Source organism: Panicum virgatum, chromosome 9N (assembly GCF_016808335.1).
Source record: "Panicum virgatum strain AP13 chromosome 9N, P.virgatum_v5, whole genome shotgun sequence".
Classification (NCBI taxonomy): Eukaryota; Viridiplantae; Streptophyta; class Magnoliopsida; order Poales; family Poaceae; genus Panicum; species Panicum virgatum.
In genome coordinates, this window is record NC_053153.1 from 80498407 (window position 1) to 80630376 (window position 131970).

General features: G+C 48.6%; 13 protein-coding genes and 1 pseudogene across 19 annotated transcripts; 9 read left to right on the plus strand and 5 right to left on the minus strand.

Moving 5' to 3' along the window:
• Positions 1-13623: 13623 nt before the first annotated feature.
• LOC120693243 (protein MLO-like) lies at positions 13624-17528 on the plus strand. Its single transcript, XM_039976653.1, has 13 exons — positions 13624-13947; positions 14055-14112; positions 14341-14570; positions 14679-14795; positions 14964-15024; positions 15126-15211; positions 15322-15396; positions 15481-15569; positions 15670-15719; positions 15836-15876; positions 16016-16225; positions 16659-16787; positions 16893-17528. The coding sequence occupies exons 1-13, from the start codon at positions 13825-13827 to the stop codon at positions 17283-17285; spliced, it is 1662 nt and encodes a 553-aa protein (XP_039832587.1). The 5' UTR covers positions 13624-13824; the 3' UTR covers positions 17286-17528.
• Positions 17494-20027, minus strand: LOC120693244 (phosphatidylinositol-glycan biosynthesis class F protein-like). Its single transcript, XM_039976654.1, has 8 exons — positions 19715-20027; positions 19529-19594; positions 19399-19441; positions 19061-19115; positions 18778-18826; positions 18533-18600; positions 18303-18420; positions 17494-17873 (listed from the first exon to the last, which is right to left on the minus strand). Exons 1-8 carry the CDS (start codon positions 19856-19858, stop codon positions 17760-17762), a joined length of 657 nt encoding a protein of 218 aa, XP_039832588.1. The 5' UTR covers positions 19859-20027; the 3' UTR covers positions 17494-17759.
• A 1159-nt stretch (positions 20028-21186) lies between these two features.
• Positions 21187-25898, plus strand: LOC120693246 (dolichyl-diphosphooligosaccharide--protein glycosyltransferase subunit 1A-like). The gene is made up of 10 exons (XM_039976655.1): positions 21187-21457; positions 21567-21611; positions 22384-23012; positions 23118-23265; positions 23348-23524; positions 23715-23783; positions 23864-23953; positions 24190-24348; positions 24977-25201; positions 25418-25898. Exons 1-10 carry the CDS (start codon positions 21341-21343, stop codon positions 25607-25609), a joined length of 1851 nt encoding a protein of 616 aa, XP_039832589.1. The 5' UTR covers positions 21187-21340; the 3' UTR covers positions 25610-25898.
• Positions 25899-27048: 1150 nt separating this feature from the next.
• On the plus strand, positions 27049-27947 carry LOC120693067 (annotated as a pseudogene).
• A 25-nt stretch (positions 27948-27972) lies between these two features.
• Positions 27973-35584, plus strand: LOC120693066. 5 transcript variants are annotated; one of them, XR_005682846.1, is made up of 6 exons: positions 27973-28369; positions 28519-29171; positions 29261-29461; positions 29565-29632; positions 29772-29874; positions 29947-35584. XR_005682846.1 is itself a non-coding variant. In XM_039976469.1 (5 exons), the coding sequence occupies exons 1-4, from the start codon at positions 28138-28140 to the stop codon at positions 29607-29609; spliced, it is 1131 nt and encodes a 376-aa protein (XP_039832403.1). In that variant the 5' UTR covers positions 27973-28137; the 3' UTR covers positions 29610-29632; positions 30772-33459. The 5 variants fall into 5 exon arrangements, 3 of the variants coding, with proteins under 3 accessions (XP_039832403.1, XP_039832402.1, XP_039832401.1); XR_005682845.1 differs by having other exon boundaries at positions 29565-29874; positions 29947-35539; XM_039976469.1 differs by lacking the exon at positions 29772-29874 and having other exon boundaries at positions 30772-33459.
• On the minus strand, positions 30156-35112 carry LOC120693065 (calcium-dependent protein kinase 7). Its single transcript, XM_039976466.1, has 9 exons — positions 34936-35112; positions 34446-34791; positions 33473-34342; positions 32884-33027; positions 32642-32794; positions 32353-32468; positions 31669-31836; positions 31197-31421; positions 30156-30586 (listed from the first exon to the last, which is right to left on the minus strand). The coding sequence occupies exons 3-9, from the start codon at positions 34170-34172 to the stop codon at positions 30464-30466; spliced, it is 1629 nt and encodes a 542-aa protein (XP_039832400.1). The 5' UTR covers positions 34173-34342; positions 34446-34791; positions 34936-35112; the 3' UTR covers positions 30156-30463.
• Positions 35585-43993: 8409 nt separating the features above from the next.
• LOC120692199 (spliceosome-associated protein 130 A-like) lies at positions 43994-50432 on the plus strand. Of its 2 annotated transcripts, XM_039975442.1 has the most exons (4): positions 44026-47248; positions 47378-47446; positions 47635-48126; positions 49841-50432. In XM_039975442.1, the coding sequence occupies exons 1-4, from the start codon at positions 44186-44188 to the stop codon at positions 49976-49978; spliced, it is 3762 nt and encodes a 1253-aa protein (XP_039831376.1). In that variant the 5' UTR covers positions 44026-44185; the 3' UTR covers positions 49979-50432. The 2 variants fall into 2 exon arrangements, with proteins under 2 accessions (XP_039831378.1, XP_039831376.1); XM_039975444.1 differs by lacking the exon at positions 47378-47446 and having other exon boundaries at positions 43994-47248.
• Positions 50433-50954: 522 nt separating this feature from the next.
• Positions 50955-54914, plus strand: LOC120692269 (DNA polymerase delta small subunit). Its single transcript, XM_039975533.1, has 14 exons — positions 50955-51202; positions 51304-51433; positions 52000-52106; positions 52205-52328; positions 52487-52591; positions 52692-52807; positions 52891-52974; positions 53060-53128; positions 53226-53297; positions 53397-53488; positions 53570-53697; positions 53878-53979; positions 54044-54111; positions 54299-54914. The coding sequence occupies exons 1-14, from the start codon at positions 51152-51154 to the stop codon at positions 54356-54358; spliced, it is 1308 nt and encodes a 435-aa protein (XP_039831467.1). The 5' UTR covers positions 50955-51151; the 3' UTR covers positions 54359-54914.
• Positions 54915-55863: 949 nt separating this feature from the next.
• Positions 55864-57237, plus strand: LOC120691955. Its single transcript, XM_039975160.1, has 2 exons — positions 55864-56113; positions 56818-57237. Exons 1-2 carry the CDS (start codon positions 55971-55973, stop codon positions 57086-57088), a joined length of 414 nt encoding a protein of 137 aa, XP_039831094.1. The 5' UTR covers positions 55864-55970; the 3' UTR covers positions 57089-57237.
• An 852-nt stretch (positions 57238-58089) lies between these two features.
• On the plus strand, positions 58090-59187 carry LOC120691954. Its single transcript, XM_039975159.1, has 2 exons — positions 58090-58683; positions 58760-59187. Exons 1-2 carry the CDS (start codon positions 58279-58281, stop codon positions 58847-58849), a joined length of 495 nt encoding a protein of 164 aa, XP_039831093.1. The 5' UTR covers positions 58090-58278; the 3' UTR covers positions 58850-59187.
• A 10691-nt stretch (positions 59188-69878) lies between these two features.
• LOC120693040 (callose synthase 3-like) lies at positions 69879-105463 on the plus strand. Of its 2 annotated transcripts, XM_039976442.1 has the most exons (43): positions 69879-70082; positions 70157-70397; positions 70555-70655; positions 71073-71197; positions 71269-71362; positions 71472-71582; positions 71676-71792; positions 71911-72003; positions 72167-72258; positions 81219-81345; positions 81497-81634; positions 81724-81800; positions 81864-81954; positions 82065-82178; positions 82352-82466; positions 83018-83352; positions 83717-83769; positions 83906-83966; positions 84720-84801; positions 84868-84917; positions 85099-85185; positions 86677-86814; positions 86908-87005; positions 87092-87176; positions 87305-87465; positions 87556-87679; positions 94337-94431; positions 95050-95191; positions 95318-95469; positions 95832-95941; positions 96051-96170; positions 96346-96414; positions 96612-96804; positions 96921-97065; positions 97238-97357; positions 97444-97559; positions 97635-97718; positions 97855-97967; positions 98170-98399; positions 98486-99280; positions 99379-99429; positions 104723-104908; positions 105001-105463. In XM_039976442.1, exons 2-43 carry the CDS (start codon positions 70193-70195, stop codon positions 105247-105249), a joined length of 5844 nt encoding a protein of 1947 aa, XP_039832376.1. In that variant the 5' UTR covers positions 69879-70082; positions 70157-70192; the 3' UTR covers positions 105250-105463. The 2 variants fall into 2 exon arrangements, with proteins under 2 accessions (XP_039832376.1, XP_039832377.1); XM_039976443.1 differs by lacking the exons at positions 69879-70082; positions 70157-70397; positions 70555-70655; ... (4 more) ...; positions 71911-72003; positions 72167-72258 and having other exon boundaries at positions 81435-81634; positions 105001-105249.
• An 8589-nt stretch (positions 105464-114052) lies between these two features.
• Positions 114053-116110, minus strand: LOC120691344 (fasciclin-like arabinogalactan protein 8). Its single transcript, XM_039974385.1, has one exon. It carries the CDS (start codon positions 115729-115731, stop codon positions 114355-114357), a length of 1377 nt encoding a protein of 458 aa, XP_039830319.1. The 5' UTR covers positions 115732-116110; the 3' UTR covers positions 114053-114354.
• Positions 116111-123019: 6909 nt separating this feature from the next.
• On the minus strand, positions 123020-124682 carry LOC120691540 (ADP,ATP carrier protein 1, mitochondrial-like). The gene is made up of 3 exons (XM_039974626.1): positions 124206-124682; positions 123740-124111; positions 123020-123527 (listed from the first exon to the last, which is right to left on the minus strand). Exons 1-3 carry the CDS (start codon positions 124659-124661, stop codon positions 123222-123224), a joined length of 1134 nt encoding a protein of 377 aa, XP_039830560.1. The 5' UTR covers positions 124662-124682; the 3' UTR covers positions 123020-123221.
• Positions 124683-126969: 2287 nt separating this feature from the next.
• Positions 126970-130061, minus strand: LOC120691888 (ADP,ATP carrier protein 1, mitochondrial-like). Its single transcript, XM_039975088.1, has 4 exons — positions 129826-130061; positions 128250-128743; positions 127779-128150; positions 126970-127615 (listed from the first exon to the last, which is right to left on the minus strand). Exons 2-4 carry the CDS (start codon positions 128721-128723, stop codon positions 127319-127321), a joined length of 1143 nt encoding a protein of 380 aa, XP_039831022.1. The 5' UTR covers positions 128724-128743; positions 129826-130061; the 3' UTR covers positions 126970-127318.
• Positions 130062-131970: the final 1909 nt, after the last annotated feature.

Consider the following 131970-nt stretch of genomic DNA (forward strand, 5'->3'; position numbering starts at 1 on the left):
GGGTCGTCGCCTCTGGTGGCCGGTGAGAAGACGCCTGCGCCCCAGGTGCTGGTCCATGGCGACGAGGCTGCGGCGGGCGAGGAGTCGTCCGTGCTGGCAGCCTCGAGTCACCAGGCCAACACGAGGGGGCGCCCTCAGGGCAGTCTTCAAGGGGCGGCACGGCGACTCGGGCCCGAAGAAGCGCCACGAGGAAGCGGAGCATGAGTGCTCGATCTGGGTAAGCAGACCTCGCTTTCATTTTTGTTGCGTGTTTGGCGGATCTTCTCGATCTGTTGTCCTCAACTCGTGTTCTTTGATTTCCAGCCCCGGGGCTGTCCCCAAAGATGCGGTGCAGCTTGCCCCGGCCAAGGCTCTCAAGACCGGGGCACGAAGCACACCGCACACGGCGCCGCAGCCCCCGCCTGCTGTGGACCTTGAGGCGGCGGCCGTGAGGCTACGGGAGGCCATGGCTCGGGGTGCCCAGGCGGCGCAGCAAGCTCGGGCACAGGAGGAGGAGGGTGACGCCGGCCAGAGCGGTGCCGAAGTAGCCGCTCCGGCTGCCGACGCCGGGGAGACCGGCCAGGGTGGTGTGGACGGCGCCACCCTGGCCGTTACTGAAGTTGAGGCCGGTCAGGGTAATGCGGCCAGCGCCGCCCGACCGGACACAGGAGGAGAGACCGGCGGGGGCGTGCAGGAGCGCCCTGCCGACCGTGTGGAGGAGACCCTCATCTTCGAGCCCCCGAGGGCCGAGGGCGAGGGCGTCGCAGAGGAGGAGACGGCGCAAGAGGCACCGATGGTGGAAGGAGCTCCCGTCCCGGGGCCCGCGGAGGCCCGGGACGAGGGTACTGTCGCGGTAGTGCCCGTGCCAACGGCGCAAGGGGGTGTGACGGCGGTGGTGGAGCTGCCGGACAGCAGCGAGGAGTACGGGGACTCGATGGACATCGACCCCGCTGCTGCGGCAAGCGCCGCCGTGCACATCGCCGAGTTCGCGTCAGCCAGCGCGGGCATGCTCGAGGCGGGGACGTCTGAGGGGGGCCATCTCGGGGCGATCGTTCCGTCCGGGGTCCCCTCGGAGTTCCTTCGCAAGGAGCAAGAGGAGGAGGAGGCCTGGAACAAGCTAGATGGGCGTGGGTCGCGAGATCTTGCAAGCCCTCAACCGCGCCTTCACGCTCCACCAGAATGCGGATTACCAGGTCAGCCAGGTAAATGCTTCCCCCCCCCCAAAAGTTGCTTGGATTTGGTTTAACTTTTACGCGTGTTCACCCACGTCCTCCCCTTTGCAGCAGCTGAGGGAAATCTCGCGCGAAAATAGCTCCGAGATGAACCGGCTGTACTCCCAGCTGAGCCAGCTCGGGCAGCATAACGCCGAGCTGGTACTCAAGAACATTGACGCCAACGCGAAGATGGCGGATCTGGGAGCGCGTCAGCAGGCGCTGGAGGAGGAGCTGGTGCGGGTTGCTGGTGAGCGGGACGTCTAGAGGGCGGCAGCGGAGGAGAAGGCCCGGGAGGCCGAGCCACAAGCTGCCGAGCTGCAGCGTCTTCGGACGGCGCTCGAGGATCGAGCTCGGGAGGCTGAGGCGCAAAGCGCCGAGCTGCAGCGTCTCAGCACCACGCTCGAGCAGCAGAAGGCCGAGCTCCTCCACAGGGAAGGTAGCCGTGGTTGCGCTCACCGGGACCCTCCGGGAACAGGGCGAGGCCCTCGAGGAGAAGGAGGTGGCTCTCCAGAACATGGGGGCTACCCTTAAGGAGAAGGAAGCCTCCTTGTCCTTGCTCGAATAGGCCGCTCAAGCCTAGAGGGAGGAGGCGCAGAGGAACATCACGGGTGAGTACCTTCGATTTTTCGTTGATTTGTTACTTTTCGTAACTGACGTTGGTTTCCTTTGCTCAGAGCTGAGGCAGAAGGTGGTGGACGAGACCGCGGCGAAGGAAGCGGTCCACACCGCGCTCACGGCGGCGCAGATGGAGTTTGCTGAGTTGGAGCAGACCGCCGTGAGCGTGTGTCAAGAGCTCGAGGGGGAGGGTGCCGTCTCGGGCAGTTCGGTGATCAGCCGCCTGCGCGCGCTAGGCGGCCGGATTGCCGAACACGCCAAGAGCACCTTCCGTCTCGGTGTCCTGCGGGCTCTCGCCGTGGCCTCAACACACTACCTCATGGATCTCCAGAGGGTGTCGTCGGGGTACGTCGTTCCCGATGATGCGGATGCGGACGCCGCATCGGTCATCATGGATGAAGCTGACGCAGCCGCGGAGGAGTTTGCCACCGTCCTCGCCGAGAAGCTCGAAGCAGACATCCCTCCTATCGCTGAATTCGATGCCCCTGAGGGCCCGCAAGGGGGGATGGTAGCCTGTAGGAAAACTGGGCCTCGAAGCCCATGTAAATAGATTAGTGTTTATCATAGTCGCGCTTTGTAATCGCATCCTATGAATATAAGAGATTTTATTTTCGTAATTTGAATGTGTGGCCCGTCGAGGCCTTGTGAGTTCGAGCCTATATTTCTTTACTTTATTTCTGTGTTCTTCGTATGCGACTTAGATAAACATATGCGAGGAAGTTCGCGTTCATAAGCAACGTAGGCGTAGGGTGGTGAGGGGGGTGCCGTATCCCGGAGGCGTAGGCGGCCCCACGACTCGGCCAGCCCCGTACCGTAGTTGCTTACACCTCGCGTCCGTTTTTTCCAAGGATACGAGAAGCTTAGGGTCGAGACGGAAATATTTCGAAAAAACATTGGCGACTTTTTGGGGACGTTCGGGGGTTCCCCCCGTAGTAGCCCCCGAGGGAGGCTCGGCTTTGCCGAGGGTAAAGCCGAGCGTACCTCAATGTTCGTGTGCACCCGAGCCCTCGAGGGTCCGGAAGGTTCCCAAAAAGCAATAAGTAAAGCGTACTTCCTTATTATTTCGGGAAATTGAAAATGCGAGTACGAACAATATACAAATAGCTTGAAATGCTAAGGATAGAAGCAATGTAGCTGTTGTATGTTCCAAGCGTTGGTGAGGACTTCGCTGCTTTCATTCGCCAGCTTGTACGTGCCGGGTTTGAGCACCTCGGCGATTATGTACGGCCCTTCCCATGGAGGTGAGAGCTTGTGGCGGCCCCTGTTGTCCTGTCGGAGCCTCAGCACCAAGTCCCCTTTGTTGAGGTCTCGGCGCCGGACCCTCTGTGCTTGATACCTTCGTAAGGACTGCTGGTAGCGCGCAGAGTGGAGAAGTGCCACGTCTCGAGCCTCGTCCACTTGGTCCAGCGAGTCTTCGCGAGCTCGCTGGTTTTGTTGCTCTTGGTATGCCTTGAGCCTTGGCGATCCGTATTCCAAGTTAGTGGGGAGAACGGCCTCGGCGCCGTGGATGAGGAAGAACGGGGAAAAACCCGTGGCTCTGCTTGGGGTCGTCCTCAGGCTCCAAATGACCGAGGGTAGCTCCGTGAGCCACCTCCGGCCGAACTTGTTCAGCTTGTTGAAGATTCTCGGCTTCAGTCCCTGGAGGATCATGTCGTTGGCACGCTCCACTTGCCCGTTCGTCTGTGGGTGTGCCACAGCCGACCAGTCCACACGTATGTGGAGACTGTCGCAGAACGCCAAGAACTTCTTGCCTGTGAACTGGGTGCCGTTGTCGGTGATAATCGAGTTCGGGACCCCGAACCTGAAGACGATGTCGGTGAAGAACAGAACTGCTTGCTCGGATTTGATCTTGCCGATGGATCGAGCCTCGATCCACTTGGAAAACTTGTCGACCGCCACCAGCAAGTGGGTGAAGCCCCCGGGCGCCTTCTTCAGCGGACCGACGAGGTCTAGTCCCCACACGGCGAACGGCCACGTGATGGGGATGGTCTGCAGATCATGGGCCGGGAGGTGTGTCTTTCGAGCATAGAACTGGCAACCCTCGTAGGTTCGCACAACGTCGGTGGCGTCAGCGACCGCGGTGGGCCAGTAGAAACCTTGCCGGAACGCGTTACCCACGAGGGTGCGCGGCGCAGCGTGATGGCCGCATATGCCGGCGTGGATGTCGCGGATCAGCTCCTTGCACTCGGGGACGGGGATGCATCGCTGCATGACGCCCGAGGGACTGCGCTTGTATAGCACGTCGTCGATTAGAACGAAGGACTTGGCCCGCCTAGCGAGGCGCCGCACATGAGCGTGGTTCGAGGGTAGGACCCCTCGAGTCATCCAGTCTATGTACTGGACGCGCCAGTCTCGTGAAGTGGGGGCCTCGTCGACTTCCATTGCTATGGCCTCGTCAGCGAAGGTGGTCACGAAGTCAATGTCCATGGGCTCGACCCCGTCCGCCGGGGGTTCCCTCCGGGGGACCCGGTGGACGAGGGGCCCGGCTCCGCCGAATCTTTGAATTCGGCGGAGGGCTCGGTGATGTCGCGAGCGAAGATGTTCGGGGGGACAGTGGTCCGCCCCGACGCGATCTTGGCTAATTCGTCGGCGTCCTCGTTGTACTTGCGCGGGACGTGATTGAGCTCAAGGCCGTCGAATTTGTCTTCGAGGCGGCGCACTGCGCTGCAGTACGCCTCCATCTTCGGGTCATGACAGCTAGACTCCTTCATGACTTGATTGACGACGAGTTGAGAGTCGCCGCGTGCGTCGAGGCATTTGACGCCGAGCTCGATGGCGATGCGGAGGCTACTGAGAAGGGCCTCGTACTCCGCCATGTTGTTGGAAGCGGGGAAATGCAAGCATATCACGTACCGCATGTGTTCTCCGAGGGGTGAGATGAAGAGGAGGCCAGCACCGGCGCCGGTTTTCATCACCGATCCGTCGAAGTACATAGTCCAGCATTCGCCCTGGATTTGTGGTGGGGGTAGCTGAGTGTCCGTCCACTCAGCCACGAAGTCAGCCAAGATTTGGGACTTGATCGTCTTGCGGTTGGCGTAGGTGAGTGTTTCTCCCATCAGCTCCACAGACCATTTGGCAATTCTACCCTCGGCTTCCCGGTTGCGGGCTATCTCTCCCAAGGGCAAAGATGAGACCACGGTGACGGGGTGAGCCTCGAAGTAGTGGCGCAGCTTGCGCCGAGCCAAAACCACTGCGTAGAGTAGCTTTTGAATCTGCGGATAGCGTGTCTTAGTTTCAGACAATACCTCGCTGATGTAGTACACCGGTCGTTGGACGGGCAGAGCATGACCCTCCTCTTGTCTTTCGACCACGATCACCGCGCTGACCACTTGGGTCGTCGCAGCTACGTACAGATAGAGGGGCTCGCCGTCCGTAGGTGGTGTGAGAATGGGGGCGCGAGTGAGCGACGTCTTCAGCCTTTCGAGGGCTTCTTGGGCTTCGGGGGTCCACGTGAAGCGCTCGGTTTTCCTCAAGAGTCGATACAGGGGCAAGCCTTTCTCACCGAGACGCGAGATGAAACGGCTAAGGGATGCTAGGCATCCCATGACCCTCTGTACCCCCTTTAGGTCTCGGATCGGTCCCATCCGAGTGATGGCCGAGATTTTGTCAGGATTGGGTTCGATGCCCCGCTGGGAGACAATGAAGCCCAAGAGCATGCCTCGAGGCACCCCGAACACGCACTTTTCGGGGTTGAGTTTCACCCCTTTGGCCCGTAGGCAATCGAACGCAATTTTGAGATCGGCAACCAGGTCATCCGCCTTCCTGGATTTTACAACGATATCATCGACATATGCCTCTACGCTCCGCCCGAGATGGTCTCCGAAAACGTGGAGCATACACCGCTGGTATGTGGCTCCGACGTTTCTGAGGCCAAAGGGCATCGTAATGTAGCAGTACATGCCGAAGGGTGTGATAAAAGAAGTCGTGAGCTGGTCGGACTCTTTCATCTTGATTTGGTGGTAACCGGAATAGGCATCAAGAAAGGATGGAAGTTCACATCCTGCAGTAGTATCTACAATCTGATCAATGCGTGGCAAAGGAAAGGGAACCTTTGGACATGTCTTATTTAAACTGGTGTAATCTACACACATCCTCCAGTTTCCACTCTTTTTCTTCACTAATACTGGATTAGCTAGCCACTCGGGGTGGAATACCTCTTTGATGAATCCGGCCACCAGAAGTTTCTGCAACTCCTCGCCGATCGCCTGGCGCTTGAGCTCGTCGAAGCGTCGCAGGCGCTGCTTAACCGGCTTGGAGTTGGGTCGGACATCAAGGGAGTGCTCGGCGACCTCCCTCGGTATGCCAGGCATGTCCGAGGGGCTCCACGCAAAGATGTCTGCGTTGGCACGGAGGAAATCGACGAGCACCACTTCCTATTTGCGTCGAGGTTGGCGCTGATCTGCAACGCCTTGTCGTCGGAGTGGTTCGGATCGAGGGGCACCTTCTTGATACCCTCGGCGGGTTCGAAGCTCCCGGCGTGTCGGTGCGTGGAGTCCAAGGCCTCGCTTGCCATTTTGTCGAGGGTGGCTGCGAGGGCCTCGTCCTCCGCTTGAGCCTCCGCGCGCTCAACGCACTCAACGTCGCACTCGTAGGCGTGCTCGAACGAAGAGCCGATGGTGATCACGCCCTTTGGACCCGGCATCTTGAGCTTAAGATAGGTGTAGTTGGGGACGGCTATGAACTTGGCGTAACAAGGACGACCCAGGATGGCATGGTAGGATCCTCGAAACCCCACCACCTCGAAAGTGAGTACCTCCTTGCGGAAGTTGGCTGCTGTGCCGAAGCACACAGGCAGATCGATCTGGCCGAGGGGTTGGACTCGCTTCCCCGGCGCGACGCCGTGGAATGGCGACTTACTGGGGCGAAGCTTGTCCAGTCCGATCCCCATGAGCTCCAAGGTAGGGGCGTACATGATGTTGAGGCTGCTGCCTCCGTCCATGAGCACCTTGGAGAAGCGAGTGTTGCCGATGATGGGGTCGACAATGAGCGGATACCGTCCCGGATGCGGGACGTAGTCGGGGTGGTCCTCGTGGCCGAAGGTAATGGTATCCTTCGACCAGTCGAGGTAGGATGGCGTGGCTTTGGTGACGGAAAAGACTTCGCGGTGCTCACGCTTGCGCTGCCGAGAAGTCATATTCGTCGTTGCTCCTCCAAAGATGAAGAAGGCGTTCTCCACTGGGGGGGAACTCGTCATCTCCACCTTTGTCGCCAGCATCCTTCTTCTTATCCTCGTCGCAATGCGTGACGCGGTTGTAGTATTTCTTGAGCATTTCGCACTGCTCGAGGGTATGATTGACCGGGCCCTTGTGGTAAGGGCACGGCTTCTTGAGCATGTCGTCGAATTGGCCACCACCGCCTCGACGGCGGCCTCGAGGTCCTTTGCAGTCTGGGGCGGCAGCGAAGGCCTCCTCGGAGTCCTCTGCCTGCCCCGACCCACGCTGGTTCGGTGGGACCGGCTTATTTCCCTTCCTCCCCCGCTTCTGTTTCTTGGCGGGGGCGTTGGGCTTGGCGTTGCTGCCCTCCGCGGGCGCATCGTCCTTGCGCTTGCTCGATTTGTCGTCGAAGATGGCACCAACGGCCTCCTTGCCGGCGGCGTAGTTGGTGGCAGCGTCGAACAGCTCATTGGTGTTGACGGGTCGGCTTCTCGCGAGCTCATGCACCAGGTTCCTGCAGGTCGTACCCTCGAGGAAAGCGTTGATGACCTCGACGTGGGTGACGCTAGGGGGCTCGGTGCACTGCTTGGAGAAGCGTCGCACGTAGTCACGCAGGGACTCGCGGGGCTTCTGGCGACACCCTTTGAGATCCCAGGAGTTCCCAGGGCGCACGTACGTGCCCTGGAAATTGCCCACGAAGATGTGGACCAAGTCGGCCCAGTTGTGGATCTGATCCGCAGGCAGGTGCTCGAGCCACGTTCGTGTGGCGTCAGCAAGATGAAGAGGGAGGTTGCGGATGATGACCGCGTCCTCCGTCGCGCCGCCTAGCGTGTAGTCATTGTGCCAGACTCGCCTGAGTATTTGACGAGGGTGTTGGGTTGTCGAAAGCGCGGGGGAAAAAGTGCAGTTCGAATCTCCCGGCTGAATACCCGGGTGCCCGGAGGCTCCGGGGACTCACCCCTGTCGTGCTCAGGGTCGAAGCGTCCACCCCGTCGAAGGGTGTACCTCCTGCCGTCGATGACGTTGCGGGCGTCGCCGTCGCCAGCGTGCCCGCGAGTGTCACGGATTCGCTCCCTTACGGGAACTCTCCCGATGCGCTCGTGCACCGAGGGCGCCTTCGCACCGGGCGCTACGGCCGCCTTGCCCTTCCCCACTGGGGGTGTGTGCACAGAAACCTCGCGGTCCTGGTACGCGGTCCCATCACGCTGCTCCGGGGCTTTCGAGCGCATACGAGACGCAGAACTCTCGAGCTGCTGCACGGCAGCTTGCTCGATGAGCTCCTGTGCCTCGTGGCGCAGGTTGCGGCTCGAAGGTGTCGATGGCTCAGGCATAGCTTGGAGTAGGTAAGCCGCAGCGACGAGCTTCTCACCCGCCGTCTTCAGCTCTGGAGATTTGTCGACGTTGTGGTCGGCCAGGATGCGATCCCGTGAAACACGTCCCGCCGCCTGGGCGTGTGCACCACGCGCGGTACGCTGCTGCTCGAGTGCGGCGCGCAGCTCCTGGGTTTGTTGGCGCTACTTGTCGAGCTTGGCTTGGAGCTCATTGAGCTGTGCCAGCTGAGCTTGTCGCGCCGCCGAGCTTGACGAAGAAGGGGCTGCAAGCAGCACCACCGGTGGGTTTGCTTGCGCGTCCACCCCGCCGTCCTCGTGGTTGCTCGAGGCGTTGTCGTTTTGCTCGTCCGCGAGGTCCGCCATGAAGCACTCTCGGGAAGAATCAAAATCCCCCTCGCTGGAGTCTTCGGAGCAGGTGAGGCAGTAAGCCGTCGCCAGCTGGAACGTGTGGAGAGCGTCGGGGTCGCGGACCCCGGAGTGGTCCTCGGCCTTCTCGGCCGTAAAGTTGTTCATGAAGAAGTTGATGTCGTCGGAGATCGAGCTCGCCGTCTCGGGGTAGGATTCGTCAGAAGACGACGTGATGAGGCTGTGGATCGACAGAAGATGATGACCCGGCATGTCCTCATGCTCGATGAAGTTAGCGCTGGTTGATGAGGAGTGGGCGGCAGCGTTGCGCATCCCAAAGGGGAAGGGCGACGCTGAAGTCGAGCCCCCCTGGGAGGCACTAGTGCCGCAGCAGGTGACAATGTCGGCGCAGATGACGCCGAGGCACGTGATGACGAGGCGGTGGCCCCGCTAGTCGTGATGCTGAGCAGCGACATGCCAGCCTCGACCCACATGGGGGAGTTGTGGCATGCCGCGCGACGCCGCCCCGCCCGTGCCTGTCGCGAACGTTGGCCCGAGCGCCTGCTGCGCCGGGCTGGTGGAGTCGGGGTGACGGGGTTGCGTCCGGGCGAGAGGAGCTGTATGAGGTAACCGTTGCCGGTCGCTCTGAACTCGAGACTCCCGAACGAAATCACGCGTCCCGCTGGAAACGGATCCGAAACGCCCATGGGTATGGGTTGGATCTGCCCGCCATCCCTGGAGATCAAATGGGAAAAAGAGAGAAAAATGTCACGCCGCTCCCCTACCTGGCGCGCCAACTGTCAGTGTCCCGACCCAGGGGGCCCGGATCCCAACTAGTAAATGCGGCGTGCTTCCTCGTCCCAGATGATGATACAAGAGGCAACACAGTAACGCACGGTTTATCCTGGTTCCGGCCTCGAGACCGTACGTCCAGCAAAGGGGGTGTGCGAGGGCACTGTATTATCTTGCACCCGGAGTGCTTGTAGCAGGGGATACAAGCGAGGCAAGAGAGGGAGGGAAGCTCCCAAGTCTCTGCTAGAAGTGGAGTCGGTTGAGATGAATGCTCAGTAGTGCTGAGAGTTCTCTTGGAAAAGAGAAAACTAGAGAGAGAGAAGGTCCCGCCCCGCTAAAGGAAGCCCGCCCCCTTCTTTTATAGTCACAAGGAGGGGAGGGGTACATGAGTGGGGGTATAGAAGTCGTCGTTTTCCCCTGAATCGTGGGGTACAGTGGTTGGATACTGTAGAAAAAGTACACTGTGGGAAGGCGGCGCGCGGCACTGTCGTCCTAGATTTCGTTCTTGGTTCTGCGAGTGTCCCTGTAGGCGGCGTGGTCGTCGCCGATGTATGGTCTCCTATATACGGCGCGGTGGCATTCGGTGGGCCCTACGGATTAGGGTCCTGCATGCACAGCGGCAGTGGCAGCGGGGCCCGCGGCGGCCCTGGACCCCCTGGTCGGAGTGCGGGCGTGCACATTAGGAGGTCCGGGGGACGCGCGGAGGTCCCGGACTCCACAAGGGGGGAGGTCCGGGGCCCCGCCCGTGCGTGCTGAGTGCCCTTCTCGGAAGGACACGTGACATCGCCGGACCCCTTCCCCAGCGGGGAGGTGAGTCCGGATGGTCGGTGTCGGCAGAATGGTACGAGAGCAGTGCCGGGCCTGTCTTGTCCCGTATCACTGGTCCCACAGTGTTGCTATAGCAACTGGGGCGGCAGAGCGGTGACCGAAGTCAGCGGATGGGACCCCGGTCACATCCACTGTGAGTGGCAGTCTGACGCCGTCCGTCCTTTGAGCCGTGGTGGAGTGGCTGGCCTTTAATGCCTTCGTACGGCGGTCGGTTGGGTGGCGGAGCCGTTTGTCCCTTGTGCCGGAGATGGCCTCGAGCGAGGCGGAGATGAGTCACCCGCTCGAGGGTAGATCCGCTACCCTCGAGCGAGGCGGAGGTGTGTTGCGCGGCCGAGGGTCTCGAGGGGAGCCCTCGAGCGAGGCGGAGATCGTTTTCGCGGGTTCGAGGGGGATGCGAATGGGCCGCATGCTGGGCTTCTTTGAGTCCTTTCCTTTCTTCCGGACGGGAAGCAGGCCGTGGTCCTTCGTGGGCCCAGTTGCCTTAACAGGTGTTTGTGTTTTTAAAGCGATCTTAGTATCCCGATTAGGGTGCCCCTAATCGTGGTACCCGACAAGATGGACGACCTGGGCGCGGTCGCGTACCTGGTGAGCTCCGACGCGGAGGCCATGGCGGTGGCCGCCGACTCGCTAGACTACATTAGGATGCAGTGGAGCCAGATCAGGAGGCGGAGCCCTCCACGGTGGGGAAGATTGAAATCGAGGTAGAGGCTGACGAAGGAGAGAAAGGTAGATGCGGGTTGGCGGCGTCGCCGCCGGTGGCTGTTTCGTTAGGGTTGGGGACGGGATTGCCATGCGGTTGGAGGAGGACGCCGGTGGCCATGGGAGTGTCTTCAGGGCACAGGGCGGAGCAGGAGGCTAGCGTCGGCAGGTTGGATGAAGCTACCGGTGGCGCGAAAGGCGGACGGGAGGAGGACGGGAGGAGGCAAAGCTTGTTTAGCGCTGGATTTGATCGTGTCTCTAGGATGGTTGTGACTTGTGAAGGGAGGCATGGAGAATGCGAGGGGTCGGAGGATGGCACGAGCCACAGCGTGTCGATTTGTTCGCGAGGCAAGGACGACGCACCTGTACACGCGTCGATGCAGCTCAAGCGAGCGATCGCAGCCCTGCCAGCGCGATTTGATGACTGAGCTAAAGCGTAGTCTACACGCGACCCAGCACAGGTGAACAGGACGGTGAGGCCTCCGGAGGCCTCCAAATCTTCGAGCGATATAGGTAGACATTGGTAATTTTGCTGTTGGACATCCTTCAATGTTGATTTTAACTAGGAGACACTATTCAAATGCATATTGGCTGATGAACACTTTTCAATTGTGGCTATTTGCTAATAGACACCGGAGCCAATAAAATATCAATTTTTATAAATGGATGTAGTAACTGGACTAAAATGCCCATCAGTTTAGATTGGAGAGTGAGATTTGCTCACTCGGGCGTCAACGGCCACGCAGCGCGGCCAGCCTCCGCCCGCCGTCGAGCCTACTCGCGTGTCGCCACTCGCCGGCCACGAGCCGGTCACTCGCCGTTGCCTCCGCTCCAACCAGCCGGCCTGGCCACGCACCGTGTTCACCCACACGGCGCAGCCTGGAGACGACCAAAAAGTGGAGATGCGCCGCCCCCACCGGGCGGCTGCGCTGCCTGCTGTCTCCGCCTCGCCAGTCGCCACCTCCGCCGCCGCACTAACCGGTCTGGCCACCGCTCTGCCCTTCCTGTCTACGCTGGCGCCAGGCACTGATTCCTGGCTGGCGACGACCGACGAGTGAGCAGGCGCCGCCGGTCGCCCGGCCTCCGCACGTGGCTCGCCGGCCCGCGCCGCCTCCGCCCGGCCAGCCGCCACTCACCCGCCCTCCAAATGCGGCTCGTTAGGTCGTGCCGTCTCCACTCCGGCCGGCTGGCGGTCCCCTGCCTCCGCCCGTGGCTTGCTGAATCTAATCCCGGCACCGCTGCTCGGCTGCTCCCGACCTCTCCTCCTTCTGGATGCTACCGGCGAGAAGGAGCACACAGCTCCGGCGCTTCCCTGCAGCAGCAGGTCTCGTGACGAGGATTTAACTTTTGTAAAGCATTCATAGGAATGAGATTTTGTATCTCTCGAACGGCTAATATTTGCTCGCGCCGCTACTTTCGCTGCCATCATCCCCGTCATGTCCAGCGCTAGATGCAAGAGGTGAAAGAGCTGGCTGTTTTGTTCAAAAAAAAAAAGAGCAGGCTGCAGAGTAAAAAAGCTTTACCCTATGATAAGGGTAAAATTGACTTTTCATCCTCTTTATCTCTCCTCCCAACTAATAAATAAATATTTTATTTCTTTTGGTGTTCAATGACAAATAGACACAAAACAGCAGTGTCCATTAGCAAATTCAACATTAAACGATGTCCACTAGCAAACATTGCGTTTCTATGATGTACAGGAGCAAATTTGCCCGGTAGACATATACTACGAGCGCCGTGGATTTTTCCGTCTTTCCTGTGAACATTTATACTAGTATAATACAAGGGAACATATCTGGTGGAAACCACAATTTCATGAAAACCCGTACAAATCACGGCAAAAAATGTCATCTAAATTCACCAAAAAAAATTACACATATAGATGATATGATGATACACAATCTTGTAAAATATTTTGTCCAAACTCAACTTCGTTTGTGGGATAAAAATAACAAATTTCAAGCCAGAAAGCCATCCAAATGATTTGTTAGAAATTTGTTATTTTTATATCTCACAGATGAAGTCGAGTTTGGATAAGATATTTTACAAGGTTATGTATCATCATATCATTTACATGTGTGATTTTTTGGGTGAATTTAGAAGACTTTTTTGTCGTGGTTTGCACGGATTTTCATGAAAGTTGTGGTTTGCACTAGACACGTTCCGATAATACAATGCTTTATCTATTAAAAAAATACAAGGCCTCAGCATCTTTCGGCTGTCGCCGTCGCCACACACGCCCCCACATGCCACATCCCCTACACAAGCCAAGTTGGCCTTTTTACCCCGTCTACGTTGGCGTCCTGGACCTTGCTATTCTCACGCTAGTTTTTTTTGTTGGTCTCGCTAGCTGGTACGTAGCTGCGACAAGAAATTAAGCGGCACGGGGGCCCTGTGTACCGGCCGGCCGGCCGAGCACTCGCTAAAAAAGCTAGCGCGCTCGGCCAGGCTAGGCAGCCAAACCAACCACCCCGGCACCCCGCTTCGCGCGCGCCGCTAGAAAACATCGTATCCTCCGGTGCCCCCGAGCAAAGATCACGTGGCCGAGACCAATCACTCCCATCACCGGGATGGGCTCCCTGGCCGGCCGGCCGGCCCCGCGCTTTGACGCGGCCGCCAGGTAGCCGCGCAGGCGAGGCGCTGATAAAAACGCCGCGCGCCCCCCGTGCCTGCAGCGCACACCACCACTCGGTTGCTCTGCTTGAGTCAGTGCCTGCAGCCAGATCAGCGCCCACCACCGGGACGAGGCGTGCGTGCGTGAGGCTTGCGCGCGCGTGCCCCAGGCCACAGCTCGATCGTCTCGACCTGCTCGAGCCCCCGGCCGCTGCTTGGTGGTTTGCTCAGGAACAGGAAGGTAGCCGGGAGAAGATGGCGGGGGGCGAGGGCGGGAGGGACCTGCCGTCGACGCCGACGTGGGCGGTGGCGCTGGTGTGCGCCGTCATCGTGCTCGTCTCCGTCGCCATGGAGCACGGCCTCCACAAGCTCGGACACGTACGCCCCCTGCCCTGCCTGCTCATCCATCGTTCGATGAGCTTGATTTTGAGTGCCTGACTGTTCGGTGCCCCCCCCCCCCCCCCCCCCCCCGCCGGTTCATGCAGTGGTTCCAAACGAGGCAGAAGAAGGCCATGCGGGAGGCGCTCGAGAAGATCAAAGCAGGTGGGGGCTCGCTGCTCCATCAACACCTTTATTTATTGCCCTGTTGCGCCTGATTTTCAGCTCTAATAACCCTTACCAAAATTCCTTAGTAGCTGTGCATAAACAAAGACCTTACAGTTCACACTAAAATTTAGTTAGTCAAAGCACATGAACTCGATTTAGTTCTCGTCCGAAATCTTTGATGAGCTCTTGCTGATTCTTTTTCTTTCTTTCTTTGATCGCCGGCAGAGCTGATGCTGATGGGCTTCATCTCCCTGCTGCTCGCCGTGGGTCAAACGCCCATCTCCAAGATATGCATCCCTGCCAAGGCTGGCAGCGTCATGCTGCCGTGCAAACCCAAGGGCGGCGACAAAAGCGGCGGCGGCGATGGCCACCGGAGGCTCCTCTGGTACCCTGGAGAAGACCATCGCCGGTTCTTGGCCGGCGCGGGGGCTGGGGACGACTATTGCGTCAAAAAAGTGAGGCCAGCGTTGCAAAGCAACATACTGCCCAGTGCCATGATGACGATGATGATGGAAGTCATGAAATCAATGACCTTTCTTCTATCTTCTGCTTGTTATCCGCAGGGCAAGGTGTCACTCATCTCCACGAACGGCGTCCACCAGCTGCATATATTCATCTTTGTGCTCGCGGTGTTCCATGTCGTTTACAGTGTCGCCACGATGGCTTTAGCACGTCTGAAAGTAAGCACAAGCCTATAGTCGATATGATGTTAACTGCTACTAATTCAGTTTGCCCAATTCTTTCATCAGGGGGGAAAAAAGAAGATTTTTGATTAACCATTCGATTACTCCGTTACAATCATCAGAATAGGGCACTCACATCACATCTTGTCATGTTCTTGCGTGTAGATGAGGAGATGGAAGAAATGGGAACAAGAGACCAACTCACTGGAGTATCAGTTCGCAACAGGTAAGAACCAGCTCCGTTTTGTCAACAGTTGCATGTTCCTCTCGAGGCATGCATGCATGATCAGAGTGAAGCTTAGCTTACACGTGATGAGGTTCTTGCAGATCCTTCACGATTCCGATTCACAAACCAAACGTCGTTCGTGAAGCGGCACCTGGGCCTCCCGAGCACACCTGGAGTCAGATGGATAGTGAGTTCGACCACCAGGCCCCTGAGCTCAGATCTTTACTGGTACTTGCAGCCTGTTTTTTCTGCGTTTCTCGATCGCTAACCTACGCTCTCTGAATATTCTTATCCCAGGTGGCATTCTTCAGGCAGTTCTTTGCTTCGGTGACCAAGGTGGATTACCTGACCATGCGCCAAGGCTTCATCAACGTACTGAACATCTCCCAGTTGCAATTGCTTTTGACGCTGGAGTTAGCTGTACGCGTTCCATGACGATGCTTTTCTTGTATGCAGGCTCATCTGTCGCCCAATGCTAAGTTCGATTTCCAAAAGTACATCAAGCGATCGTTGGAGGACGATTTCAAAGTCGTTGTTGGCATCAGGTTCGTCGTCCGTCTCTTTCAGCAGCTAATAACCATGCCTAGTTTTTCCCGCTAACGGTTTGCACGTCATGAACTTGACACATTTGGCTGGTTCTTGCAGCCTCCCGCTGTGGTTTGTCGCCATCTTCATTCTCTTCATCGATATCCGAGGTACAGCCTTGTCCCTTGTCACTCGTTCGTGCCTGCTGCTCGACCACAGGCTCTGGGCTTGTCTTGTAACCACCATCCTTTTTTTCTAAAAAAAAATGCTCTGCTCCTATGCGCAGGACTCGGCACGCTTATTTGGATCTCTTTCATCCCACTCGTTGTAAGTGTTCCTTCCTCTCTGTTTTTCATTTTATAGGAAGATGCCTATGGCTTCCTCTCTCTCTTGACAGCAACAATTTTTTAATTGAAGAGACGATTGAAATTGTCCTGAAATACAAACAAACATGTCGCTGCCTCAGATCCTCTTGTTAGTTGGCACCAAGCTAGAGATTGTCATCATGGAGATGGCCAAGGAGATACAGGACAAGGCGACTGTGATCAAGGGGGCACCTATGGTGGAGCCAAGCAACAGGTTCTTCTGGTTCAACCGGCCTGAGTGGGTCCTGTTTCTCATACACCTGACGCTCTTCCAGAATGCATTCCAGATGGCGCATTTCGTTTGGACACTGGTAGGTTCTCAAGGTGCTTCTTCATTCAGGCCTTGTTTGGTTTTGCAACAAAACTAGCGCGCACGTTTTCTGAGAAGAGAATCTCGCATGCATGAAGTACTAAATGAAGTCTATTTGCAAAACCTTTTTAGAGATGGGTGTAACTTTTCGCGACGAATCTAATGACGGTAATTAATCGAGGATTAGCTACAATGATGCTACAGTAGCATCATCTAATCGCGCGGTCAGAGGCCTCATTAGATTCTTCAGGGCCACTAGCGCGGGGGGTTCTGAAGTTGGTTTTGTAAACTAACTTTGTTTGATACCGTAATTAGTGATCAAAGTTGTTACTATTCCTAGCGCGCTACAATTTTAGCGCGAACCAAACAAGGCCTCACTCACTGCAGCATGGGGCCTTGCGAAGGCTAACTTCTTTTGGCTGTTGCCTGCGCAGCTCACCCCAGGCTTGAAAGATTGCTACCACGAAAATTTGGGACTGAGCATCATGAAAGTTGCAGTGGGGTTGGCTCTTCAGGTCCTCTGCAGCTACATCACCTTCCCATTATATGCACTCGTCATACAGGTAATTTTTTTTTAAAAAAAGCCATCTGTATAATCTGCATGAACTCTTTTGAAAGAAACACATGAGTATAGGATCACATCCAACTCCAACGGTTCGTACGTGCAGATGGGCTCGCACATGAAGAAGACCATCTTCGAGGAGCAGACGGCCAAGGCGGTGATGAAATGGCGCAAGACGGCCAAGGACAAGGTGAAGCAGCGGGAGGCAGGCTTCGACGGGTTGGTGAGCGTGGACACGACGCCGAGCCAGAGCCGGGCGACGTCGCCGAGCCGCGCCAACTCGCCGGTGCAGCTGCTGCACAAGTACAGGGGGAGGTCGGATGATCCCCACAGCGCCCCGACCTCGCCGGGGCGAGGACAGGAGCTCGGGGACATGTACCCGGTGGCCGACCAGTACCGGCTGCACAGGCTAGACCCTGAGAGAAGGCGGACGACCTCGTCCTCCGCCGTGGACATTGATATCGCCGATGCTGATTTTTCCTTCAGCGTTCAGCGGTGACGCAACGTACAGATTTGTGTAGCATGTTTTGCCTTTTTTTTTTCTTTTGTATAGCAAAGCATAGGAGGGAATACTACTGACACGTTAGGGAAGTTTCGTTTATTCAAAAATAATTGTATCTAATAATGTGGGTAACGTTGTGCAACAGGAAAAAAAACATGGATGCAAAGGTGCACCACAACAACATCTAAGCACATGAGCTTTGGACTTCTCTATAGAAAAAGCTAACATCAATTGTTACAATCATGAAAATAATGTACAGCAGCAATAAGGGCTCGCTGAAGGAGCTAACAATGAGAATCTCGATAAAGCTATTGAAAGCCATCGGTACTCCCACTATAACAAGAACGCTAATAAAAAAATGCATTGCTTTGTGGGAAGAACAGTTGTACACTACAAGATTCTGGATTAGTCGTATCTAACCAGGAAATAAGAGAGATAAAAAAAAGTATGGCAGCACTCATCATCCACAGGCTAGTCAGCTTTTGCACGGACCCTTCTCTTGTGAACAGCTATTAGGACAGGTGACACTGCCATTCCAACCAAATGCCCAGCAACTGCCCCATAAGTGACACAGATTGGCCATTCCTGAGAAAGATCAAAGAAACAGAATAGTGGCACTAAACCTTAAGGGCCAGCAAAGGAATTGCCATCAACATGACGATAAATACTTTACTGTAAATTAAGATCAATGATCAAGTGTAGGAGATATAAAAGGCATCAAGATACTGAATAACTCAAAAGCAGAACGCAACAGCATGTCAACGAGCCAATAAAATTCAGGCTGCAGAGCTCTAAAAAATTCAGGAATTATCATGGCAATATACGAATTGGATAAGGTACTGCTTCTATTTTAATGTCTGGCCATGCTCGTGAGCACAGTTGTTTATTCCAGGTAATAGGCATGAGTACGTCATGCTAACAACTGAATGTGTGCGAACATATCTATATGATCCAGCACCCCCATGTCTAGGAATCGGCAACACACCGTTAGAGATTCAAAGATGGTATCTTTACCTGCCAAGGTCTCTCCCAGTCAAGGGGCAAAGGCCAAGCACCCAGCCATGCTCCTAGCACAGCTCCATGACAAGGTGCAGAGATCATGTAGTTCTCAACTTCAGTTGGCGTGAAATAACTGACATGTAAAAAGACACAATGAACTACCATGCCACAGTTGCTGGACAATACAAAAGGAAAGAAATATCTCCACTGGATGAACCTCTGCAGTTTACAAGTCAAGAACATACATGGAGTGAGAAAGCACATTCTGCCAATCAATCTTGGATGCTCCAAAGACACATGCTGCAGGAACAAACTGAAAGGTAACAAGATTAGTTTCCCTGCCTCGATTGCTGCAATTATTTAGTAAATACGAAGTGGTAAACAATTGGTAAACTTATGAGTAAAGGAGTATCAAAACAAGACATTACTGATTCTCGTTGTAGTCAACTGCTCAGTTTAGTATAAAAAAGCAAGCGAAAATGGCACTTACGGTGAACAGGGACACGAGAAGTGACCAATAAATAGTAACCATCAAGTACCTGAAATGCACAATTTAGTCAAATGAGGAACTTTTAGTACCTGTAAATTGAAATACCATGGTGTATTTTGCTAAAACTCAGATAGAAGATACAATCATAGAGCAAAGCACTACAGACACCAACCTAGTCACGATTCCTACTCAAGTAAAAGATAGGCTAGCTCCGCCAATCCTAGTCATGATTCCTACTCATTAATTAAAAGATAAGCTAACTCCTTTCTGAATCTACACTTACTTGATTCCAACAGGTGCACCAAGAACAATTGCTCCAAACGCATTAAGGAATGCTCCTGGCATAGAAAAAGAAAGAGAGTGTGCAGTAAGATCAAAGAAATGAAAAGAAGACAATAAACAGATACTAGATAATATAACTAACAGTATGACAGTTATTCCATGAGAGAGAATGGCATTTTGACCGATAGTCCAACCATGTTGTAGTACTAACAACTGGTTCAGATCTACAGCATGGAGCTGTTCATTTTGGGCTTCATATTGATACAGCAACGTGCTATCGCAAGAGTTCTGCCATTCCCAAAGTAAAAAACGCAATCAAAGTCTAGTTATAGAGCTAACCCACGGGCAAGCCGATCAATCCTCTTGCAGCAGCCTTGGAAAACTGAAAGTAAAGGGAACCCGATCACCACACCGCTGAACCAAAAATTTTAAGAGGCAATTGATCGAACAGGTTGCACGCGCGCCATACCGAGCAGCTTTTGGGGTCACGCCGGAGGTAGCTGAACACTGCGATGACTACGGGCGCTTCACAGACCTAAGTGAAGGGGGGGGGGGGGGGGATGGTCAGTTCGGATCAGAAGTGGGGCGCTGAAGATAAAGTTTACGCCGCCGGCGGCGAGGTGAGGCGAGGGGGCGGGAAGGGGATCGGAAATACCACGAGGAGACGGAGGGCGCGCGCAGGGTCGGAGACGAGAGCTCCGCGGCCAGCGATTGAGTGGGCGACAGCGAAGCCGGCGAAGCAGAGCACATGCGCGGCCGCGGCCGTGAAGACGCTGATTTCGGTGACGGAGGCGCGCATGGCGCGGCTGCGCTTGGGAAGGTTAAGGCACGCGCGCTGAGGTTGAAGCTGCGCCGGCGTCTCCTGACTACGGCCGCCGGCCGGCCGGTCTTCGCTGGCGGAGGTTGATGCGGCCTTGATCAGTGATGCGGCCTCCCGACTTCTAGTTCTACTCCTGCCGTGCGTAGGATCCAACGGTTCTCTTTTTCTATGCCAGGTTCTTCCTGGAGCGGCAAAGCCAGCAACGAGTTGCACGTTGCACGAAACTACTAAAATCATCATCAAACCGCAAACAAATTTGGCAAAGAAACAAAGAGTTCCAAAAGAATAGGAAAAAATAATCGAATCTAGATCTATTTGGTTGTTTATTGAGCAAAATGTAAGATTATTTGCATATTACAACTTTAAACCACGTAATAGAATCAATCTCAAATGACAATATATCTCAAATGACAATACTTGACTATTAACATAGATCCATTTGAACCGTGGCATTTGGATGGATTTCTAACCGTGTGTGTGCTTTACTTTTGGATAGGGTTTGCACAACCAAATGCTACATTCCGTACCCCCAATTAGCCTGGAGTAGGAGTACGTGCCAGAGCCACCGCGCCGGTTAGAGAAACAAAGGGGCGTTTAGTTCCCAAAATTTTTTGGTCAAAATTTTTTTCCCCTTCAAACACATATATGAAATATTAAATATAGTTAAACAACAAAACTAATTGCACAATTTGAATGTACACGATGAGACGAATCTTTTGAGTCTAATTAGTGCGTGATTAGCCATAAGTGTTATAGTAACTCATATGTGCTAATGATGCGGTCAAAGGCCTCAAAAGATTCGTCTCGTGGTTTCCAATGGAGTTCTGAAATTAGTTTTTTAATTAGTATCCGAAAAACCCTCCTGATATCTGGTTAAACAATCGATGTAACTTTTAAACTAAAATTTTCACTAGGGCCCCGTTTAGTTCCCAAAAATTTTCACCCAAAAATTTTCACCTCCCCTTTAAAACACATGTATGAAGCACTAAATGTAATTAAATAATAAAACTAATTACACAGTTTGGATGTACACGACGAGACGAATCTTTTGAGCCTAATTAGGGCATGATTAGCCATAAGTGCTACAGTAACCCACATGTGCTAATGATGCGGTCAAAGGCCTCAAAATATTCGTCTCGCGGTTTCCAAGTGAGTTCTGAAATTAGTTTTTTAATTAGTGTTCGAAAAGCCCTCCCGACATCTGGTCAAACAACGACGAGACACCCAAAATTTTTTGATTTTGGGAACTAAACGCTCCCTAACTAAACGATCGGGATCGCACCAAAAAAAAAAAACGGAGCAAAACCCCCCCGAGACGAGTGACTTGGCCCGGCCGCTGCGCAGCGTCAAGCGTCTCCTCTTGGCAGGCAGGCAGGCAGGCAGGCGCACACACGCCCGAGGGTTTTAAGCACCTCGTCCTCGATCTAGCCAAACTCCCCGACGCGATCTGGCCGCGGGAAGATGGCGACTCCGCCGCCGCCTCTCCGCCGCGCCACCCTCCTCCTCGCCGCCGTCCTCGTCGGCGCCCTCGCCTCCACCGCCCGCGCCGATCTCGTCATCTCCAGGGCAGATAGGAGGGTCCGTACAGTCTCCTCGCTCCCCAGATCTCGGGGCCCAGCTCCCATCTCTCTCCCACCTCAGCGCTCTCGGATCTAACGCCGCCCGGGTTTTGCTTCTCTCCTTGCAGGTTGATCTGACTTCGCATATCGTTCGCGTCCTCTCTTCCCTCAAGGTTTGCTGCTCGGCTTGGTTTGTCTCGTGTTTTTTTTTTACGAATTCTTCCAGCCTGTTGAACTCCCCCACCTCCTAGTAGTTTGCAATACGTTAATATTGCCTAATCAGCTTGATTAGAATGCTGCTATGGTCGATGAAGCTACCAGTTCACATAGTGAATCATGTACTAAGTCATGGCTACAGCTCTATTCACCTGTGTCCAAAATTGTTGCTGCTGTCGAAATTTATACATTCCCAATTATGTTCCACGAAATCTGGCCAGCTTGTTTTTCAACCAATTTCTATTGGATGATACCTGTTGAACAAAGGTCTATGTATAGACTTCAATCTTACATATGAAGCGGATTGACCTGTTTCACTGTATTGGCATTGCCTGCTATCAGTTGTAAAATCATGTCTCGTTTCCTGATTGCTTGTCTACTCACCACTGGCCAAATTACTTATGCCAAAATTTTGCTATGTGCAATACTCTGCCCCCACAAATCAGCCTCATGTTTTCTAAACCAAATTTTAGTGATGCTTGTTGAATTTTGTTTTATGTATCAGCATCCGTATTTGAAGCATGTTTATCTCTTTCACTATATGCATTCAGTCCTAAAAGCCATAATATTCTGTTGAACTTTTGTGTTTTCTGCTATTGTAATAATAATATCTCTCTTGCAAATTGCTCACATCTAGGTGGAATACAGCCTTTCTCATGCATGTGTAACATGTTGGATTCTTGCTGTTTCAACAAAACTTACCACTTACATAATTCCCATTTTCTTTAGGTTGAAAATGTTGGACCAGACCCTGACTCTCAAGTTTTACTATCTTCTCCCAACATCCAAGCAAAGAACTTAGCAGCTATAAGAGCATTTGCCACTGAAGGAAAAGTGAAGGGTCCAAGTACTGTTCTGTCAATTGAAGTTGTTCAGCCTTCTGGAGCTCCCCCAGAGCTAACTTTCTTTTCAGCATTGTTACCCAAACCTTTGGAAAAGGGAAAGATTCTACACTTGGATGTCCTGACTGTATTCACACACTCTCTTCAACCATTCCCAGAAGAAATCAATCAAGCTGAAGCACAACTTGTTGTCTATCAGGATAGTGCTCATTATTTGTCACCTTACCCTGTTAAGGTACAGACACTTGCTATCAGATTGCCCGGAGGAAGGGTTGAATCATACACAAGGCATCCAAGTGCAAAACTTGTGGATTCAGAACTGAAATATGGATCGTCTGAAGAACTTCCCCCGTTTTCCTACTTACCTGTGATCGTGCACTTTGAGAACAACAATCCTTTTGCAGTCGCAAAGGAAGTTATAAGGGAGATTGAGATATCTCACTGGGGAAATGTACAGATTACGGAACACTACAACATTGCCCATGGTGGTGCCAGACTCAAGGGTGAATTTTCCAGGTTGATCACCTTGCTGTGTTCTGAGTGCTGTTTTTTACTAGCTTAACTTGTAACTGGAGAAATATATTATGGTCAGAAGTAACTAATTATCTGCCCCCTTTGCAGGATTGATTATCAGTCCAGACCTTATGTAAGAGGTGTTTCATCTTTTAGGAATCTTATTGCAAGACTACCTCCAAGGGCCCACTCTATTTATTACAGAGATGAGATTGGTAATATTTCGACATCACATTTGTGGAGTGACTCTAAGAAGGTAGTTTTGTTAGCTATCTTAGTCTTCAATGTTTCAACACCACTTTCAGTATATTTTCACTGATAAAGCTTTCATATTTCAGACCCAACTGGAAATTGAACCAAGGTTCCCACTGTTTGGTGGGTGGCAAACAACCTTCACTGTTGGTTATGGTTTACCACTTCAAGACTTTGTTTTCTATTCTGATGGAAAGAGGTTTCTCAATATCACTTTTGGTTCTCCAATTGAGGAAATTCTCATTGAAAAGCTTATAGTAAAGGTATGGTGTGTTGGTATTCATTCTAGACAGTCCCTTTATTTTGTATTGTTTTCTGAGCCTTATAATAGGAATGCGAATAACAAGATAATTACTGAGTGTTATGATGCTATTTTTTTTTCATATTTCATGCTTCCTTGTAGTGTTGCATTGTCTGTATTTTCCGGTTGTAAGTATCTTTGTTGTTGGACAGGTTGTGCTACCCGAAGGGTCAAAGGATATCGAAGTTTCAGCTCCCTTTCCAACAAAGCAGTGGCAAGAGGTGATTTCTCATTGTATGATGTCGTGAGCTAAATAGCTGATCCAGTTCATTGTTTCTAACCGCAGTGATTTGTGCTTCAGGTGAAGTATTCACACCTTGACATTGTTGGAAGGCCAGTTGTTGTCTTGGAGAAGCCTGATGTTATTCCAGAGCATAATTTGTATTTCCAGGTTAGTTGTCAGGTTTATTATTGAGTAATTTGTTTGGAAAATGTTTTTTGAAAAGGATGATCTGGCCTAAACAGTTAATCCAAACAATCCAAAGATGAAGTATTGGTTCTCAACACATATAACAGCACTAAAGCTGTTGTATGAAAGTCTTGCATGCACTAATTTTAGTGAGGTAGATTGTTTGTTGATGGTGTGAACTGGGACAAATTATTTGATGAATGCTTTGTAATATGCAGGTTTACTACAAATTCAACAATATATCCTTGCTCCGAGAGCCGTTGATGCTTATTACTGGTTTCTTCCTTCTGTTTCTGGCCTGTATTGTTTACATGGGCACTGACATGTCAATTTCCAAGAGCTCTCCTTCATACTTGGCCAAGCTGCAATGGGATGAGGTACACAATTGTTTAGCATATTAAACATATACATTGAGAGTAAATGGGCTTGCTGAAAACAGTTTTATATCTGCCTGTAATTATTTCTTTTTTTTGTCATCTTTTAGACTTGTTATATGATGTGTCTGATTGACCATGGAGCACTGGGCGCATAATACTGGATTAATTTAGAAAATAAATTAAACAGAGTTTTGAATACATACTTTTTAGCTGGAGTATTTTCACGATCTGCCAAAAAAAAAACATGGTGTGGTGAATCATTTTTTCCACTGTTGTTGCTTTATTATATGTCAAGTGACTCTGAAATTACTTATGTGAAGATATAGTATGGAAGCATGACCTTGGATAGTTGGATGTCCAATAATAATAATAATAACCAGGATTAGGTTAAGAACTATTGATAGAATTGACAAGAGTGGGGGTTTTAGTTAACCATTGCAAGTTGCGACACTGTAAAGTATAAATAATGTGCATGTCTTGCTAGCAAGACCATGATTGGCTGGAGCTCTGAAAACGAAACCTTGAATTAGTGCAGTACAAGGTTTTGTTATTATTTTGATCCAGTGAAACTGCCTGTTATTTTCTGCGGTACTTATTTCTGCTGACTATTTCATGCTTTATGGTGCAGGTGCAAGCCACTGTTCAGAAAATCCAGGGTATCTTTGAGCAATGCTTAGCAGTTCATGATAAACTGGAGGCCTCATTGCGTGATTTATCTAGGACTGGGGACATTCAGTCTTGCAAGGCTGCTCGTAAAGCTGCTGATGCACAGTTTAAGGAGCTATCGAAAGAGCTGAAGCCATTGTTGACATCTCTACAGTCATCTCCCCAGTCTTATCAGATATGGCCAAAGGTTAGTTATTATTACTAACCAAACATTATCTCAAGCCAGGAATGCGAAGAAACGAAGTCAAGAAACTATTTCTCATATGTGTATCTTGCCATGTAACTATTTCTCATATGTGTATCTTGCCATGTTTCAAGCAACCTGAATCTGAACTTCCTTTATATATTTATATGTTAACTGGAAATCTTCCATTTTGTTACTGTTTGCTTTGGGGTGATGCAGGTAGAGGATTTGATCATAAAGGAGAGAGAGATGCAGGAGAAGCTTATGACAAGACATTCCACCGTTGTTGACAGCTTTGAGAAGAAGCTGCGCGGGCAACATTTAGAGAACAGGATTGCTTTGCAGCAGCAGAAAATTGCTGCCCTGAGGCAGGAGGTTGAATCTCTTTTAGAGTACATTAGTGAGATTTGAGCTAATCTGTGCGGTCATATATTTTAAAGCGATTAGGATGTCTTTGCTGGGTTTACCCAATGTTGAAATATAATACAGAGATTGTGTTAGTAACCGTCCAATTTCCCAGTTGAGGCCTGGAAATCGCAACGACCATGTAACATGATAATCACTGTAATCATTCTGGAGCTGGCTAAATTTTGCATTTGATGACACAATATCACAGGGAACCTTCAACTTTTGGACTGAACCCGCTGTTTTCCAAGTTTTAGTTGGGAAATTGTTCAAGGATACCCTATTTAATGGTGCATTTTCATCTGTAACTGAGTAATACTTGTCTGTGATTCGCATCGAGTCTTGATGCTAAAGAGGCGCTTCACATGTTTGAGACTGAACAGGTTTTGCCTTTTGGCGAGATCACAGTATCACGCTGCTTGCACTCACGATTTTTTGGGACCACACGCAAAGAGCAGCGATCGGTGGTTTGTTGGTTCTCTTTTCGTGATCTACAACGAAACCTTGTGCTGCGGGATCTCGATTTGATGATGTGAATAACCTTTGCTTTGCATTTTTTTTTTCCTTTTGACAACCGCCCGTTGCTTTTCCTTGTGCAAGGGATTTAGTTTGATTTTATTTATCTTCCGAATTTTCTACTGCATCAGAAAAGTTGTCAGTAAAGTTCACAAAGGATTAACGAAGTAGTGCCTGCCCATCAGACGCCCACACAGTGATTTCGACAAGGAAAAGCAGCGCGCGTCACTGGATGCTCTGAACTTGTTTATACATGACGGCCTAAATGATTGCTCGAGGGTGCTAGTTCTGATGAATAAAATTCATGGATAAAAAATCTACCTTGTAAAGACTTAATTTGCTTCCCATTGGATCTCTCACAATCAGCAAAACAAACTCCAGTTGGCAGAGAAGTGATGTGCAAGCGAACCAACGACCTCCTTTGCATCCCCTAGAACCTTTCTTTCTCACTCTGCCTCGGATCGGCAGTGTTTTCGAGGCCATTTCTCCCTCGCTTCCCGATGCACAAGCTACGATGGCAGAAGCTTCCAGCTTTCCTGCCACGCCTGTTCTGCCGTCAGCCGTCTGCAGATTCTACGATGATCCGATCAGTTTGATCGATCGATTGATAGAGACAACAGCTGCCAATGCCAGCGACAGCGACGGACAGACACGGGAGAGAGACGCCAAGTGCCGCGGCGAGCCGAGCGGACGCCGCACGCGAACGGGACGAACGCGGCATGATTGCAAACCATGCCGCCGCCCCACCGCGATCCCCAGCCGTCCGTGTACCCATCAGCAAGCATCAGGCCACCACCTCCCCACCCCGATCCCAGGTTGTGCTCGCCCCTGCACTGCACCCACCGGCACACGATCACGGCGGATTCCCCAATGCCGCGCGGCCGTCGCCCCCGTTTGCCGTGGCGGGGCAAAGGTCAAGCTGCTGCGCGGTGGGGCCCGTGACACGAACTTCGCTCTTACAACTTCCAACGGCGGCCCAACTCCCAGCTGAGAAGCCAGCCACTCAGATCACGAAGCATTAATCACCACTGCCACTGTGCGCGATAAAACTCCGGCCTTGCCCCTGCCGCGCCGCCTGGTCCGCGCTCGGCTGCCCAATGGCGTCGTCGGCGCGGCGCCTCCTGCAGACCAACTCCGGCCAGCTGCCCACCGCCGAGCCCCCGATCCCGCTCGCCGTCGACTCCGACGTCGTGGTCATCCTCGCCTCGCTGCTGTGCGCGCTCATCTGCGTCGTCGCCTCGTCGGCCTCGCCGCCGTCACGCGGTGCGCGCGCTCCCGCGCGCCCCCCGGCGCGCAGGCCGCGGCCAAGGGGCTCGGGAAGAAGGCGCTCAGGGCGCTGCCGAAGCTCGCCTACGAGGACGCCGTGGCGGCCGCGGCTGCGGCAGGGGAGGACAAGATCCTGGCGGAGTGCGCCATCTGCCTGTCGGAGTTCGCGCCCGAGGAGGAGATCCACGTGCTCCCGCAGTGCGGCCACGGCTTCCACGTCGCGTGCGTTGACACATGGCTCGGCGCGCACTCCTCCTGCCCCTCCTGCCGCCGCGTCCTCGTCGTCGACGAGACACCCAAGCGGCCACCCGAGCCCAAGCGCTGCCGCAAGTGCGAGGCGGCTATGGAGGAGGCAGCCTCATCGTCCAGTTCCGGCGGCGGTAGAGCTGCCGGTTTCCTAACCGGGTCGGCAATCTTAGCTGACAACTAATTATATTGAACTGTATGTTAGTATGCATGTGTGTAAATATTGAAGTTTTTTGAAAAAGTTTAAATATTGAAGTTATATATGTACTCTTCTAACAATTTGAAATGAATGGAAAGAGTCAATGTATAGCTGCCACGCCATCCTGTGACAACGTCGACGCCCAGTTCGCGGTGGCCACTAAACTCGCTCTCAACTACGCCCACACAAGTTTTATCTCTAGCCAGCTTCAGCGTTTCAAGATATAGACCAGATCAAGCTGAGAATCGTAGTTCGTATGTGCCAGCGCCACTAGGAAAAAGCAGAGTCCGTTGATCGACCGACAAGAATGCCGCTTCTCTCCGCGCAGCTCTTCCTGCCCCTCCCCGACGCCCACCACCACCACCGCGCTCTCCTCCTGCCGCCCGCGTGCGCAGCAGCGCCCTTGCCATCGCCGTCTTGCCCGCGGCCATTGTCGTCCCTGCTTCGGTCACGGCGGTCCTCCACCTCCTCCGCGAGAACGGGACTCCGAGTCGTCTCTCCTGACACCTCCAGCGCCGTTGCCACGGACGCACAGCCAGGTCAGACAGACATTCGACGATTTTTTATACGGCGGCACACGCTCCAATGGGAAGAGAGAGAGAGAGAGAGAGAGAGAGAGAGCGATTCTGCAGGATGGACAGAACTCGGAGCTTGGCTCATCAACCCAACCCATCCACCAATCATGCAGGTTCGGCAGATAACAACACCAGGTGGGCAGAGTTCGCGTCGCGGGTGTCTGGCGAGTGGGACGGCTTCGGCGCGGACTTCACGGCGGCCGGCGACCCCGTGGAGCTGCCGGACAACGTGGTCCCGGAGGCGTACCGCGAGTGGGGCGTGCAGGTGTTGGACTGGCAGACGCAGTGCCCCACGCTCGCCGACCCCGCCGCGCCGTGCGCGCTCCACTACCGCCTCGTCCGCCTGCTCCCCACCGTCGGCTGCGAGGCCGACGCCGCCACCGTGCACACCTCCCACCAGCGCCACGCCGCCTCCGCCGCCGCCTTCGCGTACGCCGCCGCCGGCTCCTACGTCGCCGCGTGGCCCAAGGGCCCCGCGCCCGTGCTCGAGGTGGAGCACTGCGTCGTGCGCCCCGGCAGCGCCGAGGTGCGGGTCCGGGTGGTGCAGACCGTGGCGCTGGGAAATGAGGCCCGGCTGCGCGGCATCAAGGTGTTCTCCGAGCAGTGGTACGGCCCGTTCCGCAACGGCGACCAGCTCGGCGGCTGCGCCGTCCGGGAGACCGCCTTCGCGGCCGGCGAGAAGCTCGACGTCGCCGAGGTGCTGGGCCAGTGGGAGACCACGGACGCCGCGGCCGCGAGGTTCTCCGACGAGCTGGACCCCGAGACCGTGAGTGTGATCGATCGAACGTCTGAATTCTACGGTTTCGATGCGTGGCTTGTACGGGATACAGAATTTGACGGGTGAGTGGCGAGCAGGGCAAGTTCGCGGAGCTGTCGCCCGACGAACCAAGCAGGCTGCGGAGAGACGCGGACGGCGTCGTGGCGCTGCCGAAGCAGCTGTGGAGCGCGTTCAGGGAGCACGGCGACGGCGAGTTCCTGTGCGAGGTCGGGTGGGCGCTGGGCGGCGGCACCGCGGTGACGTCGCGGTGCGTTCTGTCCAAGGACGGCGACGTCAAGGCAAGCGTTTCAGGCTTTCAGCAGACAAAGCAGGCGTGCAGCTCCAGCCTGATTTCTGCAGATATTCAGAGACTAATCTGCAGTGCTTGCTCTGTTCTCGCAGGAGATCGCCGCTGCCTACGAGTCCCGGCTGTCGGGGGGCACCTGATCTCAACCTTCAGCTTCACCCAGGTTCGATCAGATTCTAGATCAATAGAATGGCCAATTGGCCGTAGACCATCATACAGCAAACACGGTGCTCTACAGCCAAAGGCATGCATGCGGAGCACCTGCTCTGTCTGACTGCCGTTTCTGAATTCCCGGACGCCAGAATTGTTCAGGCTCCAGACCAAAACGTGTGCAGGCTACCGGCGGCGGCGCCTGCTCAGCAGCGCTCGTCGTTTAACACCTCACCCGCGGTTTCCGGGCTTCCGGTAGGTGAATCGTGCTTTGGTTCATCCGCTGGCAGGCGGAAGCGTCTCACGCGGCCGCTCTGCATTTTGCAGTTCTGGCTGCTTCGCACATGGTTCGGCTCATGGAGAATGGAGCCCAAACAGGGAGTCGCCGGCAGAACATGCGACTCCAGTCCTGGCGGCAGCAAAACTATCCCCTCTACTATATGACAAGAAGGCTGCTTGATTAGCTGGGAAAAACCAAGCAATAGATCTAGCATTTTATTAAAAAAAATTAAGCAAGTGCAAATTTGGAAGGAATATGATCTCAGAATACAGAAGCTCCTTCAAACAACCAGTAACAGAATGAACAAATAACAAACTGAATGCACCTCTTTTGGTACTTTGAATAGCTGGACAGGATTTCAACTATATGAACATATACCACTACTATATATATAACACATCTCTCATAACAAACTATACTACTTGCCAGCCCACACTTATTTGGGATCATAAATACTACTAAATGAATTGATTTGCTCTCTTCTCGTACATCCCAGACCCGAATTCAGGTCGTGGAGAAATGATCAATAAGAAAAGAGAACAAAATATGTACATCACGTGTGCATCAGTGTACTTGAGGTGCATCTCTCAAGGTTACATTCAAAGTGGTTTCCATTGGTTGCCACCCAAGTCCAACTTTGTTGCCTTGCATCATGGCTACGAATTCGGCGTAGTCAATTTGACCATCCTGAAAAGCAAATACAAGGAAAATCAGCACATGCATTAATTATTCAGTAAATAAGAACCCCTCAGAGGCACTGTTGGACTTGGTAGCCATGACATGGTTTTCTTCCTATATTAACAACCATGACATGGTTTTCTTCCTATATTATCAAGGTCATTTAGTTCAGTAATATACTGCCTATTTTTCAGGTCAAAGTTAAAAATAGCCAACCTTAGTAAACTTCTCAGGTACGAGAATTCTCGCAGCTATATTCAAAACCAATGGTGAATAGTCTCTCAGAATCAGGAGATTGACAATGCTTGTGCTGTCACCAAATCTATCTATTTATTTATTTATTTATTTTCCTAACCTTCAATGCTGCTGAAATGGACAGCTGTGTGTTAGGTGTGACTATGTTCATTGATGCCTAGCCACCAGTGTTTATTCTATTAAAAAAATGCCATTCAGGATAAGGAACCATTGCAATGTTTCCCTACGTTGCAACCCCACATAACTCGAAGGTCTAGAGCAAGGCTGACATATTTAGGTACCCAAAGTGTTCTGCTCTTTTCTGAAAATCTTTAAGCATTACTGCATTAGTATACAGTTCAAGGAAAAAAAAAGATCAACTTACATTGTTCTGGTCAACTTCTAAAATTATCTCTTCAAGGAAAGAGTCCTCCATGTTATGTTCTCCACAAGCTCGTTGAAGCTTGTCAACTGTGATATAACCACTTCCATCTTTGTCAAAGTAAGTAAAAGCCGCCATCAAGTGCTCTTCACGCTCTATTTTGTTAAGAGGCACAGTTGCAGCGATAAATTCTTCATAATTGATTGTCACATTATTGTCTTTATCAGCCTGCCATAAAACTTAGGAACTTTAGCTAAAGCACTTTCAGTGTATTATCTAAAACAGATGCATTCCATACAAGAAAAGGAGGTTTGCTACTATCCAATAAATGCATTGTTTAGGTATTTTCCATGAGTATTGAGAAATACATGCAGACAGGCTGACAGCAGATCACATGTTAAACAAGAAAATATATCCTGTCACACATGAAAAATGTAACACAAATGCATGTTTTAGCCACAAGACAGTTACTTACCGCTTCCACTATATCACTAATTACTCTATCCTCCAATTCAGTACCATATCTTCTTAAGCCTTCTTTAAGCTCACCAAGAGTAATCACACCTCGATTTTTAACATCCACTGCTTTGAACAATTGCCTTAACCCAGCAATCTCCTCCTCAGAAAGACGTTCAGCAATCACCTGGAGGCAAATAAAGTGTCAAAAAACCAGCAAAAAAACATAATGCCATAATGTTGAAATAACTGATAGATGCAGAACATATAATCAAAGGCAAAACAAAATTCAATTGAGCAAGTTAGTAAAGCATATCGTAATAATTGAACTGAATGCTAAATATTAATAGTTAGTGAATTATATCGCATGTTGAGTGAAGAAAATCAGGCTGGTCAGCCTGAAACAGCAGTAGCTCATACGGCAGCAACTAAGTGCATTTGTTACCAGCATTAAACATGCGTGATCTGTTGTACTATTTGAAATATGTATGTAACTCTTAACTGCAATATTTATAAGGTGAAGTCTAAATGAGGTTAAGGCACTTATCCACCAAAAGATGCCAAGTAGATACGCAGCCAAAGATCAAAACATTTTTGGATCCAAAAGGGACAAATGATATGGCACAACACAAGACTTGTATGAAGTTCAATAACATGCATGATATGATATATGAAAATAGTGAAGTAGATAAAAATTACTCACTCTCAGAGCCAATTTCTTTAACTTGTTCATTGCAGAGAATTGTTTGAGCCGAGAAAGAACGCTGGGATCAAGAGCTTGATCAGTGGCCACTCCATTTTCACAAATCCAAGGATGGCCTGGCATTCATATATAATAATCAGTTTTAAGAGTAAAGACATACAGATTATGCAATTCCTAAAACAATTAGGGGAACATAACCTACTGTGGAAGCAGAGCTAACAGCTAGACAACAAAATGGAAGAGCAACTGAATTGATCGAAGACATAGGTAAGACTTAAGATATACTTACGTAGTACTTCATGGGCTTTCAGACGGTCTGAAGGACAAGGGCAGAGCATCTTTCTTATAAGATTCTTTGCACTTTCAGATACCTTAGGCCATGGGTCCGAGTCAAAATCGATGTGCCCCTTAAGGACAGCGTCAAATATACCTTGCTGTGTCTCTGGTAGAACAAATCACCTTCATTAATTAGCAATTCCAGTTCAGAAATCCAGCCTACCTGAATATAACACCTGAGCATAGAGGTGTAACCTGCCCAAAAAGGTGGCACGCCACTAAGCAATACATAGAGTATCACTCCAGCTGACCACACATCAGCTTCTGGTCCATAACGTTTGTGAAGTACCTCAGGAGCAACATAATATGGACTTCCAACCAACTCAGTGAAAACCTGACCTGCAGTTTTGAATAGAGATAAGAATCCAGGTTTAATCCATAAAACATCAGAAGTCACACATAGCTTACACGTGAAACTGAAAACTGATAAAAATGAACTGAATCACATAAACAACAAGTGTTGATGAACAGCATCATAACACTGTAGTTTATTTACTCTAGCCCTACTCCTTTGAATATGTATAGAAATTATTGAAAAGTAATGAATTTTGTGTTAATGAGACATCCCAGGGCGCAGGTCATGCCTTACTGTTATATACTACTATGTTGCTCCTAGAGTCAGTCTTAAGGATGCTAGCAGATAGATAACTGGACAAGACTACAATCTAACTACAAGAATATATTGTACAGCAAAATAAACATGTACCATTATGACATTATTAATCTGATGCTTTAAAAGAGTCAATAAAGTATGCCTTACTATGGATCAAATTTGATATCATACCTGGTTTGAAGAACACAGATAGACCAAAATCAATTGCTTTTATTGATAGATCATCTTCTTTATCCAAAAGGAGAAAGTTTTCTGGCTTTAGATCACGGTGCATCACCCCAAGTGAATGGCACATAGCCACTATACTAACAATGATTCTTATAAGCTCTGCAGCCTTCTGCTCACTGTAATGCCCCTTCTCCTGAATTCGGTCAAAGAGCTCCCCACCAGCACATAGCTCCATCACAATGTGAACCGCCTGCCCGTCCTCATAAACATCCTTGATTGCAACAACATTCTTGTGGCCTGACAAATGGTGCATTATCTGGATCTCACGTCGCACATCCTCAATGTCCTCCTTGGTGATGAGCTTGCACTTTGGGATGGTCTTGCATGCATACTCACACCCAGTACTGATCTCCGTGCAAAGGTATGTTGTGCCAAACTGCCCTTGACCAAGCTTTCGACCAATGATATAATGTTCCCTTAGGTCCGATGTCTTCCTTTCAAGGACAGTGATAGATGTTGGATCCAATCCCCGCTTCAGAATACCAGCAGCAGTGGGCTTAAATGAGTTCACCTCAGGCCATGGCTTCTCAAACTTCTTCAAGTCAGAGTAGCGATCCTCCTCGAGGTATCCATCAGCGAACCTAGAAGCGGGACGATTGTAGTAATCACTCCCAAGAGTCCCGTTTGGGCATTGATTCCCCATTCCTAGAACACCTTATCCAAACAAATTCCGGAGTTCCCAGTCTCACACGATTGCGAATCTTGGATTGGAATGGAGATTAAATAGCCACGGCGCGCAAAGTTAAGGAACTGGAAGAGCTCCTCCGGAAGAAAGCCCTTACTTGACTTCCTGAGGAGGGGGAAATCAGCAGCCTGACATTTCACAGCAATGACTTGATCAGCAATCAATACTTGACAGTTCAAGACAAGACAATTAAAGAGGAAAATATAGCTTTGCCAAGGAGGAAATGGAAACCTCAAGGATGGCAGGAAATTCCTTCCAAAGCCGCCGGCTCCTTCGGCGTCTCGAGGGAGGAAATCTCCAGGCTGAGGGCTCCCACACCAGACTTGACAACCAAACTTTGGTAACCAATACACGAAATCTAACCAAAAACCCACGCAATAATTAAGATTGCCAGGCCTACTCCTCAAGCTATTAATCTTTCAACCGCTGAACCCCGTATAATACTGAAACCCCCAGAACTGGAAGAGCTCCTCCGGAAGGCAGCTGCCTGAGAAGCTTCCTCCGCCTCCAGCAGGAAACCCCCAATTTGAGAGTTTCTGATGCCGCAACTTGTGCACGAGATCCGAACTTCACAGGCCTAGAACACCAAATCCATCAGAAAATCGGCAAAAACAAAGCCGAAACCCACGAGAAACACCTAGACGGAGGCCCACAGGCCAAATCTTGACCAAAAAAGACGAGATTTGTGCGGGAAGAAACAGAATCGAACTGAGAATCGTACCCGCTAAACGAGGAGCCTCGCAGGGATCTTCCAACGGCCGGCGCGCCCGATCGAAGCAGAGCACACGCAGAATCGAGCCGACGGATCGGACACAAAATCGCAGCTTCTTGAGGGGCTAAAATGCAAAAACCATAGGAGGAAAAAAATGGAGATGGGGAGAAGAGAGGAGCGGAAGGGGGCGAGCCGGCTTTTATAGCCGGGCGGCGAGGGGTTAGGTGCGATGCAGCTGCGCGGGTACGCTTTTGCGGCGGGGACCCCGGACTCCGGGAGTATTGCACACCGACGGAAACCAGCAGCGGTTTTGCTAGCGGTTTGGGAACTCGGAGACGGCTTAACTGTAACCGGTACCGAGTCAGAAACGATTTGCTAGTAATTGGCTGTATTAGTGTTCAGCGACAGATACAGTTAGTGTTGTAAAAGGTTATGGTTTCTTTATCCTATGCAAATCGAAGTTAGAGTGTCTCACTTCCTCAATCCACTTTTTCTAGAAAGTCAAAATTGTGTTTTTTGAAACAATTTTCTTTGGGAAACAAGAAAGTCAATTTGAGTTGATGGTATACTTGTATTTGTGCACGCTTCAATACAGTATAGTTTCAATCTTTCATATAAGGTGTATATCAAATTGTCGAAGGACATTTGAGAAAGAAAATGGATCGGAATATTTCAATAGATAATTTATCATTTCGTTATCCACTCGCCCGCATAAAAAAACAGAGCACAAAAAATGCTTCCCCTTTTCTTAAGCGAGCTAGTGTGCTTTTCAGCCTGCTGTATTGGAATTACAGGTGTCGGCAGAGAACATCAACCAAAGTTTGCACAGCCTTGAGGACCAAGTTGTAGTTGCGGCGTTACCAAAGGGTGCAAAATGGAAGAGTGTCTCCCCCGCTGAGCTTTCTACGGCGAGGCTGTACACAGTAGCGTCACTAGCGTGACAGCGTCCGAGCCTCCCTTACCTAATGAGGAGTCCAAAATGAAAAGGAGAACGAGGCCAACCCGAAACCAACCCGATCGCAGACAGGGATGCCCCACCTGTTCTGGGGCCCCCTGTCAGCGGAATATCTGGTACGCGCTAGACGATCGGAGCTGCTGCGTCTCGCTGATTCAGGCCTCGTTTGGGATAGCTTCGTTGGAAACAGTTTCATCTACTGTATAACACTGTAGCTATACTGCAGGGTGACGTACAGTATAGTACACTGTAGCTGCCTCCGAAGCAGCGGTGCCAAAGGGCCCTCGATCCGCGCGGTCGGTCGGTGCGGGTTGCGCCTCCTCCGAAAACACGTCTGCCTCTGGCTCCGTTGGTGGAGCAGTTTTTATAGTGGAGCTAAATTTCTTTTAGAAAAATATTTAGAAAAACAGCTCCATCTATTTTTTAAAATATAAAAGAAATATGAAATGATCATAATACCCTCTTCTTCTTTTTTCCATTTTCTTCCTATTTTTCTCCTTCCTTTCTCTCTGCACCTTATGCTTCTTCACGGGCTCACAATCACCTCCTGATTCCGTGCACCCCTGCCTCCCGAACTCGCCGCACCAGCCTCCATGCTCGTCTTCGGCCTCCTCGGAGCCCGCAAGCCGCCTCCACGGCAGCTGCCCCGCGCGCCTCCCGTACAAGCCGCAGCTAGCCTTGCCATCCGCCGCGCAGCCTCGGCAGCTGGCCGCGCCATCCGCCGCCCGCAGCTGGCCTCGCCCGCCGCGCACACCTCCCGCAGCTCGCCCCGCCCGCCGCCACGTGGCCTCCGTCAGCCGGCCGCGCCATCCGCCACCCAGCTTGCCGCAGCCACAGCGCCTTGAGGAAGCGGATCGTGCGAAGTGACCGGGGTAACGCGGGAGGAGGCGAGCGCAGCGAAACCGGGGGCAAAGATGACAGTCGCGATGAAGCAGCCGGAGGAGCCGCGCGGAGCTACGTTTTGGGGCTCCTCCTCGCGTGTGGAAGCCACGAGGGGCTCCAGGGGCAGCTCCACGCTGGGAGCTGATGCAAAATACACCGTTTGGTAGAGTTCCGGCTGAAGCCCGTTTTGGAGCCGAAGCCGGAGCCGGAGCTCTGCCAAAGAGGGCCTGATTCGCGTGCGTGTTTTCGGATAAAACGCTTAGCAGAGAGAGGAAGGGGCAGCTTTGACCTGAAGCCTTCTCAGCCACACGATTGAAAAAACTTGGCCGCTTTATTTGCGATTTGGCTTGAAGCAGCGGACAAGTAGTGAGTCAGAGTCACATGGGTTTACGAGCAGCGCACCCCGGCCCGCGGGAAGTCGTGTGGGGCGGCCTTCGAGGCCCACATGGCAGAAGCGTAGTGTACTAGTGTGATGCAGCAGAAAATCGGCAGGCAAATGGCCTTAGACCTTATTCTTCACAAAAAAAAAAAACTGTACCTGGAGAAGTCAAAGTAGGATAATACGAGGTCAAACTAAGGTTCCAGTAATAATGCTACTGTATTATTTTAAAATATATAAGATCTCCACCTCTCTAACAGAGAAAAAAAAAAGCAAGATCTGTGCTTGCTGTCTCTGATTGAAGGCACGAGGATGTTCAGCTCTACGGCGGCGTGAACGTGCAGTTGGAAGAAGGTGCATGCTTGCATCATGCAACGTGGTGCTAAATTATTGGCGAAGCGACACGGAGAGTTTCAGGGGGTTCAGCTCAGCTTTGAGCGCTTTGCATCCGTCAACATACGGGCCGTATATGATACGCATACGGACGCAGCAAATGAGCAGATTGACATGAATGATGCAGGATTAGCGATAGTTTCAGCTCCAACTATTGTTTGGCCTGCTGCTGGCGACCCTTCTTTCTGCCCGCAAAGTTCCCAGCTCTGAAGTGGACGACGCAAAGTAAGTGAAAGCTCATCAGCACTGATAGGCCAACACATGTTGCAGGCAGGGCGAGAGACAAAAGCGATCAGTGACCAGGGTTAACTTTACCAGTGGGAACCGGTCCAGTTTGACTGGTCGGACCGGTTCCGGTTTCGGCCGGTACCCAACCGGCCAAAATTCAAAATTTAAATTTAAATTCAAAAAATGAAAAATTCCCAAAAAATTTCTAAAAATACTTCAAGTTGCGATGAATCTAATTGTATCAAATTTTCTCAAAAAATCGTTTATTTAGTATAGTTTGCGGGGATTTAAAGTTAAATCAAAAAAGAAAAAGAAAAAAATGGGCCGGCCCATTAAGGCCCACCAGTCAAACCGGCCGGTAAACTGGTTGCACGGGAGCTTTTGAATTTGGATTTGAATTCAAATCGGTCAAACCGACCGGTAAACCGGTAAAACCGGCCGGTAAACCAGTCAAACCGGCCGGTAAACTGGTCAGAACCAGTTGCACGGGAGCTTTTGAATTTATTTGAATTTGGATTTGAATTCAACCGGTTCCGACCGGTAACCGGTCAAACCGGTCCGGTAAACCGGAACCGGAGCCCGGCGGTTGCCGGTTGGGAAATAAAACCCTGTCAGTGACCGCTCTCCACTCTCCAGCTGATTGGAATGGTCTCGTGGCGGCGCTGTTACGCTTCAGCTTTGCTCTCAACTCTGAACTGCTATCCTGATCGCAGTGAACGTGGAGTACTATTTGTCAGGACTCATTACAGGTGATGACTAGAATAATGGCGCGTGAATTGCATTTTGATTTTTGAATTGTGATGAGTAGCCAGTAGGCCGTCGTCGCTTTCGCAGCGATCAGCTCAGCGGTTGCTGCGTTGCTTTGCGGGAGGAGCCATCCATCACCATCTCTTGAAAGAAAGACTGCAGTAATTATTATCCGATTATGAGTTAATTAGGCTCAAAAGATTTGTCTCGTAAATTACAGACAAATTATGTAATTAGTTATTTTATTTAGTTATATTTAATATTTTATGCATGCGTTCAAATATTCGATGTGATGGGAAATTTTGTAAAATTTTGGAATTTTGGATGCAAGCTCTATCCGCGACACGTCCCTGTGGGAGGAGAGCAATATTTTTGCCGGGTTTCCGCGACACGGTTGCACGGCGCGCGTGGTCTCTCGGGTGGCTTTCCGCGGGGCCTGTCGCCGACACGGTTGCACGGCGCGCGTGGTCTCACGGGTGGCTTTCCGCGGGGCCTGTCGCGGGGGGCGGCGGGTGCAGCCAGATCTGGACCCCCAAATCCCCTTCGGGCACGTACAGGTACAACAATCTTCTTCGGCCACTGTGCTGACGACCCGGTGCGGCTGGTACGGCACGTCTCTACCCTGGGTGGGTACGTACGTCCCCAGAGATGGACCATGTGGACGGGCCGGTGGTCCGTGTCCGTTGCCATTGCATCGTTGTCTGCGCGGACGGTCTGACGTCTGCGTGTGAGAGAGACCCGAGTAATCGATCGTAATTGAGAAGCTGCAGCAATTCCAGTTCCCTAATTTAATTGCTCTCAGATCGAACGAAGCAGGAACGAAAGCAATCCCTGTTTCTGTTTTGCAGCAGGAACAGAAAACCGCGGGTCAATAAGCCCCTGGTGCGGGTGCACTGTCGACGCCTGCTCCTTGCCATTGCTACCAGCAAGCACCGGTACACTACGACTACTGTGCTAGTAGTAGTAGGTGTGTTCTATCTCCCCGCCTCGTCTCCCTTATCCATCCACATAAGCACTAGCGTTGCGGCAGCGCAGGAGATTCGACTGGTCATCGGGAACCGCTAGTTTACGGTCAACCGTACGGAGGAGTTCCGTACAGTCGATTTTCCGACCGTTCGTTTTTTTCCTATTTTAATAAGTTTTTTGTCGTTTTCTGATTTCAAGAAAATTTTTCAAGAAAAAAAAATGAGAAAAAAAAGACAGAAAATTTTGACGAGAAAAATTTTAGAAGAAAAATTTGAGAAAAAAATTTAAGGTGGAAAATCAAAGAAAAAAATTGGAGAGCAGAAAATTTTTTGAAAAAAATTAAGAAACAGAGAACCTTCAAGAGAAAAAATCGAAAAAAATTGTACGAACAAATTAAAAAATTCAACAGAAAAAATTTTACATAAAAAAATGAAAAAAAGGAGACGCCGGTGACGGGGAGGCCGCGCTGCCCCGTCGTGCCTCCCTGTCGCCGGGGGAGCGCGGCGGCGGCCGCACCCAGGGGGGAGACGGATCCGCGCGGCGGCGGCGCCAAGGAGGCACCCGCCGACCATGGAAGCAGATCTGCGTGCCGGCGGAGCGCGGAGGAGCGCGCGGCGACCCAGGAGGTGGATCCGGCGGCGCGCGGCGGCCCAAGGAGCGCGGGATCCCGGCGGCGGCGGCGGTCATGGAGGCGACGGGGGGCGCTTCAAAGGGAGGCGGCCGGAGGGCCGGCGCGCCGATCGGATCCGCGATGGGGGAACCCGCCGCAGCGCCGTGCCTCACCCACGCCGCCCAGGGGAGGTCGCCGGAGCTCTGCCGCCCTCGCTCGCGCAGCTCCGCCGCGCCACCGCTGCCCGGGATCTCACGGAGAGAGAGGATGGGGGAAAAGGAGAAAGGGAAAAGGGAGCTGAGAGAGGGGAAGGAGAGAAGGGGAGAAGAGAGTGGAGAAAAAAAAGGAGCAATAAGTCTTAGAGGGGGTGGATGGACAGTGAGTTGTGAAACTCACGGTCAACCGCATATTCAGCATTGCGCTGGTCATCAGATGGCATCGCCTTTTGTTTTGTGTCTGATCCCTGATCAGCGGGCGCGACGCAACGGAGCGTGCGGCTTGACTGACAGCAACCGCGCGACCCGATTTGCGTTAACCTGTTGCGCTCATCCACCCAAGCCATTACCGTCCAGCAGCTCCTCCATCCGGCTCGCAATTAGCTAACCCTGTAACTGTAATACTGTATATACTATACACCCTAGAGACGGCAGCCTTGGAGCATCTGTGTTTCCCTGAGTCGACACGTGTCCCGCGATGCAAAAAAAACACGCGGAGAGAGGCGCACGTTGCCGCACGAGCTGGCCTCGCCGAAGGATGGAGTAGGGGAGGAGACGCATGGACGCCATCTCCGCCACGCACGAGCTCCGCTCTGGATGGACCTGTCGGTGATGGAGGGCACCGCACAAGGCGTGACGAGCAGGCGGCAGCAGCAGACCGATGAGCGCGGTGGAGGGGAGCTCGAAGAGGAGGAGGCTTCAAGGAGGCGGCGGTGGCCGGCGAGCTCAGAGCGCCACAATGGGCCGAATACGGCCGCCGCTGCCAGAGCTCGTGTGCGCCGCTCCGCCGCTAGATCCATGCCAGAGAGGGAAGGGGTGGGGCGCGAGTGCCGGCGTTCGCGCCAGATCCGCGCCGGGGAGGGCCGAGCTCGAGGCCGCCGGAGGGAGGAGAGGCGCACCGGGACGGAGTGAGGAGGCGAAAGGAGGATGGCCGCGCACACGCTGCCGGATCTGAGCCGTGCCGCCGGCGCTCCACCCAGCTGGGGCCGCGAGGAGAAGGCGCGGCCGCGCGGCGAGGTGGCGACGGTCGCGAGGAGTAGGCACGGCGAGCAAGCAGCGCCGGTGGCGGAGAGACGGGGGAGGGAGGGCGAGTGGCGGTGGAGGGCGAGGGACAGCGGAGGCGTAGCGCGCCGTCTCGCGGGCCCCGGGGCCGGCCGCCTCGCCTCGCCCCATCACACATACAGCGGTCCAGCCCAGAGATAATGACACAGCCCAAGACAATGCTGCAGCCCAGACAAACGAAGCCTGCGGCCCATGGATTCCGTCGAGCTGAGTGCGACGTAGCGCGCTGCTGTCCTAGTTGAATCAAATTGGGCAGCCCCTCCACGGAATCTCAGCGGACATAGTACATGCCAATGGGCCGTGCTGCAAAATCGATCGCGATTCCTTATGCGCTTTTTTTATTTTTATATTTAAAAAGAAACAAAATTTCAAAAATATATGCTAAATAGGGAAATTTTCAAAAATGGGTGCCTGTCGCCCCTCTAATGGGCGGCAGGGTGCCTGTCGCCCATCCAGTGGGCGACATGACCTAAATGTAAAAAAAAATTTACATTTACATTTAGGTCCTGGCGCCCAGGGCGCATTAAACAGTGAACTTATAATATTGATATAAAATCGTAGAAAAATAAAAAAAACACAAACTCAACTGTTCTGGATTCTACGAAACATTATCTACAACTTTTTTACATAAAGGTTTTCATTTGATCAATGTATCTTGCTCTATTTTAAATACCATTTTAATGCACTTTTATTTAAATCTCAAGATCCATCCTTTGGATGCATGTCATCTTTGGCCAGAGTGTTGCATATGGTGAGCATAGGCTTGTACAAAATTTGTAGGTCCATAAAAGATTTCTTGAATAAGTTTTTAAATTAGATCTTGCAATATGTCTAGTTTAAATGGGTTATTTATTCATGCTGCTATACTGAGTATTAGAAGCATTAACTTTTACAGTACCATTATTTTATTTCCTAAGAGCTATAAAAAAGTTTGGTAAATTTTAGATAAGCACAACTAGACCAAATGAATTATTTCAGATTTTTCTAGGTACAAGAACTATTTTTCTTGATTTAGATACATTGATCAAATGAAAAACTTTATGTAACAAAAGTTGTAGATATTATTTCATAGAATCCAGAACAGTTGAGTTTGTATTTTTCCGATTTTATATCGATTTTACAAGTTCACTATTTAATGCGTCCTGGGCGCCAGGACCTAAATGTAATTTTTTTACATTTAGGTCATGTCGCCCACTGGATGGACGGCAGGCACCCTGTCGCCCATTAGAGGGTGACAGTCACCAATTTTTGAAAATTTCCCTATTCGAAATATATTTTTAAAATTTTGTTTTTTTAAATATAAAAATGAAAAAAAAGACATTCCTTATGGCCCAAGTAGCCAGATTCGACCCATGTACTCGTTATTTAGCTCTGTTCTGCTTTGCCCTGCCACCCGCCTACCAGGCAGGAGCGTGCTCCTGCTGGCGCAGTTGCATGGCGCGGCCCAGCAAATGAGTTATTTTCGCCATAACCATTTTGCACATTCAGGGCCTCTTTGGCAGGGCTCCACGGCCGGCTCCAAACCCTGCTCCAGCCGGAGCCCTGCCAAAGGGTTGAAAATGCAGGTGCTCCAAGTATGGAGCTGCAGCTAGAGCTGCAAGCGGCTTCCATACGAGCGAGGGTGCCAGTGAAATGAGGCTTCTCGCGGCTCCATCCGAGGCCCACGTCCACACCCTCCATGTGCCCCTCAATTTCCAATTATTTACAGCGATTTTGCCACTCCCCCTTTACCCGTCTCAGGAGCCCGAGCGGATGGCCGGCGTGGGCCGTGGCAAGTGGCGGGGGTGGCCGACGGCGCAGGAGCTTGATCGGATGCGAGCGCGGCAGGTGCAGCGGCCGGCGGCGCCGGAGCTCGAGCAGCGGCGGGCGCGGTCGGTGGTGGTGGGTGGCGGCTGGCCCCGCGAGAGCCCGAGCGGATGCAGGTGTGGCAGGTGGCGGCGGCTAGCCGCGCGGGAGCCCAAGCAGCGGCAGGTGTGGGCGCGGTGGGAGCAGAGAGCAGCGGTGGTCGGAGCAAGGGAGCAAGGAGACGGCGGGCGGGTCCGGCTGCGAGCTGCGCAGGAGGGCGGGCGACAGCCGGTGGTAGAAGCTTCTCCGCGCGATGGGGATGGATGAGGCAGACGGTAGTGGATAAGGAGAGAGAGAATGGAAGGAAAAAGGAAAAAAGAAATAGAATGAAAAGAAATAAATAAGAAGAGTGTAAAATTAAAAAAGAAGGGTATTGTGGTCATTTTACACTTTCACTGTATTTTAACATCTACATAAAGCTGTTTTGCCAAACGTTTCTCCAAAACGGCTTCAGCTCCACGAGAGAAGCTGCTCCATCTAAGGAGGCGGAGCCGGAGCTGTTTTTGAAGGAACCGGAGCCCTGCTAAATAGACCATCAGTTCAGTCTCTGAACTCCATCATGCTACTTGTGCTGCGCTCTCGTTGAATTCGTTTGCAATTTCTTATTTCAAGTCGATTGAAATTTATGCGGCTGCGGGTGGCGGACTCTGGACTCATCCTATCCTTCCCTGGCCTCCCGCGTCCCGCCGGCTTGGAGGCGTCTTCTGAAAAGTACGCCTTCGTTATGAGAGAAGCAGAGAGGCGTAGCCACCAGAAGGCCGTGGGCCCGTGGCGAATCGCGACGCGGTGGCACACCAAGCCGCAACGGTTGGGTTTGGGTCGGAGACTAGGCTCCGATCTGAGGGAAGGGAAAGCCTCTCCGGGCCGCCAGCGCCGCCCTCCACGCTCTAAAACCCTAGATCCTCACCCCATCACTCCCCCACCGACCCGCCGCCGCCGCCTCCACCGGGAATAGGAGGAGGGGCCTTGGCGCCACCATGTACCTCTACAGCCTGACGCTGCAGCGCGCGACGGGCGCCGTGTGCGCCGTCATCGGCAGCTTCAGCGGCCGCGACACGAAGAAGTCGGCGGCCTCCGGGTCCGCCTCCACGCAGGAGATAGCCGTCGCCCGTGGCAGCACGCTCGACCTCCTCCGCCCGGACCCGGAGACGGGCCGCCTCCGCACGCTCCTCTCCGTCGACGTCTTCGGCGTCATCCGCTCGCTCGCGCAGTTCCGCCTCACCGGCGCCAACAAGGACTACCTCGTCGTCGGCTCCGACTCGGGCCGCCTCGTCATCCTCGAGTACTCCCCCGACCGCAACCGCTTCGACAAGGTCCATCAGGAGACTTTCGGCAAGTCCGGCTGCCGCCGCATCGTCCCCGGCCAGCTACTCGCGGTCGACCCTAAGGGCCGCGCGCTCTGCATCGCCGCGCTCGAGAAGCAGAAGCTCGTCTACGTCCTCAACCGCGACGCCGCCGCGCGCCTCACCATCTCGTCCCCGCTCGAGGCGCACAAGTCCAACACTATTACCTTTTCCCTCACCGCCCTCGACTGTGGATTCGACAACCCCATCTTCGCCGCCATCGAGCTCGAGTATGCTGAGTCTGACCGCGACCCCACGGGGCAGGCTGCTAACCAGGCGCAGAAGCTCCTCACCTTCTACGAGCTTGACTTGGGCCTCAACCATGTCTCCCGCAAGGCCTCTGAGCCCATTGATAATGGTGCCAATCTTCTTGTGACTGTCCCTGGTGGTGGCGATGGTCCGAGTGGGGTTCTTGTGTGCTGTGACAACTTCGTGCTGTACCGGAACCAGGGGCACCCAGAGGTTCGTGCTGTTATTCCACGCCGTGCTGACCTCCCTGCTGAGCGTGGTGTCCTCATTGTTGCTGCTGCTACACACAGACAAAAGAGTCTGTTCTTCTTCTTACTACAGACCGAGTATGGTGACATCTTCAAGGTCGACCTGGAACATAGTGGGGAAACTGTTACTGAGCTCAGGATCAAGTACTTCGACACCATACCTGTGGCATCAGCTACCTGTGTGCTGCGATCGGGTTTCCTCTTTGCTGCTTCCGAGTTTGGCAACCATGCACTTTACCAGTTCCGTGATATTGGCCGGGATGCGGATGTCGAGTCATCTTCAGCAACACTGATGGAGACAGAGGAGGGGTTCCAGCCGGTTTTCTTTCAGCCAAGGCCACTAAAGAACCTCATCCGCATAGATGAGATCGAGAGCCTCATGCCAGTCATGGATATGCGTATCACGAATTTATTTGACGAGGAAACACCCCAATTGTTCACAGCCTGTGGCCGAGGTCCACGCTCCACACTTCGCATCCTGAGGCCTGGCCTTGCCATTAGTGAGATGGCACGATCAATGCTGCCTGCTGAGCCTATTGCCGTGTGGACTGTCAAGAAGAATATCAATGACATGTTTGATGCCTACATTGTTGTGTCCTTTGCTAATGTCACGCTCGTGCTCTCTATTGGCGAGACCATTGAAGAAGTGAGTGACAGCCAGTTCCTGGACACCACTCACTCCCTTGCAGTCACGCTCCTTGGCGAGGACTCTCTCATGCAGGTCCATCCAAATGGTATCAGGCACATCAGGGAGGATGGCCGTGTCAATGAGTGGAGAACTCCTGGAAAGAAAACTATAACAAAGGTTGGATCAAACCGGCTCCAGGTGGTAATTGCCCTCAGTGGCGGAGAGCTCATCTATTTTGAGATGGACATGACTGGTCAGCTCATGGAGGTGGAGAAGCAGGACATGTCTGGTGATGTTGCATGCCTGGCCATTGCGCCGGTTCCTGAGGGTAGGCAAAGGTCCAGATTTCTCGCTGTAGGATCTTATGATAACACCATCCGTATCCTCTCGCTGGACCCTGATGACTGCCTGCAGCCTCTAAGTGTGCAGAGTGTATCATCCGCACCAGAGTCACTCCTATTCCTAGAGGTACAGGCATCAGTTGGTGGTGAGGATGGTGCAGAATATCCAGCCAACCTTTTCCTCAATGCTGGCTTACAGAACGGTGTTCTTTTCCGCACCAATGTTGACATGGTTACGGGCCAGCTATCGGACACACGGTCTCGATTCCTTGGCCTCAGACCTCCAAAGCTGTTTCCCTGTATAGTTAGCCACAGGCAAGCAATGCTTTGCCTGTCCAGCCGTCCCTGGCTGGGCTATATACATCAAGGTCACTTCCTCTTGACCCCTCTGTCTTGTGACACGCTTGAATCTGCTGCATCCTTCTCTTCTGATCAGTGCTCAGAAGGTGTTGTTGCTGTTGCCGGAGATGCCCTACGTATTTTCACCATTGAACGCCTGGGGGAGACTTTCAATGAGACAGCCATCCCTCTGCGCTACACCCCAAGGAAGTTTGTGATTCTACCAAAGAAAAAATATATTGCTGTCATTGAGAGTGATAAGGGTGCATTCAGTGCAGAAGAGCGAGAAGCCGCTAAGAAAGAGTGCCTTGAGGCTTCTGGTGCAACGGAGAATGGAAATGCGAACAATGGGGATCCAATGGAGAATGGTGATGGTCAAGAAGGTGGTGCTGAGGAGGGCAACACATTTCCTGATGAACAGTATGGTTATCCAAAGGCAGAATCAGAGCGGTGGGTTTCCTGCATTAGGATCCTTGATCCAAGAAGTAGGGACACAACCTGCCTGCTGGAATTGCAGGATAATGAGGCTGCTGTCAGTATTTGCACTGTGAATTTCCATGATAAGGAGCACGGCACTCTTCTGGTTGTTGGCACTGCCAAGGGTTTGCAGTTCTGGCCAAAGAGGACCCTTGCTGCTGGGTTCATCCACATATATAAGTTTGTCGATGAAGGGAAATCACTTGAACTTCTACACAAGACACAAGTGGAGGAAGTACCTCTTGCATTGTGCCAATACCAGGGACGGTTACTTGCAGGTGTTGGTTCAGTGCTCAGACTATACGATCTGGGGAAGAGAAAATTGCTCAGGAAATGTGAAAACAAACTTTTTCCGAGAACAATAGTGTCTATTCATACTTACCGTGATAGGATCTACGTTGGTGATATGCAAGAGGTATGCTCTCAATCTGTGTTCAATTCTGTTGCATTCCCCTGCTTATGAGCTTCGTGCCTTCGTCACATGGGTGCAGCCAAGAAGACAATTTTAATTAGTAAATTATGTATAACATGATATATATTTCAGCCTCTTGGCCTCGTTGTGATGTTCACAGTGACACACACGCCCACGCACGCACGCACACACACCTTCCAGGTTATTTTTCATGATACTTTCGCCCTTGAGTTTTCTAATATTCTGTTAAAGTGTTACTTCTATTGTCGTTCACACAGTTCCTTGTGGCCATTGTTATGTGTTAGCTTTGCATGTTTGTTCACCAGATTACCCCTGGCTTCCTTGCTTATAATTCTGATATATTTCTTTTATGTTGACATTCCTTGCAGTCATTTCACTACTGCAAGTACAGAAGGGATGAAAACCAGTTGTATATCTTTGCTGATGACAGTGTTCCAAGATGGCTTACAGCAGCTCAACACATAGACTTTGATACTATGGCTGGAGCTGACAAGTTTGGGAATATATATTTTGCTCGCCTTCCTCAGGATATCTCAGATGAGATTGAAGAAGACCCAACTGGAGGCAAGATTAAATGGGAGCAAGGGAAGTTAAATGGTGCCCCTAACAAAGTTGAGGAAATTGTGCAGTTTCATGTTGGTGATGTTGTCACAAGTTTGCAGAAGGCCTCTTTAATTCCTGGTGGAGGTGAATGTCTTATTTATGGAACTGTGATGGGCAGTGTAGGGGCACTGCTTGCATTCACCTCCAGGGAAGATGTTGACTTCTTCTCTCACTTGGAGATGCATCTCCGTCAGGAGCATCCACCATTATGCGGAAGAGATCACATGGCTTACAGATCTGCATATTTTCCAGTGAAGGTAAATTTTTCCGACCTGTCTTTATAGTTTATAGATGTCCCTATTCTATAATGTTATCAAGTCAATTGTTTAGCAATATTAGGGCATGTATAACAGTTTAGACTCTATCTGACCTTTTCAAATTGATTAATGCACGTATGAAGCATCGATCAAGCACAGATAAAATCTCCATGTGCCATTTTGTTGCTTCTTTGATATAAATGAGATCAAGCATAAATAAGATGAACACAAGTACAATATTTCTCTAGAACAATCAACATTACAGAACCAGATTGGCTACTAAAAAGAATAGAGTGATGAATTATCACGCATGGCAGGAAACAGCAAGCCCAATGAATATGGCCATAGTTCGGCTAGGCGCTCGCCTAGGCGCGATTACTAGGTAGTCGGAGGGTGTCCGCCTCGCCTATGGGGGCAGGCGGACCCCTAGGCAATGGCAGCTCGTTGGCAGCACCGGTGGGGGGTGGAGGAGCGCCTGGCAGAGGTCGCCGGGGGGGAGGAGGAGCTGCCGGCGGCGGCGGGCGCTCGCGCAGGCTTGTGCGAGCGGCTGTTGGCGCGGGCGCGGGCGTGGGCGGCGGCGAGCTTTGGCGCGTGCGCGAGTGTCGGCAAAGGGGTGGGAGGAGGGAAGGGATAAGGTGGATAAGATGGGCTGGGCCATTTTTATGGTGGTTAAGGTGGGCTGGGCTGTTTTTATGGGCCTTTCTTCTCTTTTCTCCCTATTCCTTAACCATTGATCCTCTATTTTTTTCTTTTCTTTCAAGTACTTAGTATGTATTAATAAATTAAAGCATGTATTGATCATCGCCTAGAAAACCACCTAGGAACGCCTAGATCCCGACTAGGCGCTAGGCTAAGGGTCACCGCCTAGAATCCGCCTAGCGCCTAGCTGAACTTGGAATATGGCCACTAGTGATGCTGCCCATATCAACTTCAGGACAGTGCAGCATTTTATGTCCTATATATTAAAAATGAAACATTAATCATTTTTTCAAAAATCATATTACATGTTTAGCTTAGTGTCACAAATGATATTATATGGTACATATGAAACAGAATCAGTATGCAGCAATCCTTTAAATGATTAGAAATTCACTATGCAGCCAGCTAGCTAAGTCAAACTTTATCTCTGAAGTCTGAGGTTACTGCATTCACTGGGACCATAGCATTACAAATCTGCATACATACCTCATTTTTGAACTGGAATGCATACTTACCTCATTCAGTTAGCAGCTTATGTTATAACTGCAATTCCATCATCTGCATGGACAGAAGCACAACCATAAAAAAAATGTCATGGAAAACGCACTAAGTGCACTAGCATCTTTATATATAAGCAGGCCATTCTCACAAAAATAACACCACAATTTCAGATCCAATTATGTACAATGCAGGGAGTTACATTGCTGATTAGTCAGTCTCAGGATTCAGGAAATAGCCGCGTCCTCAAACACTTGAGCGCAGCCACTAACTGAACAATTTCCAGCATCTAAACCAAGAGAAAACTAGCGTCTACAACATCTACACATCTAGAATAATGATGGGGTTATCTAATGGTTGTACATGCCCTTAAACATTACTCCCAAGATGGTTTCGTATCAGATAGGATATTTTCACATTAGCCCACGCCCCACGGAATTTATTTTGATGTTATTACAGCTGAACTGCAAAGGCAGTTTGAAACACGCTGTTACTGATGAATGCTTTTCTGTTACAGGATGTGATAGATGGGGATCTCTGTGAGCAGTATCCATCCCTACCAGCTGATATGCAGAGGAAGATAGCTGATGAGCTAGACAGAACTCCTGGTGAAATCCTTAAGAAGCTAGAAGACATTAGGAACAAGATCATATAAGCCACGGTGTAGTTTGAAAGAAATAGGGTAGTGGCAAATACAACTGCCTGGTCCTCGATGCTTCACAACTTGCATCCAGTTTGAGCTGTGGCAGCACTTCAAGATGTGATGCGGTATTCAACAAGTTCGGAGCAAGCTTGTGATGTGTGATTCCTTTTATGCTAGCCGGACCAGTCTACGTTTTAGAGCCAATCAAGCGTAGATTACATTACTGCACCGGAGTGGTCTTTTGTATCTCATAGAGCAGATTTCAGCTGATGTCTCGACTGTTTATTCCTTGGCTTGATGTAATTGAAATTATTCATGTTGGATGTTTTGTCGGTAGCTGCCTTGGTAATGTACCATAGAAGTTTCTCAAAGTGTTAGATGCCTCAGTGCCATCCATTTCATATTGTCCTGCCTATGGAATCCTTAACTGCTACACCTACTCCAATTTTTCATTCCATTCCATTAAGGGAGATTCCACTTTTTTTTTACTTTCTGTGTGTAGTTTGTAATTTCGAAGTACACTTCATTCGAAATTATTATCTTCATTCGACATTTCAGCCCATGTGGTTTCTGGGTGTGCTCACCTTGTACGCACAGATTTTTCATCGTTTCAATTGCGCGTAATGCTATACCGAATCAGTAGAAGACAGAAACAGCCCGATAGATCAATGTATTTGAAGGGAAACTTATGTTATGCAAACTACCTTCATATGCAAACTATGAAAATTTTAATTTAAGCCATCAGATCAACATCCAGTGGAGGGGCGTAGGGGGGTGGAATTATCCCATTTCCTATGCCTCTTGAATATTGATCCGATGATTTAAATTAAAATTTATATAGTTTGCATATGAAGTTGGTTTACATAACGCTTTCGAGAGAAACGGTCCGCAGTTCAAATCGCGACTCAGGCTGTCCGCCTGTCCCCACCTGCCCACGAAGCACAAGTTGCCGGCTGCAGCCCATGTACTCGACATTTCAGCCCAGTTCGGCTCCATCGCCGGAGTCCAGCCACCCGGAGCCGGAGTCCAGCAGGACTGGAGGGGAGGAGGGCGCGCGCGCTGCGCGGGCAATCGACGCTTCGGGCGGAAAAAATTGGTTTGGGCGCAGGAGGGAGGCGCGGAGAAATCCCGAAACCACTCCAAAGTCCAAATTCCCGAGCGCCACCCTCGCTGCCGCCGCCGCCGATGCCGGTGCCGATGCCGATGGAGAGGAAGCAAGCCGCCTACAGCAACCTCGTAAGCGCCTCGTGTCCCACCCTCGTCTTCTGCTCCATTTCCCTGTCAATCTACTTTGATTTGATTTCGGTCTCGGCTGAGCGTGGCCTTGGCGACTGCAGGATGAGAGGTACGCGATCCAGGGGGAGAAGTACCAGGGGCAGCAGTACAGCCATATCTACTTCACGCGCCTCCACCACATGCGCAACCTCCTCCACGCCCTCGTCCCCTCCTGGAAGCCACATCTCCCTGGTCCGCCCCCTTTCCCCTTCCCCTTTCGCTGTTCCTCATTTTGGTTGGTTGTGACTTGTGATAAAATTGCAATATTGTGGTGGCTAAACTAGGGTTTCCTGGAGGTTTTGGCTTGTGCAATTTGATCTGTAGCTGGAGCTCTAGATGCGAAATTCAAGTCACCCTGAGCCTGGTTAGGGTTTTAGAAGAAGCTGGGCTTGTTAAACAGGCTCCCTTGAGTGTGGATGGGTGTTGTGTCAGGGGTTTATGAGTTGCTCTTAAGGTGTTTTCATTATACTTGTTACATAGCTAATTTGTGGTATTGAAGTTGGTTGCTCGTGGAGTTTTTTTTTTTTGGAATCGCAGAGTTCTTTATTTATACACGGGTGTAGCTTCTGTAATAAAAAACCATTGGTGCTTATTACTTTGTCTGCTTTCTATTCTGCTTTCTCAGATAGGTTGTTTGCTTTTCAACTAGTAAATTAACAGATTTTCTAACATTAGTTGGTCTGTATGAACATGAACATGCAGTCTTACTGCCACCTTTGCTGGCGAGAAACTAAAAATTGGATTTTCCTACGTTACAGTCACTACGGTGCTAGGGCTCGAAGAAGGAAAGGACTGCATAATTGTTGGAACTTTATATAAGCACATGAAACTGAAGCCTTCCATTCTTGATGAATACTCAAAAGAGGTAGTATGACATTAAAGTTAGTTTTATGTGCCTTCAAGTATTGGTTGCTGTCTCTAATAGCCTGAGTCCCTGCGTTAACTCTATATATTTTGCCACAGAGGTCTGTAATTCCTCTTGTCAAACCACATAATTTCATGCATCCTGATGATCATCTCATTTTGGAAGATGAAAGTGGGAGAGTTACACTTGCAGGGGCGATACCTCCAGCAGCATTTGTGACTGGTAAGTCTGGTGCTTTCACTGAAAGCTGAAAATAATGCAATCACGACTTCTTTCATTGCTGTAGATTTTTTTTACCCAATATACAATCTTAATGGCTCTGCAGTCTACCCCCAAAACTTGTTCCTTGAAAATCATGTTCAATCGTCAATAATTGACAGGTGTTGTAGTAGCTCTCCATGGGAAGGAAACAAGTGCTGGCAACTTTCTTGTTGAAGATGTTCTTGAGGCTGGCCTTCCTCCGCAAACAGCATTGTCTAGCGCTGGTAATATTCTCCATATTGTCATGTGTTCAAATTTCAACACTTCACTCAAATTTTTAATCATGAGACGATTTCTCTGAAATTGCAACTACTTTGGTTACAGATGAAGACAAGTATGTGGTATTCGTGTCAGGATTAAGTGTAGGAAGTGGCACATTCAATCCTCTGCAATTTCAACTTCTTATTGACCATATCACAGGGCATCTGGGTGATGAGAATGTAAGCTATTTGTCTTTGTAAAGTAAATAAACTATAATATTCAAGCTACACTGATTTGGATTATTTTGTCGAAAATCACTCAGGAGCAAACCATAGCATCAAATATAGTTCGTGTTGTGGTTGCTGGGAATTCAGTGCATATATCACCAAGGTTTGTCAATGGTCAGGTAATATTTGCATTTCACATGTTTTCTGTGTCACTTATTCTGGTGCATTAGTATGTTGTACCAACATTTGGTTTCATTATGTCAGACGGTAGCATCAAAAGATCAATCCAGGATAGCAGAACCTATCAAGGAACTGGATATAATGCTTACACAGGTTAACAATATTACGTTTTCCTACATCAAATTTAGCACTGTAACTGTCCTGGTCCCTAAAATTGACCTTTATGTGATCCATGTCCTCTCCTCTGCAGCTTGTGGCATCACTGCCTGTAGATATAATGCCGGGGTGTCATGATCCGGCAAATTTTTCTTTGCCTCAGCAGGTGGGCCATAAATGTTGATAGATACTTATTGATTTGTACTAGTAGCACACATGTGTGTCTTGTGGATGTATTGCTAACTCGTCTCTTGCTTACCTGCAGCCTTTGCATAGATGCCTTTTCTCTGGGGCATCCACCTACAATACTTTCTCGTCGTGTTCGAATCCCCACCAATTCGAGCTTGACAGTGTCCAGTGAGTGTCATGTTTTGCCTTGACTTCTCTTGAGATTAGAGCACCTATGTAGGTTTTGATACAAGAAAGTTATATGTCTAGGTTTCTTGGAACATCTGGCCAGAATATAGATGACCTCTACAAGTACTCTGATGCCAAAGATAAGTTGGAATTCATGGAAAGAACACTAAGATGGTGCCATCTTGCTCCTACTGCTCCAAACAGCCTAGGTAACCCTTCCTCTCCCGCCCAATTTGGCATGTCAACTGTCAAGATTGTTGGGTTAAAAACTAGTATTATTGTCATCCATTTATTTGCATGTGGATCCATTATTGATTGATTGATCACTTATGGTAATTGTATACTCCAAAGCTAGAAGTCCTTCCTCACACATATATCTTTTTATTCAGGATGTTATCCATACACAGACAAGGATCCTTTCCTTGTTGAAAGTTGCCCACATGTCTGCTTTGTTGGGAATCAGGATAAATATGAAACTCGATTGTTGGAAGGTAGTACTTCATGTAAAACTTCGTATGTTGTTTGATCACCCAACTTACCCTCCTTACTATCCAGGTCCAGAAAAACAGAAGGTGAGGCTAATCTGCATCCCAAGGTTCTCTGAGTGTGGAGTTGCTGTGATGGTATGTTTAGTTATGCATGATGACTTTTTATTCAATGACTGAGATACAGTCATTTGTTACCTGGTTTCCTTTAATGGAAAAGAGGACTTTACCTTTTGCTTCATTCTTGATCTTTTCCTTGTTACAATTGATTCTTGTTTGATATAATGAGATTAGTTTGTAACAAAATATTTTTATGCTAATGCAGCTCAATTTGAGGAACCTAGAATGCAGCACATTGAGTTTCTCAACAAGTTTTGATGCCTGAATAAGCTCTGATTCTGGGAATTCCAGAACACTTCATTGTAGCACATGGAATCGTGCATTGGAACAGGAGTGGAAGCTTTCATGAGGGAATTCCTGGACTCAAAATGATGTGGTTGTTCCAGAATAGTTCTTTATTAGATGTATTGATGGCCTTAGGTTTTCCCTATTAGATCTGTTGATATAACTGATGAATGCAGTTGTTGCAGCCAAAGCTGAAACTGATTCTGGACAGTGTGTAGTTGTCCATTTCTAGTTTTCTACCAATCAAACAGGAGCTGATGCTTCGTTTCCCTGTCACAATCCGTCCGCTGATTAGTTTGTCAGATTTATTATCATCAGATGTGTTCCTATGCGACAAAATCAAATATTGGAGAAACAGACGAGGACATCAACATTTGGGGGATTGTGTGTGGGGATGATGATATCAACCAGCACCCAAGAATTCGATACACCGGCCTAGAAATTTGGATCTTTATTTTGTTGAATGCGTAACTTTAAAGCCGTGTTTGTACCATAGGAGTTTTGCTGTAATTCACAGAAAACATCGTAGTTCCTACCAAAAAAAAGTCATGATAACTCTGGTACCAAATGGGCATGACCCTAAAACGTAAAATTATCTGAAGCTTTTGGCTGATCAAAATTTGATTGCTTTATCTTGTTTGGGCAGTTTTTTTTCTCCTACTTTTATCAATACATCTTGGACAGTGCATGTTGCCGGCCACTTCAAAATAAATTTGGCTCGTGTTTAGTTTTTGCAAAAAAATTTGTCAAAAGAATCTTACCAATTTGAAGTACTAAATAAAATCTATTTACAAAACTTTTTGCACAGATGGGTTGTAAATCGCGAGACGAATCTAATAATGCTAATTAATCCATGATTAATTAATAATTAGCGGATGGATACTGTAGCATCACTGTTGTAAATCATGGATTAAGTAGGCTCATTAGATTCGTCTCGCGATTTACAGCCCACCCATTCAAAAAGTTTTGTAAATAGACTTCATTTGGTACTTCAAATTAGCAATATTCTTTTGCAAAATTTTGCGTTTACGGGGTGGGAACTAAACAGGGCCTTGGTATCGACATCTTGTTCTTCAAATTACCCTGTAGCCATCTCCTGAACTGAAACAAGTGGGGAGATCAGCGGGACAGTGGGTCACCCTATGTTTGGTTTGGGCTGAAAAAATTGCACTTTTGACTATTAATTTAGAGTATTAAAAAAAGTCTAATTACAAAACCAACTGTAGGACCCCTGATAAATTCGCGAGACCAATCTAATGAGGCATTTGACCGCACAATTAGAGGATTGTTACTATAGCATCACTGTAGTAAATTATAGATTAATTACCGTCATTAGATTCGTCTCGAAAAATTACACCCATCTGTAAAAAGATTTCGTAAACAAACTTCGTTTAGTACATCATGCATGCATTCGTCTTTTTGCGAAATTTTTTTTTATGGTCCCAACCAAACACGCTAGGATTGCAAATCTTTATGTGGCTACAGGTCACCGCAGCAAAATGACAAAAAAGCAGAGCAACAGATCCGTTTCCGCACATTCCTAGTGCTCGAGGTCGAGGCCACTGCTCCCCATTTCCATCAAGCTTGTCGCCATGGTCGCCATCTCCCCCCACCTCAACGCGGCCCTTCCGTTTCTGCCGACTCTGCGGCCACGCCCTCGCCGGCTTCCGCCGGACGCCTTCGCGGCCCACGTATCCCCTCAACGAACCGCTGTCGTCGCCCTCCATGGCTCCAGGTGCGTTACCCTACTTACCATTACCGCACGCCACGGTATCGTTGGGATTGGCTGGAAAAATTTCTCGCCTTCCTTTGTTTTAGCTGTTGTAGTCTGCCTCGTTAACCCAACTGCATGATTAGATCCAAGTACCCTTGGACACATTTTCACACGAAGGCACTGGAGAACAAAAGGGGACCAATCTATACGTGATGTTTTTCACCCCTTTCGCAAATTCACTGCTTATGTGGTTCATTTCTTCAGAAAACTAGTGCTAGAATGGTGTGTTCTCTGCCACTCAGTTTACAAGGTTTAGAATTTCGCCAGGATTTAGTTTAAATCTGAACTATATCCCATGCACCTTCCTCTCACTCAAACAAGTATGTGGATTTGGATCTCTGTAATCACGAATACATGATATCTAAAACATTGCAAGGGCATTCAAGTGAGAAAACGCCATCCTTGTTTCATTTGATGATTGGAGCTATGCTTATGCATGCAATTTTATTTACACACACTCAGTTTCTCACATTCCTGCTTGTACGTCTGTGGCAAAGTGAGTATAAAACTTACTTTAGCAAGAAAGTAAGTTGGCTTTCTTTGGACTATCATCTGAAAAGTATAAAACTTGTCCACTGCAACTTGCTCATTTATATTAAGTGACTTGGCAAGGAATACTTTTGCAGTCTTCTCAGAGGTATCACGCTTGATATTTTGCACTGCAGGCATTGCAATCCTTTAGCAAGAAGATTTCATGGGTTTGAGAATACAATAAGCTTCTGGACGGAGCACAACAAGCAAGCTCTATTTGCCTCAGGCAGGGATTCTCCAAGCACAAAACAGAGCAGCTCCCGTGGTGATAGCTCGAGTTCTCCAGATGGCCCACCTGTCCTTACTATCCTGGCAGGTGTCATTGTGTTCCTTCTTGTCCTTTGGGTGATTGGATCGATCCTTACCTGGATTGTGGGTTTGGTCTTTGGTGCTGCAAAATCTTAGAAGCTTGGTTTGAGGGTAGCGGAGAACCTTTTCTGTTGTATATACTTTGCTTGTGCTGTAGTTTGTTGCTGAAGCCTTGAATAAATTGCATTTGTCTCATTGTCTGGTATGTTTTGAAGAGGAAGTCACGGATGACTGCAATTGCATTTTGTGCTGTTGTCTAGCAGAGACAGTTCTTGAGTTCCATTTCTGCTTTTGCAAACCAGGTTTTACAATTGCAACTGCTTTGAAAAGTTCATAATACTTGCTGAATATTTGAGCCGCTAGAAATGCAAATTCATCCTGGCCAATTTCATTTCATTTTTTTTTGTTTTGAAATATTAATCCAGTCCTATTTTGCAGAACAAAAATCTGTTACTACACTTGTACAAGCACGCAATCTTTTTTCTCTTAAATTGAGACCCAAATCTGGTATGAACTCATCATCATGTTAGGGTATCCCTTTAATGTGGGCTTTTACAGCTATTAACTGCATTTCGTAGGTGTCAGGTCCGAGGTGCCTTCCTTTGCCATCTGTGGGAAAACATCATATACGTTGCCTGAGTGATTTATTCACGCTATAACAGCTAAATAATAAATATATACCTGCACGAATAGCTACAACGTCCACACTCCACTGCACAAAACAGATGCTCAGCAGGAGCTAATCAACCAAATGCTCTACTCCACTGTACCTGGGGTCCTGTATGTACAGTAACAGAAACCTTCCCATGAGCTCATCGCCTCAGCCTGGAACAAAAAGAGCAGGGAGAATCTGGTGCGCTGAAAACCCCACGATGACGGGGCCAACAGTTCCAGATCACTAACGGCCCGAATCCTGAGCTTGCTGACCGATGATTTCCGGCCGGTCACGGGAGAAAAAAATAACACTTAGTGCAGGGGCGGACGCGCTGCACTTTGTTTCTTTCATTCCAGGGGAGGGAGGGAGGGAGGGAGGCAGCGGCCCACAAGTGGACCAGCCCAGAAGCCGACCTCACCTCACCCCGCGCCCGCCGGCACGTGAGAAGTGAGATCCACCCCGCACCCGCGCTCCCCAACGGCTATATTCCACCCGTTCCCCACCCAAACCCCCCGCATTTAAATCCAGCACGGCCCCCGCGATCTCCCGCTCTCCCTCCTTCCTCCCCTGCACATCCCCACTCGACACAGTCCCCGCTCGCCGACGCCACCGGTTCGACCCCCTGCCATCGATGGCGACGCCGCAGAAGAAGCAGCCGCAGGGCGCGGTGTCGGTGCAGCACGTGGCGAAGGCGTCCTCGGACGAGCTCCTCCGCAAGTTCGCCGACCCGGACGCGCGCCACCTCGCCGCCGTCCCGCCCCGCCGCAGCCTCGCGCTCCGCCGCAAGCGCTCGTCCCGGCGCGTGGCCTCGGGGCTCTCCGCGCGGGACTCCGACGCCGCGGCGGCGGGGGCCACGGAGCTGGCCGCGCCCAAGAGGCGGCGGAGCATCGGCGGGTCGGCGGACTGGAGGGCGGAGCTGCTCCTGCCGACCACCACGGCCGCGGCCTCCGCGCGGAAGGCTCAGGCACGCCGGGGCGGGGCCTCGCGGCTCGACGACGCCGCGGGCATCGGCCTCATCCTCGCCGCGCTGGAGCGGGTGAGTGGAACTACTATATGCAGATTTTCTGACTGCATTGGCTGATTCTGGATTGGCTTTTGCCGTTCTTGTATAGACGTGGAGGAAGACGGTGGCGGGGGCGTCCAAGATGTTCGTGGAGAGGCACCGGACGAACCACGTCCTGCTCATCAGCGACATGGTCTGAGACTCTCAGCCAAACTCGGCCACGCCCACGCGATGATCGAGCCCTTTCGCTCGATTCGATTGGTTTGCTTTGAAAGTTAATTCGTTCGATTGAGCATTCATTTTAGCATCTACTAGTAGCAGAATAAAATGGTAGGGAAGAATGAGGGCGAATTGGTTACTGACCTCTGTGTAGTTCAGCTTCTTCACTGCCACTTGTCAGTGTGATTTCCCGTGAGTTCGTTTGTGTTCTTTTTCTATTTTTTTCTTTTTTCTCTGATGAACCATCGTCTCAGGGACCATGTTGTAAATTGAAGTTTGCAAAATACTTTATCAATTGGCTTTACATCATTCACTGCACATTTCTGTATTTACTTTTCTTAATGTCGTATTAACAGTGCACACTGTGGTGATTAGGACTTCTGGCCTATTATTGGGCTCGGATTTTAGAACCAATAAATGGGCCTTATGAGCGGGCTCAGTCCACATACTACTTTGTGTTGGTGTGAACACAGGTGACCACTAGTCTAAACTGGTGAGCCACCATTTTTGACCAACAATAAATGAAGGGCTTGATTGGAGCCCTAGAACTCACCAGGGGAGCCCCCCCAGTGTGTGGTGCTCAAGAATATAAGGGGTAGAGACCCCAGGGCAGAGGCACCTACGTGAAACTAACCTAAGCCTGCCTCTGCTCGCTTAAGAACCCAATCTACAAAGCACTACGAGCACTGGGAAGAGGCTTCTTAGACCCCTAACCGGCTAGAAGAAGAAGGAGAACAAGAACAGAGGAAGAACAAGAAGACGGGAGCTCAAGATCAAGGTATTAACCCTAAATCCGAGCCCTGTTTGTGGTTCTCTCTTAGGCTAGTGATCCTACAAACTAACACTTTGCTCCTTGCATTTTGGGCAATCTGGCCTTTGTTGACTTGTTGTTCTGAACCAGACTCTCTCTCTCTCTGGATTATCTGACATCTTAAGATGAACAGCAAAGCAAACCCACCGCCGACTAACTGCGAAACCCCCAAGCTCAGCTTCCACAAACCCATGCATGCATTGCATGGATGCAATCCCAGCTTCCACAGTCCAAAGGGAACCCACTAGAGATGCAGATAACGTGTTGTTTTTACTTGGCAGCTTCAGATTGTGCAAAAGAAAGGCGCTTTCAGTTCTTTTTTTTTAAATTCCTAACACCGGCAGCTTGTGCCTTCTCTTTTTCCAGAAGACGAAGGAGATCATCACCAGCCTTTAATCTGCCTTTGCGAGGGCTTACTTTTGTTTTTTTCTAGTATCTTCAGACGAGCTTTCACTAGCTGATTTAACATGACTAGTTCCGAAAGGCAAAAGTAAAGGCGAGGCAGATATGATGAATGATTGATCCAGTCCTCTCCTTTTCCGGGGTCTCTGCACCAGCAAATAAAGAGGTAGCAAACCCCCTTCAGGCCTTCACTAAGAAAACATGGCTCATCAGACTACCACCATTATTGTGAACCCAGGTCGTCTTTCTTTGGGTGTGGTGTGGGGTCTCTCTTTACATCAGTCGCATTGATCAATCGGGGAACCTGACTTCTGGATTGGCGACGACCGTGACACTTGGAATAAAAATCTGAATCACCTCCTGATGCAAGAAACCAAGTCGGACACGTTGATGGACACCATCCTTCTAGCCATACTAATCCAAACATAAAACAAAGTTACAATTGACGCACTCGCCTGAATCGGCTCTTGTTGTAAAGATCAGAGGCTAATCCGAGAGCTGTGTTGCTTCCTTTTTCCGGCAGGCCAATGGAGCAGGGACGCCTCTGCACGCGTGTAGCCGCCGGCACGGAAGTGTCTGTCTGACACCGAGTTCCTCAGCAAGAGCAGCTGGTTTGGCCGTTGCCGGGCGGCGCGCTGGCCGGCCGGAAGGCTGGCTGGTCACGCTCTCCACGAGCACGAGTCGTCACCGCGCGAGCGATCGATAGGTTCGCGCAGGGCGACAGACACCGCGCCGCTTTCTCGCAGCTTCCACGTCGCGTCGAGCGAAGCTGAGCTTTGCCTATTCTTTCCACCCGAAACGGCAGCGGTTAGGTATCCGGTTGGGGGTGGGAGCAGTGGGGCTGCCTTTCCGCGGCGCGTCCCAGTGCTGTGCTGATCCTTCTGGCTTTAGCAAAGCAGGCCCACCGCTTTAGGCCTCGTTCGGTTCCAACGGAACGACCAGAAATGAGGCCTATTCGTTATGGATTTGATTTTATAGGTTCAAAATCCGATTTATAACTTAAATTAGTCGTTCGGTTCACTCCGTAGCTGAATAGAGCCGGCCTTGTTTTTATTCCAATTTGCTTCTCTATTCTGGTCTCTTAGAGCAAGTATTATAAATGGTTGAGAGCTAGCTGAGATCCTATGTGGAAAAGAGTAAGCATGAGAGAGAAGAAAGCAGGCGACTAGTGAAATGCTCACTTGAGCAGGCGGAGAAGTTGTGCCGTGTATGCTAGTAGCCGATGGTCTCTGCTCTGCATTAAATGTGTGATCCACGTCCAGGACACTTCTTGCAGTTGCAGCCGGCTGTGGGCGTGTGCCATTAGCCTTGCTCTTAAGGACCCAGAATCAATCCCCATATCTTGACCTTGGGAACGAAACCCTCCGGATCGAGTGACACAACCAGATCCACTCATTCCCCTCCAAAAATGAATCCGTTCGACGATTCAACCCAGAATAACCGAACAAAGCCTTAGTTTAGTTTGCAGTGAAGAGATCTGGTGGATGTGGAGTTAACCGGAATAATTCTTGCTGCTTTCTCCTCCATGGTAGGGCTCATTAATACAGCATCATACGTTCTAGGCTCTTTTAAGATTTGATTATCTTAGGTGTTGTTGCTCGCAAGATGCATGTCCGACAGGGGGTGAAGCCAAACGAGAAAGCCGTCGAGATCGAATGCATTAAACGCTAAAACCGGTCATATGGACGAAGAGTGTTAAACAGTGATTTTCTTTTAATTTTGGTAAATTTTATCGGGGTCCGGCAACCCCGTGGCTGCATGCAGCTCCGCACCCAACGGACGACTATAGAATTTGTTAGTTTTTGTTTGGGGCGAAACCATGAGTGTGACATGTTCGTGCATGGACAACTCCTATTCTGTATTAGACCTGGGCATGGGCTGCCCGACCCGACGGATCCGACCCAACCCGTCCGAAAATAGCCCGACCCGACCCGAAGAGTTTGATGGGCGGGCTCGGGTCAAAATTTTTGACCCGGTATGACTGACGGGCCGGGCACGGGCTAAAAATTTTGACCCGAAACCCGAAAAAACCCGAAGGAACCCGACATTTTACATAGGCCCGGCCCGACCCGACCCGACCCGACTGGCTGTCGGGTCGGGTGCGGGCTCAATTTTACGGCCCGACCACCGGGTCGGGTTGGGCACGGGCCGCTAGAAAAAACACCGGGCTTTTTTTGGCCCGACCCGAACCCGACCCGGCCCGGAGGATGCCCAGGTCTATTCTGTATAGACGAAACAAGTGTCGCATTCACGATTGAATTTCGCAGCACGAAATGGATAGGTCGTACGAACCCTCGTACGAACCCGGCAGCAGTCTGGCTAAATACGATTGGCGAGATACGCTCTGTTGGATCTTTTTATATCTATTATATTATTAAAAAAATATTAAAAGAAGTCATCACGTTCTCCAAAAAAATCTAGAAATTTCCACATTAATCTAAAAAAGAGAAAAAATTTGCACCGTTGGATTTTATAAAGATCTAACGATTCAATATAACTCAAGAGTCTATATTAAATACGATTAATAAATAGCTAATTTCTGATTTAAAACATTAAGGAAAATTAGGACATGACAAAGAGTCCTTGCCGAATTTGATTAGTAAATAGCTTAATTCAGAATTTAAAAATAAAGAAATTAGGACTTAACCAAAAATACTAAATAGGCAAATTTGAAATTATAAAATTATAAAAATTTGCATTAGCACTCGATAAAAAATGACATTAGCCGAATAGCTAAATTAAATATTTAAAATATAAAAAATTGGCATCGAATATTACTAATAAATAGATAAATGCAAGAACTAGAATACAAAAAATTATTGTTGATGTGTATAGTTATTAAGAAGTATATTAAGAATGAAAATAGCTAAATAAATAGTATAGGTCAAATGCAATAATAAATACCCAAATTTGAGTTTCATGCCAAATAAAATTAATAAATACTCCAATTTAATGGAGATCTACATAGTATTTGTATATATAATTTAGGGTCAGTTGGATCTATGCCACTCCAACTTCTTGAAATTGGATTTCATGTTGAAATTCATGCCATTGAGTGGCATGATTTTGAACATGAAACCCAATTTCACGGAGTTGTGGTGGCATGAATCGAATTTTCTCTATAATTTACACCATTCGATTTAATGAAGATCTAGCCATCTAAATTGGCAGAGTCCATGTCTAATTTAGTGAAGATGCAATATTCTAAAATACCCAAAAGTGTTTGTATCGAACTAAATTTAAATATAGAGGTCGCATGACATGAAAACTCATGTTACCATCTATGTCTCGCATTAACCCTCTTTAAAGATGCAAAAAAAAATGACAGCAGCATAAGCGTGACAGCGCGACATAATTGTATTGTGTCTGTACTATAGAAAGAGATAATTGCTTTAAAAAATCTTCGGAACGCCCTGCACTACGGCGCCACCATATTCTTAGCCCTAGATTCCAAATCACAACTTTTCGAGTCTCAAGAACGTCCTGCAGTACATACAGATGCATGAACACTGGATTCTACTCAAAATCATTGCCGAACTCAATCAATCCATTTCTTCTAGAGCAACCAAACGTCAAGATAGGAACGAAAAAGATAATGACAATGCGCAGAGTTTCAGATATTGCAATCTATTGCAAGACCATCTACACCTTTATGATTGTCAGTGTGGGCCAATGAATACGCATGCCAATCAATGTGAGAGAAATATCCACCGAAGAATCAATGTTTTCTCCAAATAATGATTATCATCATAAATATTGCATATTCCTGAAGAACTTTAGTTATACAAACTAATTTGATGGTGGTCAACGAAGATTCATGATTCTGTGGGCATACAAATAGTTCCATACAAGTAATAATCGCTGGGATAAAGAGTAAAGCATTGGGAAAAATCAGGGACTTAGTCGTGTGAGGAATCAAATAGCATAAATAATTCTTAACTTTGTTATCCCCGTCTAATCTTCTATAAATACATGAAAAAACACTAGGCATGGAACACAAATGTGATTTATACCTCTAAAAAAGTATAGAGAAAGAGAATAGAAAATAATAAAGAAGCAACAAGGTTGAATGGGTAAGGAAACTAAAAAAGGAAAATAGAAAAGGCAGGCATGCATAAATGTTGCATATTGCTGAACACCTTCAGTTATACAAACTAATCTGATGGTGGTCAACAAAGATTCACGATTCTGTGGGCATATAAATACAGATATGTACAGTATGCATCCGTATTCAAGGTGATCTTAAATTAAATTCAATCCTCAAATTAAGATTTTGCAGGTTAAAGTACTAAAATATGCAACTATAATATATAACAAAGCAACATAAAAATAGAATTTGTTCCACTAAAAGATTCCAAAGTTAGATATATTCCATCGTGACCCATATGTCATTGACTCATGTGAGCCCCACATGTCAGTGAGCTAAAATTTAATGATTGATATGAATTCCTATGCATAGAAAGTTGCAGGTAGTATTCAACAAGACCAAACGAAAGGTAAATAAATTACCAAATACATCTCTTTTGTCAATGTAATTTTTTTAAAAAGAATTAAATAAAAAAAACTAGCTACCCGCGCTATTAGCACGGGCCACCATATTCGTCGAGAGGATCTAGAAATTCCCACGTTAATCTAAAAAGAGAAGGATTTGCACCGTTGGATTTTATGAAGATCTAACGGTTCAATATAACTCAAGAGTCCATATTAAATATGATTAAACATAGGTAATTTCGGATTTAAAATATTAAGAAAAATTAGGACATGACAAAGAGTTCTTGCCGAATTTGATTAGTAAATAGCTTAATTTGAAATTTAAAAATAAGGAAATTAGGACTTAACCAAAGATACTAAATATGCAAATTTGAAATTATAAAATTATAAAAATTAGCATTAGCACTCGATAAAAAATGATATTAGCTGAATAGCTAAATTAAATATTTAAAATATAAAAAATTGGCATCGAATATGACTAATAAATAGATAAATGCAAGAACTAGAATACAAAAAATTATTGTTAATGTGTATAGTTATTAAGAAACATATTAAGAAGGAAAATAGCTAAATAAATAGTATAGGTCAAATGCAATAATAAATACTCAAATTTGAGTTTCATGCCAAATAAAGTTAATAAATACTCCAATTTAATGGAGATCTACATAGTATTTGTATATAGGATTTACACCATTCGATTTAATGAAGATCTAGCCATCTAAATTGGCAGAGTCCATGTCTAATTTAGTGAAGATGAAATATTCTAAACTACCCAAAAGTGTTTGTATCCAACTAAAGTTAAATATAGAGGTCGCATGACATAAAAACTCATGTTACCATCTATGTCTCGCATTAACCCTCTTTAAAGATGCAAAAAAATGACAGCAGCATAAGCGTGACAGCGCGACCATAGTTGTATTGTGTCTGTACTATAGAAAGAGATAATTGCTTTAAAAAATCTTCGGAATGCCCTGCACTACGGCGCCACCATAGTCTTAGCCTTAGATTCCAAATCACAACTTTTCGAGTCTCAAGAACATCCTGCAGTACATACAGATGCATGAAGCACACTGGATTCTACTCAAAATCATTGCCGAAATCAATCAATCCATTTCTTATAGAGCAACCAAACATCAAGATAGGGATGAAAAAAATAATGACAATGCGCAGAGTTTCAGATATTGCAATCTATTGCAAGACCATCGGCACCTTTATGATTGTCAGTGTGGGTCAATGAATACGCATGCCAATCAATGTGAGAGAAATATCCACCGAAGAATCAATGCTTTCTCCAAACAAGGATTATCATCATAAATGTTGCATATTTCTGAAGAACTTTAGTTATATAAACTAATTTGATGGTGGTCAACGAAGATTCATGATTCTGTGGGCATACAAATAGTTCAATACAAGTAATAATCGCTGGGATAAAGAGTAAAGCATTGGGAAAATCAGGGACTTAGTCGTGTGAGGAATCAAATAGCATAAATAATTCTTAACTTTGTTATCCCCGTCTAATCTTCTATAAATATATGAAAAAACACTAGGCACGGAACACAAATGTGATTTATACCTCTAAAAAAGTATAGAGAAAGAGAAGATAAAAGGATAAAGAAGCAACAACGTTGAATGGGTAAGGAAACTAGAAAAAGGAGAACAGAGAAGGCAGGCAAGCATAAATATTGTATATTGCTGAATACCTTCAGTTATACAAACTAATCTGATGGTGGTCAACAAAGATTCACGATTCTGTGGCATATAAATACAGATATGTACAGTATGCATCCGTTTTCAAGGTGACCCAAAATTAAATTCAGTCCTCAAATCAAGATTTTGCAGGTTAAAGTACTAAAATATGCAACTATAATATATAACAAAGCAACATAAAAATAGAATCTGTTCCACTAAAAGATTCCAAAGTTAGATATATACCATCGTGATCCACATGTCATTGACTCATGTGAGCCCCACATGTCAGTGAGCTAAAATTTGATGATTGATATGAATTCCTATGCATAGAAAGTTGCAGGTAGTATTCAACAAGACCAAACGAGAGAGAAATAAATTACCAAATACATCTCTTCTGTCAATATAATTTTTTTAAAAAGAATTAAATAAAAAACTAGCTACCCGCGCTATTAGCGCGGGCCACCTTCTAGTTTAAGATAAGAGAAGGAAGGAAAATTTGCCGAAACAATTTCTCTCATCCAAACGAAAATGATTAGGATATGTTGGATTAGCGCTGTCTTCCTGAATAAATTGTGGTGTGATGTGGGAACGAGGAGCCTGCTGTCCATTCATGTCGAATCTTTTTCCTTTCTGGAGCTGCTGCGCATATAGTGCTACAGTAAGCTATCGCTTCGATTAGCGACTGATACTGACCCTAACATGATAAATTGATAATGGTAGTGATGCTTAAAAAGTTATAAACCTGTATCTCGAGATGCGTTTTTCTGTACGCTGAAGAACGTGAACGATGCTCCCCTCCGGAAACATATTCCTTTCCTCAACCAGAGATAGATAGGGAGCAGGAGTGGACTCGAGATGCGTACTAGTTTTATCGATCCGAGCAGGATGGATTAGCGTGCAGTGGAACATGATGCACATTCTTCGGCCAACCGAAGGGACCTGATTAGGCCTGCTCCCATTCCCCGCCCCTACCCGCAGCAGTACCATTAATTTTTGCCAACCCGCCCCAACCCAAATATTTAACTAATCAACACGCTCCAATCCGCCCCACCAATGGTGGGTTATGCAATTTCCTCACCAAACTGATCGATGTAACCACATATGCTGCTGTCCTCTCTGATCCCCAAGCGAAACCGCACCACGGCGATGGAATCCGACTTCAGCATGGCCATGTGACGGTGCCGTTCCCGGCGCAGGGCCACCTGAACCAGCTCCTGCACCTCTCCCTGCTGCTCGCGTCTTGGGGGCTCCCCGTCCACTTCGCCGCGCTGGAGCCGCACCTCCGGGAGGCCCGCGCGCGCCTCCACGGCTGGGGCGGCGGCGCCGCCAACTCCCTTCTCCTCTCCATGGTCCGCTTCCGCGCGCTCGAGGTCCCCACGCACGAGTCCCCTGCCCCCGATCCCGCGTCCCCGTTCCCGGCGCACATGCTGCCCCTCTTCGAGGCCTTCTGCGTCGCCGTGCGGGGGGAGGCCGCGCGGTTGCCCAACGGCGAGGCGCTCGGGGAGGCGCTCGGGGTGCACTGCCTCGCCGCCTCGTACAACGTCGGGTGGGCGGACCCCGGGCACGCCCTTCTGCGGGACCACAGCCTCGTCTTCCACCCGCCCGACGCCTGCGCGACCAAGGAGTTCGTGGCTCTCGCCAAACAGATGGGGCAGGAGCGCAGGCGCGCTCCCCGGCGCCGGTATGGTCGTCAACACCTGCCGCGCGCTCGAGGGCGACGGCGGCGGGCTGAAGTAGGCGGCGACCGAGACCTTGGGCATGATGATGGGGATGTGGGTGGTGTAGATGGCGCCGACGATGCCGGGGATCCCCGAGTCGGCCTGGAAGCGGGCCTTGAAGCCGGCGGCGGCAGCAGCATCGGGCCAACGGAGGAAGCGGCGGTGTCGCCTTCTTGGCTTCTTGCGGAGCAGGCGATTTGTTTCTACCCCCACCCCGCTCCAACCCGTGAATGCAGCCCACCCTGCCCCAACCCGTTGGTCTCTAAACCCGTTACTACCTACACAAACGGATCCCCATTCGAAAACCCGCCCCAAAATCTCCATCTGACGCCACCCCACTAGCAGGCCTAGACCTGATCGCGACCCTACCGGTGCGGTGCTTGATTGATTTCAGTGCTTCAATGCCCGGTGCCCCCCAAAAGAAAAAGGTCCCGATGATAGCACGCAAGTACTCAGCAAAGATGCAACAGAGAAAGACCCCCAGGGGTGTCCATTTCCATCTTGTGATAAGGTTGGCCAATTTACTTCAAAAAGATAAGGTTGGCCAGGAGAAGCAACGGGCTGCCTCCAAATGAAGATCAATCCCATGATCTGAATTCTGAAGCGAGCAATTCCAGCAGGGCTGAGGAGACTTCTGTTTGGGTCTTCCTGGGCGCACTGCCACATGCAGGGAGTACCACTATGGACTGGGGTGTCTTCTTTACTTGATGTGCTTGACTGACTTGCATAGCTTGACTTGTATATCGCTAGCTTTCTGGCGCTCATTCATCACGACACTTGTCTCCTTGATGGCGCAGTTACGCAGTGTGCAGAGAGATCTGTCGTCTGTTTCCTTGGACACCATACATCAAAATCGTTGTTTCCTCTGGGAAAGACGGTTATGGCAGTCGCGGTGTCGCACACGGCACCTTACAACGCCAATAATCTGTCATCCATTCGCGATACCATCACAAAAGCCTCCCCAACTTTGGAATGGTTTCTATCCGTCGGTGAAGAGGTTGCAGGTAGTTTTCAAAAAAAAAGAAAAACAAGAGTTACAGGCGTCTCTGCGGCGCAACGTGGCTTGGCAGATCGCCGAGGACGGACGCTGATGCTTGGCGACGACGCCAAGAAATCCGCCTTTTGATGAGCCGAAACCGCCGCCCGCACGCACCCACCGGTCCACGGCCTCTCGACTCTCCTCCGCTTCCAGTGGCAGGGTGCGGTAAATAGAGTCCAACTTCCAGCCCGGGGTCACCGGCCCCTTGCGCTTCCGGTGTCGTCTTCCCACTTCCCTCCCACCGCAAAGCTCTCCCCCCTCCCCCCCCCGTCTCCTCCCTCCCAACTCAAAAACCTCCCGTCCGACGTCCCCAGCAGGCCAGCACCACCGCTCGCGTCGCGCCGATCACCAAAATCATCACGCCCACCAAGCGGGAAGCCAGCCGCAGCCGGCCCGCCGCCTCTCCTTCCGCGGCTCCGCTCTCGCCGTCGAGCCAGGGAAGACCATCGCTCCGCGCGCCGGCGAGGTTTTCCGTTTCCCCGCGTGCGAGGTGCGTAACCGCTCGCCTTGTCTCTTATTTCTACCGTGGAAGGTTCCAGAAGGTTCTGGACTTCTCTATTTGGTTCGATTCCGATTTCCGATCACGTGCTGCGTTGTGTGGAGCTGCCGAAATCCTCCTCCTAGTCATCGCCAGTCTTACACAAGGCTCCCGTGTGCTCAGCGGAAAGCGGAGCTGCTTCGAATAGGCGCGGCGCTGCATAGCGGGCTCCATGCTGCATACCATTTTAGTTGGGCGCGTGCGATTCTGCTAGTAGGTTGGGTTCTGCATTTTTTGGTGCGGGGCGCAGTGCTCTGCCAAGAGATTTACCACCTATGTTTTCTGCTTGCAGTTGCAGTTCAGAAGCTCAAGTGCACAATCTGGAGTGGGCCATTTTTTTAATTTCTTTTTGGTAGCTTCTGAGAACAATTGGTTTATCGGTCGCTCATGCTGCCAGGTTTTCAAACGCTGAATTCGGGGAATTCCAGGCATGGGCTAGCTTCAAAGCACGGTTTCCGGGTGGTTGGTTGAGCTGCCGGGATTCATTCCCCGTATGTGCTGAATCGTTGAGACGGGTGCAGCAAGGTACTGCGCACAACTGTTCCATGTGCGTTATGGAACCATCATGGTGCTAAGCTCCCCTCGGTTTGTGTATCCAGCTCTCGGGTGGTGAGTGGTGACCAGAAGTGATCGCGATGACGTCCTTGTCACGAACGCTGTCCCGGGCGGGGCTGATGCAGCAGCCAGGGCCTCGACGCATCATGAGGACACAGACCGCTGTGAACCTTGGTGAGCCCATGTTTGACAGTGAGGTGGTGCCATCATCGCTTGTTGAGATTGCGCCCATTCTCCGTGTTGCCAATGAGGTTGAGGGGGCCAACCCCCGCGTCGCCTATCTCTGTAAGATACCCCGCTCCGTTCCTCTCATGTTCTGAAGAAAAAAGGAGTCTGTACAATTTTCAGAAAGAAAAATCCATGAATGAATATGGTTAAATATACTATCCTACTCCATACCAGTTCCAGTCATATTAATCAGCATATCTGCAATAATTGATAGGTCGTTTCTATGCATTCGAAAAGGCTCACAGGTTAGATCCGACTTCAAGTGGTCGTGGTGTCCGACAATTCAAGACAGCTCTCTTACAACGGCTTGAAAGGGTATGAGTTTGAAATAATACTTCTAGTTGGTCATTGTTTGCATCTATGCATATTCTGCAATTGTCTAACATATGCACGACCAAGAATCCAAGATGCCTCTGTGTATTTCTATCCTTTATTTAGTTTGCCTCCCAGTTGCGCATCAGCTTATACACTTCACTGCCCTCTAACACTGTTATGTTTCAACACTGACATATCTCTAGTGTACAATTCTATCACATGCTAGTAATGGAACCACTTCCATGATCTGACAAATGGTTAATTGAAATCCCTTCTCATCAGAAAAATTGGAAAGCTTTTGATTGACAACAATGCCTTGTTTCATTTTTTTTAAAAGAACAAATTCATGTGATGTTGAGCCAACTGTACAGTTATGTAATATAAATTTTATTACTTGCTAATCATTTGCTTTGTTAGGAGAATGAGCCCACCTTGATGGGAAGGGGACAGAAAAGTGACGCACGGGAAATACAGACATTCTATCAACAGTACTACAAGAAATATATTCAAGCACTTCAGAATGCTTCTGACCAAGTAGATCGGTATGTATGCTACATTTCCTTTTGATTCCATATTCTCCTTGGTCATCAATGTTGACACTTCATTCACGCAGTGCCCAACTAACCAAAGCCTACCAGACTGCTGCTGTTCTATTTGAAGTTTTAAAAGCAGTTACCCAACAACATGCTGTTGAAGTTGACCATGAGGTGTAACCAACTTATTTACTTCCCTTTGCTGTTTCTGCAGTTCAATAATGATAATATGGTTATTGCACCTATGCAAGTGATAGTCGTTACAGATTTTGTATGTCTTTAGATCTTGGAAGCTGCTGATAAGGTTAAAGAGAAGACGAAGATTTATCTCCCTTTTAATATTCTCCCTCTTGATCCGGATAGCGGCAATCAGGCCATCATGAAATTTCCAGAGGTTTTTTTTTCAACACTCTTTCTCTTTAATGAAGTTATCCTGTCAATTTAAGGATGTCCAAATGAAGTAACTTTTATTTTTTCAACCTCTAAGATCCAAGCTGCTGCCTCTGCTCTTCGTAATACCAGGGGTCTTCCATGGCCCAAAAATTATGAGCATAAAGTGAACGAGGACCTTTTGGACTGGCTGCAAGCTATGTTTGGCTTTCAGGAAAGGCGATCTACACTTTTTTAGTTATTGTATATATTTTTATTATTGTATATTTTTATGTTGGCTTTAAACTGATTCAATTATTTATTTATTATTTTGTCAATATCTTGACATGCAGACAGATAGTGTTTCGAATCAAAGGGAACATTTGATTTTACTTCTTGCTAACATACATATACGAAGAAATCCGAAGACTGATCAACAATCCAAGGTTTTCTTTCTTTTGTAAATATTCAACCACTTGGTTGATCTAATTTAAAATTTCTTACTTCTTTGTTATGTTCCATGACAATTAGCTTATTTCTATTCCTGTTGACATTCCTTTTAATTGTTTTTGAAGTCTACCATTTCACTTTTCATGATTCTTGTTGCAGTTGGATGACAACGCACTAAATGATGTGATGAAAAGATTATTTAAGAATTACAAGAAGTGGTGCACATATCTTGGTCGCAAGAGCAGCCTTTGGTGACTATCTTAAGAACCGAACTTTTTTCCATATAACTATCCATTTGTACAAGCAGTGCTTTGCCATTTTAATAATACAACAACAACAACTACTACTATTGGTGTATATTGAGCCCATGTGTATAGATGCCCATTTAGAAGCCCATGTATAGGGATTATATATATCCACCCTTCTAGGGTTGGAGGAATCCATTAATTATTCCTTCCTACATGGTATCAATAGCCTAGGGTTTCCTCCTCTCTCTCTCCCTCCCATCCAGCCCGCAGCTGCCGCCGCCGCCGGCCCCCTCCCTTCCCCTCTCCTCCTTCCCTCCCCTCCCTTCCTCCTCCTCTGCTCCAAGCGCCCCTTCCTCTGCTTTGGGCTCCACCGCAGCCTGGGCCGCCGCCCCCTCCTCTGCTTCGGGGGCCGGTGCCGCCTGGGGCCGCCGAGGGCCTAAAAGGATCGGGTGCTCTAGCCTAAGAGGGGGAGGGGGTGAATTAGGCACTCTAAAAAACTTAGACCTATCGCTCCAACTAGTTTGCACAATTTTAAACTGAAACAAGCTATCTAGATGTGCAACTATGGTTGTTCTAGTGTAAAACCCCTATCCCAAAAGAGTTTAGCAACCTATAGCCTTTTCTATCAAGAAATTACTCTATGAAAGTAAAGGCATACAAATTGCTAGTATGAAATGCGGAAACTTAAAGAGCGGGATAGGAGATAGCAAACTCTTGACGCGGATGTTTATCCCGTGGTTCGGTTAGCCACAAAGGCACACCTACATCCACGTTGTTGTAGCACTCACTAAAAGTATGCTACTCGGCCACCAAGTCTCTTCCGTGAACACAATCACGGTCACCTTGGCCCCGGGTTCCACTAAGGAGCTTCTCCACAAATGATGGGGGTCTCCACGTCCCCCGCACAAAGTGTCGTCGCCGCTCCACACCAAGTCGGAGGGTCGATGACGTTGCCGGCGAGCCTTCAAAGCTCCAAGGTGCCGGCGCACCAAAATCTTCTTTTGGTTCAGTTAAGAACCACAGCACAAAGGCTCTAGGCCTTGCAAACTCACTCACTAAGAGTTATCCTTTACACAACACTCTCAAAGTGTGCTAAGAGCTAAGGATATGATCACTATGCTCTTGTATGGCTTGAAGATGTTCTTGAGTATGTGTGGGAAGTCCAGCAAACTTCAAATGGCCGGGGTGATGCGTATATATAGGCCACCAAGTCTGGTAGCCGTTGCTCCAACGGTCAGCAGAAAATCTGCGTATCATCGGATGAACCGATGCCTCTGGCTGGGGTAGCGTCGGTTCATCCGGTCACTCATAACCCGAAGTAACCGTTGAACTCCTGACAGCTGACGGCATTACACCGATGGTATGCACCGATGCTTCACCGGTTCAACCGGTGCTGAAGACTTGGCTCTTGCGCGACTTGCATCGTCTATGGAACACAGTACATCCAATGCACCGATGCCCCCTTTTGAACCATCGGTTCATCCGGTGCCTATAAACTGACTTGGCTTTGATTCCCTTCTGCACCAAAATACCATGGCGTCGGTTCTTCCGACAACTATCGGATGCACCGATGCTCATGAGTCGGTTCTTCCGGTGCTACCGACCGAAAAGCTTTCAGCGGAACCCCCGTAGGGGCGGCCCTTCGGGCCTAACTTTGCCTATCTTTTCTTTGTCATCACTAGAACCTAAAAGACTAAGAATGATCATCTTAACAATCATATTAGTTCAAGTGTTGTGTGTCATCAATCGCCAAAACAATATATTGAAATATGGCATGAGAGGCCATTTTCGCTACAGGGCCCCTGCCCGCCGCCGCAGCAGCCACTAGCGCGAGCGCGGGAGCGCCGGGCGCGCTGGGCGCCGCCGCCGCCGCCTAGCCCCAGATCCGGCCGCCCCCTCCCCTACCCTCCTCTGCTGCCGTTGCCAGGCTGGCCGCCAGACCCTCTACAGCCGCCGCCGCCGCCTGGGCGGCCGCTGCAGGTCCTGGCGCCTCTGCTGCGCCCTGGCGCGCCCTGGCTGCCACTCTGGTCGCCATCGCGAAGGCGCCGGGGGCCGCTGCGGGTGCTGCCGCCGCGGGCGAGCTCACCCTGGTGCTGCAGCCTCCCGGGCAAGGCCCGCAGCTGGTGCAGGGGCCCAGCGCCGCCCTGCAGCAAGCTCCCGCTGCGGATCCGGGCCTGCTGCGCGGCCCAGCGCCCGATCCAGACGCCTCTGCTGGAGGGGATGCAGGGGCCATGGGCGCAGGAGCCGATCCGGCCCTGCTGCACGCCCCACCGTCCGATCCAGCTGCTGTCGCCGCCACCATCGCCGCCGCCGCCGCCCCCCACGCCGTCGTCGTTGCCGGCAAGCAGCCTGCCACCGCCGCCGCCGATCCCGCGTTGTCCGGCCTCGGGATGGCGCCCGCGGATGCGCCGCTCGCCGCTCACCGAGGGCAGCAGGCCGACGCCGCTCTCGCCGCGGCCCTCCTCGCCACCAAGTCGGAGGCTTCGACGGCCCAGGAGCGGGTCCGCGTGGCAGCCCTCGCCTGGGAGCGCGAGTGCGCCACGGCCGACGCCCTCGCTCTCCGGGTCGCCAAGGCGGAGCGCTACCTCCGCGTCTCCTCCGGCCAGCCCGTCGGCCCCGGGCACGGCGTCTCTTCCTCCCACCAGGCCCCGCCCGCTGGATCTGGAGACCGGTATGACCCGACCGACCCCATGGTCGCCCAGCTCCACCCCAGGCCGCCAGCGTCCAGAACATCAGGGCCCTGGTCACCGTCCTCCACGACCCCGCGTCCTCCTCCTACGGCCGCTGGCGGGACCAGGTCCTCGTCACCCTCTGCCGCTACGCCCTCGACGACCACGTCCTCGTCGACTCGCCGATCGAGACACTGGACGTGGCGTGGCTACGCCTCGACAGCGTCGCCCTGTCCTGGATCTTTGGGACCATCTCCCTAGATCTTCAGGACCTCATCAGGACCCACGGCGGCACCGCGCGGCAGGCCTGGGTGGCGTTCGAGGGGCAGTTCCTCGGCAACGCCGAGTACCGCGCCCTCCAGCTCGACGCCACCTTCCGCACCTTCGTACAGGGGGACCTCTCCATTGGTGAGTACTGCCAGCGGATGAAGGGCAAGGCCGATGCTCTTCACGACCTCGGGGATCAGTTGTCCGATCGGGTCTTGGTGCTCAATGTCCTGCGGGGCCTGAGCTGCACCTATGACCAGAGGCCCTTCCCCTCCTTCCTGCAGGTCCGGGACGACCTCGCCCTCGAGGAGATCACCAGGGGTCTCGCGCCCGGATCGCCCTCGTCCACCTCCACCGCGCTCGTCGCTGCACCACCGGCTTCCTCCGCCGCTCGTGCCACCTCTCTCCTTGGTGCTGCTCCCGCTGGGCAGACCGGAGGTGTGTGTGTGGGGGGGGGGGGGGGGGCGTGGACGTCATCGGCTGGGGGGGGAGGGGGGCGTGGTGGTGGTGGTCCTGCATCTGGGGGTACCGGTACCGGTGGGGGCCGTCGGGGCGCGCCGACTCCTCCGGCTTGACTACCGCTCCTGCCCCTGCCCCTGGAGGGACGCCCTGGCCATCCTTCAGCAACCCATGGTCAGGGCGCATCTCGATGTGGCTGTTCCAGGGTCCGGGAGGGGGGCCTCGTCCTCAGCTCCAGCTGGCGGCCATATTCACCGGTGCTGCTCCCCTCTCCGTGCCGTACTGGACCCCGCCCGCTCAGCCCAGCCAGCAGCTGACCTGGCCTAGGGGGTGGGACCAGGCCGCTCTGGCGCAGTCCTTCAGCACCATGGGACTGACGCCGCCGGTCAGCACCGAGTGTATCGCCGACTCGGGTGCCTCGTTCCACACCACTCCTAATGCCGGTATCCTCTCTTCTGTCCGACCCCCACACCCCTCTTGTCCTTCTTCTATTATGGTTGGTGATGGGTCTTGCCTTCCTGTCACCGTCGTGGGTTCTGCTCCTCGTCTTCCTAATGTTCTTGTTGCTCCTCAAATGGTTCTATCGAATTTGACTCTTCTGGCCTTACTGTGAAGGATTCGGCTTCCCGACGTCCGCTCCTCAGATGTGACAGCCCAGGGCCCCTTTACACTCTTCGGCTTCCTGCTTCCGCTACTCCGTCTTCGACTTCTTCTTCGTCTACTGCTTTTGCCGTGACGCCTTCTTAGACCACCTGGCACCGCCGACTTGGACACCCCGGCTGCGACGTTTTGGCTCAGCTTAGTCGTAGTACCGATGTTCCATGTACTATGGCTCCTGCTGAGCATCTTTGTCATGCGTGCCAGTTAGGTCGTCATGTTCGACTTCCATTTTCTTCTTCTTCTTCGCATGCTGCGCACGCTTTTGATCTTATTCACTGTGACGTGTGGACATCTCCTGTACTCAGCATGTCTGGGTACAAATATTATCTGGTCATTGTTGATGATTTTTCTCATTACTCTTGGACTTTCTCTTTGCGCTCCAAGTCTGAGACCTTCCCCACTCTCCTCCACTTCTTTGCCTGGGTGTCCACTCAGTTCGGCCTCACCGTTAAGGCCGTCCAGTGTGACAACGGGCGGGAGTTCGATAACTCCATCTCCCGTTCCTTCTTCCTCTCTCGGGGTGTTCAGTTGCGTATATCTTGTCCGTATACCTCTCCTCAGAACGGCAAGGGGGGAGCGGATGATTCGCACGACGAACGACGTCGTGCGCACCCTTCTGATCCAGGCCTCTCTGCCCCCGCACTTCTGGGCTGAGAGCCTCCACACCACCACCTACCTGCTCAACCGCCTTCCGTCCACTGCTTCTCCTGCTCCGACTCCACACCACTCTCTCTTCGGTACCCCTCCTCGCTACGACCACCTTCGGGTCTTCGGGTGTGCGTGTTACCCTAACACCTCCGCCACCGCTTCTCACAAGCTGGCGCCCCGCTCAACTCGTTGTGTGTTCCTCGGTTACTCCCCTGACCACAACGGGTACCGATGCTTTGACCTCATCTCTCGCCGCGTCCTGATCTCCCGACACGTCATCTTTGACGAGTCGGATTTCCCCTACTCCACCTCCTCCACTCCTTCTCTTGACCCCGAGCTGGATTCTCTGTTTCCGACTGACCCGGTGGTTCAGCCACCGTTACCTGTTTGTCCTTTCCCTGCAGGTTTTCCTAGCGAACCGGCACCGCTTCCGGTGATCCCTGCTGTGCCGAGCGTGGCCCCGGTACCCGCGGTCGCGCCACGCGCGGCCCCGGACCTTCGGTCGTGCGGCGCGCGGACCCGGTGTCTCCCCCTGCACCACGCGCGGCCCTGGTGCCTTCCTCTGCACCTGTGCGGTACGCTCAGCCGGTGCAGATGTACCAGCGTCGTTCGGCGCCGCCACCGGCGCCACAGCGGTACGTTCAGCCGGTGCAGGTGTACCGGCGTCGGTCGGCGCCGACACCGGCGCCGCCTCCTGCTCCGGAGGCTCCTGCGACGCCTACACCGGAGCCGTCGCCGCCGCCTCCTCCTCCGGCTCCCTCTTGAGCAGAGCCGGAGGTGTGCCACCCGCCAGTCATCCATCGGAATCCTCGGCATATCCATCCCATGGTGACTCGGTGGATGGCGCCTCAGGCCGCGACTCTCTCCGCCACCGAGGGGGAGCCGCAGGTCTCTCTGGTACCCTCCTCTGTCCGCGACGCCTTGGCGGATCCTCACTGGCGTTGTGCGATTGAAAAGGAGTACGCGGCTCTTCTTGCCAACCAGACGTGGGACCTCGTACCGCGTCCGTCTGGTTGCAATGTGGTGACTGGCAAGTGGATCTGGGCACATAAGCGTCGGGCTGACGGCACACTGGAGCGATACAAGGCTCGCTGGGTTCTCCGGGGGGTTCACTCAGCGACCTGGTGTGGACTATGATGAGACCTTCAGTCCAGTCGTGAAGCCCGCTACGGTGCGCACTGTCCTCTCGCTTGCGCTCTCGCGCTCTTGGCTTGTGCACCAGTTGGACGTGAAGAATGCGTTTCTTCACGGCACTCTGTTAGAGACTGTCTACTGCTCTCAGCCTGCGGGATTTGTGGACTCGAGTCATCCGGATATGGTCTGCCGGCTCAACAAGTCTCTCTATGGTCTGAAGCAGGCTCCTCGGGCTTGGTACTCTCGGTTCGCCACGTTCTTGCTGACATTGGGGTTCATCGAGGCCAAGTCTGACACGTCTCACTTCATCTACCGCCGTGAGGATGAGACTGCCTATCTGCTGCTCTACGTCGATGACATTGTGCTCACAGCCTCTAGTCAGCGGTTGCTTCAGAGTGTCATCTCCTCTCTGCAGCAGGAGTTTGCTATGAAGGATCTTGGTCAGCTCCACCACTTATTGGGCATCACTGTTGAGCCTCGCCCGTCTGGTCTTCTCCTTCACCAGCGGCAGTACGCACTCGATATTCTGGAGCGGGCTGGGATGACTGATTGCAAGCCCTGCTCCACTCCTGTCGACACTCAGGCGAAGCTGTCTGCTGATCTGGGTGATCCGGTGGCTGATCCTACTGCCTACCGGAGTCTGGCCGCCGCTTTGCAGTACCTCACCTTCACCAGACCGGACCTCACCTACGCTGTCCAGCAGGTCTGTCTCTATATGCATGATCCCCGGGAGTCACACCTTACTGCGCTGAAGCGTCTCCTCCGCTACGTCCGTGGCACAGTGGATCTCGGCTTGGTGCTTCACCGCTCGTCCTCTGCTGAGCTGGTGGTCTACACCGACGCTGATTGGGCTGGCTGCCCGGACACTCATCGCTCCACTTCCGGCTACGCCGTCTTCCTGGGCGGCAACCTGGTCTCCTGGTCGTCCAAGCGGCAGTCGGTTGTCTCCCGCTCCAGTGTTGAGGCGGAGTACCGAGCTGTCGCTAATGGTGTGGCGGAGGCGTCCTGGCTACGACAGCTCTTGGCGGAGCTTCACAGCCCGCTCACCAAGAGCACGCTCGTCTACTGCGACAACGTCAGCGCCGTGTATCTCTCCACCAACCCCGTCTAGCATCAGCGGACGAAGCATGTGGAGATTGACCTGCACTTCGTGCGCGACAGAGTCGCCATCGGCGATGTTCAGGTACTCCATGTCCCGACTACCTCCCAGTTTGCTGACATCTTCACCAAGAGACTGCCCTCCTCGACCTTCTCGGAGTTTCGCTCCAGCCTCAACGTAGCCGGTGGCTAGTTGTGGCTGCGCGGGGGGGGGGGGGTATTAGCCCTTTGTACTCTCTTTTTGTCCAGTCTTGAACACCGCTACGCCGGTTGTTCAGACTGCGGGGAGGTGTTGGCTTTCTTGTTGTCCAGTCTTGAACACCGCTGTGCCGGTAGTTCAGACTGCGGGGGGTGGGGGGTGTTGGTGTATATTGAGCCCATGTGTATAGAGGCCCATCTAGATGCCCATGTATATGGATTATATATACCCACACTTCTAGGGTTGGAGGAATACATCCATTATTCCTTCCTACAACAACAACAAAGCCTTTTGTCCCAAGCGAGTTGGGGTAGGCTAGAGATAAAACCCAAAAGACACAAAGGTCATGGTTCAGGCACGTTGATAGCTAGTCTCCAAGCGCTCCTATCCAAATCTAGCTCCCCAGAGATATTTCAATCTTTAAGGTCTCTCTTAACTGACTCGTCCCAAGTCAGCTTAGATCTACCTCTACCCCTCTTTACCTTATCAACACGCTTTAGCACCCCACTATGCACCGGCGCCTCCGGAGGCCTCCGTTGGACATGTCCAAACCATCTCAACAGATGTTGAATAAGTTTCTCCTCAATTGGTGCCACCCCTACCCTTTCCCGAATAGCTTCGTTCCGGACTCTATCCATCCCTGTGTGCCCGCAAAACCACCATAACATCTGCATCTCTACTACACTCTGTTGCTGGGCATGTCGCCTTTTTGTAGGCCAACATTCAGCACCGTATAACATCGCCGGGCGAATCGCTGTCCTATAGAACTTACCTTTTAGCTTTTGCGGCACCCTCCTGTCACAGAGGACACCAGAAGCTTGACGCCATTTCAACCAACCAGTTGAGATTCTATGCCTAACATCTTCATCAATGTCGCCATCCTTTTGTAGCATCGAACCTAAATACCGAAATGTGTCCTTATGGGCCACCTGCTTTGCCATTTTAATAAATTGTGTAAAAATATTAGATTATGTTATATTGTATTATATAAATATCTATAATATGGCTAAAATATAACAGTGGCCCACAGAACCTAGCACAAGGGCTTACAATCCAACAGGCATAAGAAAAGCTAGGGTACAAAGATACAACCAGTCGTGTCCAGCTTTGTAGGAAAGAAAAGAATAAGAAAGCTGACTGAATGATCCTGGATATGACATTAACCTTTCCTTGTGAAGCTTATCTTTTTAGAAGGTGGGAATATTTTTATTATTTGGGGGAAGTCGCAATGGTCTTCTCGAAATCAAATTCAAAATGTGCTAGGGTAACCAATCTGCTGAAATATGTTTTGTCACTGTAGCATGAGATCTAGACTCATTATCTAGGGGGAGATATCATTCTACATCTTTACCAACTTTGGCTCTAAAATTGTATTTCATAGATGGACTGTTTTATTATGTTATTCAGCCTCTGCTTCATGAACCAGATCTCTATAATTAATCAAGAGTTCAACTTTTCTTATGGAAATAATGCACATATCTAATATACTTATGTTCTTTTTACCATGTACGGATTGATGAATAGTAAGCTGATAATTAATAAATTCTCCACATCCACAGAAGCTAACACATTCTAACGCAGAAAGAAGGTGATTTTATAGTACTTTCTAGGACATATAAAAAACCCAATACCAATTAAGCGTTGTTATTTTCATCTTCAATTGATTAAAAAAATTGAAAATAAGCTTTGAAGTATATACTGGACCAAATACTGAAAGTTGAAGAACTCTTGTAGTTCTTTTCGAATGAAAGGATCAAAAACATGCTCTAATACATTTTCTCTTTGTGTCCTTACTGTTTTTTCTTTGTTGTGCCTTGCTTGGTAAAAAGGTTGCCAACAATTCAGCAGGAGATGCAACAACGAAAATTACTGTATATGGGTCTCTACCTTCTCATCTGGGGTGAAGCTGCAAACTTGCGATTTATGCCAGAGTGCATTTGCTACATATATCACCATGTATGATTCGACAAAAAACAATTATCTGTACATATTCCTTTCTTAAATCAATAAGCATATTAAATAGCTGAACATTTTTTTTCTGCAAGTGCTTGGTTTGGAGTCAATTGCGTTGTAAGGCTTGTGCTGACAGTTCTGGTAATTGTCATAGATGGCATTTGAGATGTATGGTATGTTAGCTGGAAATGTGAGTGCCTTGACGGGTGAATATGTGAAGCCAGCCTATGGCGGTGAGAAAGAAGCCTTTCTGAGAAAAGTTGTTACACCAATATACCACACCATAGCAAAGGCAAGCTTGCTCTCATCATCCGGTTACCTCACTTGTGCTTTATGCTTCTTTATGTGTTACATTTTAGTGTTTTTTTCTACTCTCTTCAGGAAGCTGAAAGGAGCAAAAGAGAGAAAGGAAATCATTCTGAGTGGAGAAACTATGATGATCTTAATGAATACTTCTGGTACTGATTCTTTTATTATATATTTGCTAGTTCTCTAGATTTTATATCATTATTAAATTGCAGGTCTGCCGACTGCTTTCGGCTGGGTTGGCCTATGCGAGCTGATGCTGACTTCTTTTATCAACCTTCAAACTTAGCTGACGAAAGAAATGAAGTGAGTTGGCCTATGTTTTTGTTTTAGGGTCTTAGCAAGTTAGCATATATCTTTATGTTATGCTTGTATTTTTGTTGGGTTAGCAACATTTAATGTAACAAGTTGTTCAGACCACAAGAGTAGTCAGACAGAAAGGAAAGGTCAACTTTGTCGAGCTACGTTCATTTTGGCACATATTCAGGAGTTTCGATAGACTGTGGAGCTTGTTTATTTTAGCTCTTCAGGTATGTACTTATGTTATCCACTTTCTTCAATGTCATTTCCTGAATTATTTTGAACATTTGAGGTTCGTGTGCATTGTATTGACAAATGCTCTACAAGAAAGCACATAACATCCTTTGCTGGATGTTATATAGCTAAACTACTATTTCAGATTTTCATTCTTCTTTTGACGTAGGTTATGATAATTCTTGCTTGGAATGGAGGCTCGTTGGCCAATATTTTTGATTATGTTGTTTTCAAGAAGATTTTGAGTATCTTTATCACTTCAGCTATACTAAACCTTGGGCAAGGTATAGGAACTCAGCATTGAAATCTTATTTGGAGAATACACTCTATTTTCTTAGTCAGGGTTACTTTTCCCAAGAATGCTGGCACATTTGTGTTTCGCTGTCCATATGTATAGGAATAAAATGAAAGCTCAAATGGGTTGATAGGCTTTTATTCCATGCCATAGTGCATACAAAAAATCAATCGTTGTTGCTTTTCATATCGATGTACACAGATTTCAAAAACACCCTTACTCAGTTTAATGTCAACAACTGTAGAAGATTCAACATTGTTGACATTTTTAAAACTTTGTTATTTAGTGTTATATCATCTTGGTAATGATATTTGAGAACTTATAATTTGACAAGTCACTTATTTTTGCTTATCTCGGACTTTTGTCAGTTTGTCACTCCAATAAAATCATGGTAGAAATAAGACATGAAGATGAAGATTTTCTATAAAAGAAATATAAAGATATGATTTTTTTAGTAGCCCAAGCTCGTTCATCCTGTCATAATTATTACATGGTCTGTCCAAAGTCAGCTCTGATTTGGATAATTCTTGTTGTTTACAGCTACACTTGATATTATCTTCAATTGGAAGGCCAGGAGGACAATGGAATTTGCAGTTAAGCTCAGATATTTTCTCAAGTTCACAATGGCAGCCTTGTGGGTGGTATTACTACCAGTTACATATGCTTACACTTGGGAAAATCCAACTGGAATTATTAGAGCCATCAAAAGTTGGTTCGGAAATGGACAAAATCACCCGCCCTTATTCGTCATTTCAGTAGTCATGTATTTGTCACCGAGTATGCTTTCTGCTATTCTTTTTCTTCTTCCATTTCTCCGCCGGAAACTTGAAAGTTCAGACTTCAAGCTCGTGAGGTTGATCATGTGGTGGTCTCAGGTGAACTTGAAATTCTTAAATTGCAGAAACTATCATTTAATTCCAAATTATCATTTCACTTTCATGTGCCAGATTTTATATTATCTTCACACAAACCTTCGTATCCAAATCGTTTTTTTTTCTGTCAATACAATGATATCTGCTCTCGTGCGTGCTTGAGAGAAAATATTATATATCTTGACCCTTTAAGAAAGTAAAAGTTTCATTTTCTTTATTCTGCCAGTCAAAATGATGTATACTATAGGAAAATCGTAGATTTCTCAATTAGGTAATTAACATGTTTTACTTAGTTTCTAACCTGGAACTGTGTAGAAGTTTTGTTTTCTTTTCAATAGTTCATGAACTAATGTGTGTATTTTTGCAGCCTCGTCTGTTTGTTGGTAGGGGAATGCATGAAAGTGCTTTCTCACTTTTCATGTAAGAACACATACTTTTGTGTGCGCGTATTTGCATGAATGGAAATTATTTAGTCAACACCGTTTTGATTGGAAAGATGCATATTTAGTTTGATTATCTTGTAGTTTAACACAATGATTCTGATTTGTGTTTTCAGGTACACCATGTTCTGGATTGCTCTTCTCTTGACAAAGTTTGCATTTAGCTACTATGTAGAGGTAGTTCTGTACACATTTTTTTCACACTGGATTATTTCAATGATCATCAATTCAGCAAAGTTACTGCCATGTGTAGTCATTTCACATAGCATGTAGCAGAAGTATGGTGTGAGTAGAGGGTGCAACATGCTTTGGTTAAGTTTTCTTCAGAAAAATGTGAAGCTACACAATTATTCAACCACACATCATAAAGTTGTTCAACCTATACAATTATGAAAGCCAATATTCTCTCTGATCTCAAATATATGTTGTTCTAGCATCACATCATAAAGTGAAGCAATTTGAGGGATTTCCTGGAATTCTATTCTTCTGTCTCTCTCTTAATACATACAACATGTACACAGCAACATAGCTGATGGGCTCTAAGCCCATGGACACAGCACATCTCAAGGCAAGTAATAGAAAATAATGCAAAATAAGCTCAAACATGAGACATTATTTTACATGGAAAACCCTTGAGGGGCAACAAAAAAAATCACAGGTGCCAGTTGGTCTCCGTGAATGGCTTGGTTATAGTAATTATACCTGTCTCCACATAGATATGATATAGAGTATGTGCTTGCCCCTGCACATGCATGACTACCAATAAGTACATGTTGGCAGTTGGGCAATTCTATGTTTATATCTAGCAGCAACTGGCGTTTGTACTGTAGCTAGGCTAATAAAATTGAAAGAACTGGTGTTTACCATTTCAAATAAATATGTTTTTGAATTGACTATATCTCCAACTCTGTATTCTGATTGTTCCTATAGATCAAACCTCTTGTTGAACCCACCAAGGACATCATGAAGTCCCCTATACATACTTACCGGTGGCATGAGTTTTTCCCGAGAGGTATGTATATTTAAACATGATATTCGTTGTTCTTTTGTTTATACCAATCCCAAGTTTTGTTTGCAGAAAAGAGCAACATTGGTGTTGTTATTGCACTTTGGGCCCCAATCATTCTGGTAAGACCTTTTCATTTGCTTTTCCTTTTAGAATCTAAGTGCTTATTATGGCCATGATATTTTTTTACACTGAAAAAAGGAAGCTCAAGTTTTTGTCTCCTAACAAGTAACAAGTAATGTGGGGACTTGAGCAGTGCGGGAGGACCACATTGATTTTTGTGCACTTTTGTTTGCTTTACAGGTCTATTTCATGGATACACAAATTTGGTATACAATTTTCTCCACTCTGCTTGGTGGAATTTATGGTGCTTTCCAACGACTTGGAGAGGTATTTTTATTATCGACTATTGTCTAAATATAAATCATGCAGAAAGGAATTATTCTCAGTTTTTTATGGTACAATTGATATTTTGTTCCAGCAATTATCTAGCTAGTACCAGGAAATAACAACAATTTAGTTTGTTTGAACGAGGTTAGATTTATTTACAGTTGTCACCTACAGACAAAGTATAGGAAGCAGAATGATTAGAATATCGGAATAACTGTTAGCAAGGCATGTATGCATATATTGTGTATGGGCCTGCACTCTGGTATCATGAAGGCAATGGAGATTGCGTGGAATATTGGATTAGATTGATTGAGAGATAGATGTACAATATATAGGGGTGAGGAGATCGGGGTTTATAGAAATAGAACCCATCACAGTCTCCTCCTATCTCTTACCAGATCAGGGCTGGCTGGCTATACAAGCCAGAGTGCAGGCCCACACTATATACGCATACATGCATTGCTTTTTTTTTAAAAAAAGGGAAATTTTATTGATTTCAAGCACAATACATCAAGGTGATACATCATCTTGAAATTTTCCCGACCTCTGCCTAAACGACACACAACCTAAAAAGAGTTTGATAAAGATCCTTCCACACTAATGACTGTCAATCCTAAGACTAAACCGCCACCCATGTGCCCGAGCAAAAAAATCCTTGGCCACATGTGCCAAGAAATGAGAGGCCGCTACAAGCTTGTCCTGCAAAGTATACTTCTGAAGGATAGCCCATGGAGTAGATAACCTGCAAAAAGGAAGATTTTTTGTTATCGAACACCACCGCATTTTTACATAGCCAAACAGACCAACACAAGGCTGTCGCGCCCAGAAGTACTAGTGGCTTACATTCTTTAGGAATTCCATTGAGCCAACTCCCACACATACTTGGCATATTATGAGGTTTTGGTATGCCCCAGGCCGCATAGACCGAAGCCCATACCATTCTCGCGAATCGGCGGTCAAAAAACAGATGTTGTATCGTTTCATTTTCATGACAGAAACAACACTGTTGGTTCCCCTGCCAATTCCGTTTTGCAAGATTATCCTTTGTAAGAATGACGCCTCGTCTAAGATTATACATGCCTTGCTAACAATAACTAGTGCAGTCCTTAGGAAGTTCTTGTGACTAAACCTGATTAAGCATTTCTTGCTGTTTTCTACTGTATCATTTCAAGTGAAGTAATTCAAGTAAATGGAATATGCTCAGTAAGTTCAGGAGTAGCTCTAAAAGATATCTGGAAAGCGATAGATGACCGTGAATTAGATATGTTACTTCTGATATGTAACCATTTTCTTTGAGTTTCAAATGATGACCTGCAGTTTAGTTTTGCAAAGAATGTAATCGCGTTTCCTTTCATTTTGTGATGAGATAGATTCATACACTGGGAACGTAGTGATATTTCTTTGACACAAAATGCTTATCCTTTAATGCCTACATAGTTTTGGTTGAAACTTTTGTTGCTAAACAAACCTTTTATTTTCTGGATAAGACAGATTCGCACACTGGGAATGCTACGATCTCGCTTTGATTCGATACCTTTAGCCTTTAACTCATGTCTAATCCCTGTTGAAACATCTGATGCAAAAAGGAAGAAAGGTCTGAAGTCTTACTTACACAATCGTTTCAAGGAGGTGCACTTTTGTACTCTTACTATATTTCTGCAATTTCAAATGTCTTGATTGCTAATTTTGTGGGATTTTTTTGTTATTGATACTACTTTTTAGATGGAACATGCGGACAAGGAGAATATAGCTGCAAGGTTTGCACAGATGTGGAATGAAATTGTCACTAGCTTTCGAGAAGAAGACCTTATAAACAACAGGTAATTGGATTATAGGGATAAAATTAATTTTCACCTGGATTTGCCTTTTCTACCATTTTATGTTAGTGCCGACATTTTTGGCATAGGGAGAAGGAGCTTCTACTCGTCCCATATGTGTCTGATCAGGCCCTTGGTGTCGTGCAATGGCCTCCATTTTTACTTGCTAGCAAGGTTATTGTTTGCCTTTTTTACCAATAGCTTTATTTTTTCTATATTGTAGCATGGTAGAAGCAGTGTTCATTCATGCTCTATTTGTTAGTTAAAAAGAGTTGATCTTTTCGGAACAATGTGAATGCCAGATACCCATAGCAGTCGCCATGGCTAAAGATAGCAACGGCAAAGATCGAGATCTGAAAAAGAGGCTTGACAATGATTATTATTTTTCGTGTGCAATTGAGGAATGTTATAAGTCATTCAAGAATATCATCAATGGTCTTGTACAGGGCGAACCGGAGAAAAGGTCCCTCCTAGATTTCATCTATTAAACTCTGAAGAAATAATTTTCTGATCCATGGCCTACTTGATGCTGTTCTATATATGTTGCTTCCAGGGTCATAAGTAAAATATTTGAAGAAGTTGATAAATGCATTGCTGAGGACAAAGTTATTACAGATTTGAATATGCGTGCCCTGCCAGATCTCTACAATAAGTTTGTTGAGTTGGTAAACTACTTGGTAAGTATAACCTATATACTTTCATTAGAAAAACTAGCTATTGATCTAGAGAACTAGATGACTGTTCATTTTCTTGTCTATTTGCTATCGATCTGTTGTCTGGAAGCGATCATATGAAAACTTGTCAACTTATGAATACTGTGGAAACTCTTTGAAATCAATCATAGATGTTTCTTTTAAAAAAAATTAAAACAACAGATAGCTAGATGTTTCTTTGAAATCAATCATAGATGTCGGTTAGTCTTGTTGGTGTATGTGTTGGCCCAGTGTTGCGGCCCATCTAGAGGCCCATGTATAGGTTCTGTTTATATCCACCCTTCTAGAGTTTGGAGGAATACACAACACTCTATTCTCTCCTACATGGTATCATAGTCTCTCTCCTCTCCTCCCTCTCCAGCCCGCCGCCGCCGCCGCCGCCGCCGCCATGGCCGGCCGCCGGCCGCCGGCGCGTCCACCCTTCTCCTCCTTCCCTACCCTTCCCTCCTTTTCCTCTGCTGCAGCCGCCGGCCCGCCGCTGGGCGCGTGGTCTGCTCCCAGACCCGCTGCGCCGGCCGGCGGCCCCTCCTCTGTTCCGCGCACCGCTGCGCCGCCGGTGGCCTGGCCCGCCGCTCCCTAGCCGCCAGCCACCACCGCCGCAGCCCTCGCCACCCTCGTGCCTGTCCCCGACCCGCCGCCGGCCCTCCATGCGCCGGATTCGCCCGTCCTGGGCGCGGATCCGGGCGCGGGCGCGCTGGGTGGCGCCGCCGCCCAGGGCGGGGATCCGCCTGGGTCAGCCACCGGGGGCGCGGGCCCGGGCGCCTCCGACCCCACCGCCACCCTGCAGCTGCCCCGGCTGCCGTCGGCCGCCGATCCAGCCGCCCTGCAGCCCCTGCTGCAGGCGCCGGCCGCCGATCCCGCCGCCGCCGCCGCTGCGGCCCACCGCGCTGCGGTTGCTGCGGGCAAGCAGCCCGCCGCCGATGCCGTCCTTCCTGAGGTCTTCCCCGCGCCGACCTGGCCTGGACTCGGGATGCCTCCCGCGGATGCGACGTTCGCTGCGGCCGCCCTCCGTGGCCAGCAGGCCGACGCCGCTCTGGCCGCGGCCCTTCTCACCGCCAAGTCGGAGGCTTCGGCGGCCCAGGAGCGGGTCCGCGTGGCTGCCCTCGCTTGGGAGCGCGAGCGCGCCACGACCAATGCTCTCGCTCTCCGGGTCGCCGAGGCGGAGCACTTACTCCGTGTCTCCCCCGGCCAGCATCCCGTCGTCCCCGAGCATGGCGCCTCTTCTTCCCACCAGGCCCCGCCCTCTGGATCTGGACCCCGGCCCGACCCGACCGACCCCATGGTCGCCCAGCTCCACCTCCAGGCCGCAGGCGTCCAGAACATCAGGGCCCTGGTCACCGTCCTCCTCGACCCCACGTCCTCCTACTACGGACGCTGGCGGGACCAGGTCCTCCTCGCCCTCCGCCGCTACGCCCTCGACGACCACGTCCTCCTCGACACGCCGATCGAGGCACGAGACATGGTGTGGTTGCGCCTCGACAGCGTCGCCATGTCCTGGATCTTTGGGACCATCTCCCTAGATCTTCAGGACCTCGTCAGGACCCACGGTGGCACCGCGCGACAGGCCTGGTTGGCGCTCGAGGGGCAGTTCCTCGGCAACGCCGAGTTCCGTGCTCTCCAGCTCGCCGCCGCCTTCCGCACCTTCGAGCAGGAGGAGCTCTCCATTGGTGAGTTCTGCCGGCGGATGAAGGGCATGGGTGATGCTCTTCACGACCTCGGGTGTCTGGTGTCTGATCGGGTCTTGGTGCTCAATGTCGTGCGGGGCCTGAGCAGCACCTATGACCACCTGAAGACATGGATCACCCGTCAGAGGCCCTTCCCCTCCTTCCTGCAGGTCCGGGACGACCTCGCCCTCGAGGAGATCACCAGGGGTCTCATGCCCGGATCGTCCTCGTCCACCCCCACCGCGCTCGTTGCTGCTCCACCGGCTTCCTTCGCCGCTCCTGCCACCTCTCTCCTTGGTGCTGCTCCCACCGGGCAGACCGGAGGTGGGGGGGGCGTGGACGTCGTCGGCAGGGGGACGGGGTGGTGGTGGTACTGGTGGCCCTGCTTCTGGGGGTACCGGTACCGGTGGGGGCCGTCGGGCGCGCCGACTCCGGCTCCCGCTCCTGCCCCTGCCCCTGGAGGTACGCCCTGGCCATCATTCAGCAACCCATGGTCAGGGCGCATCTCGATGTGGCCGTTCCAGGGTCCGGGTGGGGGGTCCTCAGCTCCAACCGGCGGCCATGTTCACCGGTGCTATTTCCCTCTTCGTGCCGTCTTGGACCCCGCCTGCTCAGCCCAGCCAGCAGCCGACCTGGCCTGGGGGGTAGGACCAGGCCGCTCTGGCGCAGTCCTTCAGCACCATGGGACTGACGCCGCCGGTCAGCACCGAGTGGATCGCCGACTCGGGTGCCTCCTTCCACACCACCCCAGATGCCAGTATCCTCTCTTCTATCCGACCCCCACACCCCTCTTGTCCATCTTCCATCATGGTTGGTGATGGGTCTTGCCTTCCTGTCACCGCCGTGGGTTCTGCTCTTGGCTCTTTCCGTCTTTCTAATATTCTTGTTGCTCCTCAGATGGTTCACAACCTTCTTTCCATTCACCAGTTTACTGCTGACAATTTTTGTTCCATCGAATTTGCCTCTTCTGGTCTTACTGTGAAGGATTCGGCTTCCCGGCGTCCGCTCCTCCGATGTGACAGCTCGGGGCCCTTTACATCCTTCGTCTTCCTGCTTCCGCTGCTCCGCCCTCGACTTCTTCTTCATTTGCTGTTTTTGCCGTGATGCCGTCTTCCACCACCTGACACTGCCGGCTTGGTCACCCCGGCCGCAATGTTTTGGCTCAGCTCAGGCTTAGTACCGTTGTTCCATGTACTAGGACTCCTGCTGAGCACCTTTGTCATGCGTGCCAGTTAGGTCATCATGTCAGACTTCCGTTTCCTTCTTCTTCTTCGCATGCTGCGCATGCCTTTGATCTTATTCACTGTGACCTGTGGACATCTCCTGTACTCAGTATGTCTGGTTATAAATATTATCTGGTGGTGGTTGATGATTTTTCTCATTACTCTTGGACTTTTCCTTTGCGCGCCAAGTCTGAGACTTTCCCTATCCTCCTCCACTTCTTTGCCTGGGTGTCCACTCAGTTCGGCCGCACCATTAAGGCCGTCCAGTGTGACAACGGGCGTGAGTTCAATAACTCCACCTCCCGTTCCTTCTTCCTCTCTCGGGGTGTTCAGTTGCGTATGTCTTGTCCGTATACCACTCCTCAGAACAGCAAGGCTGAGCGGATGATTCGCACGACGAACGACGCCGTGTGCACCCTTCTGATCCAAGCCTCTCTGCCCCCGCGCTTCTGGGCTGAGAGCCTCCACACCACCACCTACTTGCTTAACCGTCTTCCGTCTACTGCTTCTCCTGCTCCCACTCCACACCACGCTATTTTCGGTACCCTTCCTCGCTACGACCACCTTCGGGTCTTCGGGTATGCATGTTACCCTAACATCTCCGCCATTGCTTCTCACACGCTGGTGCCCTGTTCGACTCGTTGTGTGTTTCTTGGTTACTCCTCTGATCACAAGGGGTACCGATGCTTTGACCTCACCTCTTGTCGCGTCCTGATCTCCCGACACGTCGTGTTTAATGAGTCGGATTTCCCCTACTCCACCTCCTCCACACCTTCTCCTGACCCCGAGCTGGAGTCGCTGTTTTCGACTGACCCGGTGGTTCAGCCACCTTTACCTGTCTGTCCTTTCCCTGCAGGTATTCACGGTGCACCGGCACCATTTCCGTTGATCCCTGCTGCGCCCAGCGCGGCCCCGGTGCCCGCTGTCGCGCCACGCGCGGCCCCAGGACCTCCTGTCGTGCCGTGCGCGGCCCCGGGGTCTCCTGCTGTGCCATGCGCGGCCCCGGTGCCTCCCCCTGCACCAGCGCGGTACGCTCAGCCGATGCAGGTGTACCAGCGTCGTTCGGCGCCAACACCGGCGCCACCTCCGGCTCCGGAGGCTCCTGCGACGCCTACACCTACACCGGAGCCGTCGCTGTCGCCGCCGTCTCGCTCTCAAGTCGAGCCGGCGGTGTACCACCCGCCAGTCATCCATCGGGATCCTCAGTATATCCATCCCATGGTGACTCGGCGGATGGCGTCTTAGGCCGCGTCGTGCGCAACCGAGGGGGAGCCGCAGGTCTCTCCGGTGCCCTCTTCTGTCCGAGACGCCTTGGCGGATCCTCACTGGCGTCACGCGATGGAAGAGGAGTACGCGGCTCTTCTTGCCAACCAGACGTGGGACCTCGTGCCGTTGCCGTCTGGTTGCAATGTGGTCACAGGCAAGTCGATCTGGACGCATAAGCGTCGGGGTGACGGCACACTGGAGCGCTACAAGGCTCGCTGGGTTCTCCGGGGTTTCACCCAGCGGCCTGGTATGGACTATGATGAGACCTTCAGTCCAGTGGTGAAGTCTGCTACTGTGCGCACGGTCCTCTCGCTTGTGCTCTCTCACTCTTGGGCTGTGCACCAGCTGGATGTGAAGAATGTGTTTCTTCATGGCACTCTGTCAGAGACAGTCTACTGCTCTCAGCCAGCGGGATTTGTGGACTCCAGTCGTCCGGACATGGTCTGCCGGCTCAACAAGTCTCTCTATGGTCTGAAGCAGGCTCCTCGGGCTTTGTATTCTTGGTTCGCCACGTTCTTGCTGATATTGGGGTTCACCGAGGCCAAGTCTGACACGTCTCTCTTCATCTACCGTCGTGGGGATGAGACTGCCTATATGCTGCTCTATGTCGATGACATTGTGCTCACAGCCTCCAGTCAGCAGTTGCTTCAGCGGGTCATCCCCTCTCTGCAACAGGAGTTTGCTATGAAGGATCTTGGTCAGCTCCACCACTTCTTGGGCATCACTGTTGATGCCTCGCCCATCTGGCCTTCTTCTTCACCAGCGGCAGTATGCACTCGATATCTTGGAGCGGGCTGGGATGACTGATTGCAAGCCCTACTCCACTCCTGTCGACACTCAGGCGAAGCTGTCTGCTGATTTGGGTGATCCTGTGGCTGATCCGACTGGCTACCGGAGTCTGGCCGGTGCCTTGCAGTACCTCACCTTCACCAAGCCGGATCTCACCTACGCTGTTCAGCAGGTCTGTCTCTATATGCATGATCCCGAGAGTCACACCTTGCTGCGCTGAAGCATCTCCTCCGCTACGTCCGTGGCACTGTGGACCTCGGTCTGGTTCTTCACCGCTCGTCCTCTGCTGAGCTGGTTGTCTACACCGACGCTGACTGGGCTGGCTGTCTGGACACTCGCCGCTCCACTTCCAGCTACGCCGTCTTCCTGGGCGGCAACCTGGTCTCCTGGTCGTCCAAGCGGCAGCCGGTTGTCTCCCGCTCTAGTGCCGAGGCGGAGTACCGGGCTGTCGCTAACGGCGTGGCGGAGGCGTCCTGGCTATGATAGCTCTTGGCGGAGCTCCACAGCCCGCTTGCCAAGAGCACGCTCATCTACTGCGACAACGTCAGCGCCGTGTATCTCTCCACCAACCCCGTTCAGCATCAGCGGACGAAGCATGTGGAGATCGACTTGCACTTCGTGCGCGACAGGGTCGCCATCGGCGATGTTCGGGTACTTCATGTCCCGACCACCTCCCAGTTTGCCGACATCTTCACCAAGAGACTACCCTCCTTGACTTTCTCGGAGTTTCGCTCCAGCCTCAATGTGGCAGGTGGCTAGTTGTGGCTGCGGGGGGGTGTTTGCCCTGTATGTGTTTCTTGTTGTCCAGTCTTGAACTCCGCTGCGCCGGTAGTTCAGACTGCGGGGGGGGTGTTGGTGTATGTGTTGGCCCAGTGTTGTGGCCCATGTATAGGTTCTGTTTATACCCACTCTTCTAGGGTTTGGAGGAATACACAACACTCTATTCTCTCCTACAAGTCTGGAAGGAGGTCTTTGGGGTTTGGCAGGGGCTTCCAAACTTCGGGAGTTGGTGTCCAGGTCGTTGACTTTGATGGCCTAAAGTGTGGGGTCGTGGGGTCGTCTAGTCGTCTCCATGGTGAATATGTAGTTGTGTGTGAGGGGCACCGATTCTGGTGCCTGGTGTGGTCTTTCTAGACCTATGTACTCTTTTCTGTTTTAATGAAATGACGCGCAGCTCTCCTGCGTTGTTCGAGAAAAAAAAAGAGCATGCTTGATAACCATCAAGCACCCCTCATGTTCCAAGCTGGTGTTGGTTGTCGGAATACTGATCATAACACTGTAGTGGAAGTGTTGATGATATGCAATTATATTAGGCCTGATTATTTTAATACCTTGTACTCTTAACACCTTGGTTCTTTTTTACAAAAATGCACCCTGGAGCCACATAAACCACATTAGCATGATGTCTACTTACATTAGAAAAAAGAATCTTTCTATTTTGTCTAATATTAGACCCACATGCCATACATTTTAGGAAGCATTCAAACCTTTCCTTGCTTGACAGCTAATGATTGCTAAGCTTTTATCATTTTTTTTTTGTTTTAGATATCTACTCTTACTGCATCATCCAATGTTTGTTGTACATACAAATGAAATCGAATCTGGTTTATCTTCATGTTTGGTTTACCACATTGCACTGGTTTAATTCATCTTAATCTTCTCCCTTTATATGATATCAGGAGAAAAATGATGAGAAAGACAGAAGTGCTGTAATAAAGATTTTTCAAGATATGCTGGAGATTTTAACAAGAGATATATTTGAGGACCAGCTTAGGTACAAGTAATGTTTAAGCATTTTTCATGTATTACCAAGTTGGAGTAGGAAACACTTGACTGTGCTAATTTGCTGTTTTTGAGCACATCCGATGGACAACTTCTACTTCGGCAGTCTGCTACTATTAGATTATTTGCAATATTGAGTTCTCCGTACCATCCATATCGCCCAAAAGGCTAAATCACAGAGGGATTGTATGCCATAGATTTCAACAAGCACATGAAATCTATCATAATAACCTTTTGCCACATTAGAAAAGTAGCATGCCAACTGAAACTTTTACCCCTGTATTTAGTACTGCTGCCAAATATATCTTTACCCATGTGCTATTGTTCACTAGAAGCCTATGCTTTATATCAAAACAGAGTTTTAGGAATACCGAGTCCATGCATATCACGATCCCTCTAAGGTCCAAATACATGAGCAAATGTGCGGGCAATATATATGAAAATCAAAATCCTTAAAAAAGGAAAATCAAAATCCTGATGTTCTGTCTCGTGGTCTTCAGCACTGAATTTCCACAACAGCAGCAGCAACAAAGTTTTTATGTCCCTCACAAGTCAAAGTAGGATTCTGTCTGTCTTTTTGTTGATAATCATTTTCTTTGCAACATGACAGTATTGTGGAGTCAAATCATGGAGGCTCATATCGAAGGAACGAGGACACAACCACATGGGACCAAGAGTACCAGTTATTTCAGCCTTCTGGGGCTATCAAATTTCCCCTAAAAGTCACAGACACAGATGCTTGGCTAGAAAAGGTTGTTAAGCAATAATTAAAATTTGCAATGTCGTGAATATGTGTTGAATTTTCTGTGCAGCATTTCTTGATGGACAAGTGACATGCTTCTAAATGTTTGCTTCAAATATAATTTTTTTCACTCCAGATAAAAAGGCTGGAACTACTTCTTACTGTGAAAGAATCTGCTATGGATGTTCCTTCAAATCTAGAAGCCAGAAGGCGTCTTACCTTTTTCACCAACTCCTTATTTATGGATATGCCTGATGCACCTAAAGTCCGAAACATGCTCTCATTTTCGTAAGTGCTTGTGAATGACCCTGTCATCATTTTCTTGAAGCTCATTTTGATAGATACTAATTCATCGTGTCATATGTCAATGTTCTTGTGACACCAGTGTCTCAAACTATTGGAGCAGCTACTTTGTTAACTTCAATCCCTTTGCTGCAGGCATTTTTTAGTTTTCAATTTACAGAAACATCAGTTCTATGTTGTATGAAAGTTGCAAAATTGAAGTGTAGTATATCACTGTTAGAAATGTCTATTAACTACATTTTTCCTTCGCGCTTTAAACTTTTCCCCCTCCCTCATTTGCTCTTTCTTCACCTGTCAAAAACTTCCTGCTGATACTATAAATGATTATATTTGTTCTCCTTCTGCAGCGCATTGACTCCGTATTACAATGAACCTGTTCTTTTCTCTATAAAAGAACTTGAGGAGGAAAACGAAGATGGAGTTTCCACCCTATTCTACCTACAAAAAATTTATCCAGGTCAAGGAACAACTCTGACCTTTACTCCTTTTCATGTAGCAATGTGCAATGATGAAGTGTCTTCAGAACATCTGGCGTTTACTTTGTCATGTCATGCCTATGTGTGTAGATGAATGGAAAAACTTTCAGGAAAGGGTTGGTTGGGAGGAAGAACTTAAAGAGAGTGAAGAACTTATGGAGGAGCTTCGTCTATGGGCTTCGTACAGAGGTCAAACACTAGCTCGAACAGGTATTCCTGGTTAACATTTATGTGTACTTAAACACTTACTTTTTATGAAAATACACAGGAAAATATGCAGGAGAACTCAAATACTTATATCAACCTTCTTTTCCTAGCAATTCAGTGTTGTAATCTTTCAGTTTGTACCTCTTGATTCTTAAATTATTTGATTATTCTGAAACAGTTAGAGGCATGATGTACTACCGGAAAGCTTTGATTCTTGAAGCATTTTTAGATATGGCCAAACGTGAAGGTAATATACCATATCAGTTTTCTTAGCATGGTTCTCTCTCCTGCCACCTACCCCAACCTTGTTATTATTATGCTGAACTACTGATTGATTCAGTTATCAACTGAGTTTATTACTGTAGCATGGTTCTTGTTTGATGCATTGCATATTTATTCTCGTTTTTCACAGCTCTACTAAAAATATTGTTCCCAACTCTGCAGATCTCATGGAAGGGTACAAAGCAGCTGAGTCTGTAACTGATGAACAGTGGAAGATACACCAGAGATCCTTATTTGCTCAATGCGAAGCAGTGGCTGACATGAAGTTCACCTATGTGGTTTCATGCCAGCAATATGGAAATGATAAGCGTGCTGCTCTTTCTAGTGCCCAAGACATATTGCAGCTGATGAGGAAGTAAATGAGCTTCTACCATTTCCTAATATAAAACATATATACATAGTATTAAATGCTCATTTTATAGTTGTATTTGTTTACCAGTAAACTCATTGCTAGGGTTGCACTTCTCGCAGCTACTCTTCTCTCCGTGTAGCATATATTGATGAGGTGGAAGAAGTAGGAGACAAGAAAATGGAGACAGCTTATTATTCCACTTTGGTAAAGGTTGCTCTAACTAAGGATTCGGAATCTGTAGATCCAGTACAAAATCTTGATCAGGTAATATCACTTATATTAGACCTGATAATGATACACAAATTTGCAAAATCATGTTAGTTTCAATATAGCTTTAATCTGTAACACTAGTCCCAATTGTTTACATCACATCAGACATCAATTCTTTGGAAAGTCTATAACATTGCTTATCTAAATACATCCTTATGCTTCCAAGGTCATATATCGGATAAAACTTCCAGGCCCTGCAATGTTGGGAGAAGGAAAGCCTGAAAATCAAAATCATGCGATAATTTTCACCCGTGGTGAAGGGTTGCAGACCATAGATATGAACCAGGTGTTGCACATCATGCCCATGCTTCTCTTTTGTTAAGATGACTTTTTATCTCATATTAACTTGTGCTTATATCATTAATTTTGTAGGATAACTATATGGAAGAAGCTCTTAAAATGAGAAACCTGCTCCAAGAGTTCCTTAAAGAGCATGGAGTGCGGCGTCCATCTATACTTGGAGTTAGAGAGCATATTTTTACTGGCAGGTTAATTACTTGGAAATGGAGATTGATGAATTTGTTCTTTGCTTAATCTCACTTTTTTTATCTTTGATAATGCAGTGTATCTTCCCTTGCGTGGTTTATGTCAAATCAGGAGCACAGTTTTGTGACTATCGGGCAGCGTCTGCTTGCAAACCCTCTGAAGTGAGAGTTCCTCCTTGACTAATTCATATACTGTATACTCTTTGAAAGTTGCAATAGTACCTATGAATTCTCATAATCTTAAGTTATAATTTATCTTTTTTATTGGCATCTAAATTTATTAATGGCTTTATGATAGGGTCCGCTTCCACTATGGGCATCCTGATGTATTTGATAGGCTTTTCCATCTAACAAGGGGTGGTGTCAGTAAGGCATCAAAAAGTATCAACTTAAGTGAAGATATTTTTGCAGGTTTGATTCAACTCCATGACGTATAAGGAGCGGTTTTATATTTTTTTTTATTCTCAATGCTAACCGGATCTGTGTTCAATTTTTCCCATTAACTGTGTATTCATAAACTTAAATGAACATTTGCAAGAGATAACACATCATGAGATAGTTATGAGTAATTGAGTACTGCACAGTAATATTCCTATTACCTTCGCTGTTTTAGGCTATAACTCAACTCTTCGTGGAGGCAATGTAACACACCATGAATATGTGCAAGTTGGTAAAGGAAGAGATGTCGGACTAAATCAGATCTCTAAGTTTGAGGCTAAAGTGGCAAATGGAAATGGTGAGCAGACTCTTAGCCGTGATATCTACCGGCTTGGGCACCGCTTTGATTTCTTCAGGATGCTATCGTGCTACTTCACAACCGTGGGTTTTTATTTTAGTACACTGGTATGATCAATTTGTGTTGATTCTAATCCATTAAAAATACATTAGTATGATTAAGTTTTTTAAACATGTTTTACTCTTTCTCTCAGTTGACGGTTGTCACAGTTTATGTATTTCTGTATGGGCGCCTTTATCTTGCTCTTAGTGGACTTGAAGTGGGGCTATCACATGGAAGATTCATTCATAACCATCCTCTTCAAGTTGCTCTTGCCTCACAGTCTCTTGTTCAGCTTGGTTTTCTGATGGCTCTTCCCATGATGATGGAAATTGGTCTCGAAAGAGGATTTGGGAAGGCACTAAGTGAATTTATCATGATGAATTTGCAATTGGCTGCTGTGTTTTTTACATTTTCCCTAGGCACTAAGACTCACTACTATGGAAGAATGTTGCTTCATGGAGGTGCTCAGTACAGAGGTACTGGTAGAGGATTTGTTGTCTTTCACGCCAAGTTCGCAGAGAACTATAGACTTTATTCTCGCAGCCACTTTGTTAAAGGGATTGAGCTGATGATTCTGCTCATCATATACCAATTATTTGGTCAATCTTATCGCTCAACCATTGCATATATTTTTATTACCTTCTGTATGTGGTTCCTAGTGTTGACATGGCTATTTGCACCCTTCCTTTTCAACCCCTCGGGATTTGAGTGGGCAAAAATCGTTGATGATTGGTCTGATTGGAATAAGTGGATCAGCAATCGTGGTGGGATCGGTGTGTCCCCAGACAAGAGCTGGGAATCTTGGTGGGAAATGGAGCAAGAGCATTTGAAGTATTCAGGAACAATAGGAATTTTTCTTGAGATAATTTTGGCTGTGCGGTTTTTCATATACCAGTATGGCCTTATTTACCACTTGCATATCACAGGCAACAACAAAAGTATCTTGGTAAGCATTTCAGGTTGACTTTCTCTTTTCAAGGTATATTTTGATTGTTTCATTGGTTATATGGATCACTTATACTTTTACAACGCTGTTTCTTCTAGGTATATTTAATCTCATGGCTTGTAATTGTGGTGGTTCTGCTTGTTATGAAGGTAAACGCGAATTTTTAGTATGTGAGAAAATATGAATCATAAGTGTTGGTGCATATTGAGCCCATGTCTAGAGGCCCATGTATAAAAACCATATATCCCACCCTTCTAGGGTTTTGAGGAATATAAGGCAATTATTCTCTCCTACATGGTATCAGCTAGCCTTCTCTCTCTCCTCTAGCTGCAGCCGCCGCCGCCGCCCCTCCCCTCTCCTCCCTCTCCTCTGCTGCAGGCGGTGCACCTTCCTCTACTGCCAGCGGCGCCCTTTCCTCTGCTCCGCGCGCCTGGCATCACGGCGCTGGATCCGCGGCCTCTCTGCTCCGATCCGCCGCCAGGGTCCCAGACCCTGCTGCCTCGCACGCGGGCGCTGCAGGCGTGGGGGGTGCGGCCGGGGCCCCTGCCGCCGCCGTCCTCGTCACGCCTCTCTGCTCCAATCCGCCGCCGCTCCTGGCGTGCGCGCGGGGGGGCGCAGCGGGCGCAGGGGTCCCAAACCCTGCTGCCGCGCGCGCGGGCGCTGCAGGCGTGGGGGGAGCGGCCGGGGCCCCTGCCGCCTCCGTCCTCGTCGCCTTGGCTCCCCTACACGCGGGCGCGGCGGGCGCTGCTCTGGGCGCCGCCGCCCCTGCTGGCTGCTGCCCTGCCTGGCCTTGGCCTTGGCGTGTGGCCGCCCTCCGCGCTGGCTACCGGCGCAGCTCCTTCCCAGGGTGCTGCTGCCTCCACTGCCACCGGATCTGGTGGTGGTCTAGCCACCTCCGCCGCCCTTCCGGCCGGATTTGCCCTCCACGGAGCCGCTCCGGGTGCGGCCGGCGCTTGGCCCCCGCGGCACGCCCCTGCCTCCTCTGCTGTGGGGGGTGCGGCCGGCGCCTGGCCCCCGCTAACGTTCCCTGCCTCCTCTAGTACTGGTGGCGCGTGGCTGCCGCCGCGCGACCCCTCTAGGGCCGCTATGCCGCAGCCGCCGAACGCCCCTCCCCCCCCCCCCCCCGCCGCCGCCCTGGCGCCTCTCGCGGCCCTCGGTGCCGCCCCTGCTACCGCGCATGAGCGCGCGCAGGAGATACTGCGGGACATCGAGGCCAAGCTCGTCCAGGCCGCGCAGGACGCCATTGCGCCCGCCGCGCGGTCGCACGCCACGCAAGCCGTCGTGCCCGCCGCGCACACCGCGCGGGCCGCTGCCTCCCTCGCCGCCGCGCGCGCCGCGCCGGCTGCCGCCCCCGGCGCGTGGCTGCCCTAGGGCCCCGCCGCCGACCCGGCCTCCGGATCCGCCTTTCCCGGGGCCCCTGGCGCCGCCCCTGCTGCCAGATTTCCCGTGCACGCGCCCGCGCCGGCGACGGCCTCGGTGCCCGCGCCCCTGCACGCGCCTGCTGTGGCGTCCCTACTTGATCCCGCGACGGCCGCGCTGGCCATGGCGCGCGTGTCCACTCCCGCGCCCGCGTGGCCCGTGTTCGGTATGCCGCCCGCGGTCGCGCCGTTCTGGACCCCGCCCGCTCCGCCCAGCCAGCAGTCGACCTGGCCTGGGGGGTGGGACCAGGCTGCACTGGCGCAGTCCTTCAGCGCCATGGGGCTGACGCCGCCGGTCAGCACCGAGTGGATCGCCGACTCGGGTGCCTCCTTCCACACCACCCCAGATGTCGGTATCCTCTCTTCTGTCCGGCCCCCACACCCCTCTTGTTCTTCTTTCATTATGGTTGGTGATGGGTCTTGCCTTCCTGTCACCGCTGTGGGTTCTGCTCTTGGTTCTTTTTGTCTTCCCAATGTCCTTGTTGCTCCTCAGATGGTTCATAATCTTCTTTCTATTCATCAGTTTACTGCTGACAACTCTTGTTCCATCGAGTTTGACTCTTCTGGCCTCACTGTAAAGGATTCGGCCTCCCGGCGTCCGCTGCTCCGGTGTGACAGTACGGGGCCCCTTTACACCATTCGTCTTCCGTCTTCCACTGCACCACTTTCGCCTTCTTCTTCGTCTGCCGCCTTTGCCGCGACGCCGTCTTCTACCACCTGGCACCGCCGTCTTGGTCACCCCGGCCGCGACGTTCTGGCTCAGCTCAGCCGTAGTACCGATGTTCCTGGTACTAGAGCTCCTGCTGAGCACCTCTGCCGTGCGTGCCAGCTTGGTCGTCATGTTCGTCTTCCTTTTTCTTCCTCTTCTTCGCATGCGATGCATGCCTTTGACCTTGTTCACTGTGACCTGTGGACCTCTCCTGTTCTCAGCCTCTCTGGCTACAAATACTATCTGGTGGTGGTCGATGATTTCTCACACTACTCTTGGACTTTTCCTTTGCGCGCCAAGTCTGAGACCTTTCCCACCCTCCTCCACTTCTTTGCCTGGGTGTCCACTCAGTTCGGCCTCACCGTTAAGGCCGTCCAGTGTGACAACGAGCGTGAGTTCGACAACTCCACCTCCCGTTCTTTCTTCCTCTCTCGAGGTGTTCAGCTGCGTATGTCTTGTCCGTATACCTCTCCTCAGAACGGCAAGACTAAGCGGATGATTCGCACGACGAACGACGTCGTGCGCACCCTTCTGATCCAGGCCTCTCTGCCCCCGCGCTTCTGGGCCGAGAGCCTCCACACCGCCACCTACTTGCTTAACCGTCTTCCGTCCACTGCTTCTCCTGCTCCCACTCCACACCACTCTCTCTTCGGTACCCCTCCTCGCTACGACCACCTTCGGGTCTTCGGGTGTGCGTGTTACCCTAACACCACCGCCATCGCTTCTCACAAGCTGGCGCCCCCGCTCGACTCATTGTGTGTTCCTTGGGTACTCCCCTGACCACAAGGCGTACCGATGCTTTGACCTCACCTTTCGCCGCGTCCTGATCTCCCGACACGTCATGTTTGACGAGTCGGATTTCCCCTACTCCACCTCCTCCACACCTTCTCCTGGCCCCGAGTTGGAGTCCCTGTTTCCGACTGACCCGGTGGTTCAGCCACCTTTACATGTCTGCCCTTTCCCTACAGGTTTTCCCGGCACACAGGCACCGCTTTCGGTGATCCCTGCTGCGCCACACGTGGCCCTGGTGCCCGTTGTCGCGCCACGCGCGGCCCCGGTGCCCGCTGTCGCGCCAGGCGTGGCCCCGGGACCTCCTGTCGTGCCGGGTGTGGCCCCGGGGTCTCCTGTTGTACCATGTGCGGCCCCGGTGCCTCCTCCTGCACCTGCGCGGTTCGCTCAGCCGGTGCAGGTGTACCGGCGTCGTTCGGCGCCGCCTCCGGCTCTGGAGGCTCCTGCGATGCCTACACCGGAGCCGTCGCCGCTGCCGCCTCCGCCGCCTCGCTCTTGAGTCGAGCCGGCAGTGTACCACCCGCCAGTCGTCCATCGGGATCCTCGGCATATCCATCCCATGGTGACTCGGCGGATGGCGTCTCAGGCCGCGACTCTCTCCGTCACTGAGGGGGAGCCGCGGGTCTCTCCGGTACCCTCCTCTGTCCGCGACGCCTAGGCGGATCCTCACTGACGTCGCGCGATTGAAGAGTAGTACGTGGCTCTTCTTGCTAACCAGATGCGGGACCTCATGCCGCGTCCGTCTGGTGGCAATGTGGTCACAGGCAAGTGGATCTGGACGCATAAGCGTCGGCTGACGGCACACTGGAGCGCTACAAGGCTCGCTGGGTTCTCCGGGGTTTCACCCAGCGGCCTGGTGTGGACTATGATGAGACCTTCAGTCCCGTGGTGAAGCCTGCTACTGTGCGCACGGTCCTCTCGCTTGCGCTCTCTCGCTCTTGGCTTGTGCACCAGCTGGATGTGAAGAATGCGTTTCTTCACAGCACTCTGTCAGAGACAGTCTACTGCTCTCAGCCAGCGGGATTTGTGGACTCCAGTCGTCCGGACATGGTCTGCCGGTTCAACAAGTCTCTATGATCTAAAACAGGCTCCCCGGGCTTGGTATTCTCGGTTCGCTACGTTCTTGCTGACATTAGGGTTCACCGAGGCCAAATCTGACACGTCTCTCTTCATCTACCGCTGTGGGGATGGGACTGCCTATCTACTGCTCTATGTCGATGACATTGTGCTCACAGCTTCCAGTCAGCAGTTGCTTCAGCGCATCATCTCCTCTCTGCAGCAGGAGTTTGCTATGAAGAATCTTGGTCAGCTCTACCACTTCTTGGGCGTCACTGTTGAGCCTCGCCCATCTGCTCTTCTCCTTCACCAGCGGCAGTACACGTTTGACATTCTGGAGCGGGCTGGGATGACTGATTGGAAGCCATGCTCCACTCCTGTTGACACTCAGGCGAAGCTGTCTGCTGATTTGGGTGATCCTGTGGCTGATCCTACTGCCTACCAGAGTCTGGCCGGTGCCTTGCAGTACCTCACCTTCACCAGGCCGGACCTCACCTACGCTGTTCAGCAGGTCTGTCTCCATATGCACAATCCCTGGGAGTCACACTTTGCTGCGCTGAAGCGTCTCCTCCGCTACGTCCGAGGCACTATGGACCTCGGCCCAGTTCTTTACCGCTCGTCCTCTGCTGAGTTGGTTGTCTACACCGACGCTGACTGGGCTGGCTGTCCGGACACTCGCCGCTCCACTTCCGGCTACGCCGTCTTCCTGGGCGGCAACCATGTCTCCTGGTCGTCCAAGCGGCAGCCGGTTGTCTCCCGCTCCAGTGCCGAGGCGGAGTGCCGTGCTGTCGCTAACAGTGTGGCGGATGCGTCCTGGCTACGACAGCTCTTGGTGGAGCTCCACAGCCCGCTCGCCAAGAGCACGCTCGTCTACTGCGACAACATCAGCGCCGTGTATCTCTCCACCAATCCCGTTCAGCATCAGCGGACGAAGCATGTGGAGATCGACTTACACTTCGTGCGCGACAGAGTCGCTATCGGCGATGTTCGGGTACTCCATGTCCCTACCACCTCCCAGTTTGCCGACATCTTCACCAAGGGACTACCCTCCTCGACCTTCTCAGAGTTTCGCTCCAGCCTCAACGTAGCAGGTGGCTAGTTGTGGCTGTGGGGAGGGGGGTCTTTGCCCTTTGTACTTTCTTCTTGTCCAGTCTTGAACACCGCTACGTCGGTAGTTCAGACTGCGGGGGGTGTTGGCTTTCTTGTTGTCCAGTCTTGAACACCGTTGCGCCGGTAGTTCAGACTGCGGGGGAGGGGGGTGTTGGTGTATATTGTGCCCATGTATAGAGGCCCATCTAAAGGCCCATGTATAGAAACCATATATCCCATCCTTCTTGGATTTGGAGGAATACAAGACAATTATTCTCTCCTACAATAAGAAATATTCTTACCATGATAACTTTGTTGCTATTATTCTTCTAGTTTCTTTTCTGCCACTTCTCATTTATAAGTTGCCTATACTCTTTGCAGACAGTGTCCGTGGGAAGGCAGAGATTCAGTGCAGATTTCCAGCTATTCTTCCGTCTGATCAAATTTTTGATATTTGTTTCTTTCACCGCTGTTTTGATTGTCTTGATAGTATTGTTTCAGATGACCTTGCAAGATATATTTGTGTGCTTTCTGGCATTCTTGCCCACTGGATGGGGGATACTACTGGTGCCCTCTTGCTCTTGTCTGGTTCATTTTCTTCTGTACTATATATAGTATATAGCTGCTGTTGTCTTACTGTGCATGATTTGATTTTTCAGATTGCACAAGCTTGCAAGCCTCTTGCTCGACAGGTAGGATTATGGGGATCTGTTCGTGCCCTAGCGCGGGCCTATGAAATAATTATGGGGGTGCTTCTCTTCACGCCAATTACTATTTTCGCATGGTTTCCCTTTGTGTCTGAGTTCCAGACGCGGATGCTATTTAATCAAGCCTTCAGTAGAGGACTGCAAATTTCCCGAATTCTTGGTGGTCAAAAGAAGGAACGGTCGTCTCGTAACAAAGACTGATTTAGTCTTTCTGTATATTCTTGCTTGTATTCCAACATGCACTGGCTGTAAATATTCGTCATGGGTATAGTGTATTTTTATTATCGTAATATCAGATCAAGGTGTCATGTTGTATCCCCTTCTTCCTCCTCACACCCAATTCCCCTCAACTTATGTGTAACTTTTCCATGTTGCCACAGTATTGTACATACATTGAGTAAATTTCAGAAACCTTGAGTTTTAAAAAGTACCACAAAACTACACATTTGAAAAGTACCATAAAACTACATATTTAGCGTTCCATACTATCTCAAAACTACATATTTTACATGTCTAAAATCTATTAAATATGTAGTTGTGCGATGCATTGCATACTAGTCTGTGGTTTTGTGGTACAAATTCTTCAGTATTGTGATACATTTTCTTAAGTATGAAGTTTTGTGATACAACTTCTTGAATCTGCTGTGTAAGCAATATCTATTTTTGTGGAATTTACTCTTGTATATTTTCAGGTGAGGCTCATCCTTGTTCTTCTCGAATGTAAGGGGAATTTAATCTTGTGCAATTTTTTTCTCATTCAATTCCTGCATAATCTGGAGTTTTGAATATTTAGCCTTTGTGTTCTACTGCTCGATTACATAGCCTTTTGAAACTTAAATCTTCTAATCCCACTGCAGTAATAGGATGGCTGGAAAAGAAATAGTGTGCCTGGTAAGTGCTAATATAGGCGTATACACCTGCTGCCGAAACATCACTGGCATCTCTTCATTTCACTGTACTTATCATGTATTTCACCTGCTAGGTTTCTGCTTTCAAATTTTCGACATGTCTAGCCTTGGACTCTAAATGTTCTAGAATTTGTTAGTAAGAATATGTGATCTGTGCTGTTTAGAATTTTGATCTTCCGCTGTAAGCCCACGACGTGAAATCGGTTCACCGGTTCACCACACAATGTCCTCGCGACCTCGCCACTGCCCCAGATACGTTGCTCTGAAACTGAACAGCCACAAAGTTCAGACATCCGAACAAGAGAGAAATCGGATCAAACTGTTACAAATCGAAGATGTAGAGAGAGAGAGACTCATTCCCTTAATTTGATAGTGATACTATCAAATCTTTAGGCGTGGAAGACATATCCTAAAAATATCCTAATAAATTTTACAAAATCCAAAACACATATAAAAAAATTCTAATACTAATATCTCAGATTGAGCATCACAGAAACATTGCATGGATAGATCTACACTCAAATCTTTGGAAGATTCTACATGGAAACTTATTCCAGAAAACTAAAGAAGCAAAAATCATACACCGTACAAGCGCCATGCAAGAAGAAGCAAAAACATGTGCCGTGTAAGTTAAAGCGTCGTGCAAGTCAAGCGCTGTGCAAACCAACGCCATGCAAGTTAATGACATGCAAGTACCAATGAAGTATGCGCCATGCCACACGGGGATAAGAATGATAAAGAAGATATGACGCAGCAAAGGCTGCAGAGCTGTTCGCAACACAATATAAGGAGGACGCGCTTCACAGGACGAGGCATCGGTAGGAGAAGTCAGAGTCTCCGAGAGTGAAGTTCCTGCAAGAGCACCTAAACTCAATAAAATTTCATGTACCATCCCTGTAAAATAGTCACCAAGTCAGTTATAAAATACCTACTGTAAGGTAATCTTTTTCTTCTTTGTTTTAATAGTTGGGGATTTTCCGAAAGAGAAAACCATATGTAAGTATGTTTGTTTAATAAAGTAGTTCTCCTTTAATTTCCTTGTATTTTTGCTGGTCTGGTTGTGCGCTTTAAGTCTCTGTACTAAGGACCCTATAGGGGAAACCTTTACGATAGTTCTCGTTTGAAGCCGAGTGTGGCAGTTGAGAGAACAAAGTAGCCGTAAAGAAGTGTTCCCTTCGGGTGGAATTGTCTGGGGAGACGACAAGATTTTAGGCCGCATAATCACAACGTAGATATCTCGAGAAGGGAGACTGCTTATTATATACAAACTCGTGATAAATAACCATATTTATCGCGAGTTTGTATTTAATAAGCAGTCTGCCTTCCCGAGATATCTACGGTTGTGATTATGCGGCCTAAAATCTTGTCGTTTCCCTAGACAGTTCCACCCGAAGCGAACACTTCTCTACGGCTATTTTGTTCTCTCAACTGTCACAACTCGGCTTCAAATGAGAACTACCGTAAATATTTCTCTTATAGGGTCCTTAGCACAGAGACTTAAAGCACACAATTAGGCTAGCAAATACAAAAAAAATAAAGAAGAACTACTTTATTAAACAAATAAATTTATATATGGTTTTCCCTTTCGGAAAACCCCCAACTATTAAAACAAAGAAGGAAAAGATTATCTTACCGTAGATATTTCACAACTGACTTGATGGCTATTTTACAGGGATGGTACGGGAATTTTATTAGATTTAGGTGCTCTCGTAGGAACTTCGCTCTCGAAGGCTCTGACTTCTACCGATGCCTCGACCTGTGAAGCGCGTCCTCCTTATATAGTGCTGCGAACAGCGATGCGGTCTTTGCTGCGTCTTATCTTCTTTATCATTCTTATCTCCGTGCGGTATGGCGCAAACCTTATTGGTACTTGCATGGTGTTGGCTTGCACGACGCTTTAACTTATACGGCACATGTCTTTGCTTCTTCTTGTATGGTGCTTGTACGGTGTATAATTTTTGCTTCTTTAGTTTTCTGGAACAAGTTCCATGTAGAATCTTCCAAAGATTTGAGTGTAGGCCTATCCATGCAATGCTTCTGCGGTGCTTGTTATATCACAATCTGAGATATTAGTATTAGAATTTTTTTAAATGTGTTTTGGATTTTGCAAAATTTATTAGGATTTTTTAGGATATGTTTTCCACGTCCAAAGATTTGATAGTATCACTATCAAATTAAGGGAATGAGAGTTGCGTGCCCTGAACAGGACGAGACGAGATGAGGTTAGGGAAACTGGCGAGGAGCTGCCGCCGCCGGGCGGCGTCAGCCCCTGGCGATACCCTCGCCGTCGGCCAGCGGCGTCGCCAGCACGCGGCGGAGGAGACGCGGCGGCGAGCCGGCGAGGGGCGCGGCACCCCCAATGCTTAGGGTAGCGTGCGCGAGTTTGAGGTGCTGTCGCAGAAACGTGCACCTCTCGCGGCCCGCTCACTTCCTTACGTTTTTGGCGGCCCAGTGTGACTTTATGTCCAGCTCTATTTCTTTTTTTCTTCTTCTTCTTCTTTCGTACTCACGCTACTTCTTTCTTTCTTTATTTTTCTTCATTCATTCATTTGAAACAATTGTTCCGAAAGGCAGAATATTTTCTTATTATGTTGAAACAATTGTTATTAGTGATGGAATATTTTTTTATTTTGTTGGAACAATTGTTCCAGAAGGCGGAATATTTTTTTATTATGTTGAAACAATTGCTCTAGCTTAAAAAATTTGTCCCGCGTTAAAAAAAATGTTCCGCCAAAAAATCATCAAAATGTATTCAAGTGTGATCTTGTTTTGAAGATTTCGTGGCAAGAAACATAGTGATGCTGTCGGGTTTTAATTTGAATATACGATTTGAGAAATATACGATTTGAGAAATATAACTTTTTTTCTTGTTTGGCTTCTTCTTGGGGCACGTGCCCAACCCATTATTACTTACGTGACATCTTACCTCCTAGTCACACATGTGACTCCTAACAGCACCTGTGACGCAGCGCGGTGTCCGTGCCCGGCAAGCCAGACCTCGGAGGAAGCCCAAACCTATGAGCTCATACGGATCAAGTACATCTGTATCGTGACAACCCATAAATTTTTCAAGAGACAGGAGAAAACCTCTATTGGGTCAGACCATTGTAGACCACCCTTAGGTTGATGGTTGGCATTTCGATCCTATTTGATAGGGCTCCGGTTCCGGCTTCTTCTGCGTAGGAGCTATGCCAAACAGTCATCCAACTCCAGCTCCAGCTCTTAGGGCGAAGCACCCGGCTGACGCGCTCTATGGAGCCATTATGTGGGAGCTAGCAGCTTCCTCCCCGGCCGTAATGCCCTCACTAGGCCTGCGCGTGGGATGGGTTGGCGCGGGAAGGAGCGGTGTGGGGGCGGACAGAGGAGAGAGGTGGTAGCGACGATGGTGGAGAGGCCCTGGGTGGTCGAAGGCGCGTAGACAAAGAGGGATGGCCGGATGCTGGGAGTCTCGGGCGGTGGAGGCGACTGGGATTTGCGGATGGCGGAGAGAGGATGAGGACGGGATGGATGGGTGAACGGATAAGGTGGAAAGATAATGAGAAGAAAAAATAAAGAGAGAAAAAGAAGGTAGAAAAAATAGAGAAAAGGAAAAGGAATAGAAAATGAAGAAAAAAGAAAATAAATAAATAAAAAAGGAATGGTGAGAGAGAGAGAGAGAAAAAGAAAAAAGAGAAAGAAATAAAAAAGGAAGGGAACATTTTACCCCTCAGTTTATCAGAGAAGCCACTACCAGAACTTTTTTGCCAAACATTGTTCCAAAACAAATCCAACCTCCACCGCCTACCACAACCATAATTGTTTCAATCGCAACTGCAACCGAAGCCCAGCCAAGCCATTCATAGTCCTACTCAGCTTCGACAGCGCGAATCCTTTCGTGCATTTTGGAAGGGGAAAGCTATCACTCACATTGTTTTGAAGCATCTCCTCACTTGTTTTTTTTTCCAAATCCTCCCTTTTTTGTCCAACTCCGGCGAGATTCCGGTGAGGTTAGGGTTTGGGTTAGGGTTTCGATGTTGCCGGGAGGGGGCCGATGCTCACCGCCAGTCTTAGAAGGAAGGCCGGCGACGGCAGGCCGGCCCGGCCATAGCGGTGGCGCCACCGGCCTGGGCAGTGGATGGAGGAAGGCGGTCGGGCCGGTGCCGGGGGTTGGGGTGATGGCAGTAGGAGGTGGCGACCCAAGCCCGCCCATGCCGGAGGGGTGGCGGCGGGTGGTGGGCCGATGCTAGAAGGCTGGGAAGAAGGTGTATGGAGGTAGAAGATGAAGGAAAATCATTAGATTTTGATCTAGCGTTCTAAAAAAATCAAGTGAGGAGAACTGGGATTTCACTCGAATGACAGATAGACACTCCCCTTTGGAATAGGAATTGAAGTTGGAAACCAAAACGAGAACAAAGAGGGAGATGATGCATATATGAAGATGTAAAGATGGTCCAAAGGTAGGAGAGGAGTAGAGATCCAAGGGCAAAGGAGACGTCGTCTGGAGTGGGGGCAACCGGACCTGCAGCTGGACCCTCACGGACCCTTTATATAACCTAGGAGGCGTGGGTTATAAGTAAGGGTTTACATCTACTCGGGTTGTTTACAATGAAGCGGGTCGGAATCCCGGATAATCTGGACACCTTGTTCCAGCCTTCATCCTGACTTGTAGAAGACCCTCCTATTGTCTAGCCGAGTGTCTGTCCACCGGGTAGTCTGAGCAGGGTAGTCGAGCAGGGTAGTCACCCGAGATATGGGGACCCTACTCGGTTGGTAGGTATCTGGGTCTACCCCTGTCAACAATGACTCAAATTTTGTACAAGTGGAAGGGCAGTTTCTATTTTTGTGGCCAATAATTTAACAAGTTGAATTTTAAAGATTATGTACAAGTTGGCAATGGTATACTTGGACCGACTGTACAATGGTCTATATTGTCAGTAGAGATGTAGCTACTACTAGGTATGATCAAGATTGATGATACCTTTCAAACTTTGCTCTATTGCAGCAGCCATTGGCAGCTTGACCAGGGGCAAAAAAAAAACAAGTAGACTGTTGAAATATGCAATGCATACTTGGGATATTATAGAAGATTGTGGAAATCACAAGAAACTAAATTTGTAATGCATTTGGATAAGATCATGGCACGATAAGAAGGTTTTAGAAGAATGGAGAGCATGTATGAGTCATAGGAGTAGTTATCATGCTTCATGGTGAAATGTGGAATATTCTAAAGAGAGATATTTGTATGATAGGATAAAGACGGAGAAAACTCTAGAATTATAGAAGCGTGTAGAAGGTGGACACATGGAAACAACATATGAGCCACAAAGTCTATATATATATGGGGTCACTCCCCTCCCCCAAATAGGAGCCATTCGGAGATGACATAGGTAGCCACCATGGAGAGTTGAGGAACATGCCAGTGAATGGCATGAGTAGAGTGTGGTATGCTATCCACATAAAATGTGTAAGAGTTTTTGTGTTGTATCAAGTTGTGTTGTGAATAGATAAGTTAAGTTCCTTGTAAACTTGGTCTCAAATTCATATATGTTAAAATGATTTCTATCCTGGAAAAGTGCATTGCTAAGATAAAATAAAAAACGAATCAAATTCATCATAGAAGAAGAATATTATAGGCTCATTGCACCACAGCCAAGCACATAAAAGGAAATGAACTCAACACAACCCCACCCCCTCCTCTGTTCATTATTCCTTTGAGTAAAATCAAACGATGAATCTCACTCAGTATTGTGCCCACACAATGTACGCAAGGTCAACACCGAATCAAATAATCCTTAATCCGAACACAGGCTTTACAATGGGATCAACTACTTCTCAACCCGAACAGACATCTCAAAAGTAACAACATATCAAACTCGAACCATGGCGGCCTAGTCTCTGGAGTTGATGAAAGTGTCGTCGGAGGTCTCGGAGGTGGAGATGGTCAGAGGTCTCGGAGGTGTAGGTGGAGACAGTGTCGGAGCCGAAGTCGACGGCGATGGAGAGGTCCCGCGACATGAAGATGGCGATATGATGGCGGATTTGCTCCGCCATCCTCCTCATCACTTGGTTGGGGAGGGGGCGCCTGGCGGTGGCATCGTGCATGGTGAACTCGTCGTCCACCATGCCGACCTTCTGCCTGGTGTAGTCAGTGAAGTCGTCTAGGATGGTGAGTGCCGGCCAGCGGGTGGGGTCAGTGGTAAGGACGTGGATGAGGCCGAGGCCGAGTGTCTCACTACAGCCGGCGACGGTGGTGACGGCTCTAAGGTGGCTGATGTAGTGTGCGGTCAAGTTGTAGGTCGTGGCCTGGAACTCCAGCATGCCGGGAAGGGCGGACGAATGGGAGGCGTGGACGGTGTCGACGAACACACAGCGGTCGGCGGTGGGGGCGTCATTGACCTCCTGCAGCGCCTGGCGAAGCGAGTTGAAGTGGAGGTCGAGCACCATGAACTCATCCTCACCGTCGTCGTCGTCGGGTTGGACTCAGCGATGGAGACCGGGCGCGAGTGGAGGTCGTGGAGACGGCAGAGCATCTCCTTGGCGCAGTGCAGCATCCGCAGGCCGGTAAGGTTATCTCTAGTGAGAAGTCTATTGTTGCATAGTAACCAGAGAAAAACCTGGATTCTAAGAGGGATAGTCAGCTTCCAACCTGGATTTTAGGAGGGATAGTCAGCTTCCAAACGACAGGGGTGTGGATTGGTTGGACCCCTCGAAAGCTGATGACTAAACCCCATTAGAGTTTAAAGTCCACACAATCAAATCTGGTTCCTCAAATATATTAATAGCACCTACAATACCTAGAATTTTTTCACGAGGCTTGTTAATTAGAGATAACATTATCACTTTTCCACTACTAGCAAACACTAGTAGCAGCAGATCCTCACAAACTGCATTTGCTAGTTCGACAGTATAGGCTTGCACTGCTGCACATGTTTTGAAGTCTGAATGAGTTCCTCCAGGAAATGCATAGATAATCCATGAGAGCGGAGATCGATCTTCATGGAGAGATGAATGATGTAGCTCAAGAATTGGTGCTGAACGATCCGTCGCGTACAAATGGATTATCTGATTACTAAGGCCTCGTTTAGTTGCTTTGTGTAAAGTTTTTGAAGGGAATTTTTTTCACATTTAAACTATTAAATATAGACTAATCACAAAACTAATTACAGAACTCGTTTGTAAACTACGAGATGGGTTTATTAAAACTAATTAATCTTCTATTAGCACATGTTTATTGTAGCAATTTATTATCTAATCATGAACTAATTATGCTCATTAAATTAGTCTTGTAATTTACAAGCAATCTATGGAAACCGATTTTTTTCATCTACATTTAATACGTTGTGCATTTGTCCAAACATTGATGTGATTGATGTGTAAAATTTCTAACTAGCATCTAAACCAGGGTAGATAGAAAAGAAAAAAAAAAGCTTAGCTTCTGTCCTGAGCCTGGTCATGCTGGCTGCTGCCTCTTCCTGTTTTCCTTCTGCATCGCCTGTTTCAAGTTCCAACCAACCAGCAAAAAGTACTAGACAGTGCCCCCGCCGAGCACCGCCTCTTGTCGTCTTCGTGGTTACTGGTTACGTAGACGGCGCGTTCGAAGGTGAAAAGCATCGGGACGGGGTACGACTTGGTGATGACTGATGACCTTCCCGCCGGAGAATCTCGCCGCCGGCCATCCAAATCAGGGGTCTTTATATAAAAATACGGATCCATTTTTTTCATATAGATCCCTGAATTCGGATTTGCATTCTGAAATCTCCGGGCCGGGCATCGCGGCCGCCGGAGATCCGGGAAAGGCGGTGATGGAGCGGGGGAGAGCTGGAGAGGAGCACGACCCAGTCAGTCCTCGACGACTAAACTACGAGAGCATAGGAAACCTCCGTCTCCGCAAGACCGCAAGATCACAACAAGGCATCTTCGCGGCCCTTCTCTTCTCGACGCAGCGATGCGTCAGGCGCTCTCACGGCGGTAGGGGTGGTGCAGCAATCAGAAACCACGCCGCCGCACGCTCCATCATCAGCGACCACACCGGCAGGAGCGCACACTCATGGCGCTGCAAAAGCAGCATCCAGATGTGACAGGACAATCGGAAATATTCAGAGTTTCAGACTTCCGAGGAGGGGTTGCAAGTCTGGATACTTGATGCAGAAAGACACTTATCATCTGGAGGGGATGCTGTTCTGCAACCGGAGAATGTGTTCTGAAACTACCACGAAAAATAGGAAGAGAGAATAATTTACAGTGTTTGCTCAAATTACACAGAGGAATCGCAATGCAGCAACAAATCCAATCAACGAACAGACGGAGGAAAAGATTTTTCGATCACAGGGGAGACGGAGTATTGTGTTTGGTGAAGAAGCGAGGCGAGCTGTCTGGCAACACTCCCTGAATCTGAATGTCCTGCCCGCGTTCAGCTCCATCACAACAACAGGGAGGCCAGCACGAGGGAGCACGCGGCGGCGAACGCGCCGATCGGCCGCGAGGCGCCAGAGGACGACGGCTTCTTGGTCTTGTGGTCCGCCGCGTGGTCCGCGCCCACCGACGGGGCGTCCGAGGACGGGGAGCCCTGTGGCGCCTCCGCGGGCGCCGGCGCCGGGGCGGCCTCCGGTGCGCCGACGTAGAGCTCCGGCGGCACCAGGAGGCTGTCCACGGTGAGCAGGCAGAAGGGCACGCTGTCGACGACCGTGTCCGCCACGCGGGACTTGCTCTTGCCGGTGTCGAGGGAGACGTCGTCGCCCTTGGCGACCACCGTGACGCCGGCCTTGGTGGTGGCCAGCGTGCGGAGCGTGCCCTTGACGAACTTGAGCGACGTCTTGGTGTTGTACGACGGCAGCGCGTTGTACTGGAGGAGCTTGGTGAGGTTGGCGCTGGACATGCTCTTGACGTCGGGCACGTCCTTGGCCTGGAACGCGTCGTCGTTGGGCGCGAACAGGGTGAGCCCCTTGTCCATGGCCGCCTCGTACGTCTTGAGCACGCCGGAGCGGGCGGCGAGCGACGCGAACACCTTGCAGCCGGCCCGCTCCAGGAGCAGCGTGAGGTTGGTCGTGGACGGGGTGTCGAAGAGGCCGTCGAACTCGATGGGCGCCGTGACCTCGAGGATGGCGAACTTGAACGGGTGGGTCTCCACCTCCTTGGTGACGGTGCAGATCCTGGCGCCGGGCGTGGCGGCCGAGAAGCCGTAGTTCTTGTCCTCCTGGTCGACGACCTTGACGTTCCCCGTGGTGCTGGCAGCGTCGCCGGTGGCCTGGTAGAGCGTGGCGGCGCTCTCGTCGCCGTACTTCTTGACCTTCTTGCGGTCGTAGTAGTCGAGCACCGAGTGGAGGCGGAGCGCGTTCTTGATGGCGGGGAGCGAGTCCCCGGCGTCGGAGGCGAGCGTGGTCATGGCGTCGTTGGAGAGCACGAGGATGGTCATCGACGTCGACTGCCGCGAGTTGATCTCGTCGCACACCTTCGTCTCCGACAGGTACTTGTTGTACAGCTTATACTCCTTGTACCCGTCGAGGATGGCCGTGATGTTGCGTCCGCGCACCGGGGACGCCGCCATCGGCAGCAGGACGCAGGCCAACAGCGCCGCCGCCGCCACGACCCGCCGCATCGCCATGGCCGCGGCAGCACTCTCGCACCACCCTCCCTGAACTGAGTTAGCCACTAGGTGGTTTCGTTTCGCAAGATGAGTGATGCCGATGAGCTGCCAGCCTGTCACAGGCCACGAGCTGCTAATTAACAACGGTTCGCGAGGTTGGTGAGCGAGCGCCGCGCACACATGATGGGTGATAGGAGGCCGGACGTACAGCATGGCAAGTGGGGGGAGGAGAGGACGACCACCGGTGGGGACGACGGCGGCAGCGATCGCCGTCTGAGGCTGGCATCCGGGGCCCGGCTCGCCATTTGGTTTGCTCGCGTTTTCTTTCGCTTGATGCGCGCTCGGCACGCAGCATCTCGTCGTCCCGAGGCGGCTTTTCGGCCATGATTTTTCTACTGGTCCATTTGCTAGAGCACACGTGATGATGGCACTCTTTGCTCCCCTGGGGCCGATTTTTCTAGTGCTCTCCGAGTGTTTGCTTCCCAGTTTTGTAGATCTGCGATGCAAGAGCGGCCACTGGCCTGGTGAGCTGAGCAAGAGGCCACTGAAACGAACCTCGCGTCCGATTCATGTCCATGTGAGGGAGATGAGAAGCGCACTTCGCCGAGGCGACAGGCCACCACATTAAAAGGCGACGCGCCGACGGATAAGGTGAGGAGGGGCATTTCGAAGATTCTCCAAGGCTGAGAGGAGTAGTGCGCAGAGGACGAGGAGATAAATCCTCATCGTTTTCGTGCCAATAATAATGAGGCCGTAGTAGACCGCACTGAAAGCTAAGGTGTGTTCCTTCCTCCTCCGGTTCTTCTGCCGGGCCTTTCTTTCTCTTTGCCCTCTTCCGGCGACGACCGACACCCAGAAATCGGTATCGGCCGTTAGATTGGTATCTAGGGATGCCTCATTGGTTCTTTCAAACAAAAAATGGATGCCTCATTGGGATCTGGGATAGAAAAGTCCGTGAGGCCCGTTGTATTCAAGCTACGTCGCAATCACGAATGGATGTTCCAACGGCTACCCGCCGGCGAGGGCGGTCGTGCGCGCAACAGGAGGTAGGTAAAGTCATCCATCCATTGATCCAGCTGATGACAGCAGCGAGCTAAAGCTTAAGATCGCATCTTATCTCTACCGACGGCATGCACTAAACCTTTTTTCTCCTCCTTTTTTTTTGTCTAATTAATCACTGTTATTGCTGCTATTGCCTCCGTCCCACAAGAAGCCTCTTGCATGTTAAGGCTTGATTAGCACAACACATATCATAATGTTTTTACTACACTTTATATGGTTGTCTGTGGGGTCAGCGAACTGGAAAAAAGGTGGACATGCAGGAGAACAGCATCATAAAGATTGAAACAAACACATCATCCATTCTCTTTGCCTAAAAGCTGTACAAGTTTTTGCTCAGTGAGCAAAGATATGTACTGCTGGTACAAGAGAAATAGACACTTAGTATAACTAGTGCATGTTCATGCAGTAATCCAATGGTCACGAGCTGATGATCTAGATGAAACGACAAACAATCAGATGACAAAAATCAAATGAAAACAGAAGGTTGATTTACCCCTCACGACCAACATTTTTGCAACATTGGCAGTGGCGGAGCCAGGAATTTGCGGCTGGGTATGCCAAGTTTCAAAGCAAATACACAATATAATGGAAGATAAGTTATAATGATCATAACAAATCCATAATAGTAACCAAAATTTAAGTTCTAAATATGAATAATTAAATAATATTACAGAACAGTGGTCCGAGAGGGCCACCGGTCAGAGGAGGGCCTTGGACGTCGTTGTCTTGGCCGCCGGTGCCCGGTGGGCTGGTGGTAGGCACCTTCTATTCTTCGCAACTCGCGCTAGCAGGAGAGGACGCAAGCCATGGCCCATGTGGGCGAGGACATGAGGTCGCGAGGCCGTCAGGTCTCCGGTTGCCGATCACCAGAGTGGGGGAGCATCCGAGCGGAGAGCCACCGTCCCGTCGAGCACTGAGCACCGACTGGATGCGACTCGCATAGCAGGACACGAGCGGTACTCCACAGCGTTGAGATCACATGAGGGACGTAAGTTTCTGCATTTCTAGGATTGGTTCGTGAGCTTTGGTGTATTGAGCCAATGAACCATATTCGACATTATAAGAGCAACTCCAAGAGACTCTCTATATCTTTCCTCTCATTGCTAGGAATAGAGATTTTGATGGAAAAATACCCTATAACAGTTTCTCTAAGTGGTTATCCAAATGTAGCCATCCCATGTTCTGTATTTCTTGCTAACTAAAGATATATAACGAAAATGGCTTTCTAGAGTGTACACAAGATATATAAAAGTTGTTGGAGAGTGAAAACATATAGAAAACAACTTTGATGTAGAAGGCTCTTCAAATGATAATTTAGATAGTGTGTTTTAGAAAGACTCTTGGAGATGCATCTATATATCTTTACTAGTATTTCCTTCCAAATCTTGGGTATGCCAAGGAATACAGGGGCATACCCCTAGCTCCACCCATGAACATTGGGTAGGGTAACATCTTGAGGAAAGATTCAAGTTTAACAACAGTGTCAAATTAGACCATGCAATCAATCAGCCAGCAAAATGATGCAGCACATGTAAGAGTAACTCCAACAGACTCTGTAAAAGGAGTTGAGTAGGTAAAAATAGCAAAACTATCATAAAAATTACATCCAACAGCCTCTCCATTTGCCACTGCTCGGTATCTCAATCGCTATACGCGAGCTCCACTAGCTTTCTTTGCCGTGCCATTCTCCCTCGCCATCCCCTCCTCTCGCGGACCCCACACGCTCGCGCCTTCCCTCGCCTCTTTCCGGTGCGCCCACCGGAGATTCGCCGTCATATCTCAGCGGAAGGTCGATTCGTGCCCCTAGCTTGCACGGCCGCCGGCGATTGATTCGCGGCCCGCGGAGCTCGCGCAGTCGCTGGACCTCAGCCGGAGCTTGATTCGCAGCCCCCCGGGAGCTCGCCCAGCTGCCGGAGCTCGATTCGCAGCCTCGGAGGTCGCGCTGCTGCCGGAGCTCGCGCAGACGCCGGAGCTTTGCGCCGTCGCCGATTCGACAAGAATGGGGCTGTACCCACGGCCATAGATAGGCCTCCACTCCACCTCGAGCCTGACGACGAGATTACGCAGGGCAGCTGCGGTGGACGGAGAGGACCTCGTCGAGCCAGTCCTCCACGGACGTGCAGGAGGACGTTGTACTCGTCCACCAGGCTCACGTAGTAGAAGTCCTGCGCAAGGAGCTCCTTGCCCGCGCTCGGCTGGATGCCCGGCCACACCGTCTCGCCGCACGCATTGCCATCGCCGAATCAATCGAGCTCCGAAAGGCAACTACTTCGAGAACTGGGCGACGGAGAGGATAGGGAAGGAGAAACCAGAGTATGACGGGTGGGACCCACACGTTAGTGGGTGTGGAGGGGGAGAATTGAAGAAGGTGTTGGGATTTAGAGAGTGAGAAATGGAGAGTCTGAATATCTTTTAATATGAAGAGGAATTTATCTATTATATTATTAAGAGAGTGTTAAAAAAAATCACTATGTTTATCGAGAAGGTCTAGAAATTATCACATTAATTTAAAAAAGAGAAAGATTTGTACCGTTGGATTTTATAAAAATCTAACGGTTCAAACTAATTCATGAGTTCATATAAAATAAAATTAACAAATAGCTAATTTTGGATTTAAAAAATTTATGACATAACAAAGAGTTTATGTCGAATACAATTAGTAAATAGCTTAATTCGGAATTCAAAAAATTAAAAAATTAGGACTTAACCAAAGAGTCCACGTTGAATACAATTACTAAATAGGCAAATTTAGAATTATAAAATTAAGAAAATTAGCATTAGCACTCGAGAGGGTCTATAAATTGCTACGTTAATCTAAAAATAGAAGGATTTGCATCGTTGAATTTTATCAAGATATAACGATTCAAACTAATTCAAGAGTCCATACCATATACGATTGATAAATAGCTAATTTCGAATTTTAAAAAATTAAGAAAAACTAGGGCATGACAAAGAGTCCATGCCCGATAAGGTTAGTAAATAGCATAATTTGAAATTAAAAAAAATTAGGACTTCACCAAAGAGTTTGTTGAATACAATTACTAAATAAACAAATTTAGAATTATAAAATTAAGAAAATTAGCATTAGCACTCGACAAAAAATTAATATTAGCCAAATTACTAAATTAAAATTAAAAATATAAATCTATTATATTATTAGTGGAGTGTTAAAAGAAGTCACCACATTCGTCGAGAGGGTCTGGAAATTTCTACGTTAATATAAAAAAATAGAAGGATTTGCACCGTTCAATTTTATGAAGATCTAACGATTTAAATTAACTCAAGAGCCCATATCAAATACGATAAATAAATAGCTAATTTCTAATTTAAAAATTAAGAAAAATTAGGACATGAAAAAGAGTCCATGCCGAATACGATTAGTAAATAGCTTATTTCGTAATTAAAAAATAAGGGAATTAGGTTTGAACCAAAAAGTCCATGTTGAATACAATTACTAAATATGCAAATTCAGGATTATAAAATTAGTAAAATTAGCATTAGCACTCGTTAAAAAATAATATTAGCCAAATATCTAAACTAAAAAATTAAAATTATAAAAAATTGGCATCGAATATGACTAATAAATAGATAAATGCAAGAACTAGAATAAAAAATTTATTGTTGATGTGTGTAGTGATTAAGAAGCATATTAAGAAGGAAAATAACTAAATAAATAGTATAGGTCAAATGCAATAATAAAAACTTAAATTGAGTTTCATGCCAAATAAAATTAACAAATACTCCAACTTAATGAAGATCTAAATAGTATTTGTGTATATGATTTACACCGTTCGATTTAATGAAAACCTAACCGTCTAAATTGGCAAAAAGAGTTCATGTCCAATTTAATGAAGATGCAATATTCTAAACTACCCAAAAGTGTATGTATCCAATTAAAATTAAATACAGAGTCTGCATGACATAAAACTCACGTTAGCATCTATGTCTCGCATTAACCCTCCTTAAAGATGCAAAAAAAAATGGCAGCAATATAAGCGTGACAGCACAATCATAGTTGTATTGTATCTGTACTATAGAAAGAGATAATTGCTTTCAATAATATTCGGAACGCGCTGCACTATGGCGCGACCATAGCATTTTCTCGAGATTCCAAATCACAACTTTTCGAGTCTCAACAACGTCCTGCAGTCAATGTTTTAGATCGCTGGCTAAGCTGTTTAGCGGTGGGCTGCCGTTACGGCATTTAGCGGGCTATAGCCGGCATTTAGTGGGCTATAGCCGGCTTTAGCGGGCTAAATGCCATAGCGGCTGCCGTTCCTAACAGCTATAGCCATCTGTAGCGGAAGCTATAGCCGGCTATTTAAAACTTTGCCTGCAGTACATGCAGCTGCACGAAGCACACTGGATTATACTCAAAATCATTGTCGAACTCAATCAATCTATTTCTTCTGGAGCAACCAAACGTCAAGATAAGGATGAAAACAATAATGACGATGCACAGAGTTTCAGATATTGCAATCTATTGCAAGACCATTGGGACCTTATGATTGTCAGTGTCGGCCAATGAATTCGCTGGCCAATCGATGTGAGAGAAATATCCGCCGAAGAACCAATACTTTCTCCAAACAAAGGTTATCATCATAAATGTTGCATATTCCTGAACAACTTCAGTTATACAAACTAATCTGATGACGGTCAACAAAAATTCATGATTCTATGGGTATACAAATAGTTCCATACAAGTAATAATCGCTGGGATAAAGAATAAAGAACTGAAACCTACAAATAAATGAGACTATTTATTAGCTCAATATAAATAGATGCATGAGAAAAATCAGAGACTTAGTCGTGTGAGGAATCAAATAGCATAAACAATTCTTAACATTATTATCCCCATCTAATCTTTTATAAGTATGTGAAAAAAATACTAGACACAAAACATAAATGTGATCTATACCTCTAAAGAAGTATAGAGAAAGAGAAGAGAAAAGGATAAAGAAGTAGTAAGGTTGAACAGGTAAGATAAGTAGAAAAAGGAGAATAGAAAAAGAAGGGAGGAAAAATGAGAAAAAAGAACGGGTAAGGACAAAAGTGAATTTATTGGTTTAGTCTATAAACAATATCATTAGTCACTACTATGTTATTTCATATGAAGTTATGTTACTACAAAATCGTATTATAGATTATGAGAAAAAAAATTAAATTATAGCCATGGCACGTTAGACATTTGACATCTTCCATATAGACATGAAAAAAATAGGAGAAGCGGTGCTACCGAACGATTTTCAAAACGGCTCTATATCCATAAGAGAAGCCACTCCATCAAAAAGGCCACAACCGAAATTATTTTAGCCACAGCTACATAATCTATCCCAAAGTCGGTTGCCTACAATACAAAATAAATGATTCAAACAAATGTACGTTGTCGCTGCTCCTCTTCGCTCAGAAAAAACAAATGCTCTAAGGCACAATACTAAATAGGGAACTTTTCCATTAGATGCATTGGATGCAATACACACTAATCAATTTCAAATATACAGAGGAACAAAATGGAAGACAGATAAATCAATAGAAATAGCTAGAGAAAATGGGAGATAAAGAAAAGAGTTAGAAATAGCAGCAAAGATATATATGGAACCATCTATCACCGAGATGACAAAACTCTAAAATAGGTCAATTTATGCAGTCATATGGGCTAAAAACTAATAAATTGTGCAGTAACCAAAGTGAGAAAAATAATAATAGGTTCAGTTAAATAAAATATTTAAAACATATATGCATTAATATAGCACACATATATATAAGTTTTGCATAACATTTATTTACCAAAGTCAGTAGGAGGCCCGAACTTATTTTTTAACATAACTTTTTTTTGTCTAATCCCTGATCATTTTTATTTCCCTCCCATGATGAGTCAGATCTAGATCTGCTAGATGCTACTTAAGTGCTGTAACAACTACACTATATATATTTTCGCTAAATAATAATCAAAATATTGCAAGATACAAATCGAACTCCAACATCTAAGTTACTGATTGTTGGTACACATAACTAACACATACATATAAATATGTTTCATAACTACTTATAAAAAACTTTATATAAATACAAATATGCACCATATGCATCCGTATTCAAGGTGGCCCAAAATTAAATTCAATCCTCAAATTTAGATTTTGTAGGTTAAAGTACTAAAATATACAACTATAATATAGAACAAAACAACATAAAAATTGATGATTGATATGAACTCCTATGCATAGAAAGGTGCAGGTGGTATTCACTAAGAGCAAACGAGAGGCAAATAAATTACCAAATACATCTCTTCTGTCAATGTAATTTTTTTAAAGAAATAAATAAAAAACTAGCTACCCGCGCTATTAGCGCGGGCCACCTTGCTAGTTTGTTTGAAGAGTTAAATAAAAAATTAAAAATAACTACTCTCTTGGAGACGCTCTAAAGTCACAAGGGGGGTGAACATGTCTCCAAGCATTAAGGTCCGCAACTTCTAACTCGGTCGCTTATTTCAGATCTCCAGAAAACGACGAGCCACGGAATCGAAACCGCATAACAAAACCAGTCACGAGTCTCTGCAAGTGCTAGATATTAGAAACGGTGTCCATGGTCCACATAAGCTATGCAAAGGCACCAACTAAACACATCCTGTCTTTTGTTCACCATCATCTACTCTTAGGCGCACCTCCAGACCCATACTTCTTGCCAAAGTCTGACCTGAGCCTGTCAAGCCCAACAATGACACCAGCACTAGCGACAGCACAGAGGATGTTCGCGCCAGCACCCTTGAAGAGGGACTTGGTGCCCTCCTTTGCAACAATCTGCTTGAAGGCATCCAAGGAACTGTTGTACTTGGCAGCCTCACCAGATGTCATCATCATACGACAGCGAACAGTATCAATGGGGTACAAGGCAAGGCCAGCACCAAATTTTATACCCAAGGCAAGCAAGAAGTTGGCAAACAAGTTGGCCTGCACAATGCACCAGCACAGATGAGTAAACGTTATATCGAACTTGAGCCAAAGACCCAATGCATTTTAGGACAAAGGGAAAGAGGTGCAAATCAATCTGCAAATGTGAGAAAAAACTAGAATATGGCTAGCGGTGTCAATTCAATGCAGGGTCATCCTAATGTAAGGGTACGACTCAAAGGAATAGCACAAACATTCTTCAAGTTACTGACCTGCAAGGTACCGACAAGAAGCACTGGCTTGAGGGAGTCGTACATTCCAAAGCAAAGACCTTGGTACATGATTATTCCCACACAAGAGATATTGAATCCACGGTAGAGGCCACGAATACCATCACTGGCAAGGGTCTTTTTGTAAGCATCAACGAGTCCATTGAACTGCCTCTCACCACCTTTCTTTGCAGCTATGACATCAGTGGCCAAACGCGTACGAGCGTAGTCCAGAGGGTAAAGAAAGAAGAGAGAGCAAGCACCAGCAGCTCCTCCACAAGCCAGGTTTCCAGCACACCATTTCCAGTATCCATCCTTGTCCTCCTTGAAGTCGAACATGCGCTTGAAGTGGTAATTGAATGCAAAGTACAGTGCCTGAAGAAGGATGAGATCTTTAGGTTTAGCTAATGCAAACATATGAATTAAGATCACAAAGCATTCGAAAATAAGGGTTCGACAGGATCCGGACCTGTGTGGGGAAGTAACGGATGACATTAGCTGTGTTTCCTCTCCACAGTGAGATGACACCCTCATCTTTGATCGTCCGAGCAAAGCAGTCACCAATACCCTTGTAGGGTTCAGAAAGCCTACCACTTTTGATCATCTCATCCTGGTTTTGAATCAACAGCTTCACACGCTCAAAGGGAGCAGCACCTGTCTTGGAAACAGCAGCAGTGACTCCACCCATCAGAGAGTAAACCATAAATCCAGAAAAACTTTTCTCTTTTGGGGCAGAAGCAAAGATAGGGGACGACATCAAGACCGGTGGGAGCCCAACAGTTGCATTCATCCCATGATATGGCCTCAGGGGCACATTGTTGAATACAGGGTTATTCGTGGCGGAAAAAGAAGAGATTTTGCTCAACAACACGGACTGCTCATGGACCCTCTGGATCCCAGATGAAGAACATAGTTCATGCTCCATTTTTCACAAGCTAGAAGCAACCTGTCAAACAACAACACGTACAGGACGTTTCGGTAAGACTGCAAGCTAATCAAACAAAGTAGCAACAAGAACACAGCATAAACTCCACATACAAAAATAACAATAATGTATACCTGGTGCATCGAGGTAACACCATAATAATAACGAGACATTAAAAAGGTTTGTATTCAAATATGTAATTAACTCCCAAAAGCACGAAAAAGTATTTTTGGTTTCAATTGAATTCCTCCTAGCGAAAAAGAGGAACTGAAGAAATATAGAAATTAATGGGAGGTCATAAAAGGAGAGGTCTGCCATTTGTCTAGGATGCTGAAGTGCTGAACATAAAGACATAAAGTCATAAGCATCAATATCGAAATAGCTGCATAGCAGTACATATTTCAAGCTGCACATGGAAAATGAAGCATAATAGCATTAGCATGTAGCTTTATCTTGTAATAAGAAAGCTTAACCTAGACACAAATAAGAGAACGACATATCATTCAGAAATATGTCAAACGTAGGATGGCCATCTGATGGTTTAGGTCCTCTAAATTAACATGCATTCAGATGAATCTAGAATACTGGGTTTTACCCAAATTCTGAAATTTCTCGATGAATGCTAGGTTTTACCCTCCGAGTTGTCTGACTTGGGCTGGGCCATATCTAATATGGGCTGCTAAGGAACTTAACTGATATGTGTCCGAAGGAAAAAGTTCTTTCCACCTCCTTCAACTATGGCCATAATTCGATTTACCTCCTTCAACTCGAAAACCGGATATTTATACTCCTCGAACTATTGAAACCGGTCGATTTACCTCCTTGGGCGGTTTTCAAAGCGGTTTTAGCTGATGTGGCACTGTGTCAGCTGTCCTACGTGGCACCATGTCAGCTCCGAGGGAGGTAAGTTGAACTTTCACGATAGTTTAGGGAGGTTTCTTAGACTTTATACCAAGTGCAGAAATACCTTTTTTTCAAAAAAAATCCAAATATCTATTTTTGAATAAGTGTGCATTTAAAATACTAAAATGTTATTTAACATTATAAAAATCACAGAAAGTTTGTTTTAAATTAAAAAGTCATAGATATGTGGCGACAGGGACGACCAGTGGTGGTAAGGGGAAGAGCGGGGCGTTGGAGCTCGCCTGTTTAGCACAGGGATATGCGGACATAAAATTCACTAATGATGGATGTGGCTGCCAAACCAACCATAGATTAATTAGCTAGAAATTGGATTTAATTAATGATCTTTTAAATTTACACGCCAATTCATAATTTTTGATTTAAAACAAACTTTCTAGGATTTTTATAATGTTAAATAACATTTTAGTATTTTTAAATGCACATTTATTCAAAAACAAATATTTGAATTTTTTTAAAAAAAAGGTATTTCTGCACTTGGTATAAAGTCTAAGAAATCTCCCTGAACTATCATGAAAGTTCAACTTACCTTCCTCGGAGCTGCGTGGTGCCATGTAGGATAGCTGACGCAGCGTCACATCAGCTAAAACTGCTTTGAAAACCGCCCAAGGAGGTAAATCGACCAGTTTCAATAGTTCGAGGAGTATAAATATCCGGTTTTCGAGTTGAAGGAGGTAAATCAAATTTGACGCAGCGTCACATCAGCTAAAACTGCTTTGAAAACCGCCCAAGGAGGTAAATCGACCAGTTTCAATAGTTCGAGGAGTATAAATATCCGGTTTTCGAGTTGAAGGAGGTAAATCAAATTATGGTAATAGTTGAAGGAGGTGGGAAGGACTTTTTCCGTGTCCGAAATGTTTTCGTTTTTTCGACACGAGAGACTAAAATTAAAAGTAAAATGAATGCATCAGAAGCATGGAGTGTATGGAGTACACCTGCGCCGTGCCGGTCGTCAAGTCGTCACCGCGTCGGCCACCTGCCGCTGGCTGCTGAGCAGCGATCGCAGCAGCCCCTTGCCCCCTTGTGTGCGTGCGTCAATGAAGGTTTGGGGCGGGCGAGGAAGCAAGAACGTCGATTCTGATCCGAATCTGTTGGGGAGTTCCCGTTCCGTTTCCTGATTTCCATCATATATATGGCGTGGGGTGTGCATTGGGCTTTTGGGCTTCGAAAGGAAGAATGGCTGGGCCTGGGCTGTTTTTCTCTCTGATGAGCATTTTGGGTCTATATATTAGGTGTAATAATATACATACAATATATTATAGGGTATGCATATTTGGTCCTTCTACAAAAAAAAAGGGTACACCGATGCATCTACAGTAGATCCGCCCCTGCGAAATTCACAAATTTTAACACATGATCATGGAGAGATTGTGTACACAAACAAAAATAAACAATTCCAGGAACAAAATAAGCTTTTATGGAAGAGGACTGGGATTCTGGAACCCACGTATGTCCCGTTCCAGCAACCATTTGCACGCGCAAAACCAAATGGAACCAATACAAGCAAACATTGATCCACTGCAGGACTACCATGATTTAAGGTCTGCAGGACTGCAATTTCTAACTTCACTTATTTCAATCTCCCACGCAAAAAGAGAAGCGGTATCAACCGCATTGCAAACCAAGTAAACGACCTCTTCAAGTGCTGAATTTAAAAATGGTGTCCGCCGTCCATGTGTGTGTTATTTAAAGGCACCTAAGACATCCTGTTTGTTGTTCATCGTCATCATCTACTCTTAGCCGCCTCCAGAACCATACTTCTTGCCGAAGACGATCACCTGGAGCTTGTCGTACCCAGCAAGGACACCAGCACCAGCAACAGCACGGAGGATGTTCGCGCCAGCACCCTTGAAGAGGGACTTGGTACCCTCCTTTGCGACAATTTGCTTGAAAGCATCCAAGGAACTGTTGTATTTGACAGCCTCACCAGAGGTCATCATCATGCGGCGGCGAACAGTATCAATAGGGTACGAGGCCAGACCAGCACCAATGGTTATGCCCCAGCCAAGCAAGAAGCTGGCCAAGAAGTTATCCTGCAAAACAACTCAAGCGAGCATGCTATATTTAAGGTAGGGCATATGTGAATCAATTGGAAGAAAAAAAACATGATTATGCAGTGCTGACTTAAACAGTTTAGCACTAAAATTTGGGAATAATTATCCAGGAAATAACCCAAACAATGGTCTGATTGCTGACCTGCAGGGAACCAACAAGAAGCACTGGCTTGAGGGAGTCGTACATTCCAAAGTAAAGACCACGGTAGACAATGATTCCCACACAGGAGATATTGAATCCACGGTAGAGGCCGCGGATACCATCACTGGCAAGGGTCTTTTTGTAAACATCAACGAGTCCATTGAACTGCCTCTCACCACCCTTCTTTGCAGCTTTGGCATCATTGGCCAAACGTGTGCGAGCGTAGTCCAGAGAATAAACAAAGAAGAGAGAGCAAGCACCAGCAGCTCCTCCAGAAGCCAGGTTGCCAGCAAACCACTTCCAGTATCCATCCTTGTCCTTCTTAAAGTTGAACATGCGCTTGAAGTGGTCCTTGAAGGCAAAGTTCAATGCCTGAAGCAGGATGGAGCACTTAGGTTAGCTAATGCAAACATATGAATTATGATCACAAAACATTTGAAATTATGGGTTGGATAGGATAGGATGCCGGACCTGTGTGGGGAAGTAACGGATGACATTAGCCGTGTTGCCCCTCCACAGTGAGACAAAACCCTCATCTTTCATCGTCCGGGCAAAGCAGTCCCCAATACCCTTGTAGGGTTCAGATAGCCTACCACTTTTGATCATCTCATCCTGGTTCTGAATCAACAGCTTGACACGCTCAATGGGAGCAGCAGCTGTCTTGGAAACAGCAGCAGAAACTCCACCCATTAGAAAGTCAATCATAAATCCAGAAAAACCTTTCTCTTTTGGGGCAGAAGCAAAGAAAGGAGATGGTGCCATGACGGAGGGAAGTCCAACAGTTGCATTCATCCCCTGGTATGACCTACGGGGCATGTTGTAGGCAGAATACGCATTGTTGAATACAGGGTTATTCATGGCAGAACAAGAAGTGATTCTGCTCAACAACACGGACTGCCCATGGACCTTCTGGACCACAGACATAGAACGTAGTTCATCCGCCATTTTCACGAGTCAGAAGCGATCTGTCAATCAGCATAACACATTCTGGTCAGACTGTAAGTACACACGCCATAAGTAAATGCAAAAAAAGCAACAGAAAGGATACATGGGTACTATAAACAGCCCCTAAATTGCATTTCATTTAGATTGATTTTTCCGCTAAGTGGAATATAAAGTTTACTAACAGGACAAAAGAAGCATGTGCAGTTGGCCACATATAAGTACAAAAGTGTACCCTGGTGCATCAAGATAATAATACCATAATTCAAAAAAGATTGGCATTTAAGTAACCATGAAAGCAGAAGTCTACATGACAAGAAGCTTTGGCAGTATGTAACGCAAAATTAGACCTAGCAGCATTTTAAGTACAGTTCAAGATCAACATGGCAAGTCTTGAAACCTAGCAACATTTGGGGTAGATGGTTCAAGTCAACATAGCAGGCAGACATAGAAATTACAAGTGTTATGAAATCGCTGTGATACAGTCTAGGAGGAGACCAAAATCAAAATAGTTCCAGTCATGAGTTACAGCAACATGATAGACTACACTATCTAACTGAAAGCTGGCAAGCAATTCAACCAATCAAAGTAAGGGATGATGAAAACGTGTTAACATGAACAAATCTAGTGTTAACAGCTAACAGCAGAATTCTGAGCTTAACATAAACAAATAATACACTAGAGGACATCTAACGCTGACAGAATTAACTAAGGAGAAAGCACACAGCAAGCTCAGTTCTCGCTTTGTAATTCCGATGCTATAGTCCAGGTTCAGATAGATTAAACCTCTAAAAAGCACGTGCTAGTACTAATTAGTGGAAGACCTAGAGGCAGAAATACCAGAAGTAGGCAAAACATCGCATCAAAAAATCGTGCTTATGTGCACACTACACGAGTAGATAGATGGGAGCTAAAATCACCAAACCCAGATCTACGGCCCACCATACTACCGACGAACTCCCAATTCTCAGTTAAACATCCCCAGGAGCTAGATCTACCGAGAAACGGCAGACGTCCATCCATCTTATAAATGAACTTAAACCCTGACCGATCCCTCGAACTTGCACGAACCAGACAGGAGCGGCTCGAGCGAGAGGGTGCATACCAGAGGGGGGAGTGAGGAGATGGAGCGGAAGCCGGGTTCCCGCCGACGCCGCCGTCGAGGCGGAGCCCCGTCGCGGCCGGCGTCGCCCTTGCTCGCGCCGCGGGGAAGAGAGGGATTGGATGGGCTCCGGGACTTGGGGTGAGTGAGATGAGGTGGCACGGTAAAGAGACGAGGGTTTGGCACGGGATGTTCTTCTCGAAGCGCAAAGGTCCAGAATGCCCTTCCAAAGAAGAGTCTTTTTCTCTCCAGAAAAAAAAAGGAAAATCGGGTCTTTTTTAAAGAAGGTTCCAGACTTCCGGCAGAGGATCCGGCCCAGCCCATAGGTTCTCACGGTTGGGCCTCCGAATCGTGTGTTCGGCCCGCTGCGCAGAAGGTACCGGATCGGCCTGGTTGGTGGATTCGCGCCATACCCACCCAATGCGAGACATCATCATCTCTCGGTGGCGGTGGATCGGAGCAGCAACCACACTCCAGTACTCCACACGCGGTGCTACCTGCCTGTGTTTGAGTTGTGATGGGTAGTCGTGACTCGTGACCGTCACTGCACACGGGGTTCAGCCTTAACTTTAAGCCTAATCTTATCAGTGCTCCCCTATTCAGCAGGACAGCAGTCTTCACAAAATCACAGCTAGTGGTCTAGTGCGATGCAGTCTAGTACTCGGAGTTGGGCCGACGCCGCCACCACCGCTCTACGTTTTTTTGTACATGCATCTGAGTGCGAAGCCTAAGGTTCCACACTTTCAGCCAGCCTCCACGCTAAAAGTAGTTCGCCGCTCTAGCAAGAACTTGAAATGATCACACCAGGAGTCCAGGACTAGTGATCCGCATATGCTCGTGCGAAAAAAAAAAAAGAGATAGCATCAGAACTTGCACGCGCATACGCAGGCAGAATGCATATCCCCTGACCTTCCAGTAAGTCGGCTGGGCAGGCTACGAGTTGGAGAGCTTTTCTGGCTGTTTGATGTTTTCCCTCCAACAAACACCTAACCACTGCTCGGCGGATTAATTGATTTCAGTAAATTGCACCCATCATACAATAACTTAGCAGGTGTGTGCAAATTGGTCCAACAACTTGTAAAGTGCTCAATTTAGTACAATAACTTGATAGCTAGGTGCAGATTAGTCCAACAACTTATAAAATATTTAATTTAGTGCAATAACTTGGTAAATTGGTACATTCACAGTCCAAACATTACACGACAATATATTTGCTAATGTCAAGTCACAATAAAGAGTATATTCAAGGAACGTATTATTTTACTGTAGATTTTTGTGTCGCAATGGACACCAATAATTTTATTATCAGAATAAATTAATTATGATTTTATTAAAAAAATATATTATTTAATCACCATTATAGCAACATATTAAGCAAAGTAGATGAATGTCAATAAGTCTTAAATTTTATAAATGGAAATTATTAATGGTGATCGTGTTGCTTTTCAACTATGTACAATTTTTTTATTAGTTCAAATGCAAACAAATTTTAGAATCACACCACTAGCATCACTCAAACACTGAAGTCGATAAGAGAGACCCTGAAACCTTAGGTTTCTTCTGTGCTTCTGCTCATGTATTCAACAATGCTCATATTTGTTTCTGTTTATTTAGCTCATTTTTTCTTTCTAACGAATATATGAGGCTTTAAAAATATATGTACGAAGCTCCTAAAAAGTATCAATAGTTTGTATCAACGTATTGGCTTTTTTAGTTTAACAGTGCATATAATCAAACATATCGGAAACAGTGAGGGTGAATTTTTTAATATTGAATATCAAATTAAATATTTTTAATTAAAATTAAATCACTATACAAAAATAATTAATGTAAAGATATAACATTAATTTCTAAACAGTGAGGGTTTTTATCATGACCAAATACATCCCACGTAGGCGCAACACAAAAATCAATGGTCAAATAATACTTAATAATTTGTTCTAACATGAATATACTTTTTATTGAGACTTTGCGTTAGTTACATTGCCGTGTAATGTTTGGACTGTGAATGCACCTATTTGCCAAGTTATTGCATTTAAGTTGGGCATTTTACAAGTTATTGGACCGATCTGCATCCACCTGTCAAGTTATTGCACTAAATTGAGCATTATACAAGTTATTGGACCAATTTGCACCAACCTAACACGT

Bases quoted from the DNA above. Each gene is read 5' to 3' on its own strand.
- LOC120692269 (XM_039975533.1), top strand. From the start codon at position 51,152: ATGCCGGTGCCGATGCCGATGGAGAGGAAGCAAGCCGCCTACAGCAAC. The intron at 52,808-52,890 runs GTAAGCTATTTG...AAAATCACTCAG, and splicing joins GGCATCTGGGTGATGAGAAT to GAGCAAACCATAGCATCAAA. The intron at 53,489-53,569 runs GTGAGTGTCATG...TTATATGTCTAG, and splicing joins TTCGAGCTTGACAGTGTCCA to GTTTCTTGGAACATCTGGCC.
- LOC120693244 (XM_039976654.1), bottom strand. From the start codon at position 19,858: ATGCGCGCCTCCGTCACCGAAATCAGCGTCTTCACGGCCGCGGCCGCG. The intron at 19,595-19,714 runs GTATTTCCGATC...CCCTTCACTTAG, and splicing joins GCGCCCTCCGTCTCCTCGTG to GTCTGTGAAGCGCCCGTAGT. The intron at 18,601-18,777 runs GTAAGTGCCATT...GTTACCTTTCAG, and splicing joins TTCTCGTGTCCCTGTTCACC to TTTGTTCCTGCAGCATGTGT.
- LOC120693040 (XM_039976442.1), top strand. From the start codon at position 70,193: ATGACGTCCTTGTCACGAACGCTGTCCCGGGCGGGGCTGATGCAGCAG. The intron at 70,398-70,554 runs GTAAGATACCCC...AATAATTGATAG, and splicing joins CCCCCGCGTCGCCTATCTCT to GTCGTTTCTATGCATTCGAA. The intron at 82,467-83,017 runs GTATAGGAACTC...TGTTGTTTACAG, and splicing joins TATACTAAACCTTGGGCAAG to CTACACTTGATATTATCTTC.
- LOC120693243 (XM_039976653.1), top strand. From the start codon at position 13,825: ATGGCGGGGGGCGAGGGCGGGAGGGACCTGCCGTCGACGCCGACGTGG. The intron at 15,212-15,321 runs GTGAGTTCGACC...TTCTTATCCCAG, and splicing joins CACCTGGAGTCAGATGGATA to GTGGCATTCTTCAGGCAGTT. The intron at 15,877-16,015 runs GTAAGTGTTCCT...TCGCTGCCTCAG, and splicing joins TCTCTTTCATCCCACTCGTT to ATCCTCTTGTTAGTTGGCAC.
- LOC120692199 (XM_039975442.1), top strand. From the start codon at position 44,186: ATGTACCTCTACAGCCTGACGCTGCAGCGCGCGACGGGCGCCGTGTGC. The intron at 47,249-47,377 runs GTATGCTCTCAA...TATATATTTCAG, and splicing joins ACGTTGGTGATATGCAAGAG to CCTCTTGGCCTCGTTGTGAT. The intron at 47,447-47,634 runs GTTATTTTTCAT...CATTCCTTGCAG, and splicing joins CACGCACACACACCTTCCAG to TCATTTCACTACTGCAAGTA.
- LOC120693066 (XM_039976467.1), top strand. From the start codon at position 28,138: ATGCCGCTTCTCTCCGCGCAGCTCTTCCTGCCCCTCCCCGACGCCCAC. The intron at 29,172-29,260 runs GTGAGTGTGATC...AGTGGCGAGCAG, and splicing joins ACGAGCTGGACCCCGAGACC to GGCAAGTTCGCGGAGCTGTC. The intron at 29,462-29,564 runs GCAAGCGTTTCA...CTGTTCTCGCAG, and splicing joins CCAAGGACGGCGACGTCAAG to GAGATCGCCGCTGCCTACGA.
- LOC120691540 (XM_039974626.1), bottom strand. From the start codon at position 124,661: ATGGAGCATGAACTATGTTCTTCATCTGGGATCCAGAGGGTCCATGAG. The intron at 124,112-124,205 runs GTCCGGATCCTG...ATCCTTCTTCAG, and splicing joins TCCGTTACTTCCCCACACAG to GCACTGTACTTTGCATTCAA. The intron at 123,528-123,739 runs GTCAGTAACTTG...TGCATTGTGCAG, and splicing joins TTCTTGTCGGTACCTTGCAG to GCCAACTTGTTTGCCAACTT.
- LOC120693065 (XM_039976466.1), bottom strand. From the start codon at position 34,172: ATGGGGAATCAATGCCCAAACGGGACTCTTGGGAGTGATTACTACAAT. The intron at 32,795-32,883 runs GTTACACCTCTA...TTGTTCTACCAG, and splicing joins CGTGCCACCTTTTTGGGCAG to AGACACAGCAAGGTATATTT. The intron at 31,422-31,668 runs GTAAGTAACTGT...GTTTTATGGCAG, and splicing joins TTAGTGATATAGTGGAAGCG to GCTGATAAAGACAATAATGT.
- LOC120693246 (XM_039976655.1), top strand. From the start codon at position 21,341: ATGGCGACTCCGCCGCCGCCTCTCCGCCGCGCCACCCTCCTCCTCGCC. The intron at 23,784-23,863 runs GTGATTTCTCAT...TTTGTGCTTCAG, and splicing joins CAACAAAGCAGTGGCAAGAG to GTGAAGTATTCACACCTTGA. The intron at 23,954-24,189 runs GTTAGTTGTCAG...TGTAATATGCAG, and splicing joins AGCATAATTTGTATTTCCAG to GTTTACTACAAATTCAACAA.
- LOC120691954 (XM_039975159.1), top strand. From the start codon at position 58,279: ATGGCGACGCCGCAGAAGAAGCAGCCGCAGGGCGCGGTGTCGGTGCAG. The intron at 58,684-58,759 runs GTGAGTGGAACT...GTTCTTGTATAG, and splicing joins TCCTCGCCGCGCTGGAGCGG to ACGTGGAGGAAGACGGTGGC.
- LOC120691888 (XM_039975088.1), bottom strand. From the start codon at position 128,723: ATGGCGGATGAACTACGTTCTATGTCTGTGGTCCAGAAGGTCCATGGG. The intron at 128,151-128,249 runs GTCCGGCATCCT...ATCCTGCTTCAG, and splicing joins TCCGTTACTTCCCCACACAG to GCATTGAACTTTGCCTTCAA. The intron at 127,616-127,778 runs GTCAGCAATCAG...GTTGTTTTGCAG, and splicing joins TTCTTGTTGGTTCCCTGCAG to GATAACTTCTTGGCCAGCTT.
- LOC120691344 (XM_039974385.1), bottom strand. From the start codon at position 115,731: ATGCTGTACGTCCGGCCTCCTATCACCCATCATGTGTGCGCGGCGCTC.
- LOC120691955 (XM_039975160.1), top strand. From the start codon at position 55,971: ATGGTCGCCATCTCCCCCCACCTCAACGCGGCCCTTCCGTTTCTGCCG. The intron at 56,114-56,817 runs GTGCGTTACCCT...TTTGCACTGCAG, and splicing joins GTCGCCCTCCATGGCTCCAG to GCATTGCAATCCTTTAGCAA.